A 144,179-nucleotide genomic window follows, 5' to 3' on the forward strand; every position below is an offset into this window, starting at 1 on the left:
TAAGTAAATGATGGAGGCATTAAGACTAACCTTTTTTATTTCTACACCATTATTTTTTTCTTTTTTTTTACCATCTACCCAAAATCTCCCTAGTTAACCCCTTTGAGCCTAAACCTTTTCATTTTAAACCCTTTATTTTAGTAACAAAGCTCGGTTTTTCTTATGACTTCTAATAAAAAAAAATTGATGAAGCCAAAATAAATAAACAAATAAGTTTATCAAAAAAGAACTTTGTTTGAAGATATGCTTCATTAAATAAAAAGTTACAAAAATAATAACTCTTACGAAAACCGATGTTTTTTACGCCTTTCGCCTTTTCTACTAACCACTAACCCAACCACCTACCTTTAACCCAAGCCTAACCCTTCCCCAAAGTCCTCTTGATATTTACAAAGGTATATAGTTAAAAAGGAGGAGGATTGATTGCTTGGCAAGCATATGATAGGAGTAAGTTCCATGCTGCTCTCGAGTGTTTCACTAAAATACACCTTCGGCCGAGTGTTGAGTGATCCACCGTGAGGCATGTGAACTTGTATATAATTGGAATTTTAAAAAGGCATGCTATGCCCTAATAAGTAATTTATCTTATGTAATGTTTTAAATAAATCATGACGAATAGGATTGTAAATATATAAAAATAAAACATAATAAAGAATCTTGGAAATCCCGACACTCTATGACAAGCCCAAAAAAAACCTTCTCTTCTACTCGTTCCATTTGGGAGTGTAAAGCCACATAATAAAGAGTTTTGCTGAAGGACAAGCAAAGATCCAAGTGTGGGGGTATTTGATGTGCGCAAAATGCAACATATAAATTACATCAAATGTGGCATAAAACTAACGCTTTTTAGTACTATGTAGGTCTGTTTTTTCCGAAGGATCCGATACGTAACCTATCCTTGTTTATCACAAACACAATCGCGGGTGCGGAATCCCCGTGACGGTGCAAACCAAACACAATATAAAACACACACGCGTAACCAAAGATTCAATATCTATTGATTAGGGATGAGTACAACCACAAACATATACAAACAATGTTTTACAGACTCTCTCAAGTGTCTCTGTTCTAACTCATAACTTCAACTGTGAACATAACATCTTATATATAGTGTCCACTTGACGAAGTTTACACGGCGAAGTTCATGTGTGACGAAGGTTCAATCTTTGCCACACATTAATAATGACGAAGGTAGAAGGTTCACCATGCAAGTTCATGGTGAAGGTTGAACCTTCACCACTTTGAATTGTCACAACCTTCGTCATACGTTTCATGTAAATGTATTCTACACACATGACATCATCATGATGTCATCATGACATCATCATGGTGATGTCATGATGATGTGTCGGCGGAAACGGTTCGTAGCTCTCCATGCTTCGCGTGTCGAACTCTGGGACGCACGACAAAGGAATGTCGTGACGTCGGGCTTGAGCCGAACCTAACCGAGTCGAACCGAGTCGAGTCGAACCGAATCGAGTCACGTCCACATAAAGTGTATCAACAAACTCCCCCTTGGACGCTACTCGTGACGGTTCGTCTTCTGTGATGGTTCGTCTTCTGTGTCTTTCATGTCGGAGGATCTTCAAAGTCTTCACGCGTCGTAAGAAGAAAGTGTATCAACAAACTCCCCTTTTCATATAGGAAGTGTGTTAACAAACTCCCCCTTAGAATGAACTCTCCATTGAGTCATGCTCGTGAATCTTTTGATCGTCAATTCTTTAGATCCTTGTGGTGTTGATGAAGGGTCAGCGGCAACTCGATCATCTTTGTCCTTTGAGTGCTTCCACGTCGTGTCTTCATTCCAAAGCTTGTTATCGAACATGTTCTCCTCGCCTTTAGCATCTGCACATGCAAGATATCTAAACGCATAATGAGAACAACAGCTTGGAATATAGTTTCCATAAACAAACGACACATGTGAGATCAAATCTCAATCAGACACCTACCGACAACAGTTTGAAAGTTTAGAAAATGTTCAGTCTTAATCTTTTAACTTTCAAAACTCGTTAACTTCGACCATTTATGAAGGTGCAATTGTTTTCCGGCTTTCGATCAAGATTTTGGGTAGGATAGACTTGTCACACCCCCAAAATCCACACGCGGAGTATCACCGCTTGGAGGCGTGACATGACCAGGATCAAGCCACCAATCATATTGAACATATAAGTAAATATTAAAAGTTATTCATCAATACGAAAGGTGTTTTCAAAACCAAACATAAACAAGTGTGTAGCGGAAGCATTAATGTAAAAACCCAACATAAGTATTAAGTTGATATGTCATAAAAGTGTTTATCATAATATCCACAATCCGTGCCCACAACGACCGCGCCTCCCGTGAAAGCTCCATGAGTACCTAAGGTCCTGCAAGGCATGTAACAGAGAGTCAACAACTAGTTGAGCGAGTTCACAGTTGGTTATTCAGTGTTCGTGATAAGATAGTAAATCGTATGTTCGTTTAGTAAACCATGTATCGTATGCATTTGTATCGCAGCCCTCTAGGCATGTGTGCGAAGATTAGTGGGAGTTTCCCAAGTATTCTAGACTAGGTATATTTGTATCACAACCCACCCGGCATGTGTGCGAAGTTTAGTGTACGGTTCGCAGCCATTCCAGGCATGTGTGCGAAGATTGGTTCTATTATCGCAGCCATTCCTGGCGTGTGTGCGAAGAGAAGTATTTGTATCACTAGTCTAGCAGTATCTATTAATAACCTTCCTCTCCCGAGGCCCAAAATACGTAATCCCGATAATAACTTAAGTATAAGAAATCTTCCAAACCCATTCCCGACCCTGGGAATCCCAAGCCTTGGTAAGGGTGTGAACTCACCTTGGTTTGCTCGGCAGATACACAGAAAGGTCAATCAAGCTATATTGTGGTCAACCACGTCCTAACATAGTTGTACCATACAAGTCAGGTTCGTATTCAAGTAGTGCACGTGTGTTTTTTACACACATACTAACAAGTTACATGATCATGGCATACACGAGTAATCATGGCAGTTCAACAGTAGTACCACGTAAACAAACAAAGTCCAAGTATGCGGCCCAAATGGTTGGGCTCGTAATAGTGTATAAGTCCAAACGTGTGCACGTGTTCCTGGTCTCGAGTCATGCATGTACTAGTCGAGACTAGACGGTCTCGAGTCGCAACCGGACCCGCAACCATGGTCTCGAGTTATGCTGTTTGTGTGCTGGTGAGGTGTGGTCTCGAGTCAAGACTATGGGTTCTCGACTCGCAACCCGTGTCAAGACTAGGAAGTGTAACCGATTTCCTTGATTGATTCCTATTATTTTCGTAATGTTTGCTAACAGATTTGGCAGTTTCAAAAACATATCAATCAACACTTTAATTCAGCAATCAATCATAATCCTTCATCCCCTATCATCACCTACTCAAGAACAATTAACTATCATCCTACGAACATACGATCGGATCTTCTGATTTAACGAGTTCAAAGACTAACATGCAACCTATTTCTTATAAATCATGAATCAAACTAATCAAAGCTTTAAACTCGAGAATCACAATTCCAGTAACATCATCATCATGTATAACATATGAACTATTGAATCATGAGATTATAAATCAATAACAAAATAGTTTCCTTGCATGTGACCACATTATGTTAAACTCATATTCCGGATTCATGATAAAACACATAGTAATACACATCAATCAATCAACAACCAAATAAGGACAAGACGCTAACCAGAAGTGTGATACGATTGGTTTGATTGAGATGGACTTCGAGTGGGAGGGTTGCCGTCGCACAAGGTAGAGGAGAAGAGAGGGATCTTAGGGTTTTGGTGTTAGGTGTTTTACAAAATAATGAAGATCATACACACCCCTTGTGTCTTATGCGCATAAGAGGCTAGGGCCGAACCCTTCATGGGCTGCCTTTGGTCTCGAATTCATGTGGAGCGGGCCGAGAGGGAGGTGTGTGATGAGGGATAAAGTGTGCGGCCAAAGGGCTTGTGTGATTAGCGACCAAGTTTATCGTATATGCATACTCACAACACATTCATGTAACACATAGCATATCAAAACGTAAAATTCCAATGCGATCAAACATGTCAACTAGTCACGTATTGTTCATACAGGTTACATCAAAGCACAGAGAAAAGTTCTAGAATACGGGTTGTCACATTATCCCCAAGTTGAAAGAAATTTCGTCCCGAAATTTGGTACGTACTCACTGAGGAAGCTAGTTAAGTTGCATGGTTTTCCTGGGGTGTCACATCCCCCCCCCCGGTTGATCTGGAATTTCGTCCCGAAATTCCGTGGTAGCTTCAGTCTCAGTAGTGGTTGTGCTGTTTGCGAACAATTGGGGATACTTTTCCTTCATTTGGTCTTCTCGTTCCCAGGTGAACTCTAGGCCACGATGGGAGTTCCAACGAACTCGAACAAGAGGTATTCTGGTGTTCTTGAGGACCTTGACTTCCCGGTCCGTGATTTCAACTGGTTCCTCGACGAGTCGCAACTATTCGTTGATAGTGAGCTCCTTCAAAGGAACTATGAGGGTCTCATCTGACAGACACTTCTTCAGATTCGATACGCGGAAAACGTTGTGAACTGCACCGAGTTCTGCTGGTAGGTTCAGTTTGTAGGCCACCTTGCCTATTCTTTCTATGATCTCGAATGGTCCGACATACCGCGGATTGAGTTTGCCTCGTTTACCAAAACGAACTACACCCTTCCAGGGCGAAACTTTGAGTAGCACTCGATCCACAACTTGAAACTCGAGTGGTTTCCTGCGCCTATCAGCGTAACTTTTCTGACGGTCACGAGCCGCCGCCATGCGTTGCCGTATCTGTGCAATCCATTCAGTAGCATCAACTACCATTTCTGGACCTGTGATTTGACTATCCCCCACCATCTGCCCAACAGAGAGGTGACCGGCATTTACGTCCGTACAATGCCTCGAATGGAGCGGCTTGAATGCTGGTGTGGTAACTGTTATTGTACGAAAACTCCACCAAAGGGAGATGCTTTTCCCAGCTGTTGCCGAAATCAATAACACATGCCCAAAGCATGTCTTCTAGGGTTTGAATCGTGCGCTCAGACTGCCCATCCGTCTGAGGGTGATATGCTGTGCTCATGTCTAATCGAGAGCCAAAAGATTTGTGCATTGCTTGCCACAGTTCTGAAGTAAATCGTGCATCACGATCCGAAATAATGGAGGTTGGCACTCCGTGCCTCGAAACAACTTCTTTCAAGTATACGTCTGCAAAAGTAGAGAACTTATCCGTTTCTTTGATAGCCAAGAAGTGTGCAGACTTAGTGAGTCGATCCACGATCACCCAAATAGTATCGTTACCACACTGAGATCTAGGTAAGCCAGTAACAAAATCCATGGAAATTTCTTCCCATTTCCATTGTGGTATCTTGGGTTGCTGAAGTAGGCCTGATGGTTTCTGATATTCCGTTTTGACTCTTGCAGAAGTCAAACACTTGCCAACGTAAGTTGCTATGTGGGCTTTCATGCTAGGCCACCAATACGTAGTTCTGAGATCGTGGTACATTTTATTCGATCCTGGATGTACCGAGTAGCGAGACTTATGTGCTTCATCCATCACAAGTTCTCGTAAACCGCCATATAGTGGGACCCAAATACGCCCCGTTACATAATAGGCACCGTCTTCCTTCTGTTATAATCGTTGCCTTGAGCCACGTAAGGCTTCAGCCCTTACGTTTTCTGGTTTCAATGCTTCTACCTGAGCATCTCGTATCTGAGCAGGAAGACTAGACTGAATAGTAAGCTGTAGTGCTCGCACGCGTCTAGGTAGAGTGTCTTTTCGATTGAGAGCGTCAGCCACAACGTTGGCTTTGCCTGGATGGTACTTGATGGCGCATTCGTAATCGTTAAGTAGTTCAACCCATCGACGTTGATGCATGTTCAATTCCTTCTGCTTGAAGATATGCTCGAGACTCCTGTGATCAGTGTAGATAGTGCACTTGGTACCGTACAGGTAGTGTCGCCATATCTTAAGCGCGAAAACAACGGCTCCCAGCTCTAAATCGTGCGTCGTGTAGTTCCGTTCGTGAACCTTAAGTTGGCGCGAAGCGTAAGCAATAACTTTATCCCGTTGCGTCAATACACAACCAAGCCCCTGTATCGATGCGTCACAATAGACCACAAAATCGTCCGTGCCCTCTGGCAATGAGAGGATAGGTGCACTGCAAAGTCTATCCTTTAGGTGCTGAAAAGCGGTTTCCTGAGTATTACCCCAATGGTAGGTGACACCCTTCTGTGTCAGTAGTGTAAGCGGCTGTGCAATCTTTGAGAAATCTTTAATGAATCGTCTGTAATAACCCACCAAACCCAAGAATTGGCGTATTTCCGTTGGTGTACGTGGTGCAAGCCAGTTCCTGATTGAATCTACCTTGGATGGATCAACATGGATCCCATCCTTGTTTACCACATGGCCTAAAAAGTGGACTTCACGAAGCCAGAAGTCGCATTTCGAAAACTTGGCGTACAATTGCTCTGTTCGAAGGAGCTTCAAAATAAGTCGCAAATGCTGCTCGTGTTCCTCCTGACTCTTAGAGTAGATCAGGATATCGTCGATGAATACAATCACAATCTTATCTAGGTAGGGCTTGCACACCCTGTTCATAAGGTCCATAAAGACTGCCGGTGCGTTTGTCAACCCGAATGGCATGACAAGAAACTCGTAGTGGCTGTAACGGGTTCTGAATGCGGTTTTGGAGACGTCCTCATCCCGGACTCTCAGCTGATGATAACCTGACCTCAGGTCTATCTTGGGGTAGTAGCTCGACCCTTGCAACTGGTCGAATAAGTCATCAATACGTGGAAGAGGATAGCGGTTCTTCACTGTCACCTTGTTCAGTTTGCGGTAATCAATGCACATCCTGAAGGTACCGTCCTTCTTTTTCACAAATAATACTGGAGCTCCCTAGGGCGAAGAGCTAGGTCGGATAAATCCATTATCCAAGAGTTCTTGTAGCTGTGTCGATAGTTCTTCCAATTCTGATGGAGCTAAGCGATACGGTGCACGTGCTATCGGTGCTGCTCCTGGTGCTAGCTCGATTTGAAACTCGACCTGGCGATGAGGCGGTAGACCAGGTAAATCTTCAGGGAACACCTGAGGAAAGTCGCGTACAACTAGAATATCTTCCAATTTCTTTTCTTTTGCTGATGCATCGGTAAAAAGTGCCAGAATGGCAGTGTGGCCCTTACGCAAACACTTCTGAGCCTTTAGAAAGGAGATGATGCCTACCACAGCACCACTCTTGTCGCCTTGAACTTCGAGAGGTTCTTTACCAGAACAGGGAATACGAATTATCTTCTCCTTACATAAGATCTCTGCGTGATGTTAGGATAACCAGTCCATCCCAATGACGATGTCGAAACTACCCAAAACTATGGGAATGAGATCGATCGAGAAAGCCTGGCCAGCGAGGATAAGATTACAACCCTGAACTATGTGTGTGGCCTCTAGACTTTTACTGTTAGCTAACTCTACGACATGTTTAGTGTTTAAGGGAGTTGGTGCACATTTTAACATTTGGCTAACTTTTAGAGACACATAACTTGTATCCGCACCCGAATCAAACAATACGGTAACATAAAAGTCGTCGAGAAGAAACTTACCCAAAACTACGTTGGGATCATTCCTTGCTTCTCCCTACCCCAGCACAAAGGCACGTCCCTTAGCTTCATTGCCATTATTGTTTCCACCGTTGTTGTTCCCATTGCCCTGATTGTTATTGTTGTTGCGATTCTGGTTCAACTGGGGGCAATCCCGCTTGAAGTGACCTTCAGCACCACACTGAAAGCATCCCCTGTTGCCTCGCTGTTGTTGCTGTTGCTGGTTTTGAGGAGCTGGTGGTTGTTGTTGGTTCTGATTCGCAGGTCGTGAGCTCCTGCAATCTTTAGCTTCGTGCCCTATCTTGAGATATCTCTGACAGCGGCCCTTGCGACACTGACCACTGTGGTGTCTGTTGCACCTGTTACACAGTGGGTGAATTCCCCGATATCCACCCTGCCCCTGACCACCAGAAGTTTGTTGACCCAGGCTCTGGTAATCACTATTCTTGCGCTGCTGTTGTGCTTGAGACTGAACGGTAGCTGAACCCTTGCTGGAATCCCCATCCCATTTTCGCTTGTTGTCACTGGGAGTAGTAGGAGTAGCAGAAGTGGTAGCAGTAGCGCTGATGCGCTTAGGCAGCCTGTTCTGTTCCACTGCCTGATCCGTGAGGCGATGAGCAAGACGTTAAATGTCCTGGATATTGTCGAGGTTAGCCGATGTCACATGGCTCTGAATTTCTGATGCTAGACCCTTGAGGTACAACTCAATGCGCTTGATTAGAGGGTCCACCATGGTTGGACACAAGATGGCCAGCTCGTTTGACCGTTTCATATAAGCTTCAATTTCCAACCCTGTCATTTTCAGATGATAGAGCTCCACCTCCAACTTGTGGATGTCATCACGTGTACAGTATTCTCGCTTGATCAGTTCCTTGAAATCGTTCCAAGGGGTGGCGTTAGCAGCTGCCAACCCTAATATCTGAACTTGCGTGTTCCACCAAGTCAGCGCAATTCCTTCCAGAGTACCAGTGGCGTACTTCACCCTGCGAGCCTCAGGGCATTCACACATTTCAAATACCGACTCGAGCTTTTCGAACCAATGGAGGAGTCTAACTGCTCCTTCAGTGCCACTGAACGTGCTTGGACGACAGTCCATGAAATTCTTGAAAGTGCAAACAGGTTGCTGAACGTGTTGACCTATTGTGTATAAGAATAGGACAAGGTTAAACACAAGAGTTGGTTTAGGAGTGTAGGATCTAGAGATCCTAGTGTGAGTTACGACTGTAGGATATACCTCCTGCTTGTGCGGCTGCAAGTGCCGCAGCAACTTGTTCGTTAATGAGAGCCGTCAACTGGGCTTGAGTCATGTTAATACGTCCAGACATGATCTTCATAGCAAAGGTAACAATAATGAGAGAGAGGTTCGCGAAGAATGCGATGACAGAAAAGAGTAAGCACACAAGTGTTTTCAAGCAATAGTAGTTATGTGTATCTAAGCATACCCTGAGCAAAGTTCTATGTAATCTAGCAAGTAGGCAATAATACATAAACCATATTACCTAGAATGTTGAGTCTTGCACATGGAGCGAAGCGTCGTTGTGGATCGTTGAGCACTGTTCTTGTTATAGTCTGGTTTTAATAAAAACGTTTTTCCCTTATTAAAACCAAGTTCGCTATAACCAATGGCTCTGATACCAATCTGTCACACCCCCAAAATCCACACGCGGAGTATCACCGCTTGGAGGCGTGACATGACGAGGATCAAGCCACCAATCATATTGAACATATAAGTAAATAGTAAAAGTTATTCATCAATACGAAAGGTGTTTTCAAAACCAAACATAAACAAGTGTGTAGCGGAAGCATTAATGTAAAAACCCAACACAAGTATTAAGTTGATATGTCATAAAAGTGTTTATCATAATATCCACAATCCGTGCCCACAACGACCGCGCCTCCCGTGCAAGCTCCATGAGTACCTAAGGTCCTGCAAGGCATGTAACAGAGAGTCAACAACTAGTTGAGCGAGTTCACAGTTGGTTATTCAGTGTTCATGATAAGATAGTAAATCGTATGTTCGTTTAGTAAACCATGAATCGTATGCATTTGTATCGCAGCCCTCTAGGCATGTGTGCGAATATTAGTGGGAGTTTCCCAAGTATTCTAGACTAGGTATATTTGTATCGCAGCCCACCCGGCATGTGTGCGAAGTTTAGTGTACGGTTCGCAGCCATTCCAGGCATGTGTGCGAAGATTGGTTCTATTATCGCAGCCATTCCCGGCGTGTGTGCGAAGAGAAGTATTTGTATCACTAGTCTAGCAGTATCTATTAATAACCATCCTCTCCCGAGGCCCAAAGTACGTAATCCAGATAATAACTTAAGTATAAGAAATCTTCCAAACCCATTCCCGACCCTGGGAATCCCATGCCTTGGTAAGGGTGTGAACTCACCTTGGTTTGCTCGGCAGATACACAGAAAGGTCAATCAAGCTATATTGTGGTCAACCACGTCCTAACATAGTTGTACCATACAAGTCAGGTTCGTATTCAAGTAGTGCACGTATGTTTTCTACACACATACTAACAAGTTACATGATCATGGCATACACGAGTAATCATGGCAGTTCAACAGTAGTACCACGTAAACAAACAAAGTCCAAGTATGCGGCCCAAATGGTTGGGCTTGTAACAGTGTATAAGTCCAAACGTGTGCACGTGTTCCTAGTCTCGAGTCATGCATGTACTAGTCGAGACTAGACGGTCTCGAGTCGCAACAGGACCCGCAACCATGGTCTCGAGTTATGCTGTTTGTGTGCTGGTGAGGTGTGGTCTCGAGTCGAGACTATGGGTTCTCGACTCGCAACCCGTGTCGAGACTAGGAAGTGTAACCGATTTCCTTGATTGATTCCTATTATTTTCGTAATGTTTGCTAACAGATTTGGCAGTTTCAAAAACAGATCAATCAACACTTTAATTCAGCAATCAATCATAATCCTTCATCCCCTATCATCACCTAGTCAAGAACAATTAACTATCATCCTACGAACATACGATCGTATCTTCTGATTTAACGAGTTCAAAGACTAACATGCAACCTATTTCTTATAAATCATGAATCAAACTAATCAAAGCTTTAAACTCGAGAATCACAATTCCAGTAACATCATCATCATGTATAACATATGAACTATTGAATCATGAGATTATGAATTAATAACAAAATAGTTTCCTTGCATGTGACCACATTATGTTAAACTCATATTCCGGATTCATGATAAAACACATAGTAATACACATCAATCAATCAACAACCAAATAAGGACCAGACGCTAACCGGAAGTGTGATACGATTGGCTTAATTGAGATGGACTTCGAGTGGGAGGGTTGCCGTCGCACAAGGTAGAGGAGAAGAGAGGGATCTTAGGGTTTTGGTGTTAGGTGTTTTACAAAATAATGAAGATCATACTCACCCCTTGTGTCTTATGCGCATAAGAGGCTTGGGCCGAACCCTTCATGGGCTGCCTTTGGTCTCGAATTCATGTGGAGCGGGCCGAGAGGGAGGTGTGTGATGAGGGATAAAGTGTGCGGCCAAAGGGCTTGTGTGATTAGCGACCAAGTTTATTGTATATGCATACTCACAACACATTCATGTAACACATAGCATATCAAAACGTAAAATTCCAATGCGATCAAACATGTCAACTAGTCACGTATTGTTCATACAGGTTACATCAAACCACAGAGAAAAGTTCTAGAATACGGGTTGTCACAAGACTCGAGTTCCAACATCGGTCAATCAAAATAAACTAGAAACAAAATCTTTTTGGATTTTATAAAGTTTATATTAAAACACACCTAAAATCATTTTGAAATTTTTCATTTCTCAAAATCAAAGACGGAAAACAATAAATAAATATATACAAAGATTCTGAAACTAAAAGCAGTAAACAAATGTTTACAGACATTCTTTTTGCGAGTTTCGAGGGTAAGAGTATCATATCAATGTACGGTCACGCCAAAACGCTCTTTTTGTTCAATTAGTTAACATTTAGATAAGCATCCTATAACAATTATCGGTATTGTTGTCCACATAAGCTCAACTTATCAGATGTAATCATGGCGAGGGGATACGTTAAGGTATGATTTATACTTACCGACCGGTGTTCATCCACACACGACACATTCCCGTATCAAGGTATGCACGAGAGTTCATCGTACCGGTGAGTATACTGTTTGTCATCCGTTTGACCGTATAAAAGATGTGAGAAACTCACTTATTTTGATTTGAAAACAAGCCCTATGTGATAGAATCACTTATTGATGAGGAACTTGATTTTCGATGCATGAGGGCACAGGAGCAAGTCCGTGAACAGGTCAGTACTTTCGTACAGCAGAGAGACGAACTTGACTCACGGATAAATGTGATAGTTTATCACTTATTTTGTTGGACATGTGATTGTTGATCACTTATTGAGGTCGAATGCAATATGTACATGTATGTATAGTATCATGGAAGATCTAGACTTGCGTCCCCGTTATTTTTCGGTAAAAGATACAACCATGATACCCAGATGATAAGCAGCATAAAGACCGAATATCTCAGAACCTCGGCAATCTCTCAAACGAAATTTCAGTACTAAGACCATATGCCAATGAGCGGTTCCCACCTGGTCTTCAGTCGATTTAAGTTTATATCACCCTGCACACTTTAAAATGATTGTGAGCCTACCGATACATCTTATATAGAGCTGCTTATTATTTTTCATTTAAGGATTAAGGAGGCTTGGACAGACCACTGATGTACTATCATTTTCTCTTTTTCTCGCCAGGACACTCATTTTTGTTTTTCTAATGTTTTTTTTTTTTTTTTGAAATTTTTCGATGTTTTTGGATTTTTAAAATTTTGGATTTACTCCCCCTAAAATCAACAAACTATGATATGTTTAAAAGACACAAATATATTTACAAAAACGATTTCCCGTTGTCGGTTAACTCATGTTTTACCTCAATGCCGTTTACCAAAATTAATTTTAATCAGAAATGATTTTATCGAATTTTGGGAAAATGAGTTAGCACGTCGGTAAGCGGTGCAGACCATGACAACATTGACGAGTTTCATAGTGAAACAATCACGTGTGAGGTAAGAGATCAATGTGTCTGGTCAAAGAGTGCTATACGAGATGATAATAATTCATAAAGCAGCTTAAATATCGACAAGCATAGGAGAGATTAGAAATTCAAAACCATATTCCTGCAACTTCTTCGTGCATTGCCAGGAATTTGAGTGCTCTCCCGAACTGGATATCCACTCGGTGTGGAATTCAAGGTCGATTTTTGTTGCTACTTCAATTGACCGAGAAATCTCTTCACAGCAACAAGATCAGAAACCTCCAGGTCCGGCTGGTCTTCCAATTGCACCAGCGAAGGTCTTTGTCTTTCTCTTTGAGAAGTAGTGTGCGGTTGTTCAATCCACGCCAAGGCATCCGCACACCCGGTTGGTTTGTTCAACAAACACATTTTCTTCAATCACACCGCGAAGAAATGTACACTACACGTTCATCTTGTTGATTGTGAACTTCAGACGTGCTGCAGGTGCGTACATTTTGATCTGAATCTATCCTGGGGACCCGATCAAAGCTTTGAACAATCAAACTTTGGTATGATTTTCATTTTGTCAAAGGTTTTCAATTTCTTTTGACAGACAATTCTGTCTTCTTTTCTTTTTCTCTCCAGCAAAGGCAACAATTTCTTTGTCGTCGATCTTGTGCATGGATACTCCGCTATCAACAATCCGATGACTATCGATAGTTCCTCCTGGAACATCCTACACACTCACTCAGAGATTAGTTGGAGAGGGGGACCTAAGCCTTCATCAACTTGGGTTGCCCCTGAGAATCAAGAAATGTAATTTCAATTTCCTGATGATTTTCAAACACAGCACCTCCCCCTGAACTTTCACCCGTTTTAGGTTTCCAAGTTTGTTTTTGTTTACCAGTTTGATTCTTATAAAAAGATTTTGAAATTTCTGGTTTTGAAGATTGTGAAGAACTTGGTTCCCTATTAACAGATTTGACTTTAGATTTTAAAGCCTTTTCAACTGCTTTGACGTTTTGACGTCGTTGTTTTGTTTCTTGTTCTTTAACAATTCTTTTATCATGTTTTGGTGAACCGGGACGACGTTGAGGGTGAACCTTTTCAGGTGGGGCTCTTTCAACAAAATTTGGTTTGGGTGAGTTTGTGCAATCTTTAATGATGTGCCCAAACTTCCCACATTTGAAACAAGTTCTCCTTTCAACAAACTTAGGAGAATCTGATCGACGACCTGACGTAGAAGTTGCAGACCCAGAGGTACTAGCTTCACACCCGTTTGTGTGTTGGGTGTAATTGTTATCACTATTACGTTTCAAAATGTTGACTTTTTGTACAAAATCGGTATTTGATTTATTTTCAAAAGTCTCCACTTTATCAGTACCTTTGGAGGCCACAAACTTAACGTCTTTTGTTTTCTTCTTGTAACAAGCTCCTTTTGAATCAACCTTAGCCTTTGGCTTAGGAGCTCGTTGTTGTTGTTTACCCTTAAAAGCAATTGGTTGTTGCTTTGTCGGTGATTTCTGTTTTCCAAATTGTTTCCTGATTTCAGCTTTTGGAATTGGGTCACATTGAGTTACAGTAACTCCCGGGATCGTCTTTCCCAAAAACTTGCTTGTGTTATCTTCAAAAACTTTATCAATCAAAGATGGATTGACATTTTTAATTGGAAAATCTTTATCTGAATAAATTTTAACATCTCCGACCAAAGTGTACAACAAGTTATTGCTTTTAACAGCAAACACACTTTTCTTGTCATTCTTGACATCTTTGACAGCTTTGACAGGATCTATCACTTGCTTGGCAACAGGTTGCACTGCAGGAGTAGGAGGATCACAAAGAATATGATTCTCAATTGGAATTTCTACTCCTTTCGTCTCATCAAGTGATTCATCTTGGTCACTCACATCTGATTCATCATCAGACGAATCATAGTCCTCAATAATTGGAGGGCTTTGATTTATCGATGTTGAATTTCCTGTTTCTACAGATGAGTCACTCGAGGAATTGTCCGGTTTGTACCTAAGCCAGTAGTAACTTCCTCATAATCAAGAGGCACACTAGGTTCATACCGAGGCATATCCTCTTCATCAGGCATATGAGTATAATTATGTCTTAAAGGGGGTGGACAACCTTATACCCAACGCCTTTTCTTTTCCCTTTTTGCTGTTGAACGTCAATGATGTGATCAAGCACAAATTGGGAGTTAGAATAACTCTCCAACTTGAGCTTGATTGCATCATGCTTGCATTTGGCAATAGCTAGTTCCTTTTTGGTTTCCTCAACGATGTTAATGTAATCGTTAATACTAACTTGTTTATGATAAACGACTTTGTTCACTTCGGAAACACTTTTCTTTGAGGTTTCAATTACAAATTTAAATTCCTTTTCGTTTCGAACTAATGCCATGTTTGCCTCTTTGCACTTTGACAGCTCAATCACTAAACTCTGATTGTGACTATGAACCATTTCAGATTCACGTTTTAATTCAGCACACATTTTACAAACACTAGGAGTAGGAGGATCAGAATTTACCTGACTTGTTGAGGCCGAGACATTTGCCATAAAGGCAGTCTGATAAGAAAAAGATCCATCTTCAGAATTATAATCTCCCGCATTCGAGCTTTCTTCATCTGAATTCCCGCTATAACCCGAGCTATCATCACTTTCAGAAAACTCTTCCTTGTGAACATGCTTGATGTGATTGATGATTTTTGCATAGCATGCGGTTCCACCTCCTTGATCATTATCTCCGAATTGTACAGACCATTTACACCCTTCATCAGCTTGAACAACTAATGCTCTGTTGGTGTTTGAAGGTCCAGACTGGTTCTGGTTCTGGTTCTGATTGTTGTTCACCGCTACTATCCTTCGTTCACGATTGTCTTGATTTGTATTAGAAGTGCTCGTCTGATTTCTGAACGGATTCTGATTGCCTTATTTGCTTGGTCGAGTGCACTCACGTTTGAAGTGACCCTTTTCACCACAATTGAAACATGTAACCGCATCTTTATCAATCCCGTACTTCGTATCCTGTTTACTTTCCAAAGAACTTCTCCCTGTTCGAACCATAAAGTCCTTCGCCCTTCTAACAGCACTTGCGAACGCCCACTTTATATCGATCGACTCCATTTCTTCACAATTGATTTGTTGATAATCTTCGTTGGTCAAATTAATGTTTCCAATTTGACCTGCGACCAAACCGCAGTAAGCACTGGCCATTGTATTAATGAGTTCCATATGCTCCTTTGCTACTTCGATGCTAACATTTGAGAGGTTCGACGTATCAACTCTGATGCTGTTTTGGGGTGAAGGATTGTTTATATAATGTGCTTGTTGTTGTTGTGGTTGGGCTTGTGGTTGGGATATGGATTGCGAAAGATAAGCACTTTGATTCCACTGTGGAAACGGAGATGAGCTTGTATCGGACACAAACGCCGTTTGAAGCTTCGGTTGCTGAAGGGAACTAGAACTAGCTGAAGGACCAAAACCAGGCAAATACATTTCTGTGTTTTGAGGAGGTGCAATCATTCTAGCTTTCCGAATTTCCTCTTCGTTCTTGTGCTCCAACTTCTGAATGAATTCATAGAGAGTGCCATTGGCTGTATCCATAGCGCCCGTATGCTTTAGAAGTTCAATGAATGGACTCCACTAAGGAGGCAGAGCATCAGCAAACCGTGCAATCATTTCCTAATGAGTTGCAGCAACATTATAAGAACACATTTCACTAATCAAATGATAAAAGCGAGAAGTCATATCATTTAGAGTTTCATTATCCAAGAATCGAAATGATTCAAACTCTTTCTTCAATAAATCATGGCGTGTCTTTCTCGAAGCTGCAGTTCCTTCTCCTCTCGCTACCATTGCATCCCATAAATCTTTTGTTTCTTATAATAGGAGAATTGATGATAGATGTCTTTGTGAAGCGCTTGTGTAAGATTAAGTCATAGGCTTTCTTGTCATCTTCAAGCATATTATTAAAGCCCGCTGAAGTCGATGCTGCTACTTCGAGGGCAGGGTTGCATGCAGTAATGAAACACGTCCAAAATTCGGTGCTTTGCCCTTGAACGTATGTGTGGAAATGACCTTTCCATGATGGAAAGTCGTTCATGTGATTCAACTTTGGTGGGCGATTGTTGCTGCCCGTTTCACTTTCGCTAAGCAAAAGATTTTGAATGCTTTGATTTTGATTCGACACCAATGCCCAGTGACTTGCACTTATTGACTTTTGTTGTCGAGGTATGGTACTCGCTAAATATTCGGCCATCGAAGTCTGATTTTGACCTGGTCGTGGGTCCGTACTCCAATCCCACAGACTTGTACTACTCATGTTTGATATCAGAACAACTGTACCTGATTAAACACTTGAAAACACAAAGTTATAACACTTTTGCAAGGCTTCTGTGTAAAAATGACAAGTTAATGCGACGAAGATTGAGGTGATGAGGAAGGTTGAAGTAACGAGGAAGGTTGAAGTGATGAGGAAGGTTGAAGTAACGAGGAAGGTTGAGGTAATGAGGAAGGTTGAAGTAACGAGGAAGGTTGAAGTAATGAGGAAGGTTGAAGGTGAGGAAGGTTAAAGTGAGTGTGACGAAGGTTAAAGGTGAGGAAGGTTGAGGTGAGGAAGGTTAAAGGTGAGGAAGGTTAAAGTGACGAGGAAGGTTGAAGTAATGAGGAAGGTTGAAGGTGAGGAAGGTTAAAGTGAGTGTGACGAAGGTTAAAGGTGAGGAAGGTTGAGGTGAGGAAGGTTAAAGGTGAGGAAGGCTAAAGTGAGATATTTCTAAATGAAACCTTATCCTCTCTGACACAAAACCAAAATTTTCAACTCACACCATACTTTATCTGATTTACGAAACTTCTTTTTCAATAGCCATCATCACAGTACACAATTTTCAAACACTTGCCTTTTAATATTAACAAACACAATAACACTTTAATTCAATCTACAAAACAGACCAAACACTCATAAACTTTCAAGAACAGTTTGAAGAAATGATGAACAACTTGAAGAACTGAAGAACAGACTTGAAGATTTCGGCCAACTTTCACCGGAGAAATTTTTGAAACTAAATTTTGCTTATACTTTCAATAAAAACCAAACTGTAAGCATGCACACATGTAATGAAACAAGGTTTTCAATAAAACTATAGCAAACTAACAATCTTGGCACAGAAGAATGGGGCACATTCACTTGAGGAAGATGAACCATTTGGTGAAAAACAATCTTGTGAATGGTGTGCCTGTGAGAAGTTTTCATCTACAAGATATCTGTGTTTCGTGCCAGAAAGGGAAGCAAACAAAGAAGTCTCACCCTTTGAAGAAAATCAACACTGTTAACATGCCTCTCGAACGTCTTCATATGGACCTTTTTGGACCTATGAAACACAAGACAACATTCGGGGATGCTTACTGTCTGGTGGTTACTGATGATTATTCTAGATTTTCTTGGGTATCTTTTATGGCACACAAGAGTGATACTCCTGGCATCCTCAAGGATCTTCTTACAATGTTGGAGAATCTCTACACATTGAAAGTTAAGAGGATCAGAAGCGACAATGGAACTGAGTTCAAGAACCGTGTGATGGATGAGTTCTGTACTTCTAAGGGCATTCTTCATGAATACAATTCTCGCTACACTCCACAACAAAATGGTGTCGCGGAGAGGAAGAATCGGACGATAATTGAAACTGCAAGAACGATGTTGGTAGAGTCGGAACTCCCTGTTCAATTCTGGGGGAGGCTGTGTCGACTGCTTGCTACACATTAAACCGAGTTCTTACAGTTAAGAGGCATGGCAAAACTCGTTTCGAACTTCTACAGAAAAGGAAACTGGATCTTTCTTACTTAGAACCTTTTGGCGCTCCATGTACTATGATTGAGCCGGATGGAAAGTTTGGCGCGAAAGCTATCGATGGTTTCTTCCTTGGATATGCAACTCCAAATTTTCGTGTATGGAATCTGGCAACCAAAAAGATTGAACTATGGAGTGAAGTAAGGGTTCAAAGGTACACAAGTCCTGTTAGAGCTCCAGGTGATCCTTGGATGTTCGATTACGATGGGCTATTTGACTCCTTTAATCTGCCAACCTTTGACGAAGAATCTGCAGCTGCTAGAATGTTATTCGATAGTGACAACGCTGTTAGTTCACCATTGGTTCAATAAAACCAAACAAGGTCTCTATGAAGATGTGAAGACCAAACCCATAAATTTTGAGTTTTCTGGTCACTGACTAACTTCCCGAAACACGAAATTGCACAAGACTTTCACTAAAAACCCGGTTTTTTCATGTGAACTAACAGCTAACAAGGTTTTTAATGAAACTTTTAGCAAAACAAGCAAGATCTACAGATTTTTAAAAGGATTTTTCAGAAAATTTTGAACTTTTAAGAACACTTTGCAGAAAATCAATCACAAACACTTGATAAAAACCGAACTATGTTTGATTTTAAACAAGGATAAGAGCCTAAAGCTCTGATACCACTTGTAGGTCCGTTTTTTTCGAAGGATCCGATACGTATCCTATCCTTGTTTATCACAAACACAATCGCGGGTGCGGAATCCCCGTGACGGTGCAAACTAAACATAGTGTGAAACACACCCGCGTAACCAAAAATTCAATATCTATTGATTAGGGATGAGTACAACCACAAACATATACAAACAATGTTTTACAGACTCTCTCAAGTGTCTCTGTTCTAACTCATAACTTCAACTGTGAACATAACATCATATATATACTGTCCACTTGACAAAGTTTACACGGCGAAGTTCATGTGTGACGAAGGTTCAATCTTCGCCACACATTAATAATAACGAAGGTAGAAGGTTCACCATGCAAGTTCATGGTGAAGGTTGAACCTTCACCACTTTGAATTGTCACAACCTTCGTCATATGTTTCATGTAAATGTATTCTACACACATGACATCATCATGATGTCATCATGACATCATCATGGTGATGTCATGACATCATCATGGTGATGTCATGATGATGTGTCGGCGGAAACGGTTCACGGCTCTCCGTGCTTCGCGTGTCGAACTCTGGGACGCACGACAGAGGAATGTCGCGACGTCGGGCTTGAGTCGAACCTAACCAAGTCGAACCGAGTCGAGTCGAGTCGAACCGAATCGAGTCACGTCCACATAAAGTGTATCAACATACTAATGTTGGAAAAAGTGTGTTTTTGTCTACCTTTTGTATTTTCAGGATTAAATGAACTCAAATGAACCAAAGAAGTAAAAAGGCAGCTAAATCTAACATAAATACAAGAAAAGGAACAAACGTGGCACGCCCGACCCCCCGACAGCATCTTCCCAAGCAAAAACAAGAGAACAGAAGGCTGAACACGCCCCGTGCTCAATGAGTACGGGGGCGTGCCCAAGTTTCTGCTGAAAAGACAAAAGTTGTAGAAGCTTCTATCACCCACCACGGGGGCGTGTCCAGCGGACACGGGGCCATGGTCAACTCTAAGATTCGCAGAATCTAGGAAAATCTTGATAGTAAAGATACGCTTTTGCACACGGGGTCGTGCCCAGCGGACACAGGGGCGTGGTCAACTAATGCAGAAAAACTGCAATTAATGAAGAAAGAGAAGATGGGTGGACACGGGGCCGTGTCCGGGCTTCTGTGCAGGCTATAAATAAGGGTGCTTGGCTCATTTGCAAACCATCCCTTGGCAAACCACCTCTCTCACACTTCACCCACCCACCACCACCATCACAACCCACAACCCACATCCACCACCATCATCTATCATCCATCATAGAGTGTGTGAGTAGTCTCGGGATCCAAGATTGATCGTAAGAGTTCTTGACAATCAAAGGCCATGTTTGCCTAAGTCTCTTACATCACTTGGTGAAGATAAGTGTCTAGTGTAATACTTTTTATTTTTAATCTTTTCGCACTTTTTATTTGGTTATGTATTAATGACTTTAATAACTAGTTTCTTATGTTGAAGGTGAATCTTTCTTATCATTTGTCCGTGGTGTCTTGGCGTTATTTTACTGTCTATATAAAATAAAAGATTTTCACCATTCATATCTCCACGGTCTATATGGAGATATGTTGGTTACCTGGTCGGGGGTTAAGGGAATGGTTTGGTAAGAATCTTGCCTTGTTCAGTGTATAGATCCTGCAAGGACCTGGGTCAAATTTAGTAGGACCTCCTTCAATACCCACTGGTATTGGATGGCGGGGGTCCAAACTCTTTGATCCCCTCATATGTAAGCTACTATTAAAACATTAACCCGACTACTTAGGACTGTATCCCTGCTGACTCGGACTACTTAGCCGAGGGTAACGTCACCTTCAAAAGAGGGGCCTACCACGTTACGCATTAATAACTTAATTAATTATCTTTCAATAATCCAACCCTTTAGGATTGTATCCTTGCTGACTCAAACTACTGGGTTGAGGGTAACGTCACCTTCAAAAGAGGGGCCTACTACAATAACTAAGATAATCTCTTAAAAAATGCAAAAGTGCGGAAATAATCAAAGGTTACACTAAACACGAGTCGGATCCAAGTGATTCATCTTGTCTGCCTGTTTTTATTTTTATTTTTATTTTCATCATTTTTAGTTTTTATTTTCTAGTTTAAAACCTTTTTCTAAACTTTTGATTTGATTAGACGTTGAGGATAAACCGGTATTAAAAGCTCTTGTGTCCTTGGACGACCTCGGTATCTTACCAACATTATACTACGTTCACGATGGGTGCACTTGTCACACCCCGACCACGTGGAACAACAAAACGTGGCGGAAACGTCGGGGAGTGTTGTAACAAAATCATTGTTTCATAACACATGGAAATTGAAATATTGTTTTATTGATTAAATGGACTCATTGTTCTAATACAATCAAATAAGTACAACTATGATCTTCCAAGTTTTAAAGTTGCTAAGGCACGAGTCCATCCTAAATGTAGCATATATCAACAATCATCTCAAGACGGCACCTGAAACATGTGTAAAAATTGGTACGTAAGCATAAAATGCCTGTGAGATACATAGGTTTTGTGAAAATGGGATTCATGACTTGAGTTTAAAGAAAACGTTTAATAACAGTCAGTCATGAACCTTGTAATTTGCTTTGTCTTGTAAATCATTTAAAAAAATGGTAAAATCAGATGATATGTAAAAATAAGAGAACACTGTGTGGTTAAATGGATAACCATGTAAAATGAGTTTGTATAAGATAAGTCGTTTGTAAATCATTGTCTTGTGAAAAGTGTGTTATTTGTATAAAATGTTATATGACCTAAATTGAAATGATTCAAATAACGCTACGATATGTGATACCATACAAACACTTATATATAGGAAGTACCAGCGGCGTATCCACCATGCTTGTATCATATTACACCCGCCTCGTTACTTAAGTCACTTACGCAAACCAAACCACCAATATAAAATGTTCATGTTTAAACCAATAGTCCAAGGTTATTGTATAACTCAAGTTAAATGTAAACCATGTAATGTATAAACAAAAGTTATGTATGGTAAGTGAAATGAGATTTCTTAAACCACAAGTAAAAATTGTACAAAACAAGGTGTTTGAATAAATCAAAAGTTATGCTTTGTAAAATAATGTAAGGTTAAATGAATAACCTTATAGTAGCATATTAACAGTATACTTTGGATTTGTAAATAACATATTAAAAATGTGTTTTGGTTTGTTGATAAAATGCATAGGTTGGTTCTGTACAATACCACACATGAGAGTATATCAAACTATACTTTTTGGGAGTATATCAAAATATACTTTAAAGGTGCGATTTAAGAATTCATTCAGACCTAGTGCATCAAACTACACCTTTGAGACTATAAGGATACCACAAAGGAAATCCCTATTTGGATGGAGAAACAAATTGGTTTCAGACATTCCATGACAACAGGAATGGGGTGTCTAGTCCTATAGCGCTATATCATACTACCAATCGGTCTGGTGAAAAAAATAAGTATTATTCCAACAATTACTTTTGTAATCTTTGAGAAATCAGTGTTTAAACCATAGATAGTCATTTAGTTTGTCAAAAGATAAATACTAACATGTATAATCAATTATACTTTGAAATCATGAAAATAACAGATAGGTACACATGCTTCACCCCAAAACAGTTGAAAACAGTAAAAGAAGGGAACTATGTACTCACCTGAGATTTCTTAGAAGTTCTTGTATGATAACCAAACAATGCTAGAGATCACGGAATATCAAACGGCACCTAATAGGTAGCTATGTTAATATACCGGACCTAAATCGGAGGATCGGATAGTATGCGGGTTCGTAAACCAAACGAGTATGGAGACTCGTGTAATATGGTTTAACAAAGCCTACATACTAAAATGAAACCTAACCTAAGTGCTTGCGACCCATTACGACCCGTTCAGGTAGCTTATGCTACCTTACGCGTCGTTCGCGTAGAACGCGTCTAGAACGCCTAACATCGTGACCACAAGGCATAACCTCGGGAGGTTATAGCTATGGTCACCTAATGTGTTTGGTCGGATCCTAATGATCGACCAAATGGGTCGGGTTCGAAAGTATAAGCGATGGTTTAGATCGCTTACCTTACGACCCTATATACGCACTATACTAAAAGTGACGAGCTAAGCATGTTAGAACATGCTTAACTAAGTTTAGAAAACAGGTTTGGCATCAAAGCAAACGGCTTTGATGCTCACCAGTAGTTTGGTTACAAAATATGCAAGAATGCACATTTTGGCCGAAACTACGACTCGTCACTGAGCCTAGATAACGTGGTAATCAGTAGGTATAGTCACTACGGACTATAACCATCGTGATCACGCTCACGTTATGAAGTTCCATGAACCTCGGGTTGACCATAGGCTGGTCAATGCAGAAAGTCAACAAAACGTTGACTTTCGGACTCGAAAAGCGAATAAAAGAACGAAAGAAGACTTACGGAGGGTCCCCGAATGCTAATCTAGATCAAAGAGCTCAGGTATGAAGCAATGGCATCAACTTAGAGCATTTTTGTCACACCCCGACCACGTAAAACAACAAAACGTGGCGGAAACGTCGGGGAGTGTTGTAACAGAATCATTGTTTCACAACCATGGATTAAACAAATTTCGTTTTATTGAATTAAATGAGTTACAATGTCTTAACAATAAAGAAACATAACAAAAATTAACTAGTCTTGCATCTTTTAATGTCACTAAGGTCTCGTCCAATCCTATGTGAGCATGCATCAATATCATCATCAAATATCATCAACTATTGTACCTGAAACACATGTGAAAATACGTCAGCATAAAAATGCCGGCGAGTACATAGGTTTTATGAAAAATAGGATCCATGACTTAGGTTTAAGAAAATGTTTAACCAAAAACTTGTCATGAATCCAGTTTAAGTGTTTGCTTTTATAAAACGTTTGAAAATCGATGATAGATATGTATAGTTAAAAGAATGATGTAAGGTTAAATGAATAACCAAGTAAAAATGAGTTTGTATAAAACAAACTGTTTTGTAAAACAATGTCTTGTGAAAAAATATGTTATTTGTGTAAAAATGTATAAATCCAAATGAATGATTTAAATAACGCTACGCCATGTAATATAATACAAGCACTTATATATAGGAAGTACCAGCGGCGTATCCACACCATGCTTGTATCACATTACACACGTCTCGTTACTCAAATCACTTACCCACATAAACCACCAATGTAAATTGCCCATGTCTAAACCGTTGTCAAATGTCAATCAAGTAATGTGTAAACAAAATGTCATGTATGGCAAGTGAATTATGTAATAACCAAACCATAGGTAAGAATGCACAAACAATGTACTAAGTATGCGACGGATGGACATACATAGCATGATACCAAGTATAAGATGTCTTGTAAAACGATGTACTAAGTATGATGAACATACATAGCATGAAATGTTATGTAAAACGATGTACTAAGTATGCACACAATGGGCATACATAGCATGTGATGTAAAATGTACTAAGTATGATGAACATACATAGCATGAAATGTTATGTAAAACGATGTACTAAGTATGCACACAATGGGCATACATAGTAAAAATGTCACACCCCCAAAATCCCACACGCGGAGTACCACCGCTTGGAGGCGTGACTGACCAGGATCAAGCCATCAATCATATCAAACATAGCATTTAATAATCAAAGTAATTAACGTAATTCATCAAGACATGATTGATGTTTCAAAACCAAATATTGTTTAAGTAGCGGAAGCATAGTAATGTAAACTCAAACTAGTTATAAGTTCAGATAAAGTTCATGATCCGTATTCCCACAACGACCTGCTCCTCCCTGTGCAAGCTCCCATAAAGTACCTAAGGTCCTGCAAGGCATGCAGCAAATAATTAACAAACTAGTTGAGCGAGTTCACAGAAAGTAAGTTCATAACATAGTGCATAAGTATAACTAGTGGGGGCTTCCCATACTAGTGTGTGTACTAAAGGTGGGGGCTTCCCAAACCTTGTGTTTATAATACCGGTGGGGGCTTCCCACGTTTATCCTTACTAATGAGGGCTTCTCATTAGTGGTACTTACTAGACTACTTCCAACCATGTGTTCTTCTTTACCGAGAACAGGAAAACGTACAGGGTCACGTAGGCTTTACGTGACGTGCCCTTCCCCGAGGACATGGTACGCGTGGGGGCTACGTAGGCTTTACGCAGCGTGGCCTTCCGACCCGGAAGCCAGTAGATGGTATTGGGTTACGTAGGCTTTACGTAACGTGTCCTCCCGACCCGGGAGACAAATGGCAAATACTGGGTTACGTAGGCTTTACGTAACGTGTCCTGACTAACCTGAGGACGATGGTCTATAGTCTAGAGTATGCGTAGTACGAGTAATTCTTTTCCAACATATCCAACCCAATTCCCAACCCGGGAATCCCATGCCTTGGCTGTGTGAACTCACCTTGGTTTGCTCGGCAGATACACAAAAGAGGGTTCTTGAACTAACAATGATCAATCACGTCCTAACAGGGTTATCACACTAGTCAGGTTCGGTTCAAGTATTGCACGTATGTATCATACAGGTGAACACGTTACTAGCACGTATATATCATGACAACATCGAATAGCACGTAGGCAGTCAAGAGTATACTATAATCGTACATTTGTGCAATTGATCCACTAACCCCAATGGTACCCGGCCCAAACTAATTACCAACACCATCTTGTGCGGTCCGATCTGTGATGTGCGATCGGACTGCCCAGCCCAAACCTCATCCGGCCCAAACAGAATAGCAGCCCAAAACAAACAGTAAACAAATATTCAAATGCTCGGCCCACATCAGTTGGGCCTGTAATAGTAAAAGTCCAACAACAGTTGGTCCGTCTCGAGTCGCAACGAGGAGATCCCGAGTCGCAACGGGGACTCGTAACGGTGATGTTCTCGAGTCGCAATCGGGGCTGGTCTCGAGTTGTTAAGGTCCGGTTACGAGTCGCAACGGCTGGTTGCGAGTCGCAATGGTGATTTCGGCTCGTCATGGTCCGGTTACGAGTCGCAACGGGACTCGCAACCTCGGTTCCGACTAATGCTGTTTTGGTCTCGAGTCGAGACTATGGGTTTCGACTCGCAATCCCAGTCGATACAAGCAAATGGTAACAGTTTCCCTGATTTTATGCATAACTATTCCGTGATTTCAGCAAACAGGTTCAACAGTTTCGGAAACAGATCAAACATGACAATTATCATCAATTACCAACCTTTATCAGTTTCAAAATTTGGCAATTATCGATCAAACAGGGAAAATCAACATCAATTCTTATGAACCCTAATACCAAACATAATCAAGAACACTTGTCCAAAACAATACATAAACATATCCGATCAAACAATACATAACAGCCGATTTGTATCTTATTCGGTTCTAATCATACAATCTGATTTACAACAAGGTCAATAACAAGGATGGCGACTTCAATCCGTTTATCATGTACACAAATATCATACAACATATCAACCGAATCACTATCAAAACCCTAACCGATCATGTAAATCCAATAATTAACAATCATCACATATAGTACTAGCCATTAATGAGACACTTACCGAATTGTAGGATGAACAAGGAAAGTCTCGGCCGGTTCTAAGAGAAGACGAGAGAGAGAGAATGAGAGGTAGGGTTGTGTGTGTTTTCTTGTGTTGTGTAACAAATGAGAAAAGGATCAAGTCCCTAAGTGTTTACACGGTATAAGGGGGTGGGCCGGCCCTTACATGGGCTGCCCTAAGGTCCGCGTGCAAGTGTGAAGCCCAATGGCTTGTGCGGTTCGGTTTAACAATGTCTAACCATTGTGCGATTGGGCCATTAAACATACTTGTAAAACACATTGCACATAATAGCATTTAATAACTCCGAACACATAAAATCAAAGCACGCTCACATACGTTATACACAATACAAATACAGGTTCGAAGTACGAGTTGTCACATTATCCCCAACTAATTGGAAATTTCGTCCCGAAATTTGGTATGCACTCACTGAGGAAGCTAGGTAAACTGTATTGTTCATTGATTTTCCTGGGGTGTCACATCCTCCCCCCGTTGATCTGGAATTTCGTCCCGAAATTCCGAAGTAGTAGCTTCAGCCTCAGTAGTGGTAGCATTGGTTTCGAATAACTGGGGGTACTTTTCTGTCATCCTGTCTTCGCGTTCCCAGGTGTACTCTGGGCCACGTTTAGAGTTCCAACGAACTCGAACAAGAGGGATTCTCTTGTGTTTGAGGACCTTCACATCCCGGTCCGTGATTTCAACTGGTTCCTCGACGAACTGCAACCGCTCGTCGATAGTGAGTTCCTTAAAAGGAATGATGAGGGTTTCATCTGATAAGCACTTCTTTAAGTTCGATACATGAAAGACATTATGAACTGCCCCGAGTTCAGCTGGTAGGTTTAGCTTGTATGCTACTTTGCCAATCTTTTCTATGATTTCGAATGGTCCGACGTACCGCGGATTTAATTTGCCCCGTTTGCCAAAACGTACCACACCCTTCCAGGGTGAGACTTTCAATAAAACCCGGTCCCCGACCTGGAATTCCAACGGCTTTCTACGCTTGCCTGCGTAGGCTTTCTGACGGTCGCGTGCTGCCGCCATGCGTTGTCTTATCTGTGCTATCTTTTCTGTGGCGTCCACTACAATCTCTGGACCCGTAATCTGACTATCCCCCACCTCTGCCCAACAGAGAGGTGACCCGCATTTACGCCCGTACAATGCCTCGAATGGAGCGGCTTGAATGCTGGTGTGATAACTGTTATTATACGAGAACTCCACCAAAGGGAGGTGCTTTTCCCAGTCGTTGCCGAAATCGATGACGCATGCCCGAAGCATGTCTTCAAGCGTTTGGATCGTTCGCTCAGACTGCCCATCCGTCTGAGGATGATATGCTGTGCTCATGTCTAACCGTGAGCCGAAAGATTTATGCATCGCTTGCCATAGCTCTGACGTGAATCGTGCATCGCGATCCGAAATAATGGACGTGGGCACCCCGTGCCTCGAAACAACTTCTTTAAGGTAGGCGTCTGCGAGAGCGGAGAATTTATCCGTTTCCTTTATAGGTAGGAAGTGTGCAGACTTGGTGAGTCGATCCACGATCACCCATATGGTATCGTTCCCACGCTGGGATCTAGGTAGGCCTGTAACAAAATCTATGGAAATTTCTTCCCATTTCCATTGTGGTATCTTAGGCTGCTGAAGTAGGCCAGCTGGTTTCTGATATTCAACCTTGACTCTCGCACAGGTCAAGCATTTTCCAACGTACGTAGCAATGTGGGCCTTCATGCTAGGCCACCAATAAGTAGTGCTGATGTCGTGGTACATTTTATCCGACCCTGGATGTACCGAATAGCGAGACTTGTGTGCTTCGTCCATCACAAGTTCGCGTAGACCGCCATAAAGGGGGACCCAAATACGCCCCGTTACATAGTAAGCGCCGTCTGCCTTCTGTTCCATTTGTTGTCGTGAGCCGCGTAAGGCTTCAGCTTTGACATTTTCGGGTTTCAATGCTTCTACCTGAGCATTTCGTATCTGCGTAGGAAGGCTAGACTGAATCGTAAGTTGTAGCGCTCGCACGCGCCGAGGTAAAGTGTCTTTTCGACTAAGGGCATCAGCCACAACATTGGCTTTGCCTGGGTGATACTTGATAGCGCATTCGTAATCGTTAAGTAACTCGACCCATCGTCGTTGACGCATGTTCAAATCCTTCTGCTTAAGGATATGCTCGAGACTCCTGTGATCGGTATAAATCGTGCACCTGGTACCGTACAGGTAGTGTCGCCATATCTTAAGCGCGAAAACAACAGCTCCCAGCTCTAAATCGTGCGTCGTGTAGTTGCGTTCATGAACCTTGAGTTGACGAGAGGCATAAGCGATAACCTTGTCGCGCTGCATTAACACACATCCAAGTCCCCGAATGGATGCATCACAATAAACCACGAAGTCATCTGTGCCCTCTGGCAATGAGAGGATAGGTGCACTGCAAAGTCTATCCTTTAGGTGCTGAAAAGCAGTCTCCTGGGGTTCTCCCCAGCGATAGGTGACACCCTTCTGTGTCAGTAGTGTAAGTGGTTGCGCGATCTTGGAGAAGTCTTTGATAAACCGTCTGTAGTAACCCGCCAAACCCAAGAATTGGCGTATTTCTGTCGGTGTACGCGGTGCAGGCCAGTTTCTGATCGAATCTACCTTTGATGGATCGACATGGATCCCATCCCTGTTCACCACATGGCCTAAGAAGTGGACTTCACGTAGCCAGAAGTCGCATTTAGGAAGCTTGGCGTACAACTGTTCCTTCCGAAGGAGTTCCAAAATAAGGCGTAGATGCTGCTCGTGTTCCTCCTGACTCTTGGAGTAGATCAGAATGTCGTCGATGAATACTATGACGAACTTGTCAAGATAGGGTTTGCATACCCTGTTCATAAGATCCATAAATACAGCAGGCGCGTTCGTTAACCCAAACGGCATGACAAGAAACTCGTAGTGGCCGTAACGAGTTCTGAATGCAGTCTTGGAGACGTCCTCATCCCGGACTCTCAGCTGATGGTACCCCGACCTCAAATCTATCTTCGAATAGTAGCACGACCCTTGCAACTGGTCGAATAAGTCGTCGATGCGTGGAAGAGGATAACGGTTCTTCACCGTCACCTTGTTGAGTTCACGGTAGTCGATGCACATCCTGAACGTACCGTCTTTCTTTTTCACGAATAGTACTGGAGCTCCCCAAGGCGAAGAGCTTGGACGAATGAAGCCCTTTTCCAAGAGCTCTTGCAGCTGCTTTGACAGTTCCTCCAATTCTGATGGAGCTAGACGATATGGTGCGCGAGCTATGGGTGCTGCTCCTGGAGCGAGCTCGATCTGAAATTCGACCTGACGGTGAGGCGGTAAGCCAGGTAAGTCTTCAGGAAACACCTGAGGGTAATCACGTACAATTGGAATATCCTCCAATTTCTTTTCTTTTGCTGATGCGTCTGTAACGAGTGCCAGAATGGCAGTGTGCCCCTTTCGTAAGCATTTCTTCGCCTTTAAGAAAGAGATGATGCCGACCACTGCACCACTCTTGTCACCTTGAACTTCTAGAGGTTCCTGACCAGAACGAGGAATGCGAATAACCTTCTCGCTGCATAAAATTTCTGCCTGGTGTTGGGATAACCAATCCATCCCAATCACGACGTCGAAACTACCCAAAACTATGGGAATGAGGTCGATAGAGAAAGCTTGACCAGCTAGGATAAGATTACAACCCTGAACTACGTGCGTGGCTTCTAGACTTTTACCGTTAGCTAACTCTACTACATGTTTGGTGGGTAAAAGTGTTGGTGCACGTTTTAGCAGTTGACACATTTTCACAGACATATAGCTTGTATCCGCACCCGAATCAAACAAAACAGTAACGTAAATATTGTCGAGGAGAAACTTACCCATCACAACGTTGGGATCGTTCACTGCGTCGCCTCGACCTAGCACAAAAGCGCGTCCCCTCGCCTCGTTGCCATTATTGTTGTTGTTCCCACCGTTGTTGTGCCCATTGCCCTGGTTGTTGTTGTTGCGGTTCTGGTTCAACTGAGGGCAATCGCGTTTGAAGTGACCTTCAGCCCCACACTGGAAACATCCCCGGTTTCCACGCTGTGGCTGCTGCTGCTGCTGCTGGTTTTGTGGAGCGGGTTGCTGAGGCTGCTGATTCTGATTCGCAGGCTGTGGACTCCTACAGTCTTTGGCCTCGTGACCCATCTTAAGACACCTTTGACAACGACCCTTGTTACACGGGCCATTGTGATGTCTGTGGCAATTGTAACACTTAGGTTGACTTCCCTGATATCTCCTCTGTCTGTGACCACCAGAGGATTGCTGACTGGGACTCTGATAGTGGTCAATCTTCTGTTGCTGAGCTTGTGGCTGAACAGTCGCTGAACCTTTACTAGAATCTCCTTCCCACTTTCTTTTGCTTTCGCTAGTAGTAGCAGGAGTAGCTGAAGGAGTGACTGTAGCAGTAGCGTTGACACGCTTAGGCAGTTTATTCTGATCCACTGCCTGGTCGGTGATACGGTGAGCGAGACGCTGAATTTCCTGAATGTTGTCGAGGTTAGCCGAGGTAACATGGCTCTGGATTTCTGGCGCCAATCCCTTGAGATACATCTCAATGCGCTTGTATGGAGGGTCCACCATAGTTGGACACAGAACGGCCAGCTCATTCGACCGTTTAGTATACGCTTCAATCTCTGATCCAACCATTTTCAGATTATACAGCTCGTCTTCCGGCTTGTGAATATCTTCACGCGTACAATACTCACGCTTGATGAGTTCCTTAAAATCGTTCCATGGGGTGGCGTTAGCAGCTGCCAACCCTAAGATTTGAACTTGGGCGTTCCACCAAGTTAATGCTATCCCTTCCAAGGTGCCGGTGGCAAACTTGACCTTGCGAGCCTCAGGGCACTCGCACATTTCGAATACTGACTCTAGCTTTTCAAACCAGTGGAGGAGTCCCACTGCCCCCTCTGTGCCGCTGAAGGTACTTGGACGACAGTCCATGAAGTTCTTAAAGGTGCAAACTTGCTGCGCTGGTTGACCTATTGTGTACGAATAGGACGAAGTTAAATACGAGAGTTAATGTAGGATCGAGAGATCCTAGTGTGTGCCTATACTGCAGGATATACTACCTGCTTGAGCTGCTGCAACTGCCGCAGCAACTTGAGCTTGAACGAGAGCCTCTAACTGGGCTTGTGTCATGTTGATTCGTCCAGACATGATCTTCATTGTAACAAGTAGCATAGGTAAGAATGGTTCGCGAATAGGGCGATGACAGAAAAGAGTAAGCACGTAGGGATTCTCATGCCATAGTATCATGTGTATCTAAACGTAATGCGAGCAAAGTTCTAAGCAGTTCTAGCAAACAGGCAATAAACGTAAACCTTATTACCTAGGACGTCGAGTCTTGCACGTGGAGCGAAGCGTCGTTGTGGATCGTTGAGAGCACTGTTCTGGTTATAGTCCGGTTTTAATAAAAACATTTTCCCATATTAAAACCAAGTTCTCTATAACCAATGGCTCTGATACCAATCTGTCACACCCCCAAAATCCCACACGCGGAGTACCACCGCTTGGAGGCGTGACTGACCAGGATCAAGCCATCAATCATATCAAACATAGCATTTAATAATCAAAGTAATTAACGTAATTCATCAAGACATGATTGATGTTTCAAAACCAAATATTGTTTAAGTAGCGGAAGCATAGTAATGTAAACTCAAACTAGTTATAAGTTCAGATAAAGTTCATGATCCGTATTCCCACAACGACCTGCTCCTCCCTGTGCAAGCTCCCATAAAGTACCTAAGGTCCTGCAAGGCATGCAGCAAATAATCAACAAACTAGTTGAGCGAGTTCACAGAAAGTAAGTTCATAACATAGTGCATAAGTATAACTAGTGGGGGCTTCCCATACTAGTGTGTGTACTAAAGGTGGGGGCTTCCCAAACCTTGTGTTTATAATACCGGTGGGGGCTTCCCACGTTTATCCTTACTAATGAGGGCTTCTCATTAGTGGTACTTACTAGACTACTTCCAACCATGTGTTCTTCTTTACCGAGAACAGGAAAACGTACAGGGTCACGTAGGCTTTACGTGACGTGCCCTTCCCCGAGGACATGGTACGCGTGGGGGCTACGTAGGCTTTACGCAGCGTGGCCTTCCGACCTGGAAGCCAGTAGATGGTATTGGGTTACGTAGGCTTTACGTAACGTGTCCTCCCGACCCGGGAGACAAATGGCAAATACTGGGTTACGTAGGCTTTACGTAACGTGTCCTGACTAACCTGAGGACGATGGTCTATAGTCTAGAGTATGCGTAAGTACGAGTAATTCTTTTCCAACATATCCAACCCAATTCCCAACCCGGGAATCCCATGCCTTGGCTGTGTGAACTCACCTTGGTTTGCTCGGCAGATACACAAAAGAGGGTTCTTGAACTAACAATGATCAATCACGTCCTAACAGGGTTATCACACTAGTCAGGTTCGGTTCAAGTATTGCACGTATGTATCATACAGGTGAACACGTTACTAGCACGTATATATCATGACAACATCGAATAGCACGTAGGCAGTCAAGAGTATACTATAATCGTACATTTGTGCAATTGATCCACTAACCCCAATGGTACCCGGCCCAAACTAATTACCAACACCATCTTGTGCGGTCCGATCTGTGATGTGCAATCGGACTGCCCAGCCCAAACCTCATCCGGCCCAAACAGAATAGCAGCCCAAAACAAACAGTAAACAAATATTCAAATGCCCGGCCCACATCAGTTGGGCCTGTAATAGTAAAAGTCCAACAACAGTTGGTCCGTCTCGAGTCGCAACGAGGAGATCCCGAGTCGCAACGGGGACTCGTAACGGTGATGTTCTCGAGTCGCAATCGGGGCTGGTCTCGAGTTGTTAAGGTCCGGTTACGAGTCGCAACGGCTGGTTGCGAGTCGCAATGGTGATTTCGGCTCGTCATGGTCCGGTTACGAGTCGCAACGGGACTCGCAACCTTGGTTCCGACTAATGCTGTTTTGGTCTCGAGTCGAGACTATGGGTTTCGACTCGCAATCCCAGTCGATACAAGCAAATGGTAACAGTTTCCCTGATTTCATGCATAACTATTCCGTGATTTCAGCAAACAGGTTCAACAGTTTCGGAAACAGATCAAACATGACAATTATCATCAATTACCAACCTTTATCAGTTTCAAAATTTGGCAATTATCGATCAAACAGGGAAAATCAACATCAATTCTTATGAACCCTAATACCAAACATAATCAAGAACACTTGTCCAAAACAATACATAAACATATCCGATCAAACAATACATAACAGCCGATTTGTATCTTATTCGGTTCTAATCATACAATCTGATTTACAACAAGGTCAATAACAAGGATGGCGACTTCAATCCGTTTATCATGTACACAAATATCATACAACATATCAACCGAATCACTATCAAAACCCTAACCGATCATGTAAATCCAATAATTAACAATCATCACATATAGTACTAGCCATTAATGAGACACTTACCGAATTGTAGGATGAACAAGGAAAGTCTCGGCCGGTTCTAAGAGAAGACGAGAGAGAGAGAATGAGAGGTAGGGTTGTGTGTGTTTTCTTGTGTTGTGTAACAAATGAGAAAAGGATCAAGTCCCTAAGTGTTTACACGGTATAAGGGGGTGGGCCGGCCCTTACATGGGCTGCCGTAAGGTCCGCGTGCAAGTGTGAAGCCCAATGGCTTGTGCGGTTCGGTTTAACAATGTCTAACCATTGTGCGATTGGGCCATTAAACATACTTGTAAAACACATTGCACATAATAGCATTTAATAACTCCAAACACATAAAATCAAAGCACGCTCACATACGTTATACACAATACAAATACAGGTTCGAAGTACGAGTTGTCACAAAAAACATAATGAAATCATGTACTAATAGTGTACTAATGAACATAGCAAGTATATGATATAAAAGCATGAAATCATGAAAGTAACAAGTAGGCACATGTGTTTCACCCCAAAATGTTTGGAAAACAGTAAAAGAGGGGTCTATGTACTCACTTGAGGGTGCTTAGAAGTCTTAGGATAACCACCAAGCAAAGCTAGAAGATCACGGAATCAAACGGCACCTATATAGGTATCTACATTAATAAACGGACCTATCGGAGGATCGGGTAGTACAAGGGTTCGTAAACCAAATAAGTATGGGAACTTATGTAATATGGTTTAACAAAGCCTACGTACTAAAACGAAACCTATCCTAAGTGCTTTTGACCCATTACGACCCGTTTAGGTAGCTTACGCCACTTTAACGCGTCGTTTGCGTAAAACGCGTTTGGAATGCCTAACTAGTCCTATGACAAGCAAGATATGCCTTAACATGTTTAATATTGTTGTTAAATCAGTTTAGATGTCAAAAATTTCGTTACATAGACTTAAAATGAATTTATGCGTAAAAAGGGCATTTTGGTAATTTACCTAAGGCATATAAACTACCTATCATATAACTAACTAAACGTCGTGACCATAAGGTATAACCTCGGAAGGTTATTCCCTATACAACTATGGTCACCTAATGTGTTTGGTCGGATCCTAAAGATCGACCAATGGGTCGGGTTCGTAAGCATAAGCGATTGATTAGATCGCTTACCTTTACGACCCTAAACAAGCACAAATCTAAAAGCGACGAGCTAAACATGCTAGAACATGTTTAGTAAAGTTAGAAAACAGGTTTGGTATTAAAACAAACGGTTTTAATACCCTAGAGTAGTTTGGTTACAAAATACGCGAGAAAACACATTTTGGCCCGAACTACGACTCGTCACTGAGCCTAGATAACGTGGTAATCAGTAGGTATAGTTACTAGGGACTATAACCATCGTGATTACGCTCATGTTATGAAGTTCAAACGAACTTCGCATTGACCATAAACTGGTTAATGTAGAAAGTCAAACGCAGTTTGACTTTAACGCTAAAACGAATGAAAAACGCGAAAGAATACTTACAGAAGGTCCCCGCAAGATTCGAACCCGATTCACTCTCAGGTAGGAAGCATATACTTCCACTTAGAGAGTGTAGAATCAGATTCAAATGTGAGGAAGAATGAAATGGGTGAGGGGTATTTATAGATTTCCTTGAACCGTTAAGATCGTTCGTCGAAAAACGTGATTTGATCTAGACCTTACATGTGGGCACATGGTTTTCAAAAACCATGGGAGCCCCTAATGTGGACTATGTTCATTGAATACCATCCCATGGTTTTGCAAAACCATGGGTGAAAACCATTAACACTTCAAAATGGACTAGGTTCATTGAATCTGCCAGAAATTTCAAAAATGGTCCCTACACTTGTAAAACTTGATTTTTTTTTGGCACTTTTAAACCCCTTTAACCTCATTTCAAGGCTCTAAAATGATATTAAAGTATAGGGAACTTAAAAGATGCTCAAAGACATCACGGATGTCAGTTCGTTTGGTCGTACAGTTGCGTTATTCGCTTAATTACGACGGGAGTCGTAACGAACGCAAAAACGATCCAAATTAAGCGACGAATGGAATTTATCATACCAAACACTAAAATAAAATATTTTAATGCTTACATAAATTTTTGGAAGTCCGGAAATATTCAGAACGTAAAATATGCGCGAAAATGCAAACTTATGCACTTTTTGACGCTTTTAGTCCCTGAATGAGCATAAAGTTTATTTTTGTGCACCAAACACCTCAAAGCCTATTTCTAAGCTATGTAAAGAATATTTAGGGCATACTTAACTCATGATCAAGTTCCGGAAGGTCTGTTACAGTACAAATTGACATACTTTCACAGTTTGTCGAATTTAGTCCCTGTAAGCGAATAAACTTGATTTCGGCATACCAAACCATCCAAAACTTATTTCTAAGTTATGTAATGGTTATTTAAGGTATGTTAAGCCTATTTCACTATTCCGGAGTGTTTGTTGCATTAAACTGGTTATATTTACGCATCAGATCGCGTATAACCTTCCAGAAAGCGATTTAAAGCCCGAAATCGAACAAGAATTGATACGTGCAAAAGATACACATATTTATACAGATCCCAAGTATGAAATACAATATTTCATTGGCTTGGTATTTGTTTGATGGTGGTGGTGACACAGGTGTCACAGTCTCCCCTACTTTAGGAAATTTCGTCCCGAAATTTATTCGTAGGAGTCTATTTTGTGACTTTGTGTCAAATAGCCACCAAAGATATGCAAGGCAATATCCTGTCATTTCCTTAACGGAGACTCTTCAGAAACGGAAATGAAGGAAAGATCAGGGATATTCATTTCTCTTCGAGGGAAAATTTTCAGAAACGAAAAATGCATAGAATGAGTCATTTTCCTTAATGGGTATCCTTTAGAAACGAAAATGCACGGAATGAGTCATTTTCCTTAATGGGTATCCTTTAGAAACGAAAATGCACGGAATGAGTCATTTTCTTTAATGGGTATCCTTTAGAAACGAAAATGCACGGAATGAGTCATTTTCCTTAATGGGTATCCTTTAGAAACGAAAATGCACGGAATGAGTCATTTTCCTTAATGGGTATCCTTTAGAAACGAAAATGCACGGAATGAGTCATTTTCCTTAATGGGTATCCTTTAGAAATGAAAATGCACGGAATGAGTCATTTTCCTTCATGGGTATTCTTCAGAAACGAAAATGAACGGAATGAGTCATTTTCCATAATTTCTTCAGAAACGAAAATGAACGGAATGAGTCATTTTCTACGATTTCTTCAGAAACGAAAATGAACGGAATGAGTCATTTTCCATAATTTCTTCAGAAACGAAAATGAACGGAATGAGTCATTTTCTACGATTTTTTCAGAAACGAAAATGAACGGAATGAGTCATTTTTCATAATTTCTTCAGAAACGAAAATGAACGGAATGAGACATTTTCTACGATTTCTTCAGAAACGAAAATGAACGGAATGAGTCATTTTCCATAATTTCTTCAGAAACGAAAATGAACGGAATGAGTCATTTTCTACAATTTCTTCAGATACGAAAATGAACGGAATGAGTCATTTTCCACAATTTCTTCAGATACGAAAATGAACGGAATGAGTCATTTTCCACAATTTCTTCAGATACGAAAATGAACAGGGTTAACTCTAGATACACGACAAAACTTGCTGTGGTTTCTGTGCACTAAATTCCATAATTATGTATGCATCCATAATTACGTAATTCCTTTCACAGTCCGCACAGTTTGTTTTGTAATGTTTTGGGGAAGAATATCAAACTTGTGATGAGGGTGACTAGACTACCATAGGGTCCTTTTAATTAGATCGACAGATGATCTTTTTAACTAGGCCACCAAGGAGTCCTTTCAGCTATATCATCACATGATATTCCTAACTAGATTTTTGGATCAATCTGTTTAACTAGACCACTCAAGGGGTCTAATTATGGAATAGTACAATATAATCCAAGGGTCTTTACTATTACGTAAAAGCCCATTGAGGATTTAATATAGTACCTTTGGATATCCTACTATGAATCCCTTATATGAATGATATGGACGATTCTACGAGGATTTGGATAACAAAAACTTGGAATACACAAAAAGCATAAAAGGGAACACATAAGCACATAATCACATAGTTGCTTAACTCAGTTATTAATTTGTTATCTTTGGACGCGGATACTTAAAGTACACCAGGAATCCAATCCGTGGATTTCATTTGGCACTTTAATCATTTTCAAGAATCTATCTATGAAGATAGAAAAATCTTAATAGGAATTCGGCTTTGTCCTTATTGAATTGTAATGTACGTATTGAATCATACAGAGAATTTAATTAAGGACTCCGATGAATGTTACTCACCGACAAGGTTCTAATTATGAGGATAGAAAGATCCTATATGGATTTTGGAGTTTGTGTAACGAGAGGTGTTCCGACACCCTGCACTAGGCGTGCTTACGTCGATACACAAGGTAGAAAGTTCATGAGGTTGAGGCGCTAGATATGCCAAGGCGACATATGAAGCAGAAATTGAAGGTTAAGCAGCAGCAAGATTGTAACAGCTTTGCTTTGGATTGCAAAGCGGCACATGTTAACCAAATGTCCCCATCGTCCACTGTGGGTACACTTAAAACAGGGTATTTGATTCGGATGATGACGGTGGCATTGATTGCACCAAGGAGCAGTTCCCTTATACAGCTTCATCCCTGAGGTGAGACATGGTGGTAGCTAAATCAACGGTCCTCTTGAGTACGACGCCTATTCGCTGGGTAATTGCAGCACCAGGTTTAGACATTTGAGTATTGTTGCGATGAAGAGGCATCTTGAAGACAATGGAAGGCATAGGAGGAAACAAGCAAAAGATAGTCAAAAGAGAATGACAACGCATGAAGATTGTGACCATTTGTTTGTTACCAAAGGCAAACAAATGAGATAGTGACTAATCAAAGTAAGCGGGTCAATATAATGTATCGCGAAGACATGCTCGCCTATAAGTGGACACTCACCCCAAGAGTTCCCATGTAAGAGTGACTGGTCCGATACTGCGGATTTGTACGAACACTCTAGCCTTAGACAGAAAACTCAGGGTATAGGCACCCACTCTTCCAGTTTGCACGTGTTCACATTATTTAGACCCAAACTTTGATGAAATTTTGAAAACTTAAAGGGTTCGAAACCTTATAACAAAGGGTTCAAAACCTAGTAATCAATCATCCTAGAACAGATGATTAGTTTTCAAAGCAGATCAAATTTATGTTCTTGTTGTGATTATCACTTAAGGATAAGTGACAATATTGTTTTATGACTAAACGCAAGTAAACTCGCGTTAGGGTCCTAGGAAGGTTATAGTCTAGGTCAAAGCATTACTAATAACCTAATTCCCTATAACCATTGGCTCTGATACCAACTTTTCTGTCACACCCCGACCACGTAAAACAACAACACGTGGCGGAAACGTCGGGGAGTGTTGTAACAGAATCATTGTTTCACAACCATGGATTAAACAAATTTCGTTTTATTGAATTAAATGAGTTACAATGTCTTAACAATAAAGAAACATAACAAAAATTAACTAGTCTTGCATCTTTTAATGTCACTAAAGTCTCGTCCAATCCTATGTGAGCATGCATCAATATCATCATCAAATATCATCAACTATTGTACCTGAAACACATGTGAAAATACGTCAGCATAAAAATGCCGGCGAGTACATAGGTTTTATGAAAAATAGGATCCATGACTTAGGTTTAAGAAAATGTTTAACCAAAAACTTGTCATGAATACAGTTTAAGTGTTTGCTTTTATAAAACGTTTGAAAATCGATGATAGATATGTATAGTTAAAAGAATGATGTAAGGTTAAATGAATAACCAAGTAAAAATGAGTTTGTATAAAAGAAACTGTTTTGTAAAACAATGTCTTGTGAAAAAATATGTTATTTGTGTAAAAATGTATAAATCCAAATGAATGATTTAAATAACGCTACGCCATGTAATATAATACAAGCACTTATATATAGGAAGTACCAGCGGCGTATCCACCATGCTTGTATCACATTACACACGTCTCGTTACTCAAATCACTTACCCACATAAACCACCAATGTAAATTGCCCATGTCTAAACCGTTGTCAAATGTCAATCAAGTAATGTGTAAACAAAATGTCATGTATGGCAAGTGAATTATGTAATAACCAAACCATAGGTAAGAATGCACAAACAATGTACTAAGTATGCGACGGATGGACATACATAGCATGATACCAAGTATAAGATGTCTTGTAAAACGATGTACTAAGTATGATGAACATACATAGCATGAAATGTTATGTAAAACGATGTACTAAGTATGCACACAATGGGCATACATAGCATGTGATGTAAAATGTACTAAGTATGATGAACATATATAGCATGAAATGTTATGTAAAACGATGTACTAAGTATGCACACAATGGGCATACATAGCAAAAACATAATGAAATCATGTACTAATAGTGTACTAATGAACATAGCAAGTATATGATATAAAAGCATGAAATCATGAAAGTAACAAGTAGGCACATGTGTTTCACCCCAAAATGTTTGGAAAACAGTAAAAGAGGGGTCTATGTACTCACTTGAGGGTGCTTAGAAGTCTTAGGATAACCACCAAGCAAAGCTAGAAGATCACGGAATCAAACGGCACCTATATAGGTATCTACATTAATAAACGGACCTATCGGAGGATCGGGTAGTACAAGGGTTCATAAACCAAATAAGTATGGGAACTTATGTAATATGGTTTAACAAAGCCTACGTACTAAAACAAAACCTATCCTAAGTGCTTTTGACCCATTACGACCCGTTTAGGTAGCTTACGCCACTTTAACGCTTCGTTTGCGTAAAACGCGTTTGGAATGCCTAACTAGTCCTATGACAAGCAAGATATGCCTTAACATGTTTAATATTGTTGTTAAATCAGTTTAGATGTCAAAAATTTCGTTACATAGACTTAAAATGAATTTATGCGTAAAAAGGGCATTTTGGTAATTTACCTAAGGCATATAAACTACCTATCATATAACTAACTAAACGTCGTGACCATAAGGTATAACCTCGAAAGGTTATTCCCTATACAACTATGGTCACCTAATGTGTTTGGTCGGATCCTAAAGATCGACCAATGGGTCGGGTTCGTAAGCATAAGCGATTGATTAGATCGCTTACCTTTACGACCCTAAACAAGCACAAATCTAAAAGCGACAAGCTAAACATGCTAGAACATGTTTAGTAAAGTTAGAAAATAGGTTTGGTATTAAAACAAACGGTTTTAATACCCTAGAGTAGTTTGGTTACAAAATACGCGAGAAAACACATTTTGGCCCGAACTACGACTCGTCACTGAGCCTAGATAACGTGGTAATCAGTAGGTATAGTTACTAGGGACTATAACCATCGTGATTACGCTCATGTTATGAAGTTCAAACGAACTTCGCATTGACCATAAACTGGTTAATGCAGAAAGTCAAACGCAGTTTGACTTTAACGCTAAAACGAATGAAAAACGCGAAAGAATACTTACAGAAGGTCCCCGCAAGATTCGAACCCGATTCACTCTCAGGTAGGAAGCATATACTTCCACTTAGAGAGTGTAGAATCAGATTCAAATGTGAGGAAGAATGAAATGGGTGAGGGGTATTTATAGATTTCCTTGAACCGTTAAGATCGTTCGTCGAAAAACGTGATTTGATCTAGACCTTACATGTGGGCACATGGTTTTCAAAAACCATGGGAGCCCCTAATGTGGACTATGTTCATTGAATACCATCCCATGGTTTTGCAAAACCATGGGTGAAAACCATTAACACTTCAAAATGGACTAGGTTCATTGAATCTGCCAGAAATTTCAAAAATGGTCCCTACACTTGTAAAACTTGATTTTTTTGGCACTTTTAAACCCCTTTAACCTCATTTCAAGGCTCTAAAATGATATTAAAGTATAGGGAACTTAAAATATGCTCAAAGACATCACGGATGTCAGTTCGTTTGGTCGTACGGTTGCGTTATTCGCTTAATTACGACGGGAGTCGTAACGAACGCAAAAATGATCCAAATTAAGCGACGAATGGAATTTATCATACCAAACACTAAAATAAAATATTTTAATGCTTACATAAATTTTTGGAAGTCCGGAAGTACTCAGAACGTAAAATATGCGCGAAAATGCAAACTTATGCACTTTTTGACGCTTTTAGTCCCTGAATGAGCATAAAGTTTATTTTTGCGCACCAAACACCTCAAAGCCTATTTCTAAGCTATGTAAAGAATATTTAGGGCATACTTAACTCATGATCAAGTTCCGGAAGGTCTGTTACAGTACAAATTGACATACTTTCACAGTTTGTCGAATTTAGTCCCTGTAAGCGAATAAACTTGATTTCGGCATACCAAACCATCCAAAACTTATTTCTAAGTTATGTAATGGTTATTTAAGGTATGTTAAGCCTATTTCACTGTTCCGGAGTGTTTGTTGCATTAAACTGGTTATATTTACGCATCAGATCGCGTATAACCTTCCAGAAAGCGATTTAAAGCCCGAAATCGAACAAGAATTGATACGTGCAAAAGATACATATATTTATACAGATCCCAAGTATGAAATACAATATTTCATTGGCTTGGTATTTGTTTGATGGTGGTGGTGACACAGGTGTCACAATTTTGATCAGATTGTGTGAGTTTTTAGCAACAAGGGGGGGATTTATAGGAAAGGCAAAGCCATTAGGATCGTTTCTTGGTTTTCGTGCCTCGATCCTAAGCGTCCACTTGTCAAAATGTTGTGGTTACTGAAAATGGCCCTTGGCTCTTGATTGGGTGAAAGGGCATTGCCCCTTGAACGAACGAAAGGCCAACTGTAAGTGGATTCAATGAATCTGCTGTACTGGAGACTCCTTACAGACCGTATGGCTTATGGCTTACGGTCCGTAAGCCTTCACTTTGGCAGATTTACAGTTTTGGTCCCTGCAGCCCCTAAACTTGGTATTTGATGCATTTTTGACACGTTTAAGCCCTGTTAACCCCATTTCAAAGCTCTAAAATGAAGCTAAAGTATAGGGAACTTAAAATGTGCTCAAAAATATCTCAGATGTCGGTTCGTTTGGCCGTACGGTCGCGATGTTCGGTTAATTACGACGGAATGTGCATAAGCGCGAAAGACGATCCAAAATGCGTGACGAATGGATTTTTCTCATGCCAAACACTAAGGCATAATATAAGGATGCTTACATAAATTTTTGGACGTCCGAATGTATTCAGAACGTAAGTTATGCGCGAAAGTGCAAACTTATGCACTTTTTAACACTTTTAGTCCCTGAATGATCCAAAAGTTTGTTTTAGCATACCAAACCCCTCAAAGCCTATTTCTAAGCTATGTAAAGAATATTTATGGTATGTTCATGTTCCGGAATGTTTGTTACAGTTCAAATTGGCATACTTTCGCAGTTTGTCAAGTTTAGTCCCTGTAAGCGAATTAACTTGTTTTTGCCATACTAAAGCCTTCAAAACTTATTTCTAAGTTATGTAAAGGTTATTTAAGGTATGTTGAGTATATGTTGTTCCGGAGTATTTGTCGCATTAAACTGAGTACGTTTACGCACCAGTTTGCGTATAATTCCCCAGAAAGCGATGTAGAGCTTGAAATCGAACAAGAGTTGATATGTGCAAACGATACACATATTTATACAAGTCCAAAGTATGAAATAAAATATTTCATTGGTTTGGCGTTTGTTTGATGGTTGAAGTGACACAGGTGTCACAGCACTTGCCATATGTGTGTTTGGTGTTAGTAATATCGTGTTTTATAAATTTAAAACTTGACTAACGTGTAAAAAGGGCTAAAAATATACATAAAAACATACGACACTCATGCACACATCAAATAGGTAATATACAACTTAGGATATTGATTGATTCGGGTTCAACCCATAATTTCCTGAGTGAAAGATTGGCAAAGAAGCTGAAGTGTCATTTAAAGTCAATTGATAAAATGACAGTGGGGGTGGCTAATGGAACTGAGATTAATTGTACAAACTATTGTCCTAATTTTCAGTGGTATATGCAGAATTTATGGTTCACAACTGATGTTTTGGTAATTCCATTGGACAATTATGACATGGTATTGGGGGTTCAATGGTTGTTAACCTTGGAGTCCATTATATGGAATTTTGTGGATATGACAATGCAATTCAGCATTGGTAATACTCAGTGTAAATTCAAAGGGGTTGACAGCAATGAAATGACTTTGTGCTCCGTAAGTTCTATGAACAACCTGTTGGGTTAAGAAAAGAAAGTTGTAGAGGCTCATTTGTTCAGTATGCAGCTGCAATCAGCCGAGAGTGAGTTCCAACATGCGACCAAGGTCTTAAATGTGATAGAAAGTAAAGATTTGCAGGCATTATTAACTGAGTATGAAGATGTCTTTCAAGTTCCTTCTGCCTTACCGCCAAAAAGGGAGTTTGACCATAGAATTTTATTAAAGGATAAAGCTAAGGTGGTGAATTTGAAGCCTTATAGATATCAGTCCACTTAAAAGGATGTTATAGTGCAGTTAACTAAGGAATTGGTAGAGACAGGTGTGGTGAGGGGCAATTCTAGTCCATTTGCTGCACGAGTGGTTTTGGTTAAAAAAAGATGGGTCTTGGAGATTCTGTATTGACTACAGGAAGCTCAATGAGGGAATAGCTATCAATTCCACTAGTTGAGGAGTTGTTTGAGGAATTGGGAAGAGCAGTGGTTTTTTCTAAACTGGACCTAAGGGCAGGATATCATCAGATTCGGATGCATGAGGATGACATTCAAAAGACTGCATTCGGAACTCATGAAGGCTTGTTTGAGTTTGTAGTAATGCCTTTTGGGCTTACAAATGCCCCAGCCACATTCCAAGCTTTGATGAATCATTCTTTCAAGGAATTTATGAGAAAGTTTGTTCTAGTCTTTTTCAATGACATCTTGGTTTATAGTGACTCACTGGATTTACACTTAATTCATCTTAGACAAGTTTTGGAAATTCTTAGAAGCCAACAATTGTATGCAAAAAAAATCCAAGTGTACATTTGGAGGTTCATTAGTGGAATATTTGGGCCATATCATATCGAATAAAGGGGTCTCAACTGATCCTAAGAAGCTGGAAGCTATAAGAGAGTGGCCTGTTCCGTCCAATGTGAAGCAGTTAAGAGGTTTCCTTGGCTTAACTGGATACTACAGTAGATTTATAAAATCATACGGGTCACTTGCTAGACCTCTCACTGATCTTTTAAAGAAAGATTCGTTTGTGTGGAGTGAAAATGATGAGTTAGCTTTTAATCGATTGAAAGAAGTGTTGACCAGTCCTCCTGTCTTAGCTTTACCTGATTTTACAAAGCCCTTCATTATAGAGACGGATGCTTCAGGGAAAGGAATTGGGGCAGTTTTGATGCAGCAAGGGCATCCTATTACATTTATTAGTAAGACATTATCAGCAAAGCAACAAGCTTTGTCTGTATAGAGCTGCTGGCAATCATTTTTGTGGTCAAATATTGGCACCATTACTTATCTATGGGCCACTTTATCATTCGAACAGACAAGAAAAGTTTGAAACATTTACTTGATCAGAAAATCACTACATCACGACAACAAGTGTGGCTTTCCAAGCTGATGGGATATGACTTTGAGATTGTATATAAGCAAGGCAGTGAGAATGGGGTTGCGGATGCTTTGTCTAGAGTCCAGTCCTCTTCTTTGATGGCTTTGTCTTATCGCACATTTGATGATAGCATTTGGAAGAGGGTACAAGAGTCATGGAATAGTGATCAGAAACTTCAAACAGTTTTGCTGAATTTGAAGGCAGGAGATACACATCCAAGATATTCTTGGAATGGCAATGCATTGATTAGGAAAGGAAAGGTAATGGTGGGAAAAAATGAGCAGTTACAAGGTGATATTATTGCATTATGCCATGCTAGTCCTATGGGTGGTCATTCAGGGGTACATGCTTCGGTTCAAAGAATTAGAGCATATTTTTTTGGAAGGGAATGCATAGACAGGTCTGAAATTTTATCCGAAACTGTACCGTTTGTCAAAAGGCCAAATATGAGACAGTTGCTTCTCCGGGTCTGCTCCAACCTTTGCAGATTCCGAATCATATCTTCTCGGACATATCCATGGATTTTATTGGGGGGCTGCCTAAATCACAAGGCAAAGATGTTATATTTGTGGTGGTGGATCGCTTAACGAAATACAGTCACTTTATGGCTTTATCTCACCCTTATACAGCAGCTCGGGTGGCTCAAATGTTTCTTGATCACGTATTCAAATTGCACGGATGCCCAGAGACTATTGTGTCGGATTGGGACCCGGTTTTTGTGAGCCAATTTTGGAAGGAGTTTACCAGTTTACAAGGTATCCAGCTGGCATTATCAACGGCACATCATCCACAAACGGATGGCCAGGCCGAAGTCGTGAATCGTTGTTTGGAATCTTATTTGCGTTGTATGATTATGGATAAACCAAGTGCTTGGGTCGAATGGTTGCCATTAGCTGAATTCTGGTATAATACTATTTTCCATTCCTCACTGGGCATTATTCCTTTTCAAGCCTTGTATGGCTATCCACCTCCCTTGTTTGTTCCTTATATTCCTAGAGATGTAAGGGTGGCTGCTGTAGATGAGATAATGTGTGATCGAGAAGACACTATTTGTTAAAACATTCATTGTTGAGGGCACAAAATCGAATGAAACAAGCAGCTGATAGGAAAAGAAGTGATAGGGAATTTCAAGTGGGGGACAATGTCTATGTGAAGTTACATCCTTATGGTCAAGCTACACTTTGATCTAATCTTTTAACAAGCTGGTCCTAAGTTTTTTGGACCTTTCCTGGTAATTGAAAGAATAGGTCCAGTTGCTTATAAGCTGGATCTTCCTAATGATGCACAAGTACATCCAGTTTTTCATGTCTCGCTGTTAAAAAAAGGCTAGAGGTGATGTGCGGCAATCTACACCTTTACCTAGATTTTTGTTCAAGCCTTTGCACGTGTTGGAAAAAAGGATGGTTAAGAGAGGTCATCGTGCTTCAGCAGAGGTGTTGGTTCAATGGGATAGTTTGCCGATTACGGAAGCTACATGGGAGAATGCGGAAGATTTACAGATTCGGTTCCCTGATTTTCATTTTTGAGGACAAAAATAGTTTAGAGGGGGAGTATTGATACATTGTAATAAGTCTAGGGACTGAATTGTTACTTGTTAATAAGGTAGGGGTCTTATATGTTAGGACAGGGGTTGTATTAGCTGGTTAGATAAGTAGAGGGGGTCTTTGTGTAAAATGATAGTTGTAGTCTGTTATATGTAGTTGAGCAGTTGTAATGAGAGGCAGTTGATTGGTTGTTGCAATTCTTCTTCCTGTTGTTGTTATCATGTTTGTTCTTATATTAACTTATGCTCTAAGAAGTCACACATAAGACAGGATATCAATGTAGCTTTATCTATTCAAATTTTGTATGAAAAATAGATAATGTTTTTCATATCCAAAGAAATATAAAATTTAAACATAGAGTTTACATAAACTGGCTACATGAATCATGGATCTGGAACCACAGTCATAAATATTCGTAGATGTCTTTTATTATATAAATTAAGAGACACAATGGTAGGCTTATAATCATATCGCGGTACTGTTTGGGATGCCCTTCCCAGTAAGTCCTTCTTCACTAGTGGGATAGAGTAGAGTGTATGGTACTTTCGCCAGTCCAACTCTATTCTTCAACTTTTCGTCGTTATTCATTGCTACAATTCTCTCCTCAATCTCTTTCAACTTCGTCCCAAATTTCTGGAATGCGTTCAAAGGTTCTGCATCCAGTGTCCACTCAGGACACTCCCTTTGTCCAAGGTACACCTCATCCGATGAATGCCGTGATAATAACTCTATCAGCGCAATGCCAAGAAGCATTTGAAATTGAGGGGTGATGGTTTTCAAGAAAACTTTGTCAGGATTCTCTTTAAGTTCTTCATATTCAGGAGTATCAGGCTCAGGCATAAATCTTCGACTTATGGTTGGACGATTAGGGGCATAACCAGCATAAGGATATTGCCCATAGTTTACTGCTGCATGAAGTGCAGATGCGATCCAAATGAATGTAGTGCAAATATCAATCAGTTCTTGACATGAATTCATTTCAGGCCACCATGCTTCATGTTTCTTGTCACCGTGTCCCTCTTCTCTTAGTTCCTTCCACCATGACTGAAGTTCTTTGTCATTCTTAATCATATCATCGTTGGTGTAGTAAAATCTACAGTAGTCTTCTACCCATGATTTGATAGCTGACCAAATCTCCATCCCATCAACTGCGTATGGGTAATCCTCAATTAGTAGGCTAAGTCCATGAGGAGAATCTGAATCCTCAACTGCCATACCCCTGAGTTTTAAGAGCACAAACAAGTAATTAAGTTCATATATATATTAATAAAAACATATCATAGTGTAATCATGATATTGTTTTATGTAACTTTGAGAATGATAAGAAGCTTTATATCGACGGAGTAGGGAAGGGTTAGAAGAAAGATTAACTTAAAACGAGCATAGCTTTTTTAAGAGTTAATTACTGTTTTCGTCCCTGAGGTTTGTCAAAAATAACGGTTTCAGTCCATTAGTTTAAAAATTGCGATCTCAGTCCATTAGTTTCATTTTCGTAACCATTTCAGTCCACTAACTTAACTCCATCCATTTATTTTGTTAACTTTGAGTTAACTAACTAATTCAGGGACGGTTTGCGTCAGTTTTAGAAACACGGGGACTTAAGTGTAAACTCTAAAACATTAAAACAAAAAAAATAGTAAATTCCAAAAAATCAAAAAAATTCCAAAAAACCAAACAAATTCCAAAAAATTCTAAAAAATAATAAAAATTCTAAAAAATCATAAAAATTCTAAAAAATTCTAAAAAATCCAAAAAATCCGTTTCGGCGCAAACTGTTTCGAACCCGAACCGTTTCGAGCTGAACCGTCCGTACCGTTTCGAAGCCGAACCGTTTCGAGCTGAACCGTTTCGACCCGTACCGTTTCGAAGCCGAATCGTTTCAAGCCGTACCGTTTCGAACCGAACCGTTTCGAGCTGAACCGTTTCGAACCGAACCGTTTCGACCCGTACCGTTTCGAAGCCGAACCGTTTCAAGCCGTACCGTTTCGAGCCGAACCGTTTCGAGCCGAACCGTTTCGAACCGAACCGTTTCGAGCTGAACCGTATCGAACCGTACCGTTTCGACCCGAACCGTTTCGAAGCCGTACCGTTTCGAAGCCGAACCGTTTCGGTTCGATACGGCACGGTTCGCATCGAAACGGTACAACTTGAAACGGTTCGGTTCGAAACTTGTTCGGTTCGATACGGCACGGTTCGGTTCGAAACGGTTCAGCTCGAAACGGTTCGGTTCGAAACGGTACGGCTTGAAACGGTTCGGCTTCGAAACGGTACGGGTCGAAACGGTTCGGTTCGAAACGGTTCAGCTCGAAACGGTTCGGCTTCGAAACGGTACGGGTCGAAACGGTACGGGTCAAAACGGTTCGGGTCGAATTCGAAACGGTACGGGTCGAAACAGTTCAGCTCGAAACGGTTCGGCTTCGAAACGGTACGGGTCGAAACGGTTCGGCTCGAAACGGTACGGGTCGAAACAGTTCGCGTCGAAACGGTTCAGCTCGAAACGGTTCCGGTCGAAACGGTACGGACGGTTCAGCTCGAAACGGTTCGGGTTCGAAACAGTTCGCGCCGAAACGGAATTTTTGGATTTTTTAGAATTTTTATGATTTTTTAGAATTTTAATTATTTTTTAGATTTTTTTGGAATTTGTTTGGTTTTTTTGGAATTTTTTTGATTTTTTGGAATTTACTATTTTTTTTTTTGTTTTAATGTTTTAGAGTTTACACTTAAGTCCCTGTGTTTCTAAAACTGACGCAAACCGTCCCTGAATTAGTTAGTTAACTCAAAGTTAACAAAATAAATGGATGGAGTTAAGTTAGTGGACTGAAATGGTTACGAAAATGAAACTAATGGACTGAAATCGCAATTTTTAAACTAATGGACTGAAACCGTTATTTTTGACAAACCTCAGGGACGAAAACAGTAATTAACTCCTTTTTTAATACGTTTGGAGTGACGTGCCCCACAGGTCGTTGCAACTCTAAAACCCAAATTCCATGATGTGTAACCACAACTTTGAGTTCTAAGATTTTTTTTCTTAGTTTTCAAGCTTTATATCATTTGGTTTTCAATTGTAAAGCGCATCAATTAGGGATCCATTATTTCACACGTGTATATAACAATCTAATTTGATATTTATTGGTCAATTTTTATATAGTATTCGATTAATGCATTAGAGTTCATAACAGCTGCTATGAATTTGAAACATGTTTTTGTTAAACTTGTACCTCTAAGTTCTATATTTTAACAGAAAAAAGATAATTACCTCTTCACAAGATCAACTGGGAGTGCTTGATCAGGGAACACCCAATTCTTATACAATACAGATGACAATTCCATAGAATATTTTTCAGGAAATACAGTTTTCTCAAGGATACCGCCACCATTGATCAGGATCTGCCTCGCGAAAGCATTGATATTCATTGTGTCACGAAAATGAGGGTACAGAAGCTTATAGATGGGGTGGAGTACACTCAGTTGCCTATTCGCTGCAATAATAAATGGCTCAACAACTGCATGTGTGTTCAACCTGTGAATCAAATTTCTTAAGGTCAAAAATATGAATATAACTAATGGTGTATCCAAATTAAAGTGGTGTATATGAGTTTTTTTGTAACTGTACCAGTGACTAATGAGCTGATGAATCCCAGAATCGTCAACGGCTACATATGCTTTCGCCAGCTGCCAAACAGCGCCTTCCACTCCATATTCAGCCGGGGTGTATACATTGCTAACTGCACCCAAATTATCTCCTTCAGGGTGAGGCAAGCTTAACTCTATTACTAATGGTTTTAAAGTTCCATCATTTTGTAGAAAAAGCAATGTCCGTGAGGCATAAATCTTGTTTGTAGTTGCATTTATTCGCCTCAAGTATGGCATCAACGAGTCATGATGATCCAATATGAACAACCTTTTTGCTACCAGTGCCTGTATGGAAAGAACATAAAATAAATGAAACAAATTAAAATGGAAATATGGAATAGTTAATAACTGTGCGTACCTCATCGACTTTTAAACCATTCAGGTTTTTCTCGACATGATGTGATTTTATTGAACTGTTTTGGTTGCCATAGACTTCCACATCTAGCTTGCTTGTAGGAGGAAACTCCTGCAATATCAAAGAAACATTTTATAATGTTTTCTTGGAACCGAGTATTGAAACTAATGCGAAAGTTTCAGGGAAGAGTATACTTTTAGAAGACGAATTTTAACAGGGTTCACTCCTGCCAGCATTTCTTTTGCAAATTCTTCATCCGTCCTCCAAGCGGACTTATCCTCTAAGAAGAGAAGCATTTTTAGTTATTTGTTCGTTAGCAATCTTGACTATATATAGAGAATATTGACAATTGTTGCATTTATAAAAATGTTAACTGTATACTTGATATAGAACATGTTGAATGGGTTACCTTTAATCACATCTGGTGTTGGGAATTTGGCAACTCCTGAACTATCCGTTTCCAGAAATACTTTTAGCATTTCTAACGGGATATTTTGTCGAATGCGATCAAGTAAAGGACCATCAGGCAGCTTAAATCCTCCTTCATAAAGCTTCATGATATCTTGGAATGAGTCAAATTCATCAGGGCTGCTGTCACATAGAGCTTTAAACTCGGGGACAAGGAATTGAACGATAGATACTAATCCATTAGCAAGAAAATCAGACAGCTTCAAATGTCCAAATCGCTCGTCTCTTGGAACATATATGTCTAGGCTCTTAACAAGTGGTAGCCTGCTCTCCGTTCTAGGATCTAACACATTGATCAAAGATTGAAATCAGTTTACAAAACAACCTGATACTTGAAACATGGTATAATGTGCCTAGCAAGTTCATAGCTACCTGATTTGGTTGGTGGTCTGCCAGTTCTACCCCTACGGGGATATGGGTACTCCGAAGACCCTCCAAGAACTGGGCGTGCATCGTCAATGTCTTTATCAGGGTCTCCCAAGTCGTTATAGTAAGCATAATCGTAAACTCTATCCCATTCTTCAAGCATCCCAATCCCATCTCCTCGCAAGAGTTCCAGCTCCTCCTCTCTATACGAACGTAGAAACTCAGGTGTCTCGTCCGGAAGATATGCCTGGATCAATGTTATATAAAAGGTCTCAAAACAAGATATGCCAATAACTAAAGCAAAAAATTATATGGTCAAAGTGTTTGCTCCTATATTCCTACATATTAAGACCATTTCCAAGGCTCCTACATATCTAGTTCTTTCACTAGTTTAAAAGTTGGTCGGGTCGGTTCAAGTGATCGAATCAAATGATTCCAAATATACGTATACAAGCATGACCTTTGCTGATGTCGAAATAATAGTTATGTTACATACCTTATTGGTAAAGAAAACACGACCCTTTTTGTAGCGTTTTGCCGGGTAAACCCACGAATTACACACAAAATGGACTTGACCATGGCCAGGAACGTCTTCAAGCGTAAGGGTCTTAAGGTAAAATTCACTATGGTGATTATTTTGGACAAGAAATGCCCCTGGCACTTGCATTTCTTCATCCCATTCAAATGATACTTTATAAGACGACTCTCCAACTGTCAAAGGGGCAAAAGTGGTAATCCAGTCTTCCAACATCGCCGGCTTCCCTACCTTTCCTCTCAAGCTACCTCCTGCAAGAAGTAAATTTATATTTAAGAGCATTTCAATGGTCACAAAAGAAGATAAGGAATATGTACAACTTGATTAAAATTATATACTACTGTAACTTTTTTGTCATGCAATTTTACAACGAATTGTCAAAACGAATTTTTGTAGCTTTCCTATATATTAGTCAATTTAAAAATTATTTTCTTACTCTTACACAAAATATTATCAAATATCAGTCATAATGTAATTTTAGAGATGATCTTTTACTGCAAAGGTGACCAAACCTTCAAATGATCTCTATTTCTTATTCGAAATGAAGATTTGTAAAGTGGATCATATTCTAGATTACCTTTTTATATTTGGTGTCATTTTAAATGTTTTTTTATCTTCATCTGGCATTCACAATTAACAATGCTGTTAAAAAAAGATTTCAGTTTTTTTTATCATATTTTATTAAACGGTGAGAGAGAGCGTCAGCGGTGACCCCAAATAAAACTATCTCAATGCTAAGAGATGAAAATATAAAAAACCATGTTCCCGAGTTTCATTTAATAGGGGGAGGGGAAGGAAAAGGGAAGAAAATATGGCCAAAGATGACCATATATTCATCCTCCCAAATTGGAGAGATTAGGAGAGAAAATTTTCCTTCCCCTCCCCTCCCGTCACCTCCCCTTGTTAAATGACTCGGGAACATAGTCGCCCTTAGCTGCCACGTCATCTGACACATAATATCCTTACAAATCCTTAAAAGCCTCACTTTCATTTTCAACCCTATAAATATCATTCATTACCTTTCTTAATTTCATGTCATCACCTACCCATTACACACAATATTTAAATAAAACTTTTATGTTTTCACTTTGGACCCACCATATCGCATGAACTGAGGCAAACCCATGCCCTTGTGTAAGGGCATCCAACCTAGCAATTCTGACACGAACACGATAACACGACACGAACCTACACGAAGTTAACAGGTTTCGTGTTTAACTTTAATAGGTTTCGTTTCTGTAACAGGTCGACACAATAAGACCTGTTTAATTTCGTGTCGTGTTCGTGTTTACCTATTTCGTGTTCGTGTCTTATCATGTTCGTGTCTTAACAGGTCGTGTTCGTGTTTTAACAGGTCGTGTTCGTGTCTTAACAGGTCATGTCAAGCACGTTACGACATTTAAGACTTAAGACCATTATACAATACATGTTAATGGCTAAATATCAAACATGTAGTAACAGGTCATGTTCATGTCTTAACATGTCGTGTTTGTGTCTTAACAGGCTGTATGATACGTTGATAATTTTTTCGTGTCTTAACACGTCGTTTCGTGTAACTTATTTATTATCAGGTTCGTGTTCATGTTTGGAAAATCTGACATGATAAGATTTCATGTCATGTTCGTGTTTACCTATTTTGGGTTCGTGTCTTATCATGTTCGGGTCTTAATAGGTCGGGTTGACACGATATGCCAGCCTTAATCCAACCTAAGGGCTTATTATATATTCTATAGACAGCGTGGTTTGTAACCGCTGTCAAATTAAATCATCACCGTCAGATCTTTCAAATATTACATCCTGGCCATTCAAACTCACTAAAATAACTGAAAAACCGGCAGTTATTGGCGGTTCCATGCTTCTCTCCTGCTCCGTATTTCCAGCCGTATTCCTAGCGTAGGTTATGTACCACTCCCCTAAATAATGACAGTTCCCCTCAACACATAAACCCTAATCGCCTTATTCTCCTGTATACGATCTTTTCCAAATCGATCTACTGTTACCAGCATCAATTGATGCTTCCTCAGTCGTTCATCATCGACCATCGTATCTTCAACAGTTTTGAGCCGATGGGAATTTCACAAATCATCAAGTGGGCTCTTGCGTGTGCTCTTTCTCGGTTCTCTTCGGTAACGCTAAGCAAATCCCATCTCAATTTCCAGTTCAAGTTACATTTTTTTCTAAATTGCTTCGTTAATTTGCAATACCTTAATCATAGTTATCACACATTCACAAAATTGGGTTTGAGATTAAGCAGAAAGTGCCAAAGTTTTAACACACAAATTATTAATTTTGAGAATTATGTTGAAAAGATTGATTTTAGCAACAATGGTCTTTCAACTGCTTAATGGAATGCATGTGCACAGATATCGGGTAACGAGTGGAGAGGTGTTATTCATACGTGGTGAAATTATGTCTCTGGCTCAGGTAATAAAATGAACTGCTACCATTAGAAAACCGTATTTCATTAGTCAGGATTAGAATTTATATATAATAAACTGATAGGCGTCTAGGGCAGTTGGTAAATTAGTGAATTATCACTTTATGATAATTTAAATGTGCAGTTTTTTCTCGAACATTGGCATTTTTTATGGTCTAAATAGTCGATTCAGGTGGCACGTTTTCTCTTATCATGTTTGCATAGTATTTTTATTAGTTTCAGTTTCTAAACGCGTGTATGTGTTTGGTAATATGTTTGATCTTTTTTTTTCAGGCTATTGGATGACTACTGACCGTGCTCACAGAACATTGCTCGATTGGGTCAAAGATAATAATACTGATGTGAGTTGTGATTGTTGACATCGGTTATACCAACTCACCATTTCATAATGTGATTGTGCACATTTAGTTTTAGTTTGTACCTTTCAAAATTGAACATATTTATTTTCATTTTAAAGTTAAAACACTCAGGGGCACAAATTTGAATATAAGAGCAATGCCAAAATGGGGCATGCCTGCTCCTCCTGTTCAGACACCTGGTGCGCTTCTATGGGCATGGTGGCGACAAGAGCTTATCACTTTCATGGCCTAAATATAAGGTTTGTATTATAAAACTTTTCATTAACTTTATTTGAAAAAACACACAGTTCATATTGTTGAATAACCGTTCATAAATATGCAAATCCCAGTTATAGTTATGCTTAATTATGGGGTATCTCTTTCTTAATCCGAGTATTTTATGTGATAATGATAGTCTGGCAGCGCTGTTAGCCATTGCGTTGTTGAGTGATATGGTCTGGGTATAGGAATTTGCCCCAATCTCAATTATTCTAAGTTTGATTAAAGAGTTAACTGCCATTTTCGTCCCTGTGGTTTGGTCACTTTGGCCATTTCAGTCCATTTTTCAAAAATGCGCCATTTTTGTCCCCCACGTTCTGGAAAGGTGCCATTTCAGTCCAAAAATCATAACCCAGTTAAGTCAGTTAGTAAATAAGGACTGATTGTGTAAATTTGTAACATAAAGGACTGATTGTGTAAATTTGTAACACCACCACCACTAGCCCTGCCACCACCACCACTCCGCCGCCACCACCACCACCACCGCCACCACCGCCACCACTGCCACCACCGCCACCACAGCCACTGCCACCACCACCACCACCGCCACCACAGCCACACCGCCACTCTGTTAACTGCCGCCGGAACCGGAGCTCAGCCTAAAAATCAAAACAGATGTCGTCTTCTTCGTTTCAACAACAGTTTCCCGACGCTTTCAAAGTGTCACAAAAACAAAGAAACCCAGCTTCTTCTTCGTTTCAACGACAGTCGAACCCAAACCAAAATATGAAACTCAGCCGCAAAACACTCCAACCTGATGATGGTTTGATAAAAGTTTAAAGGCGGTGGTCGGAGAACGAAGATAATGGCCGGTAGTCGGTGATTGATAAGTGATGGCGATGGACGGATATGATGGTACGACGATGACTGAATTAAAGAGAAACAGTTACAGGTTCTGGGATGATCGGTGTACGGTGGTGTGGAGGAATGATGGTGGCAGTGGAGATCGTTAGTTACTATTTTAACGTCTTCATGCTGCACGTCATCTGATACCATTGGTGCACCGTGTACAAGTAAAGTCAACACATCATGGGTGAACCATGAGTTTAACTTTGAACCTTTGGATCCACGAGTATGGGATGTCGGTTATTTTTCGTGTGCCAGAACTAAAACTGAGTTCTTGCCCACAGGCTCAATGATTGAAGAGGTTTTTGGCGTTGAATCTTGGGATTTTGAAACCACCGATGATAACAAAAGCTCAAATTAACATTGGTTAGTTGATTTTTATTAGCGTGTTATTTTTTTTTAACTGTAAGCATGTCCAATTTTTGATTGTACATTTACAACTTACCCCTGGACCTGGTTAGTATTAGAAGATATTCACATTAAGGGGTAAACTAATAGGTAACAGGTTCACCCATCCTGTGGGATATTTGTGTTGTAATTAATCAAGGGCTGGACCTGATAATTTAGCAAGTAATGTGGCAAAAATGAAATTAGGAGAAAAGGTTGTTGATTGGTGGTGGTGGCAGTGGCTGTGGTGGCTGTGGTGGCGGTGGTGGTGGCAGCGGAGTGGTGGTGGTGGTGGCGGTGGTGGTGGTGGTGGCAGCGGAGTGGTGGTGGTGGCAGGGCTAGTGGTGGTGGTGTTAACTGCCATTTCAGTCCATTTTTCAAATTTACACAATCAGTCCTTTAAGTTACAAATTTACACAATCAGTCCTTATTTACAAACTGACTTAACTGGATTATGATTTTTGGACTGAAATGGCACCTTTCCAGACGTGGGGGACGAAAATGACGCATTTTTGAAAAATGGACTGAAATGGCCAAAGTGACCAAACCACAGGGACGAAAATGGCAGTTAACTCTTGATTAAATAAAGTTTTTAGGTCATAACAGATTTTTAGCGTACATGGCGTATATGGAAGAATAAGTGACTCCTGTATTTGCCTCTCTTCTCAAGTCTGGCGTTCGGGTTTTTCTTTTCAGGTGAGTTGCCCTTTTATGTATGTTTTTTTAATTGATTTGATTTTGAATACTCAAAATTATAACCAATAGCAATAATAGAACATGCTATACAAGATGGTAACAGGATATGCTTATGTTGCTTAATGTATTAATGATTACACTTTAAAGATAATCAAATGTTGAAGTGTTTAACAAAGTTTGATTTATATGAATTCTTTCATAATAATAACATCAAAAGACACCATTTTGTGTGACATTTAGAAGCAAGTGTGCTCAAATACTATTAATGTTTTTGTTTAACTCTTTCAGTAGTGATCAAGATTCAATCCTCCCTTTAAGTGGGACACAGGCAATGGTCAATAGCTTGGCTAAACAATAATGGTTGGCCACAATTATGCCATACAGGGCTTGGTTCAGTGACAACTAGGTTAGTTCAGCTATATTGTTGAAATTCATGTTTTTCTTGACTAATTATACAAATAATATGTTGTTAGAATTGACAAATATGTTGAGTAGCGAGTCGGGTCTAAAAAAATTTGATAAACCAAAGTGATTCAAATATTTCAAACCTTGTAATATTTTATTGTTTTTGTTGGGTTTGACAACAACATTTTTTATGTTTTGGTTTTTTTTTATAAAGAGTTAATTACATAGTTAGTCCCTGTAGTTTGCACAAAATAACATACTTAGGTACTAATAGTTTAAAATCATCTTTTAGGGTATTAACTTTTCATTTTGTAACGTTTGGAGGTATTAACTTCTAGGGTATTAACATAGTTAGTCCCTGTGGTTTGCATAAAATAACATACTTCGGTACTAATAAAATGCGATTTTAAACCTACAAATAACGTTAATACCTTCAAACGTTACAAAATGAAAAGTTAATACCCTAGAATGTGATTTTAAACTATTAGTACCTAAGTATGTTATTTTGTGCAAACCACAGGGACTAACTATGTAATTAACTCTTTTATAAATAATTAGCATGTCAAATACGACTAAATTACTATCATAATAAAAATAATAATCTAACTTAGTGGTATTTACCTACTTAAATTCTCATCATAATCACTTGACCTAAATATGTAGGTTAGAGTAACTTTATATTAAGATGAATGTTAGATGTTTATTTGTGTTTTTATATGCTTATTTTTTCATTTTTATTTAAGCAAAACGAATTTTGTTTCCAATATGATTTGATGTAGTGTTAACATTATGACATTAAATCTCCCGTTCATTGGACGGGTAAAGTACTAGTTGAGATGGATGAGCTTCAATGGTAAGGACTTCTAAAGGTCTCTAAAGACGTGTTATCCAAGGGCTCATTGTTGATAGTCTAAGATGATGGCTGGAGATGGTGAATTTGACTAGGAGGGAGAGAAAAAATGTTGAGAGGGTTGGTTATTTGTGTTTATTTATTTTCTTATTCATCATCTAAAGGGTAATATAGTAACTTTAAAATGTCAACGACATCCATCAATTTTAGAGAACAAAAATATGACGGTAAATGTGATGGTTGGACAAATCTTAGAGACACTATGAGTAATTTTTGAAATTTGAGAACCAAAAGTCAAATTTCACCACAAAATCGATCCATGTACTTTACTATTGCTTCAAAAGGAAAAAATACAAAAAACAAAAATGTGTAGATTGCCATTTTTTTATGGGTAGATTTCTTTTATTTTCTGCTGTTTGTTACACTTGAGTCCAAGACCGTATTTGAAAATTTTATCGTTGCCAATAGAACAGTGCTTCATGACGGAAATTATCCTCCTTTATAAGAATATTGTTTAATTTTTGTATGGTTTCATTGGTCACTCTCTTTCTTATATACTAATCATGTCATCTTATATTTATGACAAAGACAAATTATTAATGTGATCATCATCTTATATTTACTGTAGGAAGAATACACCTGCAATTTTATTTAACTAATATTTTATTTATTATTATAATTATTATTTATTTTTATACATGTAATCTATAATATATAATACATCTCCCATGTACAAAAAGGTAATTTCCTTAAAAATTTTAAAATGTCAGCCGAAAAATCAAGTTTAAACACCTAATTTTTTACCATTTTCTTCCAACTCTACCCCTACTCTTTTCATATACAAGATATAACAAGCCATTTAGACGCTTGGAGAATTCTGGTACAAAACTCTTCATTGGCAATCAATCGTGTGAATCCCAATCGTCTCTGCCTTTCCTTGTTCCAGGTTAGGATTTCTTTATATACCAATTTCATGATCACTTGAATCTCTGTGATGTTAACGATGGTCAACATCGTAATGGTATATATTAATCGTCTCTGCCTTTCCTTGTTCTAATCGTCTCTGTCTTTCCTTGTCTTTATATACCAATTTCTTTATACCAATCGTCTCTGCCTTTCCTTGTTCCAGTTTATCCATTTCTAGGGTTTCATTTTACTCATTTTCCGGATGTTGTTTAAATTTCATGAACTGATGCAATGCAGGTTACGGTGAGTATGATCGACGTTATGCCTCTACGCTTACCACCAAAGGTATTGGACATCTGGTCCGCAAGGGTACTGGTGGAAGATCGTCTGTTAGGTATACATTTACTCTGCAATTAATCAGTTATCCAGTTAATTAATTTGTGCATCTCGATAACATTATTATCATGAACCTGTTCAATTTGTTCAGTTATTAGTTGTCAATTGACTCAATTTAGTGAGAATTGTGTTAATTTTGTGATTGAGCTGTGATGGATAGTTAGGGTTTGGATTTGGGGGATTATGGGGTTGAAAGTGTTGGGGGAGGGTAAGGTGGAGAGGTTGAAGCGGTCGGTTGGGTATTCGAATGCTAGGGGTAATAAAATGAAGCTTTGGATGGTTAGGGCTACTACTGTGGTGTTGTTGTGGACTTGTTTGGTTCAGTTGATGGCATTAGGGGAGTCTTGGGGACCTAGGGTTTTGAAAGGGTGGCCTTCGCATGATTCAGTTATTTCGGGTGCTGCTTTGGATGTTAAGTTGTTGCCAGTTGTTCCGGTTAGAGAGCTTCCACCCAAGAGTGAGTTCTTTGATCTTATGTTGTAGTTTTATGATGCTAACATATTGACATATCAAATCTGTACCTGTAGGGTTATTCTGGAGGCAAAAAGGGAAGCTTCCATCAGATGCTTGCAGATGGTGATTCTACACACCTTTTCTTTAGTTTTACGTCCATGTTTGAAAATTTACCATAAATTAATTAATGCAGCAAATGCACGAAACAACAATTCTGGACCAAATGTTCAGATGCCAGTGCCTGGAAATCCCGTAGTTTCTATGCCATCCCGTAGTTTCTATGCCTGCTACCAATCTTAATATGGGGATGGACCTGTGGAACCCATCTGCTGGATCCAGGTCTATTAAAATGCAACCAAATCACTCTGGTGTCTCGCAACCAGGGGTTCCACCACAAATAATGGTTGATCAGTGGGGTCAGGTACACAAATTATTATCTTCTGAATAATTATTTGTCCTTTTTAAGGTTGCATTAGTTTGTTTTTAAATTATGAGTACGCATGCTACTTTATTAACAACAGGATGAGAGAGAATTTAATAGGCAGAAGAAGCAGTCCAATAGAGAGTCAGCTAGAAGATCAAGGCTGCGCAAGCAGGTAATGTACACCTTGTTGCTGTCGGGGCAAGCAGTTGGTCAAATTGATTCTTACTATCTAGAGATATATTAACTCTTACAATATGATTGTCTTTTATAATAATGACTAAAATAATTAAAAAAAGGAAAGTTTTACCAAATCTATATATAATCTATTTGGCAGTATTTTGATAACATACCATGTTTTATCCAGGCTACAATATGATTGAAATAATTAAAAAAAGGAAAGTTTTACCATAATTATATATAAGCTATTTGCCAGTATTTTGATAACATACCATGTTTTATCCAGGCTGAGTGTGAAGGGCTACAGGCAAGAGTAGAGACACTAAACAACGAGAACCACTCACTCAGAGATGAACTACAGATTTCTGAGGAATGTGGGAAGCTTACAGCTGAAAATGATTCAATAAAGGTTTATGCCACTCTCCATATACGCTTTTTTTTTAGGTATAGTAGCATTGGATCAAGTTATACTGCATGTATGTTATTTATGATTTATGTTGGTTGGACAGGATGAATTAACCAGGTTTTTTGGACCTGAAGCTGTTTCGAAACTCGATGCACATCTTCAATCTCGAACGAACGAAGGTGAAAGTTGATATCATGACAACAAGTTACTTATTAAGCTTATACAATTAGGTCAACAACCATTTCCGAGTTATCAAAAGGAATCGACTTTAGGATTGGATTAAGGAAGTGCAGCACTCTTATACACTCCATAACCAAGGTTATTGTGACATTGTAAGATCTTTAATATATATCTCATTCATTCATATTTTATTCTTTGAGTGCATATCATAGTAGAGTTATTCAGTAGCCATTAACATCATTTCAACATATGGTTCTTTGCTTAACAATATTATTTTTCTCAATATCAAAGAGATTTTTAAGTTTATTTGTAGATCTCATCATTGCGGTATGCGGAAGTTTCAGTATAATTTGTTTATATGTTTTAACGACTTCCTGAACTTTGTACCGATTGAAAGTGTTGTGTTAATCGGGATTATTCACGAGTCAAAAAGGTTCACGGGGCAGCTGGTTGAACAGGTCACTTGGGTTTAGGGGTGCGAATTTCTTACACGACCCGAAAAACTGACACGAACCTAACACGAAATTCACGGGTTTAGGTTTCGTCTAAACGGGTTTGGGTCAGTTTTAGCTGGAACCCGCGAACCCGTTTAGGTTAACGGGTCGGGTTCGGGCCAACCTAGTCGGGTTGGCGGGTTGACCCGTTTAACACATTTATACTATATTATATTTTTTTACAATATATTTTACGTCATAAATTAAATGGGGTGTGTATTTTATGCCATGATTATAACTTAAAAAGAGAAATTAACATACATTTTATACTTTAAATATGATATTATTATATACATTTGTGTTTTTTAAGTAAATTTTAATTTTAATATATTAATTTCATAAAAAAAATAAAAAAATTAGGGTTGAACGAGTCTTGTTCGGGTCAACCTACGAAACTTCGGGCCAGGTTCGGGATTGTGTAAAATTTTTGGGTTCGGGTCGGGTTGAATCCGCCAACCCGTGAACACGACCCGTTTAGCAACCCTACGTGGGTTATGGGTCACTGATGTTGAGATAATTCAAACATTACATGAGAACAGTGGAGTTGAATGGCAACTGGGTTAAACACAACAGTAATATGTTTCAAGTATTTTTGGAGAGTTATATTTATCTTTTTGTATTTAGGAGATTGGCACATCAGGTATGTGATGATCTTAACAACCCTGACATACTTGTCTAATTTTGTTTTTAAAAACATATAGTTTCTTTTCTTTTCTTTTGTTATGGAGTAAAAAAACTGAATTTTGAAATCATTTGGACTAGAACAAAGAGTGCAGGTTCTCCACAAGCAGAGAGATAAGATTAAGATATGGGGGATATCTACGCATTGGACTTCGATGGAGTTCTTTGCGATAGTGTCGGAGAAACCGCCATCTCCTGTGTTAAGGTACTGTTTCATTTTCACACTCACATTGTATTTTGTGTGTGGATGATGTATGTACATATATGTTCATTGATCAAACAATGATTGTTCGACTACAGGCAGCAGCCAAACTGAGATGGCCTGAAGTGTTTGCTACTGTCGATTCATCACTGGAAGATTGGTTTGTTGATCAAATGCGAATAGTACGCTTGTTTTTAGCTCAAAATTCTTTTATTTATTGTTAGAATGGTTAGTTTATATGCCTTATATTGCATCTCATATTGTGGCAATTGCGGAAGTCAACTGCAGAATTAAAACGTTGTGAACAAGAAATTCAGTTATGTTAGTTAGTTAGTTAGTTAGTTAGTTAGTTAGTTAGTTAGTTAGTTAGAAAACGGTTAAATAACTTTCGTATTGTAAGGGTATAAATACCCACTACTGTCTTCATTTGTATGTGTGAAATTAGAAGTTTACATTGTATATTCTCTTTGTCTATGTTTCACCAGACGAGTCCCTGCACATATTTTGTGCATACTCAAACTCACAGTTGTTCATCCTATGTTCGTGAATGTTAATCGATCCCTGATCCGACAATAATCGGTGGGCCCAATTGTCGGGCTGTGATTTTGTTACGGTTTTCTTTGTTTAGCTGGACACAGTCTTGGTTTCTCTTTTGCTGGGCTGTTGTAGCAAATGAAAATGTACCAAACATCTCGACTTGGTGATATATTCATGCCCGGTATTTTCGACTCCGCCGCAACGCGCGGGTCTCCCACTAGTATCTCTAAACACTTGTTATATTCGGATGGTCTCTGTGGTTTACCTAAATTATATATACGATTGATTATGATTCGCCGCAACATGCGAGTTCTTAATACTAGTTTATAATTGCTTTTAGTTTTTCAAATATATAATGTAATTTATAATTATTTTTAGTTTTTCGAGTCGAGGGTCTAACTGGAAGCAGCCTCTCTATTCCTACGGGGTAGAGGTAAGGTTGTCAACATCTTACCCTCTTTAGACCCTACCTTAACTTTGTTATTGGTGGGATTTACCGAGTATAATGATGATGACGACTTTATAATTACAAGAGTGTATAAACTTATAATTGCTTTACTTTTGCAAATAGATAAAGTAAAATCGATAATTGTAATTAATTATTTGATGTATACGATTACACTACTTTGCCGCAATGCACGAGTTCTTAATGCTAGCAAACAGAACTAGCTTTTTTGAACTATTTAAAATTAGATTAAACCTGCCTATGAAAGGGCTTCAACCCTTAACTTTAAGGAGAAGAACACTTTAACTTAAATGGCTTTATTAATTAAGCCAAACTCTCCACCCCTATTATAGAACAACTAATTAGTTAAATTCTTATGTAACACAGGGTTAACCTATTTGATAGAGGTAGATACATCTTAGAATGAAGGTATTAGATTCAAACATAGACAAGAGAGAATAATTTAGGATTTTGATGTAATATAGAGTAGGGTAACATTTGCTAATAAAAAAAGGTTAAATTCCTATGTATTTTAATTTCAAAATAGAATCAATCAATTGGAATAAATTTAAATGTATATATAAGTTAGCTAGTATTAGCAAGTTTGATGTAAAATAATTGGTACTAACTGTGTTAACACATTATTATTATACCAAATATAATTATAATATAATATATAACAATTTTAAAACTTTAGGTTCTGATTTACCATAGAGTTTGTATTTTAGGTACATTTTAATTTTTTTTAGCTAGGGGTGTTATTGGCTAATTGATGAAAGTTATGGTTATTTAAATCTAATATCCCTAAAAGATATTAATATAGATATAAAGTAAATATATTTCCATATAATTTGTCTGGTATTTTATGTATTCAACTAAGTTTATACCCGCTCGTGTTGCGGGGCGGTAAGTGGAATATTTATTAGTTTGATAACATGTACACACGTGTTTCGGATACTTGTACATATCACTGATAACACAATTTCAATAAAAAGACGTAGATAAAAATACGAACGTCAAAGAAGTTTTTTTACTAAGTTTACGAATCGTAGAGTAACTTTATTAAAGTTCAGGAGCAGCAGCGTTTGTCCACTAATAGGAAACTATCACTATTCCCCAAGGTTGGTTCGTTACGGTAGTAAGAGAAAAGACTAAAAGATGAAATACTAACAAGAATAAAAATAGAGGGACTAAACATATATACTATCAAAGTTAAAGCAGATGGACTAAACATGTTGTGCCGTTTTATTACAATTAGTTTTTGCATTTTTTTCATTATCGATTTAGTGTATTACGGTATTAGTATGGTATATCCAAAGTTTGTTAAAGTTTGCAAAAAAAAAAAAAAAAAAAAAAAAAAAAAAAAAAAACCGAAAGGAAATTAGGAAAAAAGATACTTTGAGAACTATAAACAAAATTCTAAAGTTTAAGGGTAGCAAGGTAAATTAATAAAGCTAAGGTTAATAGTTAGACACTCCTAATTTAGTGGAAAACAAAACAAAGTGATTTGCGGCAAAGAGTATTTGAACCCGGGTTGGACGGGTTAATAGCTAAGCCATTTATCAGCACACCACTTGCTTTATTTATTTTTGGAGTATGAATTAGAGTTGTTCACGAGCTGAGCCGAACTGAGCGGACCTTTGCTCGTGCTTGGCTCGTTTACAAACCGAACCAAGCAGAGCGGCTCATTAAAACCGAGCCTCAAAATTTTCCGAGCAGTAAATATTCCAAGCGAGCGTCGAACGCTTTGGACTACCATGTCGCCCGATTTAAATTTGCTGAGAAAGATAGCGACAATGTTGGGTCTCAAGTATTTATGTCTTTAAAAACAGCCACATTTCAAGACATAATATTTTTCTTATGATTGACAATATTGTGGCCGACGAGGCGAAGATCATATTTCACGAACAATAATATTGAGAGCAGGAGACGATCAACTTAAGGTAACGGCATGAAACATTGAGGCGATGAGCAGACTGTCGTTTATCAGTTTAGTGTTTAACTTTTAGATTTGATATTAATTTGAAAAAAATTACACGTTTTGTCCTTTATCTTAACACCATTTTGCAGGCGGTGTCCTTTTCAACGAATTTTGACAGGTTTTGCCCTTTATAGTGAATTTTGTTGCTCGTTTTGTCCTTTAACCCTAACCTAGTTAGATTTTTTTGTTAAATCTCATCATGTGCAAGTCATATGAGGGTAGTTTAGTCTTTTTACCTATAAAGGACAATTTTTGTAAATACTCACATATGCTAAATCTCTTTTTAAACTGCAAGTTGAAGAAATTCATTGCCACTTCTCTTTCTCATAGGTTCAGTTGCCTCCTTTCTTTCTCATCTTCTATATACATACACGCACTTGTATCTATACGACCCTTTCTCTGTATCATCTTTTTCACTTCTTACAAACTATCCTCAAAACCCCAAATCTGATCTGGTCTGCTCTGAACACATAACATATTCTTGATTTTTTCTTAGCTTTCATCGGAACCCACAAAGGTAACTTCAAGAAAGCAAGAAAGATGACATTTTTATGATAACTGCAACATTTAAACTCTATCTAATACGTATTTAATACTTCCTACTTGACTTTTATCTTCTTCATGACGTTAGTTTGTTGGACTTTTAAAGACCTATGGATTTCAAAATTTGAAATTTGGGCAAAAGGGTCTTTTCAGGATCACTTAATAAGATTCCGGGGTGCCTACAGTGAAACCATGCTTCTTTCAAAAGGGAAGAACATATTCTGCAAAATTTGGGGATTTTGATAAATTAAGATCTATGGAGGCTAAAATTGCAGATTCTGGAGAAACCCCACATGAAGTTATGAGGTACATGACTATGAATGAGTGTTGATTTGAAGATTCGGTTGTAAAAAAGGGACGATTGGTGGGAAGATGATGATGATGATGATAGGAAGCCATGACAAAAGAGTTATTGATAGATATAAGGTCTTGCAGGGGTTGAAATTATTCTACAGATGAAATTAAACAACATTCCGGTTGGACGGTGGTGGCTGGGTGTTTCATTAGGGTTGGGGTGCGCGGCGACGGAGTGGTGGTGGTGTGTTGATGGCAGGTGGGTTGCGAGTGGTGGCGGGTTGATGGTGGTGGCGATGGCAGGTGGGTTAATGGTGGTAATGATCGGTTGATGGTGTTTGAGGTGGGAGGTGCTGATGAGATCTGAATGTGCGTGGGAGTGTGGCAGAGAGAGAAAAAGAGTTGTATATATATAATACTATATTAAAACCCGTGTGGTACACATGGTTGGTGTCACACCCTGCTTTCCACGTGTATCACCGGTGGGCCCGGTGGGGGATTACCGTGACGCAGTTGGCAACAATATAGTCAAACCACAATATATAAATGCATAGCGGAAGCATAAAGATAAAATATAATTCAACCATTTACTGTAATATCATTGTATCACAAGTAGTTGAATAGTATCCATAGGATGGATCAAAAATAAATAAAAATGTCGTTCAACAGATAAGACATCAAGCTTGCGAGACTTCTAAATGATGCTATGGAGCTAATGCCAGCCAATTTCGTGTAGTACTTGCACTTAATCTTTTTGGGAAAATACGTCAGTTTACACTGGTAAATACATTCAACCGACTCTTTTGTAAATGTTTAATAAAATTGATTTGAATGCACGAGGCACAAATTCTTTTATAACTTGGGAGAATTATTTAAAATTTTAATCTTGTGAACGAATTACATGTTCCTTCTTTGCGTTCAGTAGCCCGGATCGTGCCGAGTTAAAGATCAATAGACACACCACATTTGCGTAAAACCGAGGTGGGTAAACCATCGGCTACGTCTTTTAATAGTATAGACATCATACCGGGTGTACGCCTACACCCGAGAGTCAAGGTCGTGGCCATTTCTTCGAATGATGCCAAGGATATCCGGGACATGGTCATTAACCCCCCAAAGGCTTTTAAGTAACAAGACTGTTTAAATGAGCCGATCAAACTATTCAATTAACCACCTAAACGATGGAATTATTTGATGCTCAATCAAGCGGTATTTTATATACCGTAATCCAAGCCCGTATAAGGGAAAATAAGTTAAAAGTATTTACCTTTGCAATGTATATTCCTTAATCAATTAAGTCACTGATATCTTTTACTGGGGCTCCTTATTCTGGAACGAAGGTTTTAAAATAACCTATTAGAATCCTAACGGGTCTTTATATTAGCCGTAGCCTAGACCGGTTAGTTTCGAGGGATAGATACGGTTTAATCGCGTGAAAGGCGAAAACCGAGAATGGAATGTGATTCTGACCCAACAAGTTCGGAGACTTGTTTTATATGGGTTTAATATTCACACTCTGGATTTTGGGGTCAAAATGATATGGTTTGACCCGTATCGGCTAATTTATGTAAACTAGTTACATAAGCGGAACCGTGCGCGCAATAGGCGCAACGGGTAAACGTAGGAGTCCTACACTGTTTTCCTAAGTCAATATACTTTAAAAAGGTTGTGGTATCAGTAGGATACCTTCCATAATGCCCGTCACGAGTTTTAGTTCATTATACGCCCCGTAGGGGTTTTCCGGTCATTTTAAAGACTTTTAAAAGGGATTTCTGAGTTCTACAGGAAACCTGAGTTTCCCGATCAGTTTGATAAGTCCAAAATATCTTATTTATTATTTAAAATCAGTAGCAACTGGAATCGGGTCAAAAGACCTTGTAGAACTCAAGTTTTGGCCGAAAGGGCATATTCGGTATTTACCGAACCGTAGCCATAACCGCAGGTTATGAGCAGATTAAAATTAATTAAAAATCTTTAAAAATCCCAAAATATTATTTTAATACAGTGGGTAAAAGTTTTGGTGACGAAATCTTGGTTTATGTAGGCGTTATGCTAGTTGCGCCATTTATTACAAAAGTTTCTTATAAATGCGCTATTTAGCATAACTCCCATTCTAGACCTCGGATTAGCGTGAAACTTTAGGGACATGCTTAGAATTTAGTAAGCAAGGTTATGGTCCCTTCACGTGTCCGAAATACTCGTTTTATTTTAAAAAGGGCGTTACGGTCAACTTTTAAGTAATTAACGGAAATGCATAAAAGACTCGGATAAATAATGAACCGGTCACAGAGGGTGATACCAACACGTGACCTGGTCCTAAGAGAGTCCTAAAGCATATCTACATTGTACTAAAACGGGTCAGAACTGAAGTCAAGGCAAAAGTCAAACTTTTGCGACATTCGGCCCCGAACCGGGTCAATATAGCAAATGGCCGAATCAAACGAGCGTAAACAAGTTTATATATTTATTATCATGTTTATGAGTGTCTAAACAGGTTGCATATCGTTTATATTACAGATTATGCATAAATCGCAAAAGTAGCTTTCTGTTGACTTTTTAAGTACACGTTTGACTCGACATTTGAACTAGTTAGAGTGGTGATCATGGGGAACCCTTTTAGAGGTTTATTACCCACATAAATACCAACACATAACCACTTTTGATTCGACAAGCGACTGAGCCATTAAGGATTTATCTTGAAGTCAAACCGTAGTTACGACGGTTTGATTTTTAGCTATTAAACTAGGAAAAACTTAACCACAAAGGATTTGAATGACTTACAGAAGCTTGACACGAAATAGGATGCTAAGAGAAAGCTTTGAGAGCTCCAAGTATGATCAGAAGAGTGTGTTTGAGTTGTGATTGAGTTGTGAACAATGTAAGCCTATTTATAGTGTTCAACATGCCCTTAGATCATTACAACACATGCTACAAGTGATCATGGATGAATGGCATGTGTCTCTAGGTGTTATGGGTCGAGTAGGGGGCGCCCATGCCTCTGGGAAACCCATCCTTAATTGTTTTACCCCTTTAAACAGCCAACAGCCAACTTTCTGTCGCTGGGCATCGCTTACGGACCGTATGGCTTAGGCCTTGCGGTCCGTAAGCCTGGGGCGGATCTCAGTTAATCATTCACTTCCTTACGGTCCGTAAGGCATGACCCTTGCGGTCCGTAAGGGTTAAGAAAAATATCTTTTTGAATCTTTTATAATGATTATGAAAATCTTTGGTAATTAATACCCTGACCTTTCGGGTTTGAAGGGGTAACTTTGCGATATGGCCCTCGGTTAATTATAATCAAGGACCTCGCGTTATTTACCCGCGTTGTTAAGCCCCCGGATAGTTTACTTATTATCCGAAAAGCCTTAATTTATATAGTTGACGCTTTTAACCCCTCTCGTACGAATTTGGTCATAAGTTTCTCGTTTTAAAACGGAACTTCGCGGAATTTATATATTATATTTTAGTGAGCGTATTTTACTGTTACAAGGCTTCGGGTATGTCAAAGGGTCACTCAGAGGTATAATTAAACATGTTGACACAGTTAACCCCTCGCAGCTTGTAATCTCTCACTTTCTTCCGCGTTTCGCTTCCGTACGATCCATGATTTATTCGTTTGAAGGTACGAGCATCCTTTAGGGTTACTATACAGTATACTTACCCTTGTTTGACAATTATAACCCTCGAATTTACATACTTTCAAGGTTTGTCAATATTAGTCCTTTATTAAACATTAAATGCCACGTGTAGACTCAAGACACGTGTCAATACATTATTGGACTCAAAATTTCGAGGTGTTACAGTTGGGTAACAAAAAAAAATGAAAGGGATAAAAAATTATAACATAAATAGATATCGTATTTGCAAATTTTTAATCTATAATTACATATCAGATTTAATTTCACAACTAAGAGCATTCACATCATGTCCATTGTTTTCATCTCTAAAATTACATTAAAATCACTACAATTCTCTCTCATTTTCAATTACATAATATTTTTATATATCTTTCTCATTATTTTTTCTCTCTCCTCTACTCACAACACACTTTCTAGAAAAATTAAAAAAATTTATGTGGTGAACATTGTGTTTCCATATTTACAGATGAACACTAACATTTTCTCTTTCCTTCACTCACAACCTTTCGTAATCACTATCTATAATATGAGAGAGCCTCTCACAAAATTTGGTGGGCATGATGTGAATGCTCTAAGAAATATATAGATACAAATACAAATCTCTAAAAACTTCTTTATATACAACATTCAATGTCGTATTCGTAAGTTTACCATCTTATTAACAATTACGAGTTTGAGTTTATCTCTGCTTTTAACTCTGGACAAAGCGACATAAGGCTAGCCATGAGAAAATACTGGTTGTCTGAGAAACAAAACTACTGTGGATAACGACTGACCTTGACTTTTATATATCGTCATGGCAAAACATACAACAATAGGAAATTGTCTTCTTCTAAACTTAAATGGAGTCTTCTTGTCAGATAGTACGTTAAAGAAATTATAGGAATGAAAGTTCAACTACCATTACTTCAGCTTCTATAACACGCGAATAAGATGATCAGAACTCCCACTTTTAATACTAAATTAAAAAAAAGTTAGCGAAAATTAAAAAAAAAAAGTAAAGCTAAAAGTCATACAACTATTTAGTTTAGTAAATTATAAATTAATAGTCTTTTCAGGTTTAAGTCTAAGTTTGACTTTCTTTTTCTTCACTTATTTATCTGTTCTCAAATTAAATTAATTTTTCTTGATTTATAATATTAGATATATACTTTGTAAAATTACATTTACAGAATTTTACTCTCAAGAAAAAATGCTTTTATTTTTTAAATGAAACATAATTAAAAAGTTTAAAAGCTGCAAATTACTCATTTTTCATTAATGTGGAAAAACTAAGATCCTAAAATCATGGTTTTTTTTTTAAATTTAGTTGAATATAATAGGGTAAATCTTGTTTAAGTAATGAAAGGTGAAGGATGACACTTGTCAATTTAATAGGGTAGACTTATGTATAAATGACACATAAGCAAAATTAGCTTTAGTATATTAGAATAGATAGATTAATAATAATAATAATAATAATAATAATAATAATAATAATAATAATAACAATAATAATAATAAATCTTAAAAATGTCTTGTTTTATTTTTAAATAATTTTAAATAAAGGGGTAAAAATACTAAAATACCTTTGGGTAACCAGGTTTAACAAGAAACTCTAACTGGGTTAAGGCTAAAGGACGTAACGTGCAACAAAATTTCCTGTAAATGGCAAAACCTGCCAAAATTCGTTGAAAATGACACCGCCTGCAAAATGATGTTAAGATAAAGGACAAAACGCGTAACTTGTCCTATTAATTTTTTATTGGCGTGATTGGGCTAATATGTACAGACATAGTTTTAAATTTGTATATAGTGGACCAAAATCAAATAGAGTGGTATCTATAAAACACCAAATTTAATATATATTTAAGTATATATGTATGTGTGTATATATATGTATAATTTATATTTATATTTGTGTATGTATATGTATATGTATACTAATTAAATATATTAATTCGAGCCAAACCGAGCCAAGCAGACCTTTGCTAATGTTTGGCATGTTTATAAACCGAACCGAGCTGAGCGGCTCATATACAACCGAGCATCAAATCGTACGAGCATTTTCCAAAAAATTTCCGAATGAACGTCAAGTGAGCAACGAATGACAAACGGGTTGAACGGCCCTAATATGAATAAACTAAAAATATAGACGATAAATATTAACTAGAAAAAAAACAAAAAGAAAATAGCATCAACAAAATCAGAGACATCAATTAAATGCTCGGTTTTAGTCAATAACCGACCCCACTAATGGTCCTAATATATGTGGCGGGCAGTTCGTATTGAATCAATGCTCATGAACAACTTTTTGGTTTCATTTATTTTTGACGTGTAACCATCACCAGTCTTCTAAGTTTTCTAGTGGTGGTAAGTTTCATTTGTGGTGAGTTTGGGTAAGTTTTTCTTTTCACGTTTCAATTTTGAGTCTGAGTGGTATGAATTTCTCATTGAGGGCTTTAAATTGGAGATCTATTATGCGAGAGAACTCTTTAATGCGAACCCAGTTAAGACAACGTACGCTAGACCTGCCGATATTTAGGAATAATTCACACTTTAAAAAAAAATTTAATTTTAGTGTGTGAAGAAAGTAAAAATATAGACGACAAATATTGCTAAATTCTATACAATAACATTTTCAATTGCGAAAAGCTATACAATAACATTTTCAATTTCAATTGTGAATAGTAGCAATTCATTTGGTCTATATCGGTGTATGTCACTTTAGTATTTTTTTTTTAATGGTATACGGTTAGGATGTCGTTAACCGTGTTAGTAGTTAGTATGTTACTATCACCAAGTTAATATTAAAATCCCATTTGACTGGATTTGAACCTAAGACCACCAAGAGAAGCAAAGCTTTCCACCTCCTCCTTGACCACTAGGCCAAGAGATCATTGGTAAATGACTAAAATGCCCTTAATTTGAAACAAAATAAACCACTGAAGTATCATCATGCCACCAACGGAACCACCCGATCATATTCATCTCCACTAGGCAATAATGCCTATACACCAATTCAGGGGGAAACCCAATAAATTTGAGAAAAACCCCCCTTTAAAAATCGAACCCGACCTAAAGATGCCACTAGACTCTAATCTCATGGACATATATCACTTTAGTATGCAAGACTAAATTTTTCTTTCTTTAATTAATTTATGTTTTCAATCCCGACTTCTAAACTTAAAAATTCTTTTTTTTTTATAACGATTTAAGTTAATAACTTTGAACTTTAAAAGATTTATTATACACAAGTTTAATAATAATTTTTTTTCTATAAAGATGTACGTTTCGACCCACAAACTTATCATTTGGCATTTGAAGTTTAATAAAGTTAACTTTTTTCTTTCTTTTTTTAACAAATATCTGTTCTTTTATCTTTTATATAAGTTTAATTTTTTTTATTTAACTTGTTTTAAATAAAGCTAACTTTTAACTCAATAGATATTATTTAATTATTTTGCTTGCTTATTTTTACCGTCGTTTAAATTAAAGCTTTCATGATCAACACCTCAATATATACCGGGTAATAAATTTAACTATTTTTTATTTACCTTATTATAGCTAGAGCTTACTTTTAACTCTAAACATGTTTACTTAACCATTATAATTGCTTGTTTTTCCGTCATTTAGATTAAAGCCTTGATGGTCTATAATAACCAATCGACTCGCAAACTTATCATAGGGCAATTAAATGGTATATTGTGTTGCTTCTAGAAAAAGATGCAATGTAATCAGATGTCTGAGATGTGAGTCTAACCTGAAGATTGATGATTGGGATGATGTGCACTAATAAGTTGCAGACTGACATTTTTTCCCAGAAGCTCATGAACTCGATCCAAAACCGATGCGCTCAAGTCTATGACATCCAACAGATTCTTCTTTATTAAGACCACTCTCCCGATTATCGTCTTCATTCCGCGACACGTTAGCACAGCTCTAACTTTTTGCTTTTATTGGTTTCCCTTATGCCTAATGTACAAAGCTTGTCTACCTATATGTGCCGGAGTGACAATGAGTCATATAGGAAGAGAACATTAATGAAGATATGAGTGACAATGAGTCATATAGGAAGAACATTAATGAAGATATAATGGAGGACACCAAAGGCTAGGTGTAATGTGTGGACAAAAACTGATTTTTAATTGTGTTACGTAATACTTATTCCAGAAATAGTATGGGTGAAAAGTATGTGTTGTTAATTTATCACAATAGAGAGAAAAAAAAGCGCTCATTGATCTGTCAACTTTATCTATGTGTTTGAATTTTGATGGTTCTTAATTTATTACAAGACGACAATTTATTATTTACACGCAAGAAAAAGAAAAGAAAATGGGACCACTAGAAGAAAATGGTTACCAAATAACTAAAGTCATTGGAAATATTTTTTCTGTCTTATTCTATTTTTTAACTTTTACTTTTCTTATAAAAGAATTATATAATATATTCACACTTGTGTATTATTCTCTTTCTTAGACCATCTTCAACGCAATGTTCGTAATCACGTCTGAGATGATGTGGAATATGTCCAATTTTCCAGGCGCACTGAAGCAGATCCGAAGGGGTGAGATCCGAAGGAAATATCTGACTGCAAGGGCACCCAAATTGTTTCGGTTCTTGTGTCAAACAAAGAAATATTTAAATGTTGTGTAGTGGGTAGTTACTATTTGCATGTTACCGGAAGAGGAAAAAGAGATGTGAAGTGGTGGAGTTCGTGGTGCTATACGCTAACGGTGGTGTTGGCCGATGTGCTTCTTGCCAGAAGAGAGAAAACTGTATTTGACTATTTTGTGTTGATGGTTTCAAAAATAATATTTTACCAAGTGGATATATTATGGGCCGTAAAAAGCAGGGGAGGACGTAAGAGAAAGCCAAGGTGGGCGGGCGCACCCCCGGGAAAAAAAATTTTAGTGCTAAGTTCCGTCGAAAATCCCGTCCGCACCTCTTGGAATTTTTCGTCCGCACCTCTTGGAATTTTTCGTCTGCAACCCTTAGGTAAAAAGTGTTATCAATTTATATTTAAAATTTTTTTAGTAAACTCTTTTTCTTTTTATGGTGTATATGTTGTTTAGATGATTTTTAGTGTTATTGTTGGGATTGAACCCTACCAAAGGAACAGATAATAAAAGCCAAAACTGGATCATAACAGTAGATTCAAAATAAGCAGATGTTTGGTTGCAAGTCTCTCCCCTTGAAAGTGGTTTCAACATCTGCTGACCTCCTATCCGCTGATCATGCATTCTGCTGACCTACAACTACTGACCAAGACAAAGTCTAATGGAAGACCTAAAGCTCTGCTGCTCAATCTACTGCCTTGGATCAAGCACTGCTGATCATGACAACATCTGCTGGGCTCACAGCAGTGGAAGGATGCAGCAGTAGTTTATATTTGGTTTATGCATTGTAATGTAATATCAGTAGTTAGCATAAGCAGTATTTGTATAGATCAGCTGTTAGAGTTTGTTAGGAGGTTAGATGTCACTTTCATGGTGACGTCAGCTTAGATGCTCAGAGGTTTGCAAGTGCCTATAAATAGAACAGTACTCTGTACTGTTTTGTTTAGCTCATTCACCATCTTCTTTCCGCACAAACAAACACTGAGCTCGGGCTGAGGGGGAGTTTGCATATCATACTTGCATTGTAATCAAAGTTTAAAAATAAATTTAATCACTTGATTCATTGTTGAAAATGTATGATTGAAAGCATTTCTTCTGTTTGATTGTGAAAAGTTTGTTTCATATAAATTCCGCTGCACCACTATTTCACTTGTTCATTTAATTTCAAACGCAAATCACAATCAATCCAAACTCAGATCATAACAATTGATATCAGAGCTAGGACAGTCAAATTTGATCTAACAATCATTTTGACGTAAATAGTTCAGCTCGAAATTGTTGATACTGATCGTTTGTTCGTTGTGTTGAAAAACAGAGTAAGGTTTAATCACCGATAAAGTTGATTAATCAGTACCTGTAAAACAACCGGAAAGATGTCGCAATCTCAAGATGATAAAAATAACATTGGCTCTTTGTTTAAACCACCTATGCTGAAAAGAAATGAGTACAACATCTGGGAGCGAAGGATGCGTCACATCCTCGCTCAACAAAACACTGGATGTTGGAGGTCTTTCGTTTTCGGTCCTCATGTTCCTATGGTGCCAAGCGCAGAGGACGCCAAAAAATCCGTTCCTAAATCATCTGAAAATTACACTGAATTGGATTTTCAGAAGTTTGAACCGGATGCCAAAGCGTTTAGCATCATAGCCTCTGCACTCCCCAACGAAATCTATGTTGGACTGTTACATTGTGACAGTGCAAAAGAATTGTGGGATGCATTGAAGGAACAGTTCGGAGGAACAGAGGAGGTTATCGAAAACAACAGGGAAATATTGAATCAGCAGTATGAAACGTTTTGTCACATCAAAGGGGAATCACTAACCCAACAATTTGAACGTTTCAGTTGTGTCATCAGTGAACTAAGGCTTGTTAGGGTTACATTTCCAAATGCAACCCAAAATAGCAGGTTCCTTATATCATTGCCAGAAAAATGGGACACAATAGCTTTTGTCACCAGGAATTCAGCTGAATTTAAAGATCTGACCCTGACCCAACTCCATGGTAGACTCCTGACTTATGAGAGGGAGTTGAACCAAAAAGGAGGCTGCAAGAGTCTGGTAAGGTTGCCAATGACTATTCATTCGGCAGCACAGCTCTGTTCGGTCAGGAAGAATCTGGCAGTAGCAGTAAGGATCAGAGTTATGATCACTTTATTGACATAACATCTGGGGGTAACTTTGCCAACTCTGATCCTCACTCTACGAATTATGCTTTCACAGCAAATTCTGAAAGCCAGATGTCAGATAATTTGTGCTTTGAGCTGAATGATCTGCAACATTTTGATCCCACTGACTTAGAGGAAATGGACATATTGCCTCAGTTGGCCTTGCTTAGTGTAAGAACAAGCAAGTTCTATAAAAGAACAGGGAGAAAATTTCCAGGGCTTCATGGAAATTTAAGGGTGGGGTTGGATAAATCTAAAATCAAGTGTTACAAGTGTAGTAGGCTAGGTCACTTTGCTAGAGAATGTAGGAGTCAAACTACTGGTCCCATAATAACTCACCCTAGCACAAATCCTAGACCACAACAACAAAACATTGTGCACTATACCCAATATGCCCCTGCAGCACATGTTAACACTGCTCATTATGCTGCAACCCCTGTGCCGGTGCATTATGTTCAAACCACTGTTCCACAAATTCAGTATGTTCAAGCCCCTGTCCCTCAGGCACAAGTGCAACCTGCTGCACCTCAAACAACTGCTCCAACTGTGACACAACCAGATCAGCAAAGCTTTTTCACACAAGGCTTTGTTGATTGGAGCAGCATGCCTGAGGAGTTTAGTGATGAAAATTTTGCTCTATATGCTTCTAATGATGCTTGTAATGTTGAATTTTGTTTGATGGCATTAGAGTCAATATCAGAAGGGGATGAAGCTGAAGATGAACAACTAAGTGCTGAAACAGTGGATGAAGTTGCTGAAGCAGTGGTTACTGCAGTTGCTGGTGAACTACTGCTGGAAGAAAATTCAGAAATCCTGATTGAACCACTGACCGACCCCTGGTCCAAAGAAGACAAAGAGGAAGAAGAACCAAAGGAAGCTGGTGATGAAGAAGAGAGAGCTGATGAAGAAGATAATCATCGATGTGATTGTGCCATGATGGCTGCTGCTAAGGGATGTACAGGTGACAGATGCACCTCCAGCCAATCAATTCAGAAAAGGCAAGGAAAAAGCATCATACCAAAGGATTCCACACATTTATGAGACTTACAAAAGGCCCTCTAAACCAAAAGTGAACAGGCATCCTTTTGGTTATCAACAGATGATAGGTCAAGACCCCCAACAGTGGTTAGAGAAATACATTCCCAAAAATGTACAAAACCCTGAGCTAACCACTGTCCATGCATCTGCCTCCATCCCAGACACTGTTGAGACCCCATCCAAAGCACTGTTGGCTTTGGAAACCTTTTTTAACTAATCCTTTACTACATGTGCAGGGAGCTTCTGCATTCTTAGATAGTCTTTGGTATGTAGATAGTGGAGGCTCCAGGCACATGACAGGATGTAAAGCCCTTCTTCAAGATTTCAAAATCCATGGAGGGGGTGATATATCCTTTGGTAATAATAGTAAGGGCAAGGTTCTGGGGTCTGGTACTGTAAAGTCTGGAAATGTAAAATTTGAAAATGTCAATCTTAATGATAATCTGAAATTCAACCTCCTGAGTGTGTCTCAAATGAGTGATAAAGGGTTTGGATCATTCTTCACAAAGGATTGTTGTAGGATTGTCGGACCAGAAATGGTTAGTAAGATTGAAGCAATAATCAAGAAAGGCTCAACAAAACTTGTTGCTCAAAAAAGTGGCAATGTTTATGTTGTTGACATGTCAAGAGAGTCCCAGAGCTGATGCCTGTCTGTTCTCAGCTGCCTCTAACAAAGAGACAGAGCTATGGCACAAAAGACTGGGACACACAAATCTCAAAACAATCAATGAAATTTCAAAAAATGGCTTAGTAAGAGGCTTGCCACAAAAAATGTTTTCATGTCCTGAACACTGTGTTTCCTCTTTAAAAGGAAAACAACACAAGAGCTCTTTTAAGTCCATTGAACAGTCCAAAACAACCCAGTGCTTGCAAATGCTGCACATGGATTTGTTTGGCCCAGTGCAAGTCATGAGTCTCAAAAAGAAAAGATATTGTTTGGTTATTGTTGATGACTTCTCTAGGTTTACATGGACCTTCTTTTTACACTCTAAAGATGAGACTGCAGGCATTTTGCAAGACTTTGTGATACACGTTGAAAAGCAATTTGACCTTCCAGTAAAAGTCTTCAGGAGTGACAATGGCACAGAATTCAAAAATAAGGAGTTGGATGCCTTCTGTGTGAAGAAAGAGATTGTAAGGCAGTACAGCATCCCTAGAACACCAGAGCAGAATGGAGTTGTTGAAAGAAAAAACAGAACATTGATTGAGGCTGCCAGAACCATGCTTGCAGATTCAGGTTTGCCACTAACTTTTTGGGCAGAGGCAGTAAACACTGCATGCTATGTACAAAACAGAGTGTTAATCAACTCCAGGCACAAAAAGACTGCTTATGAACTTCTGTATAAAATAAAGCCATTAATATCATATTTCAAAGTTTTTGGTTGCCCATGCTTCATTTTGAACTTAAAAGATTCTATATCAAAATTTGCAGCTAAAATCAATATGGGATATCACTTGGGATACCCATCCACTGCTAAGGCCTACAAAGTGTTTAATACACGGACCAAAGCAGTGGAAGAGACTTTGAATGTAAAGTTCAATGAACTTTCATCACTGAAAATCCCTGCAAATCCTGCAGAATTGTTTGATCTTGAAAAATTCACCTTTGAAAATACTGCTGTCAAGACTAACACTGCAGGTCCATCAGAGGATTCATCACCAGACTATGGATATGAAATCATCATTCCTCAAAAGTCTGCCTCAAAAGGGGGAGCATCAGTTGTTCAAAACAGTTGTCAAAGCTCAACCACTGCTTCCACCTCATCAAACACTGCTGACAAAAGTCCTCAAACAGTGGATCAAAGTCAGCAGATGTTCACACCTTTACCTCCAATGCCTCCACCTTTTGAAGCCACTGCTGGGTCATCCAAGTCACCAGCAGTGGTTAGCTCAGATGATACACATCTGCAGCCTTCACCACAAAATGCCATCATTCCCTACCAAGGAGAGCTAATCTTCTTGAAATCTCATCCACCAGATCAAATCATTGGCAACATCAATGAAGGGGTGCTTACCAGAAAGCAATCCCAAAACATTTGTCTTTTTGCTGGCTTTCTATCACTCCATCAGCCAGTCAAGTACCAAGAGGCACTAAAAGACAACAGCTGGGTAGAGGCCATGCAAGAAGAGCTCCAACATTTCAGAAGACAACAAGTATGGGAGCTTGTACCACTGCCAGAGAATGTAAGTCCTATTGGCACAAAGTGGGTCTTCAAAAACAAAACTGATGAAAGGGGCATTGTTGTCAAGAATAAAGCCAGGCTTGTGGTTCAAGGTTACAGACAGGAAGAGGGGATTGATTATGATGAAACATTCGCCCCTGTTGCAAGATTGGAAGCCATAAGACTGTTCCTGGCCTTTGCTGTCAACCACAACATGAAGGTGTTTCAAATGGATATCAAAAGTGCTTTCCTCTATGGTACAATTCAAGAAGAGGTGTATGTATGTCAACCTCCAGGTTTTGAGGATCCATTTTATCCTGATCATGTCTACAGGCTAAACAAAGCCTTGTATGGCCTGAAACAAGCACCAAGGGCCTGGTATGAAACTCTTTCCAACTTCCTACTCTCAAATGGTTTCAAAAGAGGTACCATTGATAAAAACACTGTTTCTTAAATGGAGAGGGAAGGATTTAATGATTGTCCAAATTTATGTGGATAACATTATTTTTGGAAGCACATGTAACAAAATGTGTGAAGAGTTTAGAGAACTCATGTCAGCTGAGTTTGAAATGAGTGCAATGGGTGAGCTGCAATGCTTTCTTGGTCTCCAAGTACAGCAAATGCAAAATGGATCTTTCATTCATCAAAGCAAATATGCTAAAGAACTTTTGACCAAATTTGATATGAATGATTGTAAACCATGCAGTACACCCATGGCAACAAATAAGCTGGTCATGTCTGATGAAAAGGATGAGCTGATTGACCAAACACTTTATAGAAGCATGATTGGGTCTTTATTGTACCTAACTGCATCTAGACCAGACATCATGTTTGCAACATGTGTCTGTGCAAGAAGTCAATCAGCTCCCAGAAAATCAAATCTCATTGCTGTAAAAAGGATCTTCAGATACATAAAAGGTGCTCCCACACTTGGTATCTGGTATCCAGCTAATGGGAACATCAAGCTTTTAGGTTTTTCAGACAGTGACTTTGCTGGATGTCACACCACAAGGAAGTCCACTTCAAGAGGGTGCCAGTTTCTAGGTGATTGCTTAGTTTCTTGGCAAAGCAAAAAGCAAGCAGCAGTTCCAACATCCACTGCTGAGGCTGAATACATTGCTGCTGCAAGCTGTACAGCCCAACTGCTCTGGCTTCAGAATCAGTTACTGGATTTTGGTATCACTGCCTTGAAGACCCCACTCATGTTGGACAGCCAGGCAGCAGAAAATATCATCAAAAATCCAGTTTCCCATTCAACCACCAAACATATCAACATCAGACATCACTTTGTGAGGGATTGCTATGAAAAAGGTTTGATTTCTCTGCATGATGTTCCAACTAAGGATCAGCTGGCAGATGTGCTAACCAAAGCAATAGACACATCTACCTTTGAAAGCTTGATCTCTAGAATTGGCATGCTCAACATGGAATAACAGGCAAAATCCTGTTTTTCTATGAATAAAAGCATCAAAATGTTTTCAGAAAATCAAAAATCCATCCTTAAAAATAGCTAAAAATGAATTTTTCATTAAAATCCTAAAAGTCTGCCATAACCACTGATGAGTTCAAAAGTCTGTACTGCTACAAAAGTCTGTCCACTGCTGAAAGTCATCCCCTGTTCTCATTTCTCTTGATAATCACTGATGATCATAATCAGTGTTGCATCCACTACTGAGCTATCTACTGATAGTGAAAAGCATCCACTGTCCTCCATTCCCATTGTAACTACTGCTTTCACCAGTTGTTTTCACAAAAAGTACTATTCAAAAGTACCGTCCTTCACTTCACCAGGGGATGGCATGCGGACAGTACTTAGTGGTCAGACCTTTTGTAACTGCTGCCACGTCAGCATTCATTCTTCCTCTATAAAACCCCCTTTCTACACCCAAACAAGGTTTCACTGTCGAATTAAATTCTCAAAAATTCTCTTCTCAAAGCAGTTTTCATCACATTTCTTCAAATCACTCCACAATCTCATCTTCGATCTTCATCTTCAAAATGACAAAATCGAAATCTTCCGCTTCAAAAGGTGCCTCTCAAAAGGCTACCTCCACCGACATCCCACACAAACCATCTCACAATCTACTGGGTCTTCTCACAAAACCCGGCAATATCGATACATTTGATTCCATCCTCGATATTATCAACGCTTCAAAGTACAAAACTTTGTTGACCGCTGATGCACCAATTTACCTGCAAACTCAGAGAGAGTTTTGGAAAAATTGCATCCTTGAAAAACAAGGAAAAGATGTCATAGCCATTAACTCTTCTTTACAGAAGAAAGCAGTCCGAATAACACCGCAATCTATATCTGAAGTCTTTCAACTCGATGATCTGCAAGGTAAAGATTCTTTCCCTAAAAACGAGTTAAAAATTGACTTCATTGAGAGAGGGTATGCAGACACAATGATGCGGAGGGATACCTTAGAAAAAGGTTTCTTCCCTTCTGCAACCAGATTTTTATTTCATACCCTTCTCATGTGTGTTTCAAACAAAACCACCTCTTTTAATAAAATACCAATGAAAATTCAAAACTTGGGGTATGCTATTTTACAAGGCGAAAATCTTAACTACTCCAAGGCAATTTTCAATGATTTGGTTAAAAATGTTGAAACAAAATCATTCTTGCTGTTCCCAAGATTTTTAAGTTATTATTTTGAGAAAAAGTTCAGTAAGGATGATATTGCGGTAATAAACCAAGGTGACTCTTTTCAAATGAACAGCTTAACTGCTGAAACTTTTTCAAGAATGTCAACACCTTGTAAAACACGAGCAGAGGTGCTTGAGCAGATTTTAGTAGCAAACACTGCTCCTCAGGTATCTGCTGCTGAGCCCACTACTCAAGGTGATCAAGGCAGTCAAACAACTATCTTGAAACCCACACCAAAAATCACTAAACAACCACATAAAAAGAAAAATCAAAAACCCACCAAACCCGTTAAAATGGCAACTTTGGAGGATGAGATACCAGAGCAACTGCCTGTGATTGCACAAAAATCACAACAAACCACTGCTGCTACTTCCTCACAGCAGTTGGTAGAAATATCTCCACCCATACCTGAAACTCCTCCTGTCTCTTCACAAAAAGAACAGGTTGTACAAACAGGGTCACCACATCATGAGGCTCTGGAAGCACTTGTTTCCATCCTCCACAGCCCAATACCCGGGGCAATTCCGCTTTCTAAGCCTACCTTCACATCCCCATTTCCACCAAACACCAAACTACTGTTGGATGCAATTGATTTGAACCTAGCACAAACCAGTCCTTCTCAATCACCTGTTTATGAGAAAATACCTCAACAAGAGACTGGGCTTGATGTATCAATCTTTGCTAACCCACCAACACAACCTGAGGAGGTTACACCCCTTGAGTTACAAGTAACTCTTGGTGGTATTCCAAGTGAAGCAGCCACTACAAGTGTTGAACCTACAGGTTTACACTTGGACAGTGGTTACATCAATAAGACTTCCTTGGAGGCAATTCTTTCTATAACACCTCTGTTATCTGCCAGCGAGTTTGTACTAACCACTGGTAACATCAAAAGATTATCAAGTGTTGAAGGAAGAAGACCCCAGTACCAAGAAAAAGGGGCATCAGTTGTTGATATTTGGAGTACACTCCCTACCTCAACTTCTGAGAAAACCACTGCTAGTGGGAAATCAGATGATCCCATTAAATTGGGTGATGGTTTAAAGTACCAAGAATTGACGGCACGTGTTGAAAAATTGGACACAACTGTTGCAGAAATTAAAGAAATGCTGCAACAGTTGTTAACAATTCAAAAGGTACCATCCACTGCTGTTCCATCTCAAACACCTGCTCCACCACCAGCAGATGTTACAAATGAGCTCTGGAACCTCTTTCAACCTTTTCTTCATCAACAATTTCAATTGGCCGAGCAACAACATGAAAAACATGTTCAAGAGCTCAAAAAGGCAATGGAGTCTAGGTTCAGGGATACAAATGATGACATCAAGGCTCTTAAGGCCTATTTGTTGAAAACCACTGGCACTGCTCCTCCAACTGTACTTTAAATTTATGACCTCCCTGCAGATAATGCCAAAAAGGGGGAGAAAATGAAGGAGTGGGTAAAGAAGGGGATTGATAATGGGCTATACCTTGACACAGAAAAGGATGCAATGCTCAGAGATATTCCTTTGCCAAATGGTAGTAAAAAGGTTCATGTTACCAAAAATGCACTTGATGACGCTGTCATAAGTGTAAAGAAGGATAGAGTGGCAAAGGATCTAGCAAGGTGGAATGAGGAGAAAAGAGCTTTCATGAAGCTGAATGCGCAGGGTTGTTCTGGTGAAAAGGATGATCAAAATCCAATCCCAACAAGAAATCTTACTAGAAAAGTAAGGAAACCCAAATCCACACCATCCAGCCTTCAAAAGCACACTCCAAATTCACTGTCCAAAAGCCACCAACATCAAACCTCCACCCAAACAGTTGTTACAACAACTGCTCCCACTCAAACACACACCACTTCAACACACACCACCACCACTGCCTTACCACTACCATCTGTTCCTGCCCTAAAGCAGAAGACAGCAGATGACAAAACATCTGCTGTAATGACAACAGTGGTTGAAACACCAGTTCTTTCAACAGCTGTTAGTCAACCATAAACCACTGATTCACCTAAAACATCATCTGCCCTCCCTAATATAAAAAGGAGAAGGGTTGTCATATCAGATGATGATTCTCCATCACCACCACCAAAAGCTTCAAAATCCCAAGCACTTGTCACAGTTTCAAAACCCATTCCTCTCTCTTCAGCTCAACTATACAAACCCTTACCTCCTGCAGGTGTTTAATTTCCTCTTGAACTTGTAACAGTCAGAGAAGAAATTAAGTCCTTCTACTATGAGGATGACCCTGCCCAAAGGAGTTTGCCATCGATTGAAGGATATCCCAGACCAACTAATATTGAAGAATACTTGAAAATCAAGGCCAAGCAAGCAGAGGATATCTCAATCAAAAATAAACAAAGGAAATCTGATAGAGAGTATCAACAAAACTATCAGTTTCTGCTTACACGGGTCAAAGCTTTGGAACAGTTTGCAAAGACTGTATGTCGGCAAATCTCAGAAAAGGCAGATGAGTCCTTGAGAAAAGACTACATTGAAAACATCATGACCTACAAGACATACAAGGGGGAGAAGCACATGTTCAGAAACTGGACTATTCCTGAGCTTGAAAAGGAAGTAGCCAGGATTCATGAAATGATCAAGAATAAAGTCAAACAGACTCCCCCAGAAAAATTTAAAAGAGTTGAAGATGATAAGGCCCTAGAGCTGAAGAGAATGAAAGAGGAGCTGATAATTACTGAATATGGGTCAAAGAACTCTGTGTCTAAGTGGGGAGAAGCGAGGGTCAGGGCCACCTACAAGAGTTTGGAAGAGCTAAGGAAGAAAGATCCAAAAAAAGCTCCACAAAAGCCTGACTACTCCAAAGCAGAGGTTTCGAAAGGATCATCAAAGCCACATCTCAAAAGAACCACTGCTCCTGCTGATATTGCCATCTACAAAATAAGGAGACAAAGCCAGTTAGGTTCCGAAACAGTTCAAGAGATTCTTACTGGAAATGCTGTTGTGAAAACAGGCACATTGCTAATGTTGAAAGAAGAATTTGAACTGGAAAAATCTGCACATACTGCTCAGCCAGTTATGAATAGGCCAGCCTCACCAAACTCCTCAACAAATAAAATCTCCCTAGAAACCCATCTCGCCTAAAAATACAAGAGTGGAAAACTGACAAACAGAACCATGTATTGACTATGGTCAGGGCAGATGGCGAAGTGAAGAAATTTACAAGAGAACAAGCTCTTGGCCTGAGACTTGAAGATTTGTAGGATCTCCTTGATCTTCCACTTAGCAGAGATGAAGATGATACAGATGCCTTAACCTTCGAACTACAATTCAAAGGGCAAATAAGGGAACTGTTGTTGAGGCAATAAAAATCTACAATAATGGAGAGTTTTGGCATTATCTGTTCCAGGGGGAGATTGTTGGGATTGAACCCTACCAAAGGAACAGATAATAAAAGCCAAAACTGGATCATAACAGTAGATTCAAAATAAGCAGATGTTTGGTTGCAAGTCTCTCCCCTTGAAAGTGGTTTCAACATCTGCTGACCTCCTATCCGCTGATCATGCATTCTGCTGATCTACAACTACTGACCAAGACAAAGACTGATGGAAGACCTAAAGCTCAGCTGCTCAATCTACTGCCTTGGATCAAGCACTGCTGATCATGACAACATCTGCTGGGCTCACAGCAGTGGAAGGATGCAGCAGTAGTTTATATTTGGTTTATGCATTGTAATGTAATATCAGTAGTTAGCATAAGCAGTATTTGTATAGATCAGTTGTTAGAGTTTGTTAGGAGGTTAGATGTCACTTTCATGGTGACGTCAGCTTAGATGCTCAGAGGTTTGCAAGTGCCTATAAATAGAACAATACTCTGTACTGTTCTGTTTAGCTCATTCACCATCTTCTTTCCGCACGAACAAACACTGAGCTCGGGCTGAGGAGGAGTTTGCATATCATACTTGCATTGTAATCAAAGTTTAAAAATAAATTTAATCATTCGATTCATTGTTGAAAATGTATGATTGAAAACATTTCTTCTGTTTGATTGTGAAAAGTTTGTTTCATATAAATTCCGCTGCACCACTCTTTCACTTGTTCATTTAATTTCAAACGCAAATCACAATCAATCCAAACTCAGATCCTAACAGTTATTTACATTATGATTTCTAGGGCTTGAATAGTTGATATATTATGTAATATGTTATGGAGCCATGTTTTGGATAGATTTCAAAAAATGAAAACCCGTAGGGTGACGTTTTAATTATGTTTGTAACATGGGTTGACATATTTTTGATGATTATATAAATTTAGTTCGATGTTCTTTTATTTTACATAACCTGACCCGACCCAACCCGATACGAACCGATTTTTTACTTATATACCTTGGGGCCTAAAATTTTTAAAAATTATCCACACCCCCATGGAAAAATTCCTGGGTCCGCCACTGGTAAAAAGTGAAAATATATATTATGGGAATGTGAGCTATTATGAGATAAATCACTTAAAAATATGCAGAGATGATGTTTGAGTAGTTATATTAGTTAAATAATTAAATGAGTAAACTTCCGTTTTGCTCCTTTTGGTTTGGTCACTTTAACGGTTTTGCTCAAAACCTTTAAAAATAGCCATTTTCCTCCAATAGTTTGCTATGGTTTTTCCATTTTACTCCCCGCCTCTAACTCCATCTAAATTGTCCGTTTTTCCATTTTGCTCCCCGCAGGGAGCAGGGAGCAAGATGAAAAAACCATAGCAAACTATTGAAGGAAAAATGACTATTTTTAAAGGTTTGAGGCAAAATCGTTAAAGTGACCAAACCACAGGGAGCAAAACGGAAGTTTACTCCAATTAAATAGTTGTATTCAATACATTTTAACAATTTAAGTAATTAAATTAAAAGTAAAAAATAGGTGATGATTTGGAAAATGTAAGAATATATAAGGATGTTTGTAGGGTTGGAGGTAAAATTAAGGATTTGTAAGGATTTTTAAAGATTGGTAATGATATGATGTGACAGTTGACTGAGCAGCTAAAGGCGTCTAAGGACGTCCTTAGCATTGGAGTTAGTCTTATAGTTGTATATATTATACTCGTTATTAATAGAATTTAAAAAAAAAAAACTAAATTCTGCTAGAGAACCGATTAGTGAAATTTCAATAATTTTTATGGAATTATAGATATTTATCATTAAATGGATTTACGAAGTTCTTCGTTTGTATAGGCATCATGTGCTTTATCTTTTGATATTACTAAGAAATCATAAGTACGTGTTCGGTATTTATTTCACGTCATTTTTAGCTGTAAATATCTAAATTTCTATGCAAACCTTGTAGTCATTTTGCATCCATTTTATTCAAAATTTTATTTTCGTATGATAAGATTATGAGCTAATTAAAACCGTAGGACCTACTAATGTGTCTTTGGTCATTTGTGAGTAAGGACAAACCTTCCTGTGAATATATTTATGACCGTAGAGTTGTATTACTTATGGATTCTGTTAAACGTACCCATCTTTATATTATGATCTTTACTGGACTTTTTGCTGTGATATGATTTGATTGTTCGATGGGATTTCGTGTTCAAGAAAATTCTGCCTAACATAACCACATTAACTTTGGTTCTTAGTAAACTTAGCTTTGCAATAGAAACTGATATACCGTTATTGTATGTGAATAGTTTAGGTTTGCCATCCATTTAAAAATGACTAGTTTAAAAATAGAGTATGTGCGAGGGACTAAAAAAGTGGGTAACAATGAGGAACCGACTCAAATGAATTCCGATTGCAGGGCCGTCTTCGAGAATGTTAAAACAATTTTGGGCCTCGGGCTACACAAAAAGTTGGGCCCACTCATTATAATATAAACTCATCTTTTATATATCAAGAAATCACAATACAACGATAATTGTAATAAAATAAACAAAAAAAAGTAGTGTAGCAAAATAATTGAACTTATATACGTGAATCGTGTGGCTCTCCAAACGTTTTTGAATAAAACAATTTGCAGCAGCTACATCGCCCGTAAACATCCAATAGCTAAAAAATCAAACATCCAAAATCCATACAAGCAATTTTGCTAGCAACAAGATTTACTAAATTTAATGTGTGAAAAATAGAATCTGAAAAGTTGCGTCACAAACAAAAATTTCTGAACCAGGAAATAAATACAAAAAGTCAAAGCCAACAACAAGCCATAAAAAAATTTAAAAAAATGCGGCAAAACACAGAATCGAACAAACAACCTTTATAAACTAAACTCAAATACAAACCAACTAGAATACTCACTGCTATATTATAAGGCCGACTCCCCTATTATTCTTATAATATGCATAAACAAAATTTTAAATTTCGGGCCCGTTTTACTTTTGGGCCTCGGCCATCGTCCGGGCTGCCCAGCCCAATAACCGGGCCTGTCTAATTGGACTCATTTCAGCGGCGTTGGAACCGGCTCGTCGACCCTAACTAGGATCTTTTAACCCTAAACCCTAAATCATGGCCCCTAGACCCTAAATATATTAGGGTTTGGCTTTTAGGGTTTAGCTTTAGGTTTAGCCTTTAGGGTTTAGCTTGGGTTTATACTTTAGATTTTACGGTTTAGATTAGGTTTTAGCCTTATTTTTTAGCTTTAGGGTTTAGAGTTTAGAAGTTAGGATTTAGGTTTTAGGGTTAAGAGATCTTAGTTAGGGTTCTACGAGCCGGTTCCAACGCCGCTGGAATGAGTCTAATCAGAGTTTGTTTGAGTTGATTCGCTGCTATTCCACACTTTTTTAATGTTTTCCAATAAACCTTTCCCTAAAGAGTATATTCAATATGTGAGATATTGTGTATACACATATTTTCAAGAATACCAAACTACATGGAAATGTATGTCAAATATATAAGTTTCATATATAAAAGAGTTTCACCGATGATTAACTCACGTTCGTCAATAAAGGTTGTTAATGTATTAAAACTTTAAGTAAATTACCATTTTAGTCTCTGAGTTAATTTGCTATTTTAGTCCAAATAGTTTTTTTTTTGCCTCTGTGTCCCTAACTTTTCCCTTTTGTTGCCATTTTGATCACATACACTTACTCCATCCAAAAACTCCATCTTTAACCAGGGGAATTTTGGGGATTTTCATTTTAAATGTTTTCAATTGCCATTTTGATCCAATTCCAAGAAATCAAAAAAATTCCAAAAAATTCTAAAAAATCATAAAAATTCAAAAAAATACAAAAAATCTGTTTCGGAAAGGAACCGTTACGAACCCGAACCGTTTCGACGCGAACCGTTTCGACCCGTACCGTTTCGACACGAACCGTTTCAAGCTGAGCCGTTTCGACGCGAACCGTTTCGACCCGTACCGTTTCGACCTGAACCGTTTCGAAGCTGAGCCGTTTCGACGCGAACCGTTTCGACCCGTACCGTTTCGAGCTGAACCGTTTCGACGCGAACCGTTTCGAGCTGAACCGTTTCAAGCTGAACCGTTTCGAGCCGAACCGGCTCGTGCTGAACTGTTTCGATGCGAACCGTTTCGACCCGTACTTTTCGAACCAAACCGTTTCGACGCGAACCGTTTCGACCCGTACCGTTTCGAGTTGAACCGTTTCGACTCGTACCGTTTCGAGGTACGATTCGCGTCGAAACGATTCAGCTCGAAACGGTACGGGTCGAAACGGTTCGGTTCGAAATGGTTCGGTTCGAAACGGTTCGGTTCGAAACGGTTCGGCTCGAAACGGTTCGGTTCGAAACGGTTCGGCTCGAAACGGTACTGGTCGAACGGTTCGCGTCGAAACGGTTCAGCTCGAAACGGTTCGGGTTGAAACGGTACGGGTCGAAACGGTTCGCGTCAAAACGGTTCGGGTTGAAACGGTACGGGTCGAAACGGTACGGCTCGAAACGGTTCGGGTCGAAACGGTACGGGTCGAAATGGTTCGCGTAGAAACAGTTCGGGTTCGAAACGGTTCGCGCCGAAACGGATTTTTTGGATTTTTTTAGAATTTTTTAGAATTTTTATGATTTTTTAGAATTTTTGTGATTTTTTAGAATTTTTATTATTTTTTAAAATTTTTTGGAATTTGTTTGATTTTTTTGAATTGGATCAAAATGGCAATTGAAAACCTTTAAAATGAAAATCCCCAAAATACCCCTGGTTAAAGATGGAGTTTTTGGATGGAGTTAGTGTATGTGATCAAAATAGCAACAAAAGGGAAAAGTTAGGGACCCAGAGGCAAAAAAAAACTAGTTGGACTAAAATGGCAAATTTGGACAAAACTCATGGACTAAAATGGCAATTTACTCTAAAACTCATATCAAGTTGCATATGATTGTACAATTTCTATCGCTAGAAACGTGCCAACTATAAATAAGATCGCTGCAACTTGGTATTCGAATTGGACTCATATCAAGTTGCATATGATTGTACAATTTCTATCGCTAGAAACGTGCCAACTATAAATAAGATCGCTGCAACTTGGTATTTGAATTGGATACCAAAGAACGTATTGAATCAAAACTCGTTTATTGATAATTTGTACGATTAGGGTTACAAATAAATCCTTCTATTTATAAGCCTAATAACTTGTTTAACAAGTAAACCTATTTGACTCAAACTAGGATTAGAAAACTATATAAAAAAACCCCAAGTTTATAACCCGATCATTTTTTACCTGAACTTTGTAAGTCGGTCACTTTTAACCCGAACTTAAACATAATATGCAAGATTAGTCTAACACTTGGAACTTGCAAGTATATACAAACTTAATGTGTAGGATCCAACCTTGATTATAAGACACTGATCTGAATTATGTAAACTAGTATTAACCACTCCTCGCGTTGCGGTGGGGCCATCAATATTGAACTTGCGACGTGTTAGTGCGAATAACTTAGACTGAAATGTAAAACATAGAAAAGAATAACTAAGTTGATCTAAACCCCATGTGTTGCGACGAACCTGTCAAATGGGAAAAAAAGACGACGTAAAAACGTTGAACCACGCACATGTTGCGTTGTGTTAACTCGCAAATTTTAGAATGTAACGTAAAACAAAAAAATTTGCGTAAGATGAAAAGTGTGACATCTGTGCTTGTAATCATTGTAAACAGTTCAGTTATCAATGAAATAAAGTTATTTGATCCCTATGTTTGTTTGTTTATGTTTGAGGTTTTTCATGTTTTGACTTTTATTCGATTTCAAACTCTATATCGCTTTCTGGAGAATTATACGCAAACTGGTGCGAAAACGTAATCAGTTATATGCAACAAATACTCCGGAACATCAATTTATGCTTAACATACCTTAAATAACCTTTACATAACTTAGAAATAAGTTTTAAAGGCTTTGGTATGGCAAAATCAAGTTAATTCGCTTACAGGGACTAAAATTGACAAACTGCGAAAGTATGCCGATTTGAACTGTAACGAACATTCCGGAACATGATCATAAGTTAAAAACACCTTAAATATCCTTTACATAGCTTAGAAATAGGCTTTGAGGGGTTCGGTGTGCTAAAATAAACTTTTGGGTCATTCAGGGACTAAAAGCGTCAAAAAGTGCATAAGTTTGCATTTTCGCGCATAACTTACGTTCTGAATACATCCGGACATCCAAAAATTTATGTAAGCATTAAAATATTATGTTTTAATGTTTGGCATGATATAAATCCATTCGTCGCGCAATTTGGATCGTCTTTCACGCTTATGCGCATTCCGTCGTAATTAAGCGAACCTCGCGATTGTACGGCCAAACGAACCGACATCCGAGATATTTTTGAGCATGTTTTGGGTTCCCTATACTTTAACATCATTTTAGAGCCTTGAAATGAGGTTAACGGGGCTTAAACGTGCCAAAAATGGGCCGAAATGCATGTTTCCCAAGTTCAGGGACTAAACTGCAAATTCTGGAAACTATGCCCAGGCGGCCCGCGTGAGAGTTTGTGTATTCCTTAAGCGGGCCGCGTGAGGGTCCCAGATCAGCAAAAAAATCTAATCCAGCTGTTACCAGCTGTTCCACACCCTTGAATCTGGTTTTTAAGCATTCTAGGGGCCAAATTTGATGGTTTTTAAGAGCCCATGGTATCCAAATACCATGTGCCCACTTGGACAGCCGAGATCGAAGCACGTTTCGCGATGAACGATCCTAACGGTTGTGCCATGCCTATATAAACCCAACCCACTTCATTCTTTCCCCACTTGATTTCTGAGATTTTTCTAAGTTGGGGTGTTACATCACCTCATACCTGAGAATACTTGGAAAATCAATCTTGCGGGGACCTTCTGTAAGTATTCTTTCGCGTTTTTCATTCGTTTTAGCGTTAAAGTCAAACTGCGTTTGACTTTCTTCTTTGACCAGTTTATGGTCAACGCGAAGTTCGTTTGAACTTCATAACGTGAGCGTAATCACGATGGTTATAGTCCCTAGCGACTATACCTACTGATTACCACGTTATCTAGGCTCAGTGACGAGTCGTAGTTTCGGCCAAAATGCGTTTTCTCGCGTATTTTGTAACCAAACTACTCTAGAGTATTAAAACCGTTTGTTTTAATACCAAACCTGTTTTCTAACATTACTAAACATGTTCTAGCATGTTTGGCTCGTCGCTTTTAGATTTGTGCTTGTTTAGGGTCGTAAAGGTAAGCGATCTAATCAATCGCTTATGCTTACGAACCCGACCCATTTGGTCGATCGTTAGGATCCGACCAAACATTTTAGGTGACCATAGTTGTGTAGGGAATAACCTTCCGAGGTTATACCTTATGGTCACAATGTTTAAGTAGTTGTATGATAAGTAGTTCTTATGCCTTAGGTAAATTACCAAAATACCCTTTTTGCGCCAAAATTCATTTTAAGCCTATGTAACATAATTTTTGGTATCTAAACTGATTTAGCAACTATATTAAACATGATAAGGCATATCTTGCTTGTCATAGGGCTAGTTAGGCATTACGAACGCATTTTACGCAAACGACACGTTAAAGTAGCATAAGCTACCTAAACGAGTCGTAACGGGTCAAAAGCACTTAGGATAAGTTTCGTTTTAGTATGTAGGCTTTGTCAAACCATATTACATAAGTTCCTATACTTATTTGGTTTACGAACCCTCGTACTACCCGATCCTCCGATAGGTCCGGTTATTAATGTAGATACCTATATAGGTGCCGTTTGATTCCGTGATCTTCTAGCATTGCTTGGTGGTTATCCTACGACTTCTAAGCAATCTCAGGTGAGTACATAGAACCCCATCTTTCAAATGCTTTCAAGGTGTCTATGTGAGTACATAGTACCCCTCTTTTACTGTTTTCCAAACATTTTGGGGTGAAACACATGTGCCTACTTGTTACTTTCGTGCTTTCTTGTTTTCACATCATATGCTTGCTATGTTCTTTAGTACACTTATAGTACATGATTTCATTACATTGTTTTGCTATGTATGTTAACTTAGCATGCTAGCACATTGATTTACATTACATTGTTTTGCTATATATGTTTACATGGCATATTAGCACATTGTTTTACATGACTTTTCTGCTTTGTATGTTTACTTAGAATACTTAGTACATTTTTTTCACATAACTTGTTTACATTTGGTATGACATTTGGTTTGCATAAACGGTTCTTTTACTACATTCATTAACATTAGCTACGCCGCTCGGTAGTAAGTAATGGTACCATAGGACTTGACAAATCCCGTTCCTAAAATCCTAGGTTTGTTTGGATTGATGGAATGACCGAATCCGAAAACATTTTACTTTGATAACCTTTACTCTAAGGTTATCCTGATGTCTCAAGGCATGGATGTATGCGTTAACTCACCACATAAATGTTTGTATCAATAAAACAAGCTTTTACTGGGCAAAACATAACTTTTTGATTTATTCAAAATACTTTGTTTTGTTCCTTTTTACTTATGGTTAAGTATTCTCATTTTGTTACTTATCATACATAACTTTTGTTTTAACTACATGACTACATTTTGGGTTTTAAACATTGACAATGGTTTAGACAAGAACATTTGATGATTGGTTTGAACATGAACTATATGCTTTGGTGATTTGTTTAAGTGACTTAAGTAACGATATGTGTGTAGTATGCTACAAGCATGGTGGATACGCCGCTGGTACTTCCTATATATAAGTGCTTGTATTGTATTACATGTCATAGCGTTATTTAAATCATTCAATTTTGGACTTATACACTTTACACAAATAATATCTTTTTTCACAAGACTTTGTTTTACAAAACAAATTATTTTATACAACTTATTTTACTTGGTTATTCTTTAACCATACATAATTCTTTTATTTATACATATCATTTGATTCCATCGCTTTTCAAATGATTTACAAAACAAAACATTTTACAAGATTCATGACTAACTTTTATTAAACACTTTTCTTAAACTTAAGTCATGAATCCTATTTTCATAAAACCTATGTTACTCACAGACATTTTTATGCTGACGTACCTATTTTCACATGTGTTTCAGGAGCTAATGCATAGGACGATCGTGACACGCTAGGGTGGACTTGGGCCTTAGTGACATAAAACAGAGCTAGACTTAGTATTAATTATGTTATGTACTTTGTTTCTTTTTATTTTAAGACAATGTAACTTGTGGGTTCTCGTTTGAAACAATGTATCCCACCCTTGGGTGATGAATAAAATATTATTTAAATTACCTTGGTTGTGGAACAATAATTCTGTTACAACACTCCCCGACGTTTCCGCCACGATTTGATGTTTTACGTGGTCGGGGTGTGACAAAAAGTATAAGGACTAAAGTTGAAAGTAAGAAAGTTATGAGATTAAATTGCAAAATATAAAAGTTTTGATGTTATAAGTAAAAAAAACAAATAATTTTGCGTCAAAAGTGAAAGATCAACTTTTTTTAAAAAAAAAAACCTCCCAACACATGAGGTACACACCTCTATGCATATAAATATTGTAAATTTAGAGTATTTAAATATGATAGATTTGTTAAGATAGAATAAACAACATATGGGAGATTATACATTTTTTAAAGGCAATGACTAAAACTTGTATATCATAAGGACTGAACTATATGACCTCTTACTACTCTAAACTTTATCTAATTCACTAACACCAATAATCTATTCCTAAGCAGATATGAGAGATTATACATATACACAATATAAGGCAAACGGAACTACATCAAAATATATGTAAAATATTTTCATACATAGAAGAGTCTCACCACAGAAGTTAGACTATAGGATGTGGAGGAGGTACGGATGGTAATGAATCGGGTTTGGGTCAGGTATTAGTAATCCTATACCAAAACCCGGTTGTAAAATCGTGTCCTATACCCGACCCAATACTCATCAAGTATTTATCGGGTATCGGTTATACCCATTAGTTTTTTAAGATATATGTTAGGATTTTCAAATACATTTTCTTACTGTTATAATTATTATATAATTTTATACATACAATAACTATTATAAACAAGAAAATGTACATTACATACATATAAGTTTTATCATAAATTAAAAATAACTTTAATATACTTATACTTATATATATATATATATATAGGGAGCCGCTAGAATGAAAACCACCTCGAGTTGTAAGAACCGTGAGAACTACACCCCACGGAGCGCCGTTCGCCATGATTTTTTTTTACAAGTAGATGTGTATATTATAAACACAGCCGTAAAAAATCATGGCGAACGGCGCTCCGTGGGGTGTAGTTTTTTACACCACAAGTTTGGTGAAAAAAAAAAGAAAAAAGAAAAAAAATTAAAAAACACCAAACTTGTGGTGTAAAAAACTACACCCCACGGAGCGCCGTTCGCCATGATTTTTTACGGTTGTGTTTATAATACACACATCTACTTGTAAAAAAAAATCATGGCGAACGGCGCTCCGTGGGGTGTAGTTCTCGCGGTTCTTACAACTCGGGGTGGTTTTCATTCTAGCAGCCCCCTATATATATATATATATGTATATATATATATATATATATATATATATATATATATATATATATATATATATAAACACACTTCATAACATGCAAAAAATATATACTATTATCAAATACATATACTAAAAAAATTATATTTCAGATTATGAACATACTAAAATAAATCAATAATAAACAAAGGTTAATGAAAAATAAAAATATAATTAAAAATTCGGCTGTATATTTGGGTATGTAGTTCAGTAAACGGGTATGTGATTTCGGGTAATCGTGTTGGGTATCACCTAATCTCATACCCGACCCATACCCGCAAAAAAATTTAAAATTAATGCCATACCCAGCCCAATACCCGTCAGGTATCGGGTATACCCGTCTCATTTGTGTCGGGTTTCGGGTATACCCATTGGGCTCAGTTATATTTGCCATCCCTAGGAGGAGGGTAGTCCTCAAATAATGCTCCGCGCACGTAGACATACACGTAAGCGGGTGTGAGGATGGATATATATATATATATATATATATATATATATATAGAGAGAGAGAGAGAGAGAGAGAGAAATTGTATCGTACAATTGCCCTTAACGTATATTACGTACGCGAATATAAATCGTACGTTATAAAAAAGCTTCGTTCATGAATCTGGGAAATCGCATGGATGAAATCACATGGGGGGATGAAATCGCATGTTGTGTTTTATGGGGTGAAATCACATGACGGGATGAAATTGCATAGGGTGAAATCGCATATGGGATGAACAGTGTCGTTCTTACGTTTTCGGAGGCCCTAATCAAACTACGAAGTGGTGGCCCTTTTGCAAAATTATCATTTTCAACATATTTACTAACAAAACCCTCCTCATTTATCCGGGCTTGGGACCGGCAATTATAAACTAAAAAGTTTATAATTGGCATAGTTAAGAATTTGACATTGCTAATTAGCCCTAATTCAACAAATTAGCCCTAATTCAACAACTTAAAATCAGCCCTAATTCAACATTTTAAAATAATCAAATAAGCCCTAAAGGCCTAAATAACAAACTGAAATCAGCAATTAGCCCTAATTCAACAACTTAAAATCAACAAATTAGCCCTAATTCAACAACTTAAAATCAACAAATAATGAAATAAGCATAATCCCTAAACAAGAGATTCAAATTGGCAAATGTACCCTAGTTCCCTATTCAACAAATGAGGATATGAATGTCTAACCTGAGTGAGAGCCACAAGATTAAATCGCCGACCATAAAATCGCAAAACCGAGTAGAGTGAAAATCGCAAAACTGAGCAGAGTGAGCACAACAGTGTGAAAATCGCAAAACTGAGCGGAGTGAAAATCGCAAAACCGAGTCGTCGGTTGTTAAATGTTACCTAGCCATGCAGAGTCGTGATGCCATGATTATTGCGAGTCTGCTACTTTGATTGCTCATTGCTCAGTTGTAACACCCCGAAAACGGGTTTGGTAATCAAACCATGTTAATAATTTTGAACGGGTAAAATACCGTTAGTGGTAAAATGAACCAGGTGAATATTAGGATTTAAAAAAATAATCCTAATATTAATTAAAAGGAGAATAAATGATTTGGGAAAAGTAAATTTATAAGAAGCCCGAGTTAACGGAACTTAAAATAAAACGAGTTATAACTCCCGGGACCCACTAAGTAACTAGGAATATCAACCTAGTTAGTTAAGTGTTTTAAAATAATGAAGGAACTTGAATAAGTAATTTTTATAACTTTTGGAAACTAGAGGGACTAAAAGGGTTAAGTGTGAAAATAATTATTATTAAAACAAAAAAAATCAAAAACTCCAAACACAGACAAAGTGTGCGTTCTGGATTGAACATACTGGAGAACAAAAGAGGGTTTCTCTTTGAAACCCTAAACTCACGAAAATTCAGCAAATCGAAGGGAATCGAGCTAGAAAATTTGGGGCTTTAACTAAATTCGTGATCAGCCAAGCTAGGAGATCACAAGGTATGTAGAATTTTGTCATTTGACGATGTTTCAAAATTTGGATAAACATTCATAAACGAAATCTAAGATTGAATGCTGGATGTTATAATGAAAATGGAATTAGTACAAGTCTAGGAACAAACCCTATATGTGAATTTGGTGATTTAGTGCCATAAACTAGTGATTGAAAGATTAACCTTGTATGTGATAAATGGGTTTTGATGATTTGACAAATTGATGTTGTATTGGTATTTATAAATGATGCGTGTGTAGTGTAATATATTTTTGATGTATATTTAAACCCTTTTTACACTTTTAGCCAAGTTTTAAATTTATAAAAACACGATATTCACTAACACTAAACACACATATGGGCAAGTGCACCCATCGTGGACGTAGTATAGTGTTGGTAAGATACCGAGGTCGTCCAAGGACACAAGAGCTTTTAATACCGGTTTATCCTCAACGTCTAATCAAATAAAAAAGTAAGAAGAATGTTTTTAAACTAAGAAAATAAAAACTAACTAAATGCTGAAAAATAAAAATAAAATAAAACAGATAGACAAGATGAATCACTTGGATCCGACACGTGTATTAGTATAACCTTTGATTATTTTCGCACTTTTGCACTTGTTTAAGAGATTATCTTAGTTATTGTAGTAGGCCCCTCTTTTGAAGGCGACGTTACCCTCAACCCAGTAGTTTGAGTCAGCATGGATACAATCCTAAAGGGTCGGATTATTGAAAGATAATGAATTAAGTTATTAATGCAAATTGTGATAGGCCCCGCTTTCGGCGGTGACGTTATCCTCGGCTAAGTAGTCTGAGTCAGCAGGGATACAGTCCTAAATAGCCGGGTTATAGTATTAATAGTAGTTAACTTATGAGGGGGTCAAAGAGTTTGGATCCCCGCCATCCAATACCTATGGGCATTGAAGGAGATCCTACTAAATTTGACCCAGGTCCCAAGCAGGACCTCTAAACGCTGAACAAGGGCAAGACCCTTACCAAACCGTTCCCTTAACCCCCGACCAGGTAGCCAACATACCTCCATATAGACCGTGGAGATATGAATGGTGAAAGTCTTTTATTTTATATAGACAGTAAAATAATGCCAAGACACCACGGACAAACGATAAGGAAAGATCACCTTCAACATAAGTAACTAGTTATTAAAGTCATTAATACAAAACCAAATAAAAAGTGCAAAAGATTGAAAATAAAAAGTATTATACTAAACACTTGTCTTCACCAAGTGATGTAAGAGACTTAGGCAAACATGGCCTTGATTGTCAAGAACTCTTACGATCATTCTTGGATCCCGAGACGACTCACACACTCTACGATGGACAATGGATGATGGTGGTGGATGATGGTGTTATGGTGGTGGTGGGTGGTGGATGAAGTGTGAGAGAGGTGGTGTGCCAAGGGATGAGATGGAATGAAACCAAGCCTATTTATAGGCTGAACAGAAGGCTGGGCACGGCCCCGTGTCCGCTGGACACGCCCCCGTACCCGTCTGACACTCTCTCTCCTCATTAATTGTAATTCGCAATTACAATTAATGCGCCTGCTGTACTTTCACCACGCCCCCGTGCCCGCTGGACACGGCCCCGTGGTGGGCAATGGAAGCTTCTATAAGTTTGTCTTTTATGCTGCTTCTTGGGCACGGCCCCGTGCTGGCTGAGCACGGGGCGTGTTCAGTCTTCTGTTTTCTCTTCTTTGCTTTGGAGGATGCTGTTGAGGGTCCGGGCAGTCTACTTTTATTCCTTTTCTTGTATTTATGCTAGAATTAGTTTTCTTTTTGCTTCTTTTGTGAATTTGAGCTCATTTCATCCTGAAAATACAAAAGGAAGACAAAAACACTCTTTTTCCAACATTAGTACTTAAAAAGGGTTAGTTTTATGCCTTAATTGATGTGATTTATATGTTGCATTTTACACACATCAATGAACATCATACTAACTAGCATAAATGAACTACTTGAACAAATTAGAGATTTTGTTAAGAGTTTATAAGTGATTAGAAGTGGGTCTTCACGCAAGAGTTAAACCCATGATTATGATGGTCAAAGTGTATATGTGCTTACAATGATTAAAATTACATGTTGATTTATTGTTACTTGATGTATGAAATGGATAACATGCTAATTAATATGGCATCTCAAAAGATGATACTTACTAAGTGGTTGATAATGTGCCTAACTTAAGTCTTGTGAACTTGTTAGTGCACTCATATGTGTCAATTGGTGGTTTGACTTTTTAAAAGTCAAACGACCTATGATAGAGTTCAATAATAATAACGGTAAAAAGATTAATAAGGTGTGAAGGTCATGATTTAGAATGACTAATCTAACCACCTTGTGGAAATTATGATGATAGTTTGACGCTTAACAAGCTAGGTGGAAGCTTGTGGATGAAGCGGGTCAAACGGAGCAAGTACGGAAAGAAAAGCGTGGCATGGATGCAAGGTAAGTGAAACTTACACTTCTTTGTAGAATACCTATATATTTTATAAGTTATAAATATGATAAAGATTTTATTCGAAATATGGTTTCCGACGCGTAATGATACGAGTCGGAACAAACATAAATGATAAAAACCATGGTTTATGGTAAAAAGGGGCGAAACGGTAAATTAGTCATGTAATGACTGAGAATTTATGAGTTTTCATTAATATTACCTTATAGTATAATCTAATAATGAGGAAAAGGGTAAAAATGGAAATTTGGAAAATGGAAATTTGGTCAAGTGTCGACTAATGTAAATTGAAGTTAAAAATATACCCATGGCGTAAGCCAAAATGGGTTGAGCGTGTATGAAAAGAACTTGTGAAAAATCCGAAATGGGTCGGATGTATAAATTGGGAATCAAAAACTATGTTTTTAAATTATGCAACGTTTGGTCATATAGTCCAAACAGTCAAATGGTGGTGATAACACTATTTGACAATATCGACTAATGTGGTTGTCAAGTCTTATGTTAACAGGAGCGATTAGCAATTTGGATAATTGTGTCTCCATAGAATATGGGATAATTAAAGCGAGTTATAAATCGGGTCTATTTGTTGACCCGGGCTAGGTACGCATATATAGACTTATAGTTAAAAATGCAATGTTGGTTAAATAATTAGTGGAAGTCCTTCATCGTAAAAATGAAGGATTAAAATTGACCAAAAAGGCCCTTGATGGATAAACCAGGAAAACGACCCTTAGAGGTTGTTTAGAAACTTATATTATGACTTTGTAACCCTTAGATGTGTGTAAAAGTTGTAGGTATAAACTTTCAAGGGTTAAATGCCTTAAAATGCGTCTTGCCGTAAAATGACATGTAACACCTCGTAAAATCACATCCAATAATGTGTTGACACGTGTATTAAACCCCAATGAAGTCAAACATTGACTATGAGGGACTAATTTTGTGAAAGATCAAAAACTTTGATTGTGGAAGGACTGGAAATGTTAACATGCATAAAATAAGTCTATGAATAACCTCTCACGGTATTCGTATTCTCATATTAAGCCACTTGTAGGATAAGCGAAACCGTTTGCGTATAAATCGAAAGTTTGCACGGTGAAGGGTTAGAAGCATCAACATGTTTAATTATACCTCTGAATGACCTTTTAATGAACCCAAAACATTATTATATCTAATCAGATTCTTGGGAATGCAAAACATTGGCCATTTAGGGATTTAATGTTGATAAACAATAATGCGCACAAGTTTGTGCGTTAAAAGGGGTTAAAAGTGTCAACATGTAAATTCTTACCACTGAGTGACCTTTTAACGAACCCGAAACATCGTAATGTTCGATAATACTCTCGGGAATGCCCAATATGGATAACATAGGGCTTTGACGCAATAAAGCGGAAATACGCGCAAGTTTTTGCGTTAGAAGGACCAAAAGCATCAACATTTAAAACTACACCTTTGAGAGACCATTTAAGAGAACTGGTGTGAACTGGAGTGTCGTAATACTCCATTATACTCTTGGGAATGCTTGTTATTAACTTTGTAAGGCTTTTGCGCCATTTCGCGATAATACGCGCAAGTTCGCAAATTAAAGGTTAAAAGCGTCAATATGTCAAACTAGGCCTTTGACTGACTCTTTTAACATATCGAGAAGTTTATGATCCTTGGTTATACTTTTGGATGTGCCTAATGTTGGAAATACAAGGCCTTGTGAGCTAAAAACATCGTTTCGGAAGAATTCGGAAGTGCAGGGGCCAAACTTGTCAACAAATGAAAGATGTGGTGAGCTGGTCTGGTCCTTACGGACCGTATATTTGGACCCATACGGTCCGTATACAAGTGCCAGTAACAGAAAAATTGTGTGCAGCCTTGGTTTTGCTTCCTTGTCTCACATATTTGATTCTAGGGATCTTTGATGGTTTTGAAAGCTGGTATTACACCTGTTATGATCTTGTTATCCCCCTCAAACACTTGTCATCATCCTATCAATCCTCAAACACTATAAATAGAGGTGAATTCATTTAAAAAATTCACACCATTTCTTGAGTTCTTGCTCACTCTCTCAAAACTGAGGATCCTGACCATTTGGAACCTCCTTTTGAGTTCTTTTCTGTCCTAAGGACCACTTGTAAGTGTTCCTTTCATGATTGGTTATTTTATTTGGCTTTTAAAGCCGAAAATTCAAGCATTTACGATAAACGCTTTGACTTTTAGTTAGACCTTGTATGGTCAAGCCATGGTTCGCAACGAACATGGCTACGTGATCGTAATTAGGTAGGTGTTAAACCCTCAAAAGGGCCCCTCCTAATTATCACGTTTATGTTGGTGCACTATGTCTATTGTCTTCGTCTTGTATCATGTAATAGAATAAAATAGGTTAGAATAACCAGTGCACGAGGTACGAGAACAGAAAAGTGTTGGTAAAACAGGGAGGTCCGCTTATATATACATGGTACATATAAGCGAACCACACTAACATCACAGGTTCGCTTATGTGGTAGGTTCTATAAGCGAACCACACTGGTTCGCTTATACGGACATCCTTTCGAGCGAACCTCCAACAGTATAAATAGGTGCATGGTTAGTTCATTTGGCACGGACCTGATTGTGTAACGAAGTGCTGCCGATTTGCTTCCAGGTTGTAAACATTGTCAGAATTAATACAAGAAGCATTATATTTAGTTTGAGCGTCTGATTCATCGATTCCGCCTTTGAATTAGATAAACGACTCTTCTGATCGACTCATTCAGGGTCAACGACGATCCAACAAGTGGTATCAGAGCTCAGGAGGAAGAGTTCAGCTCAAATTTGATCCGTTTTCTGTCTTCTACACCTTCTTTTTCGAATTGGACAAGTTTCCACGGTTAAAATCGGACGAATTTTTCACAGGACATGTATTAGTGGACAATAACAAATCCTTGAAAGTTTCGAGTTAAAATTCGGATTAAAAATGGTTGAAATAACCTTCGAATGTAGGTCCGCTTTTACAGTAAATTGGAGATCTGCTCGAAATTAATCTGTTTTGGTCCGCTTTTCAGACAGATCCGCTCGAAAACACATAGATTCGCTCAAGTGGTCCGCTCGAAAGTGTTGGGTTTTGCTTGATCTGTTCGCTTTTGGAACATTTTAGGTCCGCTCGTATAAACAATCCTGGTCCGCTCGTATAAACAATTTTGGTCCGCTCGAATGACACTTTATGGTTCGCTCGAATGACAATTTCTGATCCACTCTTGGTCCGCTCGAACAACATCATCTAGTTCGCTTATTTGGTCCAATCGAGATTCGCTTATTCGGTCAGAGTTATTGGTCCGCTTATTTGACCAATCTGGTTTCGCTCATTCGTTCAATCTGATTTTCGTCCAAGTGTCAAGATCATTTCACGACAATCGAGTGTTAGTGTATTTCAAATTACTTGATATTGTTTAAACTGATTAAGTTTGTTTGTGTGCTTCCAGGTTATTGACTTTCAGGTGATAAAAAATGTTGAACAACGGTGAAGAATTCTACAATACATTCTACAACGCGTTCACTTCCGAATCGTCAGATAGAAGATCTGAGTTGAAAGAATATTCAAAAGAGATTTCGGATAATCTGAAGTTCGAAAACATGTACGGAAGCCAACAGAAGCCACCAAAGTTGATGAAAGTCGAAGATTATAATTGGTGGAAAAACAGGTTTGAAGGGTGGGTGAAAGCTTTCGCTCCTGAGAGCTGGTTAAAGTTAGTAACTGAATATCAAGCACCAGAGAAAGCAGGAGGAGAGTTAATCGAGGTGAAAGATTTTTCAGAAAAAGATGTAAAGAATGTTGTTGCTGAATACAGAATGATAACGTTGATCAAACAGTCAGTGAGAGAGGATATTATCTCATTGCTTGAACAAGAAAAAACTTCAAAGAAATTGTGGGAAGCATTGGAGAGAAAGTGTATTGGGAATAATGAGATTGTCAAAAACAAGAAGAAGTTGTTGCGTAGAGAGTTTGATTTATTCAGCTGTATGAAAAATGAATCTGTTTGTAAAATGCTAGAGAGATTCGGACATCTGAAAATGGAGTTGACCGGACATGGAATCAATTATGATGAAGATTTGATGGTGGATAAATTGTTTGATTCATTGCCAAATGATCAAGAATGGCAATATTTCGCTCTTATGCTGAAAAATACAATCAAGCCAGATGATTTAAAGATTGATTTGCTAATTGAAAGGCTTGAAAGTCATGAATTGGAGTTAAAGAGATCTAAAGTCAACAGTCCAGCTTATCAGCAGAATGTGGAGCTTTATTACAGAGGAAATATACCAAATGCTGGTTCTCCAAAAACAGCATTTTCTGCAGAAAGTTCGAACTCAGTCAACAATGAAAGTCTTCACAGTGGTTTTCACAGTGGTTCTTCTTCAAACACTTCAGACCAATCTGCTTCAAAGAATGTATTTCAGTGTAATATCGCAATCGATTTGAAGAATAGGTAGAACTTCAGTGAAGAATCAGCAAAACAACAGATGGTTTTCTTAGCATCTGTACTGGAATCGTATGAAGGCCTCGTTGCAGGAAAGATTGGAAATACCAATTTGACAAAAGAAGATTATGATCAAATAGACCCCGAGGAGATGGAACTGATGGATATCAGATGGTGCATGGCCAGTGCAGTTCGTCGAGCACAGCGGTTCATGGAGATTACAGGGAGGAAGTCAATTGGAGGTCCATCTACCAAACTGGGTTTTGATAAATCCAAAGTGACATGTTTCAAATGCAAACAAAAAGGTCACTTCAAGCGCGAGTGCAGAAATTCGTATGTTGCTGATGATTCTGAAAACCCGTTCAACGAAGATTATTACAAGAAAGCGATTTACCATCAAAATATGTCTGAACCACCAAGGTTGAAACAGCAGGAAGAAAAATCAAGGGCTCTTGCAGTCATTTATGATGAAGGTTATGACTGGAGCAACGAAGTTCTTCCAGAACAAGATGCTGTTGGTTATGCATTTGTTGCAAAAGATGATCATGATACCTGGTGGAGAAGAGACAGTGCAAGATGGGAGATTGGCAAGCTGTATGAACCATTTCAAGAAGCACAGAGAGCCAAGAGATGGAATGAAGAGTTGGAGTGTTACTTGGATCCACAGGGTAATCCAGTGGTAGATCCGTCAAAAGTTGATTTTGATGCTGTAACCAATGTGTTTCCATGTGAGCGTACTTTCAACACAAAAAGGCTTTCTGATAAAAGCTATTTGCCAGAGTTGATGAACAAGTTGAAAGAAGTTTTTGAAGCAAGTCTACCGAAGGTGGTAGAGATGAAGAAGAGAAAAGAAGAAGAGTTGAAGAAGATGATTGAAGAAGTAAAGACTGTTGCAAAGCTTGCTGGTGAAGAGAATCAAAAAGCTGAGGAAGAACAGAAGCCGAAAGAGATGGAAGAAAAAGTTGAGAAGATACAAGAGACAAAGGCAGCTGAGCACGCCGAGGTTTCAATCACTGAGGTAATAAAATCTTCTGAATTATTAAATGTTGAATTGGTTGTTGAAAAGGAAAACAAGTGCAGGAATTGCATTGAAAAGTGCAAAGCCTGTACTGAAAAAGAAGAAATAATAAAAACAAAAGATAATGAAATGAACAAACTTGAAAATTCTTTAAAACTGAAATGTAAAGAAAGGATTGACACAGAGCAAAGTTTAAAATTAAAAGTTGAGAAACTAACACAGAAATGTCATGATTTTGAAAAAGAAAATAAGGTTTTGAAAGAAAAATGTGACACAAAATGTGTTGATTGCATTAAGAAAGAATCTAAGTTTCTAGAGTTACAAAAACAGTATGATTCTTTAAAATGGTCAAGTCAGAGAGTACAAGAAGCTTATGATACTTTGAAGAGCCAAGTCAAAAGTTTTGATCAAAGATTGTCTGAAACTTTAACAACCAAAGAAATGTATGAAAGGCAGTTTAAAGAAAAGCAAATTGAATTAAACAAGCGTGTTGATGAAATTGCTAATCTCAAACAAGTCTTGGCTGAAAAAGAAAAGATTGTTACAAAACTTCGAAGTTATCATAACTCTTCGTACATTCTCGAACGTATTTTCAATATCACACCAGATCACAAAGATACTAATGATTGTAAAAAGGGTATTGGTTCAGAATATCATCAGGTACCACCACCATTGAGAGACAATTATACTTTTTATGATGAGGAAAAGGTGGCAAAGGGTTTGAACATAGCTGACCAATTACCTGAAAGTATCGATGTGACTTACACCAAATCTGATGATGCTGATGATTCAGAGGTGGTATGTAAGGTGGGTGATAGTGTTTTGAAAGGTAAGTCTGAATCACAGGATGAAGATGAAGGAAATCTTTATGATGGATATCTGAAAGACACAAAATCCGAGAAGAATTTGAATGATGATTCAAAAGGATTGGTTTATACCATGATTGGATCGGACAAATTATTCTTAGATGTTGTTTTCCCGATTCAGAATGTGATTTCAGAGAAAATTGACAAAGTTTTCAAGATGGTTGAAATTGAGAAGTCTGAAATGTTGAAGTTTGCTGGTAAAGGTTTCAAAGGGTCTTATAACAAACCTGGTTCTAAGAAGAATAACATGAAGTCTGGTTTGGGGTATAAGAAGAAACATAATCGAAACAGAACTGAAAGGTCCAATTTTCAGACAAAAATGACTTTTGTTCAAGGAAAAAGCTTCACCGAAGAAGAAAAACTCAAAATTGGAAAACAATCTAATGCAGAGTTTGAGGCCATGAAAAAGAAACAACAACAGCCAAAAGATGTGTCAAAGAAAGTTTGTTTTAAATGTGATCAAATTGGACATGTTGCACGAAAGTGTCAAAATCCAAAGTTTGTTGATGTTGAAAAACAGAAATCTGGGAATGAGAAACCAAGGTCAACCAGATTTGATTCGAGACAAACTTGGAAGTTTAACACAAACAAGTTTGCTTCAAATCAAAATTGGAAATCAAACCTGAACAGGTTCGATTCAAGACAGAGTTGGCATTCTCACACATCTAAAATGAGAACATCATGGAGTCAGAGAACATCCGTTGGTGTGACAAAACCTCAAGAGATTTGGAAACCTAAAAATGTTGTTCAAACTCAAAAGGTTCAGAAAGAAACAAATTTTTACAAAAGAGGTACTCTGGAAGGTCAAGTGTGGTCGGTTAAGAAACGTGTTGATTTGATAAAAGATGAGAAACAGAAACAAATTTGGAAACCAAAAACTGAAACAATAAGTTCAACTTCTGAGGTGAGAACGTCTGAGGATTCAGTTTTGGTTGCCTATGATGCAAATTTTCCACCGCTCAAGGCTGAAAACTTTAAAATTCAGGTTGCTAGAATCAAGGTTACACCTAAGGCTGCTGAGGCCTGGGTGGACACCATGTTTGATTAAGCGGTAGGAATTGCCGGAGCTTCCTTTATCGCGAAGCATGAATCGGCATCTTTATTGATTGAAATATTTTTTTTTTAAAATTGTTTGAGTATTTGATAAAGGTTGAATGTGCAGGTGCTAAATGCTGATGAAGATTGTGAGAGTGTTGCACATGAAGAGGTTGAAGATTCCTGGTTTTGGTCAGACAGGGAGTTTGTTTGTTGTTTTGTATAAATTTGAATTGTGTTTGATGTTAGTTTGTTTTGAATAAGTGTTGATGGACTACGCCGAAACCCTCACGGCTGAACAAGCATGATTACTGTCACAGATTGAGAAACGGTTTTCTAGCTGTCAAAATCAATGGGTTGTAAATCATGGGGGTACTTGATGTTATATTTTCTGCAAAACAGAGCATGAGATGCAGAAAATGGATGGCGAGACAACGCTATCAGTATCGGTTTGTCAAATTTCTTTAGTGATTTTGCATTTTAGGGGGAGATATATTGTCAGAAAATACAAAAACATTAGAAAATTTGAAAAAGCCAAAAACATGATAAAATTCAAAAATTTGAGTTTTGCATAAAAAGAGGAAATGATAGTATATCAGTAGACAGTTACAGTATGCTAAAGAATTGTAAAGAATTAAAAAGTGTTAAACAGTCTCACTGATGATATGCCGATAGGTTTTTATACACTTAGTAAGCTTTTTCGGGATATAAACCTAAATTCAAACACTTGCTTATTTCGTGGGGAACACTACTTGAATATATAGGTAACCCCTGAAATCTCGTTTGAAAGGTCCCATATTCTGAGATACTAGGTCTTTATACTCAGTGATATCTGGGGTATTATTCCGGGACTTCTGTTGTATGGAAGTACTGACCTAGTCCCTGAATAATACTTTCTGCGAAATGCTTGAAATATAACATCGCCCTCAGCAAGCTGATGAAACAATAAAATTGATAGTCGCTGCTGTTGTAATGCTAAAAGATCCTCTAAAGGGGACACACCAAAAGTCGAGCCGTCATCTCTCTGCTGAACGGAAGTTCTGACCTGAGCTCTCACGGTTTCGCATCTAATCCCTTACAGATATCATCTGTGGTATACTCACCTGTAAGACTGGATATCTGGGATTCTGGATACGGGAGTATATTCAAGAGGTGGGACACATGAATGAGTTTAAGTTCTTAAAACATCTAAATCGTATCCTGAATAAGTTGAAATTTGTATGAAAAATTAAATGGATCAGTATATCGACAATCTAAGTGAATTGTTTAATTCTTAATGTGTAACTAAGCTCAACGGTACTTGTGACTTGTCAAAAACTGATATGATCCTTTGACGCATGCTCAAACAAAAATATTATTTGTAAATATGCTTGTACATATTTCTTTACTGCTTTATATTTTCAGAAAATACAAAAAGATTTTGATTTCTGCTTTATTTTCGACAACCGATATCTGAGTTGCTGAGTTTTAAAATCTAAGTAAGCTGATTGTGCTTCTGAAAATAAAATAAGTTCATTAATTTGAAACTTGAAATTTCTAGAAAAACTTCAAAAAAAAAAAAAAAAACAGTTTGTGAATATCTTCAAGGTCATTAATTTGAATTTGAATGATTAACTGAGAGGGATTTGGATGTGTAGATTGTTAAAATCTTTGTAATAGAGATAGTTTTCGATCCGGTTTGTTAATATTGTTAAAACAATGAAGTTTGTTGACAGGGGGAGTGTATTAGAGAACATGTTTAATGATTTCGAAAATATTGTTACTTATGAATGTTTGAGGATTACAGGAAAGATCCAGACTACGATCCCGAAAGCCGAGTCTAAGGGGTAGTCTGAAGACAAGCTGAAAGTGAGGAAGAGCTGGTAGCTGGGAAGCTAGGTGTCGATCCCTAAAAGCATGTAAGCTTGACGAGAGGGGGAGCTAGCTGACTATGAAGATCAAAGAGAAAAATTGAAGGATACTTACACTGTTACAATCTGAACAAGATGGCAAGATGATCAAGACTGAAGAGGTGGCATAACAGAAAATGGTCACTGAAGACTTCGTCAATATCCGAGGGGGAGTCTGTTGGTGCACTACGTCTATTGACTTCGTCTTGTATCATGTAATAGAATAAAATAGGTTAGAATAACCAGTGCACGAGGTACGAGAACAGAAAAGTGTTGGTAAAACAAGGAGGTCCGCTTATATGTACATGGTACATATAAGCGAACCACACTAACATCACAGGTTCGCTTATGTGGTAGGTTCTATAAGCGAACCACACTGGTTCGCTTATACGGACATCCTTTCGAGCGAACCTCCAACAGTATAAATAGGTGCATGGTTAGTTCATTTGGCACAGACCTGATTGTGTAACGAAGTGCTGCCGATTTGCTTCCAGGTTGTAAACATTGTCAGAATTAATACAAGAAGCATTATATTTAGTTTGAGCGTCTGATTCATTGATTCCGCCTTTGAATTAGATAAACGACTCTTCTGATCGACTCATTCAGGGTCAACGACGATCCAACACTTTACTTAGTTAATTGTCTGGTCAAAGTAATTAAAATAAAAGTCAAACGGGTCAGTTTTTAAATAAAATTCATAACTGATAATATAGAAGCTATAAAATCAGTTTTATCACTTTAATAACTTGGTAAATATTAATTGAACATATCTAAGCATGTTCAACCCGACAATTCTGAGTTTAGGATCGGTTCGCAACCGAAAGTCGCAAAAGTTGACTTTTGCTTTGACTTTCAGTTCTGACCCGAATTAGCTTAGTTTAATTATGCCTTAGGGTTCCTTTGTGACCATATTATATGTTAGTATAACCCTCTGAGGTTATACTACATGGTCCTTTAGAATTAGAGTTCATATGCATGTTTCCGTTATTTGCTTAAAAGTTGACTATTATGCCTTTTTATCATTAAAACGAAATTTTTGAAAATGTGAGAGAACAAAAACCTTTATTACTGATATATAAGTATGTCCTAAAAATTTGACATCAGTTTATGGTCTAAAATAGAAGTTATACAAGATATCGTAAAATAAGAACTTTTTGTTAATTAAATAGCATTTTTTGCATAAATCATATTTAAACCCAATTTTTGACACCAAAGTTTCTACCTACTGTTATAATATAATATTTAGGGATTTTTAGAAATTTTTGTCAAATTTTATATTGACCATAACATAGAGTTCTAGCATAAATTCGGTAATTGACGATAAAGCCCTGTTTGCTAATAAAATGAGTTTAACATATGAATTGCATACCAAACCTTTTCCTGCTGATATCATATGTTAAATAAAATGTTTTAAACACTTGAGACTGATCAAAATCTTGGATTTCCTTAAATGACCCGAATATCGTCAAATACCGACTTTTATGCAAAATAGGCGCATAGTATGGTTTAAAACCATATTAAGCACCTAAGACTTGTTACCTACTGATTTTAAAAATAAATTTTTATACTTTAATAGTAAGTATAAGTCTTGAACTCAGATTTCCAAAATTAACCTTAAAAGCATATGTGAAATGACCAAAATGCCCCTACGGTGCATAGTTTGGCCATAAATGATTAAACACACATATGTACGATATCTTACTAATATAAAAACATAAAATAAATATTTTTACAGAATGTTTTAGATCAGAACCTCAGTTTACGTTTAAACCTCTTTTATAAGTTTTAAAATGACTAAAATACCCTGTCGGGGCTTAAATTGATTTTAAATTCGTTTTGGGCATAATGGAAGATATCCTACTGATATCACAACATAATTTAAGCATAATAATTTATGGAACTTGTTCATGACTCATTTGGTTACCCGTTATGCATATTCGTGTTCGGTACGGTTTATGTAACTAGTTTACATAAATTAGCCGAAACGGGTCAAACCTTATCATTCTTTCTTCAAAACCTAGAGTGTATTTAGTTTACCCACTTTATACAAGCCTTCATACCTGTTGGGTCTAAAACACATTCTAATCCGGTATTCGCTTAATCTCGCGTTTTGAATCGTAAATCTTTCTTTAAAACTAATCGGTCTAAGTTATAACTTAAATAAGACCAGTTAGGAATCTAATAGGTTATTAAAAACCTTCGTTCCAGATTAGGAGCCCAAAAAAAGCTACCTGTGCTTGCTGATTGATATACGGCTGGGAATAAAATTATATTTTAGCTCAGGTAAATACTTTTAACTTATTTTCCCTTATACGGACTTGGGATATGGTATTATAATAATACCGCTTGGTTGGGTATGAAATCATTTAATTGGAATTTGATTAATAAATAGCATAACCCGTTTTAATCTGTCTTGTTTGATACAATGCCTTTGGGGGGTTAATGATCATGTCCTGGATATCCTCGGCTCATTCATAAGAAATGGCCACGGCTTAAGCACGGGGTGTAGGCATACACCTGACAGTTGCGTATGTATAAACGGTATCCCACTCTCTTGTGGGCATATACTTGTGGCATGTCTATTAATCTTGTCCGGCTCTTCTAACCGGCCCTGAATGGACGACAAACATATAAATCTGTATACAAGATTATTTTTAAATAATTGTCCCAAGTTATAAAAGATTTTATGCCTTGTGCATTCAAACTAATTTTATAAATTCTTTTCAAAAAGAGTCAGTTAATTGTATTTACCAGTGTAAACTGACGTATTTTCCAAAAAGGTTAAGTGCAGGTACTAAGCGTAATGGGCTGGAAACTCCGAGTATTAAATAAAAGCCTTGCAAGCTTGTGATACTTTAAGTCTGTTGAACATTACTTCCTTCTGTTTTAAGATCCGCCTATGGGTCCATTTTACAACCGCTGTGTAAATATTTTATTTTACTTTCAACTCGGTTTGTAATATTATTTTTAGACTTCCGCTATGCATAAACTGTGATTAATTGACTATGATGATATCAACTACGTCACGATACTCCCCACGGGGCCCACCGGTAATACATGGAAATATCGGGGTGTGACAGGTTGGTATCAGAGCCAACATTGAGTGAATTAAACACTAGCCTTTTGTGTTTAATCTCAATGACATAGTAGCACATTCCTTGACTTCCGAGTCTAGACATGAACTTGGGATGATCTCATCCCTGTTATATGTATGTATTGTTTTCGATATTTGTGTATTTCAGGAACGTGTCGCCGAGCAAAGCTCCATTGGTGGAAGCTCTCCAAACCCGAAGTCTAAGAATGTTAAGCTTTGTACCACAACTCGAATAAGCGTACGACCAGTATGAAGAAAGGATCTTTTTGAACCCATTCCCAAAAATCAAACCAGTTAAAACCATTAACCATATTTCAGATTCTGTACCTAAGACTTTTTGAAACTTCAAATGAAAAGCCAATATCGGAGGAGTCCATACCAACTGTCTCTGAGGCCCCCACTCCAAAGATAATACCTATGGACCCAAAGGACCCATATTTCTTACCTCCAAGTCTTGGAATCCCAAACTTGGATTATACCTGTCCTGACCTCATTCGTGATCCATATTATTCTTTAACCATAGAATCCTTGGATTCCACTTTTGCAAAGATTCCCAATATAGAAGATTTTGACTACCCACAAAAACCTTCAGTATCCGTACCGCACACAGTGAACCAAGGAGAAAACTTTCAGAAATAAGATGAAGAAGAAACTCCCTTTGTTATATTTCATTTCCCTAGTAGTCCCTTTAAGGACCTATATATCTTTTAAAGTCCCCGCGTGGGCGAATTTCTTTGCTTAAGACCCGTTTAAGGCAATTATAATAATTCTTTAGGACTTTCTTTGAAAAGTTTCCTTTTTGAAATTTACTTTGGTATTAAACATATACATATGTATTATCTCCTAAATCAAAACATTGTTTCAATTTATGATTGTTCTGCCTTTATATCTCAAAGAAAATCTTAAAGGTATAACCTAGCCTATATGTCATTTTAGACATGGCTATAATGGTAAAGCCTTTTTAAGATAACAAATCCTTGTTAACACCTAAAAACGTGTTAGCACTCTTGACAAATGTGGTTCGAGAAAATCACAATAGTCATCCTTATATTGGATTCTTCCAATTTCTTATCTAGCCTAGTGATTTAGAAATCATGGATCAAATCATCAAATAAAACGATCATATCATAAACATCCATTAGTGATGAAGTGCCTACGGGCTATATCTATTGTCCTAAAAGACAAAAGACAGTTGTAGTCTTTGACTCCCTGTCAAGAAAGGTAATGAACTATGTTTAAACCTTAATGCCTCGATCCTATAAGATCATGGCTTATAAATTCAAAATTGTCCTCGTGACAAGGCTTTGTGTCACTTTAAAGTTCCTAAATAGTTTATAACTAGGAATAATCATAATGAAAAGTTTAAAATAAACCTGATTATCAAATTAACCAAATATGGTCTATTTATACCATGGTTAATGAATCATCAAAGATGATGATTCCAAAATAGACTTCTAAACGAAATTATTGACAATTGTTTTATAGAAGACAAGCTTCAGCATGCCTGAATCAGATGAGGTTAACAGTCATTCCAATATGAGGAATGACAACACTAGAATGAATGTATCGGGTGTAGATCTACAAGCAATGATAGATAATGCTGTCACTAGAGCCATTGATAGACAATTTAAAGAATCAAGCGGTACTCGCACCAGGACTCAGTCTGCACCTCATTCGGAGCCACCTTCTAAGACTCATACATCTCATAAGGATGATTCTCATCATTCGTTGAATCAGAGGAGTGTCCCATCCAAACAAATTGTGCTCAATCAGGAGCCGCGTGTTAAGACCTGCTCTTACAAATACTTTGTCTCTTGCAAACCAAGGGACTTTACAGGAGAATAAGGAGCCATCGATTGTATCACATGGCTTGATGAGATGGATACTGTAGTAGACATCAGTGGTTGTGCAGAGCAGGATATTGTGAAATTTGTTTCACAATCATTCAAAGGAGAAGCGTTGGCATGGTGGAGATCATTGATCCAAGCCACGGGGAAGATCCCGCTTTATAACTTATCTTGGGAACAATTTGTTGCACTGATCAAGGAAAACTTCTGTCCTCAACATGAGGTAGAAAAGATCGAGACAGACTTCTTGACTCTGGTCATGAAGAATTTCGATAGTCAGGCTTATGTGACGAGTTTCAACACTATGTCTCGCCTGGTTCCCTATTTAATCACCCCTGAACCTAAACGCATAGCGCGTTTTATTGGAGGCCTAGCACCAGAAATTAAGGGAAATGTTAAAGCATCTAGGCCTACCACATATAGGTCCGTGGTGGACTTATCCTTATCTCTCACTTTAGATGCAATCAGGAATAAGTCTGATAAGACTTCTGGCGAGGGAAAAAGGAAAGGAGAAGAGGAAAGCTCTCATTGATCTGACAAGAAGAAAAAGGGAAATTCTGAACACAGGAAAGATTCTGAGTTCAAGAAAAACTCAAGTCAGTCTAATAACAGACCCAAATGCAGTAACTGCAGAAAGCGTCATTCTGGAAAATGTACGATCGACCCACGTGCTATACTATGTGGAATTTGCAAGACCAAGGGTCATAAGACTTTAGAATGCAAGGAGTTGAAGAACGCGACTTGTTACAACTGTAACGAGGAAGGGCACATCAAGACCAACTGCCCAAAGCTTGCAAAGAAGCCTAAAGAGGCCAAGATAACGAACACGCGAGTCTTCCAGATGAACGCCCAGGAGACAATGCAGAATGATAACGTTATAGCAGAACTCTAGACATAAAACATGAGGTAAAATTGGCCGATGATACCTTAGAGACTGCTTCAACAATTTTAGATGGATGCTGTATATCCATTAGGAATCACTCTTTTCCAATATCCTTGTGGCAAAATCATCAATATGATAAAGACAGATGTGACATTTTGATCCCCTGTCAAAAAGGTGATGGACTAGGTCCAAACCTTAAATGCCATTGATGGTCCTTTTGTGACCTAGGCTAAATATAATTGATATGCATTTAAATAACATTCATTGGGAATGTTCGTACCATATTAGCCTGTATGGTTTAATGATACCATGGTTAGTATATGTTAGGTCATCAGGATGATGACTAGCTGTTGTAGTACAACTAAGTAATTGTTTCATTTGGTGTTAGGAACCAAGTCTCGAGTATGGCAAACTCGGATAAGACAATCGTCAATGTAACACCCCGTGTTTCGAAAGTCAAAGTAAAAGTCAAGATTGAAGTCAAAGGGAGACAAGATTGCTAATTACCATCTGTCACTCCTTGCTTAATTCCTGTTTTGACTTCTTTGACTTGTAGTTAGTCTTTTTATGCTTTTACGTTAGTTGTATTATATGGAGTAATTATTAATAATCGAGGATTAATCGTTGTTTATCGCATGTTTTATCGCTTTATCGCTTATCACAATCGCGCTCGCAACTCGAATTATGTGTTCTGGATATTGTTTTACGTGTGTGTGCCTCTATGTGTTACTCGTGCATGTTTATTTAGGTTATGTTGTGGTGATTAATCGAAACGCAATCGAAACTCAATCGCAATCGAATCACAATCGCTAAACGCAAGTGAATTAGGATGATTATATGTTAAATATAGTAGTTGGGATTAAAAGTAATTGAATAGGAAACTCTATCGCATCGCAACGCTCAGCATGAGAATCGAAATTGCAAAACTTGCCGCGCGTGCACTCGAATCGAGTGGTCAGCCGACCGAGCTGCCACCCGATCGAGGTGCCACTCGATCGAGTTGCCACCCGATCGACCAGGCACTTACTCCCCTTTCCATTTATGGAAACCCTATAAATACCCCTTATGTCAACATCCTTTGATGTGAACAAGCCGTTCGATTGACCGACCTGAAGGGTAGAGATACTTCTCTGTTTTCAAAATGCTACAACGAAAACTTCAAAAGACAAGCCATCATACACAAACACATCCATTCCAAACAAGGTAACCATCCAATCGAAAGGTCACCCGATCGGATGACCGTCCGAACGGATTGTCACCCGATCGACCGGCCACCCGATCGGATCATCATCCGATCGGATTACCATCCGATCCACTGACACTTTGTAACACCCCAAATTCTCGTATGTCCTAAAAGTATAATGTGTAGTGATGTTTTAATAAGTTAAAATGGAAAATATATAGAATTATGTCAAACTAAAAGTTATTAAAAGAAAGATGATTAAGTTAGAAGGTAAATTAGTAAAGTGAATAGGGACTAAATGATGATGGACTAGATGTGTAAATACTGTTATAAAACATGATAAAAAAAGAAATCAGACTTGAGTCTGGTGTGCGATCGTGAGGAAGCCAGGAGGGACTCCTTCCCTCTCAAAACCCTAAATCTCTAAAATTCCATCAATCGAAAACCAAATCAGTGAAGAATTGAATGCATGAGCTAAGAATTTTGATTGTCTAAGTATTCTTGATCTCAAGTAAGTGAAATTTCTTGATTTGATGATGTTAGATTATGTGGGTTTAGTTTAATTCGTGAATGTAATGCAAAATTTAGTATGATTAATGGTTGCTATGAATGTCTAGACATCAATAGATGCTAAATTTCAAATATGAGCATGATTAGGGCAAAACCCACTTGCATGTCAAGTAATGGTTAGAAATTGTGAAGTTCTACATGTTAATTTGATTATTGTTGATGAAATTTTTATGAATAATTGATTTGGAACCATATGTTCATGGTCAAAATAGTAAATTATGGATTAGGATAATGATTTTTATTATGAAAGATTATAATTAACCATTGATGAGATAGGATGGACATGTTATAACTACTTGTACATCATGCTTTGTAGGTAGTATGCACACCATGTGTTTGATGAAATGTCTAAATAAATTTAGATGTGATCTTGTATGAAAATTTGCTAAATTGATGAGATGTGATCATGGTGGGAATCTATGTGATTTATAGATGTCATACTGGATAATAAGGATTGTGAAAGTAATGTCATGAAAGCTAAAGTATGAAGTTATGACATATAGGCACGAAGAAAGAAGAAGGCGCAACTCACTCGAAGTCACAAGCATCTCAAGATCGCGGTAAGTTCATATGAACTTTATGTACTCTACTTGTAGATTTATGAATGATAATATTTAGTACTATGAATTTAGTGTAAGTTTCCTTTATGGTTCATGATTGAATAGATGCAAAGAGTTATATGGAGAAATGTCCAAAAGATAATGTTTGAAGTAAATTTGAAATAACCTGTCTAATGGGTTGGAATGATAAGTAGAATGAGTGTTGGAATGTTTGAGAATTTGACTTGTTCATAACGGGTCAAATAATGTAAGTATAGTGAAAGATATGGTACGTAGCGGTTCATTATAAATGAATCGGAAAGTGGTATGATGAATGTTTCCGAATGAAGATGATTATGTTAGTAAAGTAATATGTTATGTTAACGGGTCGAATAATGATATGGAATTAAAGGATTTCAATTGTTATGTATTACGAACTAACAATGTTTTATTGTTATGAATGATAGTAAATCCCATGCTTAATCGCGGCGCGCTCGAACCGAACACACCACATCGCTCGTCACACGCTTCCGATTAATGTTGTCTTTTGTAAAAAGGGTCAAAATAGCTTTTGTTAATTAGATGTAAGGCTTATGGTTAGGAAGTTTGTAACTAGTTTGGTTTTTAACTCTTTTTGGTAGTTGGATAAAGTACTCATGACGGACTTTGTTTGGTCATAACCTTAACATATTTTGAAAAGTGTCGCAGAATCTATTTTAAATTATGTTGTTAAAACAGGGGGTAAGTTCTTGTTACAAACGGGTCATGTCGAAAATTTTGTAAAATTGTATGAACTTTATGTTATTAGTCGAATGTGAAAAGTTGGGTGTTTCAAGTTGGTATCAGAGCCCAGGTTTGAGAGATTCAAGTATTAGAGTAAGATGCTTGAACTCAAACCAAAAGCTCGTATGAAGGTGTGTTCGTTCCGCGGCGCTATGCAAGTAAGTAAATAATAAAGTTGATACGTTTATAGTTAGAATTGAAAAGAAATTTATAGGTTATTGTTTTGAAACTGAGATTTAAGGTAAATAACGATGTTAAGTGGGTCCGTGTTTGAATTACAGACCCGTAGCAAAAAGAATCAAGTAAAACGGATAAACGGTTTGAAAGTTACGGCCGTTTTCGTAAAAAATAATAAGCCGAAAACGTATAAGTTAAGAATTTCCTTAACCCAGATGTTAAATTTCAAGTTCACATGATAGAATGTTAATTTACGATCATGTAGGAAGAAACGGGAGGTAAAATGGATAAACGATTTGAAAGTTACGGCCGTTTTCGTAAAAAGGATTAAACCGGAAAATCTGTAGCTGGGCTGCAGCGTAACCTTTTAAAGTTTTTAAATGTGGTTTAGGTCTCTAAGTATAGGGAACTTGTTCTAATCAATTTCTAAAGCCTTATAAACAATGTTAAGATAAATTTGATATTAAGAAAGATAAGGGAAGGCATGTATATTTATGAAAGGATGAGAATGTAAATCGTTGTGATCAAAGATTATGATCTACACAATACGGTATGATCGTCAAGGACGATGATGTATAAAGTATGCATTATAAAATGAATATAATATGCTAACATGAGTTCCAATATGATGAAGAGATGCATAAAAAAATCTAATGAATGTAATGAATGTTTTATGTAGATGGCTGATGTAGTGAATGTAAATGATGACGATGAAGCACGTCGAAATGAAATGAGAACGATGATTGTGGAAGAAGTAGAAAAAGCGATCGAAGCCAGTATTCCCCGACTAGCTCAAGAAGTGGAAGGTCAAATATTGGGGGTAGTCGATACTCTAGTAATGTCCAAGGTGGATGAATTGAAGGAAATGATTAACGAACTGCACATTTACTTCTTATAAACACGGCCTCAGTACTTGAAATCCATCTTTGACAAGCTATCGGGTCAATTTCCCCTTTGTATGGCAAGGTGTTACATGCCATGAATTCCTTGTACGTGCACCTCCGAGTACTTTTGGAGGATTAAGTGTTGTTTGTTACGGGCCTCCTACAACTCCAGGCAAAAGATTCGTGGGACGCACATTCGAAGGAATTGGGGGATGACAAAGTACAAACGTTAACGTGGCAAGAGTTCAAGGAGCCATTTCTGAAATATCATAGCCCACAATCCACAATTGATAAGATTCAAGAAGACTTCTTACGTCTTTGACAAAAAGATGAAACGATTGATGAAATAACAAATAAGTTCCTTGACAAGGTGAAATTTTGTGGGGAGATAGCGGGGACTGAGAGGTTAAAAATGATGCGTTATCATGCTATGTTAAAGGCTGAATATCGGGAGTTCGTAAACCCCTCGAAGTGTGCAACGTTGAATGAGTTAATCGACTGGGCAAGAGATAGGGAGATTGAGTTAAGAAGGCAGGTTGAACGGGGAGAGAAAAGGGTGGCGTTGAAACCTACCAACACAAACCCATCGAAAAAGGCAAAATATCAAGATCAAAATAGGAAAGGGAAGACAAGTAGTGGGATTCCGACTTGCAAGACATGTGGGAAACATCATTCGGGTGAATGTCTGTTGGGAAAGGAAGGATGCTACAAATGTGGGCAAGAGGGACATCCGTATTATAGGTGCCCCGAAAAGTCAAAAGCGTGTTACAATTGTAATCAAACGGGGCACATTAAAGTAGAATGTCCGAAACTCCAACAAGGGGCAAAGAAAGATGGAAAGAAGGATGAGTCTTCCAAGGCTCGTGGGAGAATGTTCCAGTTAACCTCGGATGAAGCTAAGGCTAGCCCGGATGTGGTTTCAGGTAGATTCTTGGTTAATTCTATGCCTATGAATGTTTTATTTGGTTCCGGGGCTAGTAGATCGTTCATTTCTAATGAATTGTTAGTTCATCCATCGTTTAAGTTTGAAAAGATGTTAGTACCCTTAGAAGTGGAAGTTGCTGATAGTAAAAGTTATTTGTTACATGATATTTTTAGAAACTGTAAGATCTTAATCGAAGATGAGGAATTTAGTATAGACCTTGTACCGATGTACATGGGGGAATTTAAAGTAGTTGTAGGAATGGATTAGCTATCCCAAAACCACGCTGAAATTCAATGCGAAAAGAAAGTCATTCATGTAGTAACCTCGGGGGGAAACGGGTAAGTATTCAAGGAGATCAGGTCATCAAGTCGAAATTGTGTTCTATAATCAAAGATGTCAAACATGTGAAGAACGGAGGTAAGGCGTATCTATCTTACGTGATTGACACCAATCGAGGTGTTCCAAAGCTTGAAGATGTGAATGTAGTGAAAGAATATCCGGATGTGTTTCTGGAAGATTTACCGGGGCTTCCGCCTGAACGAGAAGTAGAATTCAAGATAGAACTTAACTCGGATGCAAAACCGGTAGCTAAAGCTCCTTATAGGTTGGCCACGACCGAAATGAAAGAATTAATGACGCAACTTCAAGAGTTGCTCGATAAGGGTTTTATTAAACCAAGCGTTTCACCGTGGGGAGCGCCCGTATTATTCATGAAGAAGAAAGATGGTTCGATGCGAATGTGCATCGACTATCGAGAGTTGAACAAGTTAACGGTGAAGAATCGTTACCCGTTGCCCAGAATTGATGACCTATTTGACCAGCTTTAAGGGGCAAGTTGGTTTTCGAAAATCGATCTGCGGTCGGGTTACCACCAACTGCGTGTACGAGAAGAAGATGTGCCTAAGACTGCATTTCGAACGCGGTACGAACATTATGAGTTTTTAGTAATGTCCTTTGGGCTAACGAACGCACCAGCTGCGTTTATGGATTTAATGAATCGGGTGTGCCGACCTATGCTTGATAAGTATGTAATCGTTTTTATTGACGATATACTAATATACTCCCGAAGTGAAGCAGAGCATGCTTCCCACTTACGTGATGTATTGGAAATGCTTCGCAAGGAAAAGTTATATGCAAAGTTTTCAAAGTGTGCCTTTTGGCTTAGAGAGGTACAGTTTTTGGGTCATGTAATCGACGCGGATGGTGTCCATGTGGACCCGTCCAAAGTAGATGCGGTAATGAATTGGGTACCCCCGAAGAATCCAAGTGAAATAAAAAGTTTTCTAGGCTTGGCTGGGTACTACAGGAGATTTATCCAAGATTTCTCCAAGATAGCCTCGCCTATGATGAAGTTAACAAAGAAGAGTGAAAAGTTTATATGGGGCGAAGAACAAGAAAAAGCGTTTCAGACTCTAAAGGAAAAGCTCTCAAATTCTCCAGTGTTGACATTACCGGATGGAACGGATGATTTGGTGGTGTATACTGACGCCTCCCACCAAGGTTTAGGTTGCGTATTAATGCAAAAGGGTAAAGTCGTTGCTTATGCCTCAAGATAACTCAAGCAGCATGAAAACAATTACCCAACTCATGATCTAGAATTGGCGGCAGTCGTATTTGCCTTAAAGATATGGAGGTACTACCTATATGGAGTGAAATGTACTATTTACTCGGATCATAAAAGCCTCAAATATTTTTTTGAGCAGAAAGATCTTAATATGAGGCAACGAAGATGGTTGGAACTCATTAAGGATTACGATTGCGACATTCATTACCATCCCGGGAAGGCTACTGTAGTGGCGGACACTTTAAGTCGAAAGGAGTACCCGCCCCCGATTCGGGTAAAATCTATGAAGATGGTAGTCACTCCTAAACTCCTTGATGAAATTCGAGAAGCTCAAACAAAATCTTTAAATGCCGACGACTCAAAGAAAGAAAGAACGAAAGGATTTATTCATGAATTGAAAGAGAATGCAAATGGTATGAAAACGAGGTATGACCAAATCTGGATACCTCGGGAATGTGATCTGAAAGAATTACTATTGAATGAGGCTCACAAGTCTCGGTACTCCGTTCATCCGGGAGCTACAAAGATGTATCGAGACTTGAGGATGAATTATTGGTGGCCGGGAATGAAAAGAGACATTGTCAAGTATGTTGCTAAGTATTTTGACATGTTCACGAGTAAAAGCCGAACACCAAAGGCCGTATGGAAAGGTGCAACCCTTGGAGATACCGGTGTGGAAGTGGGAGCATGTAACAATGGATTTGGTGACTAAACTTCCTAGAACAAGGAAGGGGCACGATGCTATATGGGTAGTCGTTGACTGACTAAACAAAAGTGCACATTTCTTACCCATTCGGGAAACCTATAATTCGGAAAAGATGGCGGAAGTTTATACGAATGAGATTATATCTAGACATGGGGTTCCGGTGTCCATAGTGTCTGACCGAGATACCCGGTTCACATCTCGTTATTGGAGGAAATTTCACGAAGAATTGGGGACCCAGTTACATATAAGCACTGCCTACCATCCACAAACCGATGGTCAGTCGGAACGAACTATCCAAACGTTAGTTGATATGCTAAGGGCGTGTGTTATGGATTTTAGGGGAAGCTGGGATGATCATCTACCCTTGGTAGAATTTTCATATAACAATAGTTATCATAACAACATAAAAATGGCCCCTTATGAAATGCTCTATGGAAGGAAATGTAGAACCTCGGTTTGCTGGGGGGAAGTGGGTCAGCGCGAACTCGCGACAAAGGATGTCGTAGCCGAAACGAATGAAAAGATTGATATGGTTAGATCAAGAATTAAGGCGGCACAAGATAGACAAAAGTCTTATGCGGATCGACGAAGGCGACCAATTGAGTTTCAAGTGGGAGATCATGTGTTACTAAAAGTCTCTCCATGGAAAGGGATAATTCGCTTTCGTAAACGCAGGAAGCTAGGTCCTCGATAGATCGGACCATTCAAAATACCCGCTCGGGTCGGGGCGGTGGCGTATCAGTTAGAATTACCACCCGCGTTGGATGGGATTCATAACAGCTTTCATGTGTCGTAATTGCGAAAGTGTCTCGCGGATGAGACATCATACGTGCCTTTGGATGATATTGAAGTGGATAAGAAATTTAATTATGTTGAAAAGCTCGTCGCAATAAAGGATTTTAAAGTAAAGCAACTCCGCAACAAATCCGTTCGGCAAGTGTTAGTCCAATGGTAACATCGAAAAGGGTCGGATCTCACGTGGGAAGCGGAGGATGAAATGCGTGTTGATGCACATAATGTCTGTTGACTGCGTCTACAAGAAGTCTGAAGTCAAGATTGATCTATAGGGGTCAAAGTATAAATATTAAGATAATTTGATATAGGATCGCTTATATGTCATTTGTCTTAGTGGGCCGCTTATTAGTCAATACCCTGGATCGCTTATAGGACTAAGGTGCTGGATCGCTTATATGGCATGTCACATAAGCGACCCTGGATCAGTATATATAGGTAGGAGCGGTTCTCATTTGTAACAGTGTATGTGTGTGCTACGGTGCTGAAACTCTGCCAATATTTCATCTGAAAGCAATAGAAAGATAAGGAATTGAAAGGATAAGCTGTTGTAACTTCATATATGTTGATTCCGTCTTCATACATGAAGATGAACTACTTCGACTGACTTTTAGGGTCATAGAACGGTCCAACAAGTGGTATCAGAGCTCAGGATGAGGAGTTCATACTACGACAACATAGATCTGCAGAAATCTCTCTTTTCTACTCACTTTCTCTCATACTTTTTCAGTTTCTAGTGGTTCCAACGGTTAAAATTGTCTGAAATTCGAGTATAACATGTAAAACATACTATTAACAAACCCTAGAAAGAATCAGGTGAAAATACGGACTAAAAATGGTAAAAACTGGTTAAAAATAGTCGATCGCTTTTTCAGACATTAGGATCGCTTATTTGGACAATCGGTTTGGATTGCTCGAAATTCAGCCTTAGGATCGCTCGAAATAACAGTTTGGATCGCTTTTTCGGACAATTTTACCATTAGGATCGCTCGAACGGACGTATCTTGGACCGCTCGAACGATCATATTCTGAACCGCTCGAACGATCACGCTTTGGATCGCTTATTTGACATTGCTGAACCGCTCGAACGGACACATTCTGGTCCGCTCGAACGAACATAGTAGGATCGCTTTTCTGACAAATTGTGATTCGCTCGAAATTACACTTTGTGGTCCGCTCGAAAGGACATTTCTTGACTCGCTTGTTGTCAAGCTGTACAAACAGGATCGCTTTTGTGGTTCTGTTATTTTTTTTTTAAATCAAAGTTTTTCTAAGTGTTGTCTGATTTTGCAGGTACGTTCACGATGGATGATATGTTCTTGAATCCATTTAGTGATATGTACACATTCACGGGAAGTTCAGGAAACAACGATTCGACATCGAACAATACGAACGAGAATCAACCTAAAGAGAAAAAGAAAGAAGCTTGGGAGTCCGAAAGTGCATTTGGAACGTTTAACAAACCTCCTAAGTTGATGGCTATAGAAGATTACAGCAGGTGGGCAACAAAGTTTAAAGATTGGTTGATGGCATCCGCCTTTCCAAGCTGGAAAAGTATGAAAACTGGATATGCTAATGGAAAGAAGAATGGCGAAGCATTGAGATCAGCTGAAGAAATTGAAGGTTTTGTCGCCGAGCAAAAGTGTGTGGCATTATTGTTTCAATCGGTGCGGGAAGATATCATTTCGTTGATAGACTACTCCAATGCTAAAGATTTATGGGATAAACTCAAGAAAAAGTGTATAGGGAGTAATGAGATTATAAAAAATAAGACGAAACTGCTTAAAAAGAGTTTGACATGTTTAGTTGTCTTAAGAATGAATCGGTGAGCAAAATGATTGAACGGTTCGGTCATCTAAAGCTGGAGCTTGCACGACATGACATCACTTATCCAAAGGAAGAACTTGTTGACAAGTTATTTGATTCATTACCTGATGATATGGATTGGAGGTATTATGCGTTGATGTTAAAGAACACTATTGCTCCAGAAAATCTGACTCCAGATGTGGTGATTGAAAGACTTGAGAGTCATGAGCTAGAGTTGAAAAAGACGTATAAAGTCAATCACTCATCCTATCAGCAGAATCTGGATCTGTATTATCCAAAAAGCTTGATCCCGAAAGCTACTTCTCCGAAAACTGCATTTTCGGCTGAGAATGTCTCTTCAGCAAACAAAGAAAGTCAAAGCAGTTCAAGCAGCGGAAGCCACATTGGTTATCACAGTGGATCTACGTCTTCTGCAAATCGTTCTGATGCGAAGTTTTCTTGTAACATCGCGATAGATCTAAAGAACGCACAGAATTTTGATGAAGAATCGGCCAAGCAACAAATGGTTTTTCTGGCATCTGTGCTAGAGTCCTATGAAGGTTTGGTGGCTGGAAAGATCGGGAATACAAATCTGACAAAAGAAGACTATGATCAGATAGACCCCGAGGAAATGGAGCTTATTGACATTCGTTGGGCAATGGCAAGTGCTGTTCGACGTGCTCAACGTTTCATGGAAATTACTGGGAGAAAAACGATTGGTGGTCCGTCCACAAAGCTGGGATTCGACAAATCAAAGGTGACATGCTTCAAGTGTAAGCAGAAGGGTCACTTCAAACGGGAATGTAGAAATGCGTATGCTGATGAGTCAGAGAATCCATTTCGAGACGACTACTACAAAAAGGCAATCTACCATCAGAATAAATCCGAGCCGCCTAGATTGAAGCAGTCTGATGATAACAGAGATAAATCAAGGGCTTTGGCAGTGATTTATGATGACGAGGGGTATGATTGGAGTAAAGAAGTGTTACCGGAAGAAGATGCGGTTGGTTACGCATTCATGGCAAATGATGATGAACCAATTCCATGGAAAGAAGATAGAACAGAAGAGCAAAAATATTGTTATCGAAAGATGATTGCTGAAAACAGAATTTTGAGGATCTCTCGTGTTTATCTGGAAGCAAGACGAGCAAATAGATGGGATCCAGATAGGGAATGTTATCTTGATTGTTATGGAAACATTGCAATTGATGACAGCACACTTGATATGGAAGCTATAATCAAAGAGATTAAAGAAGATGATGAGTATTGGCAGCACAAGTGGTGGGGAACACCAACGTCAAAGATGATTGAAGAAGAAAAAGAGAAAGAGAGAAAGGAGAAAGAAGGGAATGAGAGGAAAGAAAAAGACGAGGTAGATCCTGTTTCTATTACTGAGTCAAAGGATCAGGTCAGTCAAAATGTGTCAACGAGTGTGTCAGGTAACAAAATTGATGGAAATGCTGATTGCAAAAATTGCACTAAACAATGCAATTTTTGTAGCACTGTCACGTACCTGAACAGTGAGAAAATTAAGAATCTGACAACGAAGGTTAGAAATGTTGAGGATCAGATTCTCAGTCGTGACAGAACAGTAAAAGCTTCAACTGAACGAATCAAAGAATTAACAACTCAAATTGAAAATGATAAAACTGAACGAAAGAAAATTAAATGTGAAAATGAAAAGTTAATTCTTAAGAATCGACAAATTTCTGAAAAGTTTGAAAAATTAAAAAGCATTGTCAAAGATAGTGATGATCGAAATGGTAAAACGTATAAAGAAAATGAACATCTGAGAGCTGTTTTGAGATTAAAAGAAGAATCAATTAACAAACAACTGGATGAAATTGCTAAACTAAAACTTAAAGTCCAAGAAATTGAAATTGAAAATGAAAGAATTCAGTTAAAATTAAACAGCTATAGCTCAGCTAGCTTTGTTTTGCAGCATATTGTTCCCAAACCTATAGGGAAAAACAAAGCTGGTGAGGATGTGTTTTCTGATGGAACGGGTGTAGGGTTTCACAAAGTTCCACCGCCAATTTTAGACAACTACACGAAAAAGCAGTCTAGTTTGGTGGAAATTGAGGAAGAAAGTGATGTTACACTTCCTGAGAACATTGATGTCACGTTCACGTCTTCCAATGAAGAGGGTGTCCAAAATGATGTGGTGAAAAGTGTGATAGACAAAGTGCTTAAGCTGGATTGTGACACTTCTGAGGAGGATGGGTGTTTTCTAGATAAATACATTCCGTAGCAAAAGTCCAAAAACAACTTACATGATGAATCTGATCTTGTCATGTACAAGATGTCGGGATCGGATAAGTTGTTTTCGGATTCTGAGTTTCCATTAGAGAATGTTAATTTGAACAAATTGACAAATGTTTTCAAACTGGTCGAAGTCGAGTTGTCAGCAGTGAACGATCTGAGTCGAAAGAAAGAGAGAGTTTACAACAAGAAAACTGTTTATCCACCACGTTTTTACAATAACAACAGAAACAACTGGTCGGGTGGTTATCAGGGGGGTAAACCATATCAGAAAAGAAATGTTCCAAACAAGAGGTTTGTCGAAAAGAAAAAGTTTGTGAACAGTTCAAGTTCACTTGCTGATGAAGAAAAGGAAATTTTTACAAAATCAAACAAAGAATTTTTTGAGAAGAGAGCTTCACAGGCTCAGTCTGAAGGCACGAGTAGGGTAGCTGATACTCGTACTTGTTTTAGATGTGAACAGGTTGGTCATATTGCACGAAAGTGTACATATGTGAAGCCTAAGACTGAAGCTGTGAAGGATCAACAAAAGAAAGTTGATGTAAAGGGTAAAACACCGATGTATGTTGAGAAGAAAGTTGTTGGGAAGAAAAATGTTCAAATTGACAACTTGACAGTAAAAACTGAACCCGTAAAGAAGTTGGTAAATCAAAATGATAAATTTTATAAGAGGGTTGCAGTAGCTCAACAGGTGTGGAAACCTAAAATTGAACCTAAAGTTGAGAAGAAAGTTTCAACTTCCGAGGTGAAAAAGGCTGAAGAATCAATTACGGTTGATTATGATGCACAATTTCCACCTCTTAAGTCTAAGAATTTCAAAATTCAAATTGCTAAAGTCACGGTTACACCTAAGGCGGATGAGGCCTGGGTGGACACCATGTTTGACTAAACAGTTTGAATTGCCGGAGCTTCCTGGATTGCGAAGCATGAATCGGCATCTTTCTTGAAGTTGTTTAAATGATGATTTGTTATGTGCAGGATCTTCCAAAACTTGTATCCAGGTGGATAATGGATAGTGGAGCGTCAAGGCATATGACAGGGAAGACCGCATTGCTGTATGATGTGAATAACATTAATGGTGGTTATGTGGGTTTTGCGGGTAATCAAGGAGGAAGGATCATAGGTGAAGGAACGCTGTCAAATGGTGTTATAACGTTTGAGAGAGTTAACTACATCGCTGAGTTGGAGAACAACCTACTGAGTATCTCCCAGATCTGTGACAGGATGTATACTACTCATTTCACCGACAAAGAATGTTTGATCTTGAAACCGGGATTTGTGATACCTGAAGAGTGGATCATCATGAGGGCACCAAGAGTCAACGATTTGTACGTGTTGGACATGAGCATTGCTACTACAACCACGGGTCAGGCTCATTGTTTTGTGTCCAGAGCAACGGAGAAAGAGTCAAGGTTATGGCACAGAAAAATGGGGCATATTCACCTAAGGAAAATGAATCACTTAGTGCATAACGACTTGGTCACTGGAGTGAATATTAAAGGTTTTCATCTGGAAGGGGAGTGCATAAGCTGTGTCAAAGGCAAACAGAAGAAAAAGTCACACCCTACAAAACAAGTCAATTCAGTTTCAAGACCTTTGGAAAGACTTCATATGGATTTATTTGGTCCAGTGAACGTCAAAAGTATAACAGGAGATTCATACTGTTTGGTCGTGACTGATGACTACTCCAGATTTTCGTGGGTCATGTTTTTGAAAACAAAAGACGAAACCTTTAATAGCTTGATTGTATTGTTTAAGAAAATTGAGAATCTGTACCAGAGACCGATTTGTAAAATTCGAAGTGACAATGGTACTGAGTTCAAAAACAGTAAGATGGAGGAATACTGTGATGAAAGAGGTATGCTACATGAGTTTAGTGCTCTGTACACTCCTCAGCAAAATGGAGTTGCAGAACGCAAGAACCGGACGCTAATCGAGACAGCCAGAACGATGCTTGCAGATTCCAAGTTACCAATTAATTTCTGGGCTGAAGCTGTTTCTGCTGCATGCTATACTCTCAATAGAGTTCTTACTGTGAAGAAGTTCAACAAGACGTGTTTTGAGCTAATCAATAAACGCTAGCCGAATTTGAAGTATCTAGAACCGTTTGGGTCACCCTGTACGGTGATAGAGCCTAATGGCAAGTTTGGTTCGAAGAACTTTGAAGGCATATTTGTTGGATATTCAGGTCCTACACGACGTGTCTTTGTTCCACGTGAAAAGCGTATTATTGAAGCAGTGAATGTTGAATGTCAGGGTTATACTATGCCGCCACATAATCCTGGTGATTCATGGCGTTATCATTATGATAAACTTTGGGAATCGTTTGACATGAGAGAAGAATCAGAGGAAGAGGAAGATTTCTTTGATGAGCTGGATATTTTACGAGAGTATGAATCGTCGCTCAGGTTTCCAGCAGAGTATTCTAGAAGACCTCGGGAGACTTCAAATGATGATGAAGCAGGTTCTAGTAACGCTGGTGAACATGATGATGAAGTTGCTCCTGGTAATCAGTCGGAGGTGAATGATGATCAAGAAGCTGAAAATAGGCCAGTTTTTGACCATGGTGATTCAGATCTTGAGGGGGAGCAGATCTAGTTGTCAAGTCAAACAAACCAAGTTGGTGAACAAGATGCAGAGCAGAATGTTACTAATCTGGAAGGAAATGTAGAAGTTCCAAGCGAAGTGATGCCGCGAACTCTTTCGTATCATCCAGAGGAGTTGATAATAGGAGAATTGCAATCTGGCGTTCGAACGAGACGTCAAATTGACCAAGGCTTAACATGTTTTTATACTACAGTAGCACCTTTACAAACTGAATTTTCATTAAGTTGTTTTATCTCGCAGGTCGAACCAAGGACTTACAAAGAGGCGCTTACTGAAGACTCTTGGGTCATAGCGATGCAAGAAGAATTAAGTCAGTTTGAAAAGTTGGGAGTGTGGAAGTTAGTTGATTTGCCTGATGGTCAAAGGAAAATCAATACAAAATGGGTTTTCAAATGTAAGAGGGACGATAGAGGAGTGGTTGTAAGAAACAAAGCTCGACTCGTTGTTCAGGGCTTTAGTCAACAGGAGGGGATTGATTTTACCGAAGTCTATGCTCCTGTCGCACGACTAGAGGCTATCAGAATTTTCCTAGCATTTGCGTCTTGGAAGAATTTCAAAGTATTTCAGTTAGATGTTAAATCAGCGTTTCTTTATGGGAAGGTCAAAGAGGAGGTTTATGTTGGTCAGCCGCCGGGCTTTACTAACCCAATCCACAAAAACAAAGTTTATCTGCTGGACAAAGCGTTGTATGGTCTACATCAGGCGCCGAGAGCCTGGTACGAGACTTTGTCTCAACATCTACTCGCTAACCAGTTCATACGTGGAAAAGTGGATGCCACTCTCTTCACTAAAGTCGTTGATGGTCATCTTCTGATAGTACAAATTTATGTAGACGATATAATTTTTGGGTCAACAAATGAGAAATTATGCAAAGATTTCGAATAGGTGATGAAGCAGAAATTTGAAATGTCATCAATGGGGGAGATGAAATTCTTTCTGGGATTACAAGTTGAACAACTTCCTGAGGGAATTTTCATTCATCAAACGAAGTACGTGCATGATATTCTAGAGAAATTTGGAATGTCAAGTTCTACTCCAGCTGCTACCCCACTTGCGACTAATCATGGGATTCACCCAGATCTCACCGGAGACAGGGTTGATGAGACACTTTATCGATCCATGATAGGTTCTTTGATGTACCTAACTGCTTCACGTCCTGACATCATGTACCCAACGTGCCTCGCAGCAAGATTTCAGTCTAACCCGAGAGAATCACACATGATTATTGTGAAGAGGATATTACGTTACTTGAAAGGCACACCCACATTGGGGTTGTGGTATCCTCGCAAAGGCGATTTTACACTCGAAGGGTTTTCCGATTCGAATTTCGGATGCTGCAAAATCAACGCGAAATCAACAACTGCAGGATGCCAGTTCTTTGGTCCGAGATTGGTTACTTGGCAGTGTAAGAAACAAACATCTGTGGCGCTATCTACATGTGAAGCGGAGTATGTTTCTGCTAGCAGTTGCTGCTCTCAGATCCTGTGGATACAGCAACAGATGCGCGACTACGGTTTGCAGTTTCTTAACACACCTCTGTTTGTTGATAATGAGGCCGCAATTAATATAACTAAAAATCCAGTACATCACGCTAAAACTAAACATATTGAGATTCGTCATCACTTTATTCGCGATTGTTTCGAGAAAAAGTTGATACGAATTGAGAAAATCCACACTGACGAACAAAAAGCTGATTTGCATACCAAAGCTTTTGATAAAAATCGGTTTCAATATTTGTTAAAACTTAATGGTATGAAATTGCTTTCGGTGTCGGATGGGGTTGTGAGCGTTGATGAGAGTACTGTTGCGGATGAAGATGAGAAACAATCTGCGATGGTTTGTCGATTTTTTACGTGTTTTGGTATTTAGGGGGAGATAGATAGTTGTACATAGTTATTTTGAGAAAAATACAAAAATAGTAAAAAATGCAAAAATCCAAAAACATGATAAAATTGAAAAAGAGCTTGTGTATTTAGGGAAAATGATAGTACATCAGCTAGACAATTACAGTATGCTAAAGATTTGGAAAGACAAAATGAGTTAAACAGTCTCACTAACGATGTGTCGATAGGTTTTCGTACATTTAGTAGATTTATTCGGGATATAAACCTAAAATTTCAAACTAGTGAAATTCGTGGGGAACACTACTTAGATATATAGGTAACCCCTGAAATCTCGTTTGAAAGGTCTCGTATTCTGATATACTAGGTGTTTATACTCTATGATGTATGGGGTATTATTCTAGGACTTCTGCTGAACGGTGGTTCTGACCTAGTCCTTGGCTAATACTTTCCGCAAAATGCTTGAAACAGAGCATAAAGCCCTCAGCTGATTAGACAATAAAATTGATAATCAGTTGTTGTAGCTGAAAAGATCCTCTAAAGGGGACACACTGCAAAGTCGAAGCTGATATCTCTCTGCTAAACGGTAGTTCTGACCTGAGATCACTCAGTTCTCGCATTTTACCCCTAATTTATGTACAGACATCATTGTAGTATTCTTGCCTGTAAGACTGAATATTGGGATTCTAGATACGGGAGTATATTCAAGAGGTGGGACACATGAATTGATCTAAGTTCTTAAAACACTTAAACAGTATCCTGAATAAATTGAAGTTTGTATGAGAATTTAAGATGGATCAGTATATCGACAATCGATGTGAATTGTTTAAATCTGAGTATGTAATGTAGCTTAACGGTACTTGTAATCTGTCTGAAAAGCTGATATGATTCCCTGACACGCTCACCAAAAACAAACATGTAAATAGTTTATTTTCTGCAGTTTAAGTTTTCTGTTATTTTATTTCTTAGTTTAGATCATCTTAAAATCCAAAAAGATTTTATTTCTGCTTTATTTTAGACAAACCAGAGTGGAAAGTTGATTGTCTGATTCTAGAAAGATGAAGCAGATGCAGGAGGTTCTGAGCTGAAGATCGAGGAGAGCTTATATTGTTGGAAATTTGTTTGTTTTCAAGGTCACAAACAAGTTCATTAAGTTGAAACTTGTTATTTTCAGATAGAAAATTGGAAAATAGTTTTACTAAATCAGTGTGATTCGTCAAAAGATCAACCAGGGTCATTAAGTTGAACTTGGTAGATTAATCAAGTATTCAGGGTCATTAATTTGAACTTGAAAACTTGAGTGGATTTCTAAAGCTGATTGAGTTAGTGTTTATTGTTTGAAAAGATAGGTTGTAATGTTATTGGTTGAGTAACATGTTTGGACAATATTTCCCAACGGAGGCAAATTGCAAAAGCTTGAACCAGATATCTCAAGATTCCAGCATAATGAGAGGGGGAGTCAGTGAGAGGGGGAGTCTGGATCAACAGCTAATGGGAAGCTTGTAGATAAAGCTAGGAGACAGTCCTGAAACCTGTGAAGAATGCTTATGAGGAGAAGACAGAGTTTGTGAAAAGACAAAGACTGAAGACTATGGAACTGAAGACTGATAAAAACTACGTCAACATCCAAGGGGGAGTCTGTTGATGCACGGAATGTCTGTTGACTGCGTCTACAAGAAGTCTGAAGTCAAGATTGATCTATAGGGGTCAAAGTATAAATATTAAGATAGTTTGATATAGGATCGCTTATATGTCATTTGTCTTAGTGGGCCGCTTATTAGTCAATACCCTGGATCGCTTATAGGACTAAGGTGCTGGATCGCTTATATGGCATGTCACATAAGCGACCCTGGATCAGTATATATAGGTAGGAGCGGTTCTCATTTGTAACAGTGTATGCGTGTGCTACGGTGCTGAAACTCTGCCAATATTTCATCTGAAAGCAATAGAAAGATAAGGAATTGAAAGGATAAGCTGTTGTAACTTCATATATGTTGATTCCGCCTTCATACATGAAGATGAACTACTTCGACTGACTTTTAGGGTCATAGAACGGTCCAACAATGCGAAAACATCACCCAGAATTATTTGGTACGTATTCAGGTTTCGGGGACGAAACCTTCTTTAAGGGGGGTAGACTTGTAACACCCTAAATTCTCGTATGTCCTAAAAGTATAATGTGTATTGATGTTTTAATAAGTTAAAATGGAAAATATATAGAATTATGTCAAAATAAAAGTTAATAAAAGAAAGATGATTAAGTTAGAAGGTAAATTACTAAAGTGAATAGGGACTAAATGATGAGGGACTAGATGTGTAAATATTGTTATAAAACAAGATAAAAAAAAGAAACCAGACTTGAGTCTGGTGTGCGATCGTGAGGAAGCCAGGAGGGACTCCTTCCCTCTCAAAACCCTAAATCTCTAAAATTCCATCAATCGAAAACCAAATCAGTGAAGAATCGAATGCATGAGCTAAGAATTTTGATTGTCTAAGTATTCTTGATCTCAAGTAAGTGAAATTTCTTGATTTGATGATGTTTGATTATGTGGGTTTAGTGTAATTCGTGAATGTAATGCACAATTTAGTATGATTAATGGTTTCTATGAATGTCTAGACATCAATAGATGCTAAATTTCGAATATGAGCATGATTAGGGCAAAACCCACTTGCATGTCATGTAATGGTTAGAAATTGTGAAGTTCTACATGTTAATTTGATTATTGTTGATGAAATTGTTATGAATAATTGATTTGGAACCATATGTTCATGGTCATAATAGTAAATTATGGATTAGGATAATGATTTTTATTATGAAAGATTATGATTAACCATTGATGAGATAGGATGGACATGTTATAACTACTTGTACATCATGCTTTGTAGGTAGTATGCACACCATGTGTTTGATGAAATGTCTAAATAAATTTAGATGTGATTTTGTATGAAAATTTGCTAAATTGATGAGATGTGATCATGGTGGGAATGTATGTGATTTATAGATGTCATATTGGATAATAAGGATTGTGAAAGTAATGTCATGAAAGCTAAAGTATGAAGTTATGACATATAGGCACGAAGAAAGAAGAAGGCGCAAGTCACTCGAAGTCACAAGCATCTCAAGATCGTGGTAAGTTCATATGAACTTTATGTACTCTACTTGTAGATTTATGAATGATAATATTTAGTACTACGAATTTAGTGTAAGTTTCCTTTATGGTTCATGATTGAATAGATGCAAAGAGTTATATGGAGAAATGTCCAAAAGATAATGTTTGAAGTAAATTTGACATAACCCGTCTAATGGGTTGGAATGATAAGTAGAATGAGTGTTGGAATGTTTGAGAATTTGACATGTTCATAACGGGTCAAATAATGTAAGTATAGTGAAGGATATGGTACGTAGCGGTTCATTATAAATGAATCAAAGTGGTATGATGAATGTTTCCGAATGAAGATGATTATGTTAGTAAAGTAACATGTTATGTTAACGGGTCGAATAATGATACGAAATTAAAGGATTTCAATTGTTATGTATTACGAACTAACAATGTTTTATTGTTATGAATGATAGGTAAATCCCATGCTTAATCGCGGCGCGCTCGAACCGAACATACCACATCGCCCATCACACGCTTCCGATTAATGTTGTCTTTTGTAAAAAGGTTCAAAATAGCTTTTGTTAAGTAGATGTAAGGCTTATGGTTAGGATGTTTGTAACTAGTTTGGTTTTTAACTCTTTTGGGTAGTTGGATAAAGTATTCCTGATGGACCTTGTTTGGTCATAACCTTAACATATTTTGAAAAGTGTCGTAGAATCTTTTTTAAATTATGTTGTTAAAACAGGGGGTAAGTTCTTGTTACAAACGGGTCATGCCGAAAATTTTGTAAAAATTGTATGAACTTTATGTTATTAGTCGAATGTGAAAAGTTAGGCGTTTCACACTTTACTCTGTTTTTTGCGCCGCTTATCGTTTATGTTATCGTCCTGATCAGGCTAACCTCGTTGTGAGTATACTCGATCCCTTTTTGCTTTACGCACTTTTGGGTGTTACATACGTTACTTATTCTAAATCACATCGAACACACTACACAATACTTTAACGCTAACCGTTACTGCATGTTATATGTGACTAAATGAATGCTTGTTTGTTATGTTTACACATGGAACGTTGTCTACCTGCCTTAGCAATGATAGTACTATTTGTTTGGACTCATCACCTGTTCACTCAGGAGTTGTTAAGGACAATTTGTTACATGGCTCATAGTGGCGAGTGTGTATTACGAACTGCCTTGGGCAGTCAACCCGCAGTCATTGGTATCGATAGGTTCATGTCGATAACTAACGTGCTTCATTTCACACTGTGTACGTGTTGGTTATGCGTAATCAATTTCAAACCCTATTATATCTATCAAACTTGTATGCTCACCTTTACACTTTGTGTATTGACTTTTACTTTAACGTATGTGACAGGTGCTTAGGATGTTTAGATGCTTGGCTTGCTGTGAAATCGAGGCTAGGAAAGGTCTAGAAACAAATAAACGAATTGTCTGTATTTGAAATCTGAATTGTCGGAACAGAACAATTTGACTGGATTTTGTCTGTAATAATTGTATTACTTTTTATGTCATGGTATGGGACATGATGCTTTAAATAACTGGTAATTATAGTTGTTATGGAAACTTCTGGACAATCTGTTTCGCTCAGTGCCGCGCCCCGATGTTTCTGCCATCGTTTGGGGTGTGACAGATTGGTATCGGAGCCATAACTATAGGGAATTAGGCAAGACTCGACCTAGTCCGGGAGGATGTCTTAGAAACGACCTAGTCTATAGTTAGGAACCAACATACCGACTTGTGCATACCCCGTAAGGGTTTTGGTACAAGCTTACTTGCTATTTCTTGCTATTCTCGCGCACGCTACACTATCACTGCACCCTAAATTTCAAAAATGAACGAGCGATTAGGTCGAGATTAGGTGTGAAAACCGTAAACTCTCGACTAAATTGCTTGCTCGACACGCATTTTATCTATAAACACGAGAACTTGCGTTGAATCAAGAGTGAAATCCGTACTTTAACGCAAGATTTCGTCCCTATTTTTTATCAAAACAGGAACAAAGTTGTTAAGACAGGGGTGAAACCCGAACCTTGATGACTTATTCCGCCCACTTTTGTTTAACAAAACTCTCACCAAAGTCTCGACGGACTCCAAACGACTTGAAGTCGCACTATAACTGGAAGGATGAGTGCCATTTGCCCAGATTCGAGGCGAGAGCACAGTCCCGAAGGCTAAAGTGTGTACCAAGAGTCCTTGTGAATAGTCAGACAACTTTGGTTAGTCGACGTATAATAGCCGAAGACAATCTATTTTCCGATTTTTATATGTTTCGATTCTGAGCGCGCTACTGCCGACTCTGATATTTGTCGATTTTATGTGGATTTATGTGTTTTATGTGATTTATCTGTTTATGTGTTGCGATTTTTGGTGGTTTATTCGCTTTTCGCTTCAATCAACACACACGATTCGCACGGAACATCTATCTCAATACGCCAACAAATCTCTACTACGTGAGGAACTACTTTACGCCATGTTGCTCGCTATGAATTCGCTAATCACAATCGCTATATCATGAACGCTCGCGGACTTTGAATGATAGGTTTCTATATTATGACTGCCTCTATGTGCTCTATGTGCTTCTAGGTAAATTACGTGCTTATATGTTCCTGTGTTTCTGTGCTTACGTGCTTATGTACTTCTGTGCTTATATGAATCTGTGATTATGTGCCTATGTGGTTACATGATTTTACGTGAGCTTTAGTAGTATTAGGCGTGTGAGGTGAGATTCGATTACATTGTGTCTGAGTCCTATGGCGATGTCTGTTGCAGACAATGTCGTCATCTGGATCCCGTCATTCGCGCGCTGCTCGCCAGAGCCAGAAAGACAAACGCCTTGATGCTCTCGTTGCCAAGCAAGTAGCAAAGGTTGTTCCTCAGATCATGAGTGAACTGTACGAGAATGTGAGCAAATCGTCTGAAGAGTCCAGGACTGAAACCCCCAAAGCTGCTTTCAGCTTTAAGTAGTTTAAAGCTTGCGGACCGAAAGAATTTACTGGTGAAGATGGCCCTACGGCTTTATTCCAATGGTTTGATTCGATCGAGGCCACCCTGTGTCAGAGTGGATGTCCTGACAATCTCCGCACTCTGAGTGCCACCGGCGTCTTCCAGTCCCGCGCTCTAGACTGGTGGACGGCCGAGAGGAACAAACGCGGAAATGATGCAGCTTATGGTCTGTCATGGGATGAGTTGAAGAATGTTATGCTCGAAGAGTTCTGCCCTCCCCATGAGCGCCAAAAGTTGGAGGACGAATTCTGGCACAATAAGCAGAAAGATGGTGACAACGCTGCTTTAACTGCCCGCTTCAAGTAGCTCAGTATTATCTGTCCCGATCAAGTCAAGACTGCAGACATGACGATCAAGTAGTACATCCGCGCTCTGCTGGATTGTGTAGCAGATTTTGTGCATGCTTCAAAACCAGCAACAATCGAGGAGACTTACCTGCTTGCCGCTAAAATCAACGACAAGCGAGTAAAAGCTGCTTTTTGGGATAAAGCTTCAAAGAACCTGCACCAAGCTACCGCCGCACCAACCACTGACACCACCGTCGCCGCTCCGCAGTCGTCACTACCACTGCTGCCCCGCTTCAAGCCGTACCGGCTCAGCAGCAACCCCAGCACCGATCACCTCCAGCACCAGTTACCTATGCACCGCCTGCAAAGTGTGCATACACTGGCCCCCACCCTGCTTGCCCGACATGTACTTACCATCACCCGGTGGGTATCGCCTACCGATTCTGCGTGCATTGCAACATGTACGATCATTTCACCGCCAACTGTCGTACAGGTCCTCGACAAGCACCAACTCAAGCTACTGCTCATCAAGCTCTGCTCCCCTCCCCTCAAGGTCCGCAAGCGGCTCAGGCACCCGCGGTCAACGCTAGAGTCTGCTTCGCATGTGATGATCCCAACCATTTCGCGAACATGTACCTGAATAGGGTTGGGAAGCAAGAGCCCCAGCAGCAGCAGCCGCAGCCTTAGCTACAGCAGCAGTAGCAGCAGCAACAGCAACAAGCCGCCCGCGCCTGTACTTTCAACATCAATGTGCGCCAAGCCCAAGCCAACAACAATGTGGTGAATGGTACATTTCTCGTGAATGGTATTTATGCTTCGTGTTTGTTTGATACTTGAGCCGATAACTGTTTTGTATCGTTTGAGTTTGAGAAGCTCCTTAATCGTAAACGCTCCCATCTCCCCTCAACGTTCGATGTTGAAGTCGCCACTGGAAGAACCGTCGCTGTCAATTCTGTTCTTCGTGATTGTACCCTTAAGCTCAACAATCACATCTTCCCAATAAATCTTATTCCGATGCAACTCGGAAGTTTTGACATCATAGTAGGCATGGACTTTCTTCGCGAAAACCATGCTGAAGTTGTGTGCTTTGATAAGATGATTCGATTCTCGCTTGCTAATGGTGACCATTTATGTGTTTATGGAGAAACTGCTTCGAAGGGTCTCAAGCTTATGTCATGCGTCCAAGCTAGCAAGTATCTCCGCAAGGAATACCGAGCTTTCTTGGCTAACATTGTAGCAGCGGAGAAGGAAAAGAAAGGGAAGACATAAGTGAAAGACGTTCCTGTTGTTTGTGAATTTCCGAATGTATTCCCCGATGATCTTCCCGGACTTCCGCCAAGTCGTGATATCGACTTTCTTATCGACCTCATTCGTGGAGCAAACCCTGTTGCTAAAGCTCCTTATTGACTCGCTCCGTCCGAAATGCGTGAACTCTCAAGTCAGCTCCAGGAATTACTTGATAAAGGATTTATTCGCCCGAGCACCTCTCCTTGGGGCACGCCAGTCCTTTTCGTCAAAAAGAAGGATGGGTCGTTTCGGATGTGAATAGACTATCGGGAGTTGAATAAGCTAACAATCAAGAATCGCTATCCCCTGCCTCGAATCGACGATTTGTTTGATCAGCTACAAGGTGCTACATGTTTCTTGAAGTCGATCTACGTTCAGGCTATCACCAGTTACGCATTCAAAAGGAGGATATACCCAAAACCGCTTTTCGCACTCGATACGACCATTATGAGTTCGTTGTTATGCCTTTTGGTTTAACCAAGGCACCCGCGGTTTTTATGGATCTGATGAATTGCGTATATAAACCATTTCTGGACCGTTTCGTCATCGTGTTCATCGATGATATCCTGATCTATTCCAAGTCGAAAGCCGAACATGCACAACATCTACGTTTGGTTCTCGAGCTACTCCAGTGGAATCGACTCTATGACAAGTTCTCCAAGTGCGAATTTTGGCTGGAGGAGGTTCAATTCCTCGGTCACATTGTCAATAGTGAAGGTATTCATGTCGATCCCGTGAAGATTGAAGCTGTTAAGTGTTGGGTTACACCTAAGAACTCGTCTGAAGTCCGTTCTTTTCTCGGACTAGCGGGCTATTATCGTCGATTTATCGAAGGGTTCTTATAAATCGCCGTGCCGCTTAACGCTCTCACGCATAAAGACAGATCCTTTGTTTGGGAAACTGAACAAGAGTCTGCCTTCCAAACCCTCAAGCATATGCTTTGCAATGCTCCCGTCCTTGCTTTACCCGACGAAAACGATGACTTCATAGTCTATTGCGATGCCTCGAACCTTGGTCTTGGTTGTGTTCTCATGCAACGAGACAAGGTTATTGCCTACGCATCTCATCAGCTCAAGATCCATGAGAAGAACTATACAACCCTTGACCTCGAGCTAGGCGCAGTTGTTTTTGCGTTGAAGATTTGGCGACACTACCTTTATGGTATGAAGTGTACGGTCTTCACTGACCATAGGAGCCTACAACACATATTCAACCAGAAAGAACTTAATATGCGTCAATGCCGATAGGTAGAACTTCTCAACGATTACGACTGTGAGATCCGTTACCACCCAGGCAAAGCAAATGTCGTTGCCGACGCTCTCAGCAGACGAAGCTATCCGCATAACATTCCTAATATTCCAGCCCAGCATCGTCTCGAATCTCTCATCCGCGAAGCCCAACATGCTTGCTTTACTGAGCGCACCTTAAAGAAGGAAAGAATCTATCACGATGGAGCCCAGCTTGTGAATAAGTCGAATGGGATATTCCATTATCTGGACCGAATTTGGATCCCTAAGCGGACCGATTTACGACAGATTTTGATGGACAAAGCCCATAAATCCTGATATTCTATTCATCCTGGTGCCGATAAAATGTACTAGGACCTTCGCTACAAGTACTGGTGGCCGGGCATGAAGAGGGATATCCGCTCTCTATGTTGGGAAGTGCCTGACTTGCTCGAAAGTCAAGGCTGAACATTAAAAACCCCCTGGCTTACTTGAACAACCCCCGATCCCTATGTGGAAATGGGAAAGTATAGCTATGGACTTCATAACGAAACTCCCGCGCACGTCATCAGGTCACGACAACATCTGGGTTGTCGTTGATCGTTTGACCAAATCTGCTCATTTTCTGCCAATACGAGAAGACTACAAGGTAGAAAGATTAGCCCGAATCTACACCTATGAGATCATTCGTCGACATGGGACGCCTCGCGACATCATCTCTGACCGTGATGCTCGGTTTACCTCGCGTCTATGGGAAACATTTCAAACCGCACTCGGTACTACACTTAATCTAAGTACCGCAGTCCACCCTCAAACCGACGGTCAGACTGAAATAATGATTCGTACCCTTGAAGACATGCTCCGTTCGTGTGTCATAGATTTCGGTGGTAATTAGGACGTTTTCCTGCCGTTAGTCGAATTCTCATATAATAACAGTTATCATTCCAGCATTCAAATGGCACCGTTTGAGGCTTTATACGGAAGAAAATGTCAATCGCCTATTGTATGGCATGAGATCGGGTACTCGCAATTAACCGGTCCAGAGCTATTGCAAGAAACGACTGACAAAATCCTCCAAATTCGAGACAACCTGCTGAAAGCTCGGAGTCGTCAGAAAAGTTACATCGATAGACGACGCAAGCCCCTTGAATTTGACATTGGCGACCATGTACTCCTAAAGGTATCACCTTGGAAGGGTGTGGTCAGATTCGGCAAGAAAGGAAAGTGATGTGCACAAAATGCAACATATAAATTACATCAATTGTGGCATAAAACTAACCCTTTTTTAGTACTAATGTTGGAAAAAGTGTGTTTTTGTCTTCCTTTTGTATTTTCAGGATTAAATGAGCTCAAATAAACAAAAGGAGCAAAAAGGCAGCCAAATCTAACATAAATACAAGAAAAGGGACAAACGTGGCATGCCCGGCCTCCCCGACAGCATCTTCCCAAGCAAAACAAGAAAACAGAAGGCTGAACACGCCCCGTGCTCAATGAGCACGGGGGCGTGCCCAAGTGTCAGCAGAAAAGACAAAGTTGTAGAAGCTTATATCGCCTACCACGGGGTCGTGCTCAGCGGACACGGGGCCGTGGTTAACTCTAAGATTCGCAAGATCTAGGGAAATCTTGATAGTACAGATATGCTTCTGTATACGGGGTCATGCTCAACGGACATGGGGGCGTGGTCAACTAATGCAGACAAACTACAATTAATGAAGAAAGAGAAGGAAGATGGACACGGGGCCGTGCTCAATGGACACGGGGCCGTGCCCGAGCTGCTGTTCAGGCTATAAATAGGGGTGCTTGGCTCATTTGCAAACCATCCCTTGGCACACCATCTCTCTCACACTTCACCCACCATCCACCACCATCACAACACCATCATCCACCACCATCATCCATTGTCCA

At 38.7% G+C, this 144,179-nt stretch overlaps 2 protein-coding genes and 1 long non-coding RNA gene across 13 annotated transcripts; 2 read left to right on the forward strand and 1 right to left on the reverse strand.

Moving 5' to 3' along the window:
* Positions 1-47,672: 47,672 nt before the first annotated feature.
* LOC110890392 (probable linoleate 9S-lipoxygenase 5) lies at positions 47,673-74,790 on the reverse strand. The gene is made up of 9 exons (XM_022137991.2): positions 74,472-74,790; positions 52,696-52,985; positions 52,206-52,446; positions 51,775-52,116; positions 51,560-51,645; positions 51,369-51,476; positions 50,991-51,295; positions 50,634-50,897; positions 47,673-48,593 (listed from the first exon to the last, which is right to left on the reverse strand). Exons 1-9 carry the CDS (start codon positions 74,626-74,628, stop codon positions 47,840-47,842), a joined length of 2,547 nt encoding a protein of 848 aa, XP_021993683.1. The 5' UTR covers positions 74,629-74,790; the 3' UTR covers positions 47,673-47,839.
* LOC110890393 lies at positions 54,603-63,752 on the forward strand. Of its 11 annotated transcripts, XR_004871696.1 has the most exons (15): positions 54,604-54,860; positions 55,098-55,158; positions 55,445-55,512; positions 55,629-55,769; positions 57,628-57,717; positions 58,006-58,123; positions 60,176-60,272; positions 60,559-60,731; positions 60,802-60,850; positions 60,921-61,148; positions 61,249-61,323; positions 61,615-61,737; positions 61,838-62,066; positions 63,171-63,294; positions 63,390-63,752. It is a non-coding gene; the product is annotated as an uncharacterized LOC110890393 (long non-coding RNA). The 11 variants fall into 11 exon arrangements; XR_004871689.1 differs by having other exon boundaries at positions 54,603-54,860; positions 60,176-60,731; XR_004871691.1 differs by having other exon boundaries at positions 54,603-54,860; positions 58,009-58,123; positions 60,176-60,731.
* Positions 74,791-121,260: 46,470 nt separating the features above from the next.
* On the forward strand, positions 121,261-122,040 carry LOC110888339. The gene has a single exon (XM_022135869.1). The coding sequence runs from the start codon at positions 121,261-121,263 to the stop codon at positions 122,038-122,040; it is 780 nt and encodes a 259-aa protein (XP_021991561.1).
* The last annotated feature ends 22,139 nt before the right edge of the window (positions 122,041-144,179 follow it).

This window comes from Helianthus annuus, chromosome 11 (assembly GCF_002127325.2).
Source record: "Helianthus annuus cultivar XRQ/B chromosome 11, HanXRQr2.0-SUNRISE, whole genome shotgun sequence".
Lineage (NCBI taxonomy): Eukaryota > Viridiplantae > Streptophyta > Magnoliopsida > Asterales > Asteraceae > Helianthus > Helianthus annuus.

What these genes read in the sequence shown, in the direction of transcription:
- LOC110890392 (XM_022137991.2), bottom strand. Translation starts at nt 74,628, where the DNA reads ATGAAGACGATAATCGGGAGAGTGGTCTTAATAAAGAAGAATCTGTTG. An exon ending in TCCCAATCATCAATCTTCAG is followed by an intron (nt 52,986 to 74,471) that starts GTTAGACTCACA and finishes TACTTCTTGCAG; the next exon opens with GAGGTAGCTTGAGAGGAAAG. An exon ending in CCAGTTGATCTTGTGAAGAG is followed by an intron (nt 48,594 to 50,633) that starts GTAATTATCTTT and finishes CTTAAAACTCAG; the next exon opens with GGGTATGGCAGTTGAGGATT.
- LOC110888339 (XM_022135869.1), top strand. Translation starts at nt 121,261, where the DNA reads ATGATGCGTTATCATGCTATGTTAAAGGCTGAATATCGGGAGTTCGTA.